At 40.7% G+C, this 103,387-nt stretch overlaps 2 protein-coding genes and 1 long non-coding RNA gene across 9 annotated transcripts; 2 read left to right on the forward strand and 1 right to left on the reverse strand.

The window, feature by feature from the left end:
* Positions 1-882: 882 nt before the first annotated feature.
* Positions 883-11,675, forward strand: tmem79a (transmembrane protein 79a). The gene is made up of 5 exons (XM_085396453.1): positions 883-1,178; positions 3,913-4,689; positions 5,577-5,771; positions 5,871-6,093; positions 10,471-11,675. Exons 2-5 carry the CDS (start codon positions 4,005-4,007, stop codon positions 10,661-10,663), a joined length of 1,296 nt encoding a protein of 431 aa, XP_085252579.1. The 5' UTR covers positions 883-1,178; positions 3,913-4,004; the 3' UTR covers positions 10,664-11,675.
* Positions 11,676-14,621: 2,946 nt separating this feature from the next.
* Positions 14,622-50,425, reverse strand: LOC146643687 (myocyte-specific enhancer factor 2D homolog). Of its 5 annotated transcripts, XM_085395239.1 has the most exons (13): positions 50,231-50,425; positions 42,335-42,685; positions 35,821-36,024; positions 35,047-35,184; positions 29,600-29,816; positions 28,614-28,670; positions 27,882-28,063; positions 26,472-26,501; positions 23,163-23,283; positions 22,834-23,008; positions 20,271-20,339; positions 18,812-18,862; positions 14,622-18,299 (listed from the first exon to the last, which is right to left on the reverse strand). In XM_085395239.1, exons 2-13 carry the CDS (start codon positions 42,386-42,388, stop codon positions 17,822-17,824), a joined length of 1,776 nt encoding a protein of 591 aa, XP_085251365.1. In that variant the 5' UTR covers positions 42,389-42,685; positions 50,231-50,425; the 3' UTR covers positions 14,622-17,821. The 5 variants fall into 5 exon arrangements, with proteins under 5 accessions (XP_085251365.1, XP_085251361.1, XP_085251362.1 ...); XM_085395235.1 differs by lacking the exon at positions 18,812-18,862; XM_085395236.1 differs by lacking the exons at positions 18,812-18,862; positions 26,472-26,501.
* A 19,056-nt stretch (positions 50,426-69,481) lies between these two features.
* On the forward strand, positions 69,482-81,879 carry LOC146643688 (uncharacterized). 3 transcript variants are annotated; one of them, XR_014909334.1, is made up of 3 exons: positions 69,482-71,724; positions 74,154-74,413; positions 79,979-81,879. It is a non-coding gene; the product is annotated as an uncharacterized LOC146643688 (long non-coding RNA). The 3 variants fall into 3 exon arrangements; XR_014909335.1 differs by having other exon boundaries at positions 69,482-69,798; positions 71,233-74,413; XR_014909336.1 differs by having other exon boundaries at positions 69,482-69,798; positions 71,670-74,413.
* Positions 81,880-103,387: the final 21,508 nt, after the last annotated feature.

Genomic DNA, 103,387 nt, shown 5'->3' on the forward strand with positions numbered 1-103,387 from the left:
AGGAGAGCTAGTGAATAAGGAAGTGCAGCGGATTACTATGGAGAAGGAGAGGGCAGCTATGAAGAGGAAGGAGAGTGGAACAGCGCTCGGTTGAGATGACATACCTGTAGAGATGTCTAGGAGAGAGGGCAGTGGAATTTTTAACTAGTCTGTTTAATAGTCTTGGAGAGTGAGAGGATGCATGAAAACCCATGCCATGAAGAGATGAGAAAGAGTTAAGAAAAGTGGTGATGATCAATGAGGAGCACTATGACTTAATGCTGAGAAAGAGCGTTGAGTGTGTTGGTATTTGAGGACTGTGGAGAAAGCTTATATTAGGATGCCAAGACAGGAACTGTGGTACTGCATGAGGAAGGTGGGAGAGGTGGAGGTATGAAGTTAGTAGAAGCAAGATAGAATATGTGTGTGTGCATGAAAAAGCGACAGATGGAAAGCTGAAGCTGCGAGGAGCAGAAGTAGTGAAGGTGGATCAGTTTAAATATCTGGGTTTAATGCAATGCAATGGACAGCTTGCAAGAGAGGTGAAGGGCCGAGTGCTAGGGTGGAGTGCGTGGAGACGAGTGTCAGTGGTGATTTGTGACAGAAGAATAGTTACAACAATGAAGGTGAAAGTTTCTAGGATGGTAGCGAGACCTGCTATGATGTATGGCACGGAGAGGCCTGGCCTTCTGTTTCTGTACAGGCCACGCCTCTGTATTCAGGTGAATAAATTAGCCTGTGAAGGGAAATGCGTTTGTTATGAAAAAGGAAATTTTTTGTTGTAAATTTGAGGCTGTAAACATGCTTTTTATGCTGTAAAATTGGGCATGTTAACATTTAGAGATCGAACTATTCTGAAGACAGCTCCTCAAGTGTTCACTAGAGGAACTGCAGCTTTTCAGCTCTGGAATAAAGGTTGATTAGCTGAACACGTGACTTTTTAGTAGAGACCGTAAAGATTAATAATAAAGATAAATACTCTAACTTTGATCAGAACCCCGATACAATAACGCTTTGAGAGAGGGCGGGGATGTTGACGTTTCTCGGGCGGAGTGATACTTCTGCACTGTTTAAACAGTGGAATAGCACCTGGCCTCACCTGTCTGGAACTTTGTTTCCGCTTGCGGGAAACGGCAAAACTGGCGACTTTTAAACGAAGTTACGGATTGTCTCAGTGATGTGACCGGATTTAAAAACAGGTAAATCAACCGTTAACTTTTTTAAAAGATATATTTTAAAACCCGGTGCGGCGAAGAATCAACGGGCTGAGTCGTACTAAATATAGAGTTGCTAAACAAGTTCTGGCTGAAGCTACTTTTTCTTTCACGGGCTTCTAAAGTTACTCTACAGTGCATTTAAAGGCCCAGAAACGTCTCTGTGACACCTTAAGCCTTCACAGCAAACTCTAGACAATAAACTTGATCAACAGTGACCTGTTTTTTTTTTTTTTTGTTGTTGTTTTTTTAAGTGAAATACCGATAATGTGGACCGGTCGTCCAGAAGCAGAAGTATTTCCTGAGAAATCGCAGCGGCTGCCTCACATATTTTAATGCGTGTACAGCTTTGAGCACTCCTATCTCATTTTCTTAAATGTTTAAGAAAACAAAACATTTGATAACACATTAGATCTTTTTTTCTAACGACTTTGCACGATATTTTCAATCCTGAACAGCTCAAATCAGATTAATGGACGATGCAGCTGATTCTTGGTTGAGGCCTCAAAGTGGTGAAATGCCATCAGAACTGCTTTAGTTCTCAATGTCATAGATTCAAAGAGGTGCTGGAAACGTTCTTCAGAGATGTTGCTTCATGTTGATATGATTGCATCACACAGTTGCTGCAGATTTGTGAGCTGCGCATCCATTATGGGTCTGCTGTTCCACCACATGTCAGAGGTGCTCTGTTAGGTTGAGATCTAGTAACTGTCAGTGCAGTGAATTCATTATCATGTTCAAGAAACCAGTTTGAGATGATTTCAGCTTTGTGACGTGGCACGTTATCCTACTAGAACCAACTATCAGCAGATGGGTACATTGGTCTCAAAGAGAGATGGTTAGCAACAGTACTCAGGTTGGTACTAAGGGGTCCAAAATATACCACAAGAATGTCCCCTAAATTGTTACATCACAAGCAGCCTGAAATGCTGATACAAGGCAGGATGGAGCCATGCTTTCACATTTCTGCCAAATTCTGATCGTACAATCAGAATGTTGCAGTAGAAATTGAGACTCAAAATAAAATGTTATTTGTATAGGACATTTTCAGAAGAATCTCAAGCAACAATAAAATGAATCAAATACAAGTTTAAAAAGAAGCATTTTTAGCTGCTTGTTAAAAGGGATCAAATCCATTGATCAGAGGCTCAGAAGGATGTAATTGCAGATCTGGGGGCCACTGTTAAAAAAGCTCTCAGCCTTGTGTGATGCGGGCCCTGATCACTTGACCTCCAGGACCTTGCTGGGAATGCAAGGATGTAAAAGTTCACTGATGTAACCTGAAGTTTGTCTGTGCAGAGCTCTAAAAGTCAAAGCCAGATCCTTAAAGTAGACTCTAAAGATAATGGGGAGTCAAGGCGATTGAATTAACAATGTTGTGAAGTGGGAGCACTCAGGAGATTTAGAAGATAACCTATAGAAGTTTCAAGGAAGCTTTCTTAAGACAAGTGAACAATGAATTGCAGTAATCCAAATGTGATGAAATAAAGGTGTGAATAACGATTTTCCCTTCAGAGTGTGACCCAATGAAACTGAACTTGGTAATATTTCTCAAGTAGAATCCAAGAGTGAACCAGAGATTTAACGTAAGCATTCAAAGTAAAGGCCGAGTCAGAAGTTACACCTGAGAGAAGATTTAGCTAACGTGGCAGAGGATCAAAAATGTCCATAACCTTAGACACAAATCTTTTCAAAGCACAAAAAAAGGCTTCTGTTTTTGCTTCATTAAGTAGAAGAAAATTGCCAAACATCAAACTTTTAATATTTTCTAAATCCAAGAGTAACTATACAACTTAGAAAAATCTTGGGGCTTAAAGGAGGCATACAAATGAACGTCATCTGCATAGAATGATCCAAAAAAGTACTTAATAGTGCTCAAACTGTGCTGAAGAGGGACGGAAACAGCCTTCTGGTACACCGTAGGCAGGAGAATAGGACCTAGACTTGGAAGAAGTCATGGGAAAGGACCATTCAGGCAGAAGTGATCAGAGTCATTTCAAACCAGGCCACGATACGCCCACCCAGTATCTCAGTTAATTGAGCAAAAAGTGATCGTCAACATTTCTGAAGGTAGACATCAGCAGAACAGATCAATCTCCTGCATGATTGATCCGGGGCTGGGTGGCGGGGGCAGCACCTCCCTCTACCCTGCCACCTCCTGCTTGTCCTTGGGAACACCAAGACATTCCCAGCAGTGGAACCTGGTGTGGCCTTCTGCTGCTGTAGCCAATCTGCTTCAAGTGTTGTGCTGTGTATTCAAAGATCCTCTTCTGCATGTCTTGGTTGTAACAAGTGGTTGTTTGAGTTACTGTTACCTTCCTATCAGCTCAAAGCAGTGCGGTAGTTGCTGGTGAAGTTGCTGCCATGTGATTAGCTGATTAAATATTTGCATTAAAGATAAATTCAACAAGCGTACCTAACAAAGTGGCCTTTGAGTGTACATCGTGATCTCCTAATAATTTTCCCGTTCACCCTCTGGATTAGTCGTTTATTGCATTTGCGACTCAGACACGTAGTGATTCATGTATTAATCCTGTCACATAAATCAGAGCTGCAGTAACATGTTGTATGCACAGTGCTGGTATGTGTGACGACAGAGTGAGCCATATCTGGTAACACGCCCATGATAAACGGTGAACTTTGATGTTTTTATGAAGCTCAAGTTGAAGCAGGCTGCTGCTTCAAGCATCGTTATAATGTTTTGTTCCCTCTCTCACAGAGAAATGCGAACAAAGAGGACTTTTAGGAGCTGGTAACAACAGATTCTCAGCAGTGCAGCTGGTATTGACTGGAAGTAAAGAAACACCAAGAATGGCTGACCTAATCAACAACACAAGTGAGGAGCTGGCATTTTCACCTGCTGCTTCAACTGCAGAGCCACAAACGCCAGTAAGTAAAAAGCCACAAGAACACAACGGCTTGGAGGACAAAAGAAAGCTTACAGATGATGAGGAGGAGGAGGAAGAAGAAGAAGATGATGATGCGACCAGCTCTGCTTTTCTGGAGCCAAGCACTTTACCGTGGTCGGCAGGCAGAAACAGCAGAGCCCTTACAGAGCAGGATGAGGGAATCTCGTCAGAAAAAGGAGGATCAGAGCTTGACGAGAGGGACACGGGAATCAGCAGAGGGAGCCAGGACCTGTCAGAGGAGCAGAGCCAGGAAGAGAGCGATGTGAAGAGCAAGACCAAATGGAGGGAGAGCATGCCCGAGGGGGAGAGGTGGAGGGACGATGAGATTAAGGTGAAGCAGGGTGATAAAGAGGACGGCTCCCTCGCAGATGATGAGGATGAGGAAGAGGAAGACGAAGGGGGATTAACATGGGTCTCGGAAAAATCATCTCCAGGTTTCACGCCACAAGTCACGATTTTGAATCACTCCACGAAAGAGGTTCCCGAGGTGAGCAGGCCACTCGGAGAGAAGGAGGTGGAGCCGGAGATAGAGCACGACTCCGTTGTAGAGTTTTACCCGGAGTGGACAACCAATGACGACAAGTACTGTGAGTATCCCGACCAACCCAGACTCTGCTACACCCAGCCCACTTTTTTTATTAGCATTAATAAGGACCTACTCCTTGCACCGCTGAAATCTTAGTGCTTAGTGCTCTTATTCTGAAAAGTTGTTTCATTTTTGTTTTCAAAGTATTTAAAACTCCATCACAGTCATGAGGTGAGCAGGCAAAGTTGGCACACAGGCACATATCATTGATATCAGGTATTACGATGTCATCGCATTCCTTAACAACCTACTAACTGGCTGAAACAGCCTATTTGTGGCTTTTACGCACCTAGCACACCTTACAAAAAGAACAGTATTTTAATTTCACACCAATAAAATCTTGAATTGTGCTATATAGTACTCTTTTTAGTACTCTTGGATCTGTCTTTATATGGTTACCTGAGACTCGAGGCTCTACTTGATAGCACAGAAGCTCCACCTTCATGAGGGGCTGCCAATCAGAAGAGGAGCTTGTTTCACACAGTGGGTGAACTGAGGAGCTGCATCAAGACTAAGTATGAGAGAAATCAGGAAGTGTGACTCATGCAAAGTTACTCTATTAAAGTCAAAGAATAAAAATATGGAGTAGTAATTGAGGATAATAGGTCCGCTTTAATTTGATGATCTAATCACATGTTGGTTCTGTTCCAAGTAGGTTAGCGTGTTTTCTGGAGCGCATTTTCCCCCAGTGAGAAAGTCATTGGTGACCCGGCCTAGATCTCCCTTTTTTTTTTTGGTGCTTAACTGGAATTAATGACACGTAATTATGTCTTTAGGTGAATCATGCTGTGGCTTCAGGATATGTTGTGTCATCTTTTTTGGCACAGTCTCCTTCCTGCAGAGTTACTTTGGCTAATCATAAACCGTAACTGTGTTCTTCCTCCTCAGACCTGTGTGAGCATATCTGCAAGGAGAAACTGAGGGTGGTTTTGGCGATGGTAGCTGCAGCAATACTTTTCCCTTTCCTGGTGTGGGGTGGTTACGCCCTAATACCTTTTGATTCGCCAAAGCTTGAAAGCGCCCCCCTCAGGGTGGTGTACACACTGCGCTGCGCCTTTTTTGCCAGCGTGCCCATCCTGCTCGGTGAGACTTTAGTGTTTTCCTGTGTTTAAAATTGTAATGCACCAAAGCAAATCTGTCATGCAAATAAGAAAATAAGGTGACTATGATCTTTCTCTGCAGGCGTGGTGGTGCAGGGCCTCGCCCGGCTGCGTTACAGCGCGGTCAAGCCCCTCGTTCAGAGTAACCTGTTGAACATACAAGTGGCCGTGCACTGGCACTACGTCAATGAATCGCTCGGCCTCTTCCTCTTCTACTTCCTGCAGCTTGCTGTCATGGCAACCTACATCAGCCAGGACCTCATCAAACTGGTGCCGCTGCTTACCATCGTATTTGTTTTTGGCAGGTACGTGTTTGTGTGCGTGTTGTCAGCAACTGGTAGTTCAGTGATGAAAATATTATTAGTTTATACCTACTGAATGACACTCTCATAAGACTCATCTCTCATAAGACTTTTCAGACTATCTAAACATGGAGCACAGCAATGATTAAGTAAAGGAGGGTTCTGTGTCAAGCCTGCATTGGTGCTCTCTGGGTACTCAAGCGCCAGAGATATTAATTTTGTGTTAAAGTGTGATTGTGATGCTGGCCAGCGGTGTGAATGTGAGAGTTTTTACTTGCATCTGTCTAGGATGTACCCTGCTTCTTGCTCACTGTCAGCTGGTATAGGGTCATCTTCCCTTAGCCCGAATTAGATAAATGGTAAAGAAAATGCTGATATAGATGGAATTTTATGGATGGAATGATTTTCCAACTTCCTAACAGACCGTGCAAAAGCTCAAAGAATCCCAAACAAATACAGAGGGAGATGTTTTAAGAGCTTGAAAAGATTAGACTTTCCAAAGAAAATGTCATGTATTTCTGTTTCTGGTCTATACTTGCATCGCTGTACCAGTGCTGCTGCAGAGGTACAGTGGAGATAAATTATACGTTTGTGGTGATGTCACTGTTTGCGTGCAACATGGTCACTCTTGTGTGACCTCATCAGAAGCTCGAATGTCCTCAGCAACACTAATATCAGGAGGGACTAGGACCTCTGGTATAATAAGCTGACATGGTGTCACACCTCTTCTCTGCTTCTATAGCAAGGAGGCTGTCTGGTGAAAGGCTCACTCATGGTACTCAGAGAACCGGGGTTATATACATAACCTTAAAGTTCTGGTCTTTTACATGTGTTGATGGGCAGGTTTTGTCTGAGTCACAAAAGTAAATTAAGGAAATTGTTGCAAGTTTTGCATGTCCTCAGTACCAGTATAGGTGGTCACATCATTGTGCTTGACAAAACCAGTGTGTCGATCATAATAGGCTTGTATGATTGGAGTTTAACCATGCATTGCATTAACTTTTGATAATTTGTGCCAAGTAAGGGAATCATCAGCAGTTTTTGAAGGATTGTTTAAAAAAAAAAAAAAAAAACTCAACTAAAAGTTTGTCCAGATGTCCGCACGTCATAATGACCAAACCTATTACAGTTCATGCTAAGGGGGAGGGTTGATGACAACACTGTTGCAGTTACTTTACTAAAATCCAGGAGCTGTTGTACGTCAGTACGATTTATCCCCCATTAGCTATGATTGTCCCTATACAATGATCTGAATCCATGAAAGTTTTGTCTGTGATAAAGTTTTAAACCTGTTCGACTGTCACAGTCGTCTCTGTGAAACCTGGGAAAGGTGCTGAGCAGACAAAAGTCCAACTAAAGCTGCAAAGTCGGCGTGCTCAGACTCCGTCATTACTACGACTTCACTAGACTGACTAGGTCAAATTTCTGTGAGACAGAAAGTGCGGCTGTAGTGAGTGTTTTTTAAAAAGCTTTTAATGTGATTACTCCTCTGATCTTTAGGTCTACAACAGTGAACTCTAATCCCTTTAAAATGCTGCTTGATGCTTTAATTGGTTTTTATTTGGTTGCACATTAGCTCCACAAGTATGAGGTAAAGACTGTGAAACATTACTTTCAAATTGTACTGTGCAAGAACAGATAATCATCTTCACTTGTAAAAAAACAAACTGTTTTTGTGCCCCAGTTAAATGAATAAATGAGGAGAAGCTGAAGAACAAAGTTTCTTTTCAAACTTTAAAGAATCATCAGACCAAAAAGCCTTTTTAACAGCCTTTTAAATAAAGTTTCACTCTTTGTTCAGTCAGTGGCTGAACAAACAAACATGACCCCTCGATCAGTTTTACTAAATTGAATACAGTGAAACTATTTGCATGCTCGAGCACGATTAAAACAAGATATATTATCTAAACCACAGAGAGGGTGAATAACTTGTTATATAACCTGTTACTTCCTGCTGTTTCTCTGTTGGACTCGTCATGCCTCTAACTGCTTTCCTGCCTTTCATCATCTGGTTCAACTGGGGATTTGCCCTAAACCTGTCTGATCACCCGTACTGCTGCAGTTACTTTATCCACAGTTTAAAGCTTGCATTCAAAAGAAAAACATCTGCAGTGGGGACATCACAGTGCCGCCTGCTTACAAAAAACAGTGAGCCAGTCGTATCGATCCCTGGTTCAAAGAGTGTGCTGTGGGACTCTGAAAACTAGTGATAAGTCAAGGGTAGCTCATGGTTTATTTCTCAAAAATTGCAGTCTGAAATTGCACTCAAAGATTATTTTTTTTTAGTTTTTTTTACCTTTGTGCACGTCATTATATTTTGGGTAATCTGCATAAACCAGGGGTGGGCAACTCCTGGCCTCAAGGACCGGTGACCTGTAGGTTTTAGATGTGTCCTTGAGCCAACACAGTTCCAACTGTGATTTAAATGGCTAAATTACTTCCTCAACATGTCTTGAAGTTCTCCAGAGGCCTGGTAATGAACTTATCATTCGATTCAGTTGTATTGACCCAGGGTGATAACTAAAACCTGTATGACCACCGGCCCTTGAGGCCTGGAGTTCCCCACCCCTGGTATAACCAATTAGGAGCAACATACAGTGGCTTGCAAAAGTATTCGGCTCCCTTGAACTTTTCCACATTTTCTCACATTACAGCAACAAACATGAATCAATTTTATTTGAATTCCACTTTAAAGACCGATACAAAGTGGTGTACATGTAAGAAGTGGAACGAAAATCACACATGATTCCAAACATCTTTTACAAATAACTGAAAAGTGGCGAGTGCGTAATTATTCAGCTCCCTGAGTCAATACTTTGTAGAACCACCTTTTGCTGCAATTACAGCTGCCAGTCTTTTAGGGTCTGTCTCTACCAGCTCTGCACATCTAGAGACTGAAATCCTTGCCCATTCTTCTTTGCAAAACAGCTCCAGCTCAGTCAGATTAGATGGACAGCGTTTGTGAACAGCAGTTTTCAGATCTTGCCACAGATTCTTGGTTGGATTTAGATCTGGACTTTGACTGGGCCATTCTAACACATGGATATGTTTTGTGTTAAACCATTCCATTGTTGCCCTGGCTTTATGTTTAGGGTCGTTGTCCTGCTGGAAGGTGAACCTCCGCCCCAGTCTCAAGTCTTTTGCAGACTCCAAGAGGTTTTCTTCCAGGATTGCCCTGTATTTGGCTCCATCCATCTTCCCATCAACTCTGACCAGCTTCACTGTCCCTGCTGAAGAGAAGCACCCCCAGAGCATGATGCTGCCACCACCATATTTGACAGTGGGGATGGTGTGTTCAGAGTGATGTGCAGTGATAGTTTTCCGCCACACGTAGGGTTTTGCATTTTGGCCTAAAAGTTCCATTTTGGTCTCATCTGACCAGAGCACCTTCTTCCACATGTTTGCTGTGTCCCCCACATGGCTTGTGGCAAACTGCAAACGGGACTTCTTATGGTTTTCTTTTAACAATGGCTTTCTTCTTGCCACTCTTCCATAAAGGCCAACTTTGTGCAATGCACAACTAATAGTTGTCCTATGGACAGATTCCCCCACCTGAGCTGTAGATCTCTGCAGCTCGTCCAGAGTCACCATGGGCCTCTTGGCTACATTTCTGATCAGTGCTCTCCTTGTTCGGCCTGTGAGTTTAGGTGGACGGCCTTGTCTTGGTAAGTTATACTTTTGCAAGCCACTGCATTTGGCATCAGAAGCTCTCTGGTTCCCATTTGTAGCCAATGTTCTGTTAACCTGTTACATCTGAGCATTCATAAATGGACGGTGTGGAATAGATTTTAGCATTTTATAAACCAGATTTAATAGGTAACAGCTGATTTAGACTTCTGCAGCGAGTCTTCGTTGAGCTGATGATGTCACCTACACACGTGGACAAGCTTCGAGGCTACGTTCTGCTTTTCATAAGCAGTCTGCTGCCAGCCGATTTTAAAAACTGCTGTAATAATGAATACATTTAATTTCCAACTCGGGCTGAGAGCTCTGAGACGATAATTAATTCTTCCTATACCACAGCACTTTGAGCTACATACTGAAAAATAAGGCCTCAAATCTCCAGTACTCCATCACATTGTGCCCTGAAAAAGATCTGACAGTCTCGAAAACACGATGACAGAAAATTAGGACACTTTAAAAAAAAAAAAAAAAAAGAAGCCTCTATTGGGCCATTAGTGCAGCTTTGAGTCATCAAGCACTCGATACAAAAACAGATGAAAAGGATAAAGGAGCTGCGCTGTCTAATGTTCCTGCTGAAAGGAGAGAGTGGGTGTGTGGGCTGATGCGGGCAGTGATCAGATCTTCTCTCAGTATTGTGTCCAGCTGCTGGTGACTGTGCTTCAAACAGAAATGAGTCTCATCCCCCTCTCGTTGCAGGCTGATCTACTGGCTCTGCCTCTCCCTGGGCAGCAGCGCCAGAGGCTTCGGCTTCGGCTTCTCCTTCTTCCCCATACTAGTCATGCTGGGCACCAACCTCTACTTCGTGTGCTCGTCGATGGGACAAGACGGCGTCTTTGACGTGGCGCTGCCCACCTCTGCTCCTCCACCCAGGCAGCGCTGGTGGGGTTAAAAGGGCGTGGAGCAGAAAGAGACAATGAAACCTGTAATATAATACTTGGAGTATAACGATACAGTTTTTGCTCACAGACAGCTCGTTCTGTCCTGGTGGGTCCAAGTTTTAATAAAGAAGTCATCTGCTGATGAATTAAATATGCTTTATGATCATTGATCAGCAGTGTTGTGTAAAAATATATATATTTTTGTATAATTTAGCCCTGATGCAGTTCATCATACGGGGCTGTTAATCAGTGACTTCATGAAAAGCTAAAGGATCACGACTTAGTGCGAAATGTTTCCTCGGACCTTTTTCTGTTTACAAAGAATTCAAACGTACGAGCTCGTTATGTTGTGGGTGAAGAAAGTGACTTTAAAAACCGGAGCGTCAAAATCAGAAACATTTAATCAACCGTCCAATCATAAAACATATGACTCTGTACAGTTGTCTTTTTTTTCTTGTTTTTAAACTTCGCTTTGAGCAGACTGACGTAGACGATCCGGTTTATATAGATTTAACATTTTGGACGCCCTCATGAGACGATCCGTTCTTAGTGAGCTACAACTCTGTGGTCTCATGTTTTGTGCTGATGTAGTACTTTTTTGTATGTTTGTATATCTACTTGTTATTTTTTCACTTTAGGTCATATTTAGTGATTTAAACTTTAAAATACACAAACTAAAACAAAATATCTGAACTCTCGACATAAGAGAATTAAAAGATTTTCAAATCATTGTCTTTCACTTGTTTATTTTCACACTGCTGCTGCCAGCTGTGTGGCTTCTTAAACTTAATATTTATAACTGTGCCTGTTAAATGCACCTTTGTTGTTTTGATCAAAGGCTTTTCTTTGTTGATAGCAGCACAAAGTGAAATGCTATTTTTGGATTGTCCTTTTTTTTTTTTTTTTTTTTTTTTGTGTCCAAAGGATGTTTTGTGTTTACCCCCCCTCCTGCTGTGAGTGGTAAATATGTAAAGAAAATGTCAATATTTGGGCCCCTGAATGAGTTCAATAAATCTTCATTATGAAACATGATAACAGTGCAGCTGATGATTCAGATTAAAATGCCTCATTTCATCAATTCTCTCCGGGAAAGGGTGAGTCAATGTTCTGAGTTTTGGCAACATCAGAATGTAAAGCTGAAAAATGCCCCCAGTCCTGAAAAGCAGACTGCAGAGCCACGATCGCGGTGACCCGACGAAGCTCGAGGAGCGCCGTGAGTAACGCCGTGAGTAACGCCGTATCAAAACCAGCAAACGGCGGACGTGAATGAACTCTGAGTCAGTGCCACAGGGTTGAAGTCCATTACTGCGTCTGCTATCAGAGGGATCGTGAACCCTCCACTTGCCCATCCAATATCAATCATTAACATTATCAGTGTAACGATGTGTTCAAATCAATAGATTCAGTCCTTGTCTAACAGAGTCCCTCAAACATCCCAGAACTGTGGTGCCAACACAAAGCTGCTTTACATCTGTGTAACTTTATTTAAGCAGTCATTTATTGATTCATTTTCGAGCTAAAATTTGTGAGTTGCAATAAAATTGCACAATGTACTTTTCCTTAATCACAATACAAGGCTTGTCAGCATTGAAGGGTGGACATGAGCTGCTTGAATGTTCTCCCACACACACACACACACACCTTTGCCTCTTTAGACATGTGTCTTGGTTGGTATGTTTGCTTTAGTTTCCCCAGCCTTTGTCATGTCATGCGTGTGCGTGTACACACCCATTATTCCATATCAAACTTTTCTATGTTGGGCTTGTTGTGATCTGTCCAGGAATCCCAGTAAACTCACAATCCGATCGGGAACTACCCTTGAAGGGAGTTTAGAGCCACCTTCATTTGCCGACTTGTTTTCTCTCTCTGCATTTTATTTATTTTCTTTTGTAAATTATTAGAACCGACAAATGTTACTAAGGCTGTAGTCTGGTCAGGCGGTTACTTTGAGGCTTGATCCAGCAGCAACAGCCTGCAGTGAAAAACATGTTTGTTTGTTTGTTTGTTCGCAGGTGTGGCTACGTTTTGTTTAAACTGATGACCAAGAAGTCGAGTGTAAATTATAGTCTGGATCTAAAGTCCTGCAACAGTAATTCAATTTTTATCTAATGCCACACTTGTTTGCATTAAAAACAGCTTTTATTTCTCTGCTTTTACCAGTTTCCCCCCTGTGAAACATCAATGCAAACCCTTTAAATCACAATGAGTGAAGTCCATATACAATAACAGCGCCTTAAAAGATAATATTGGCTTTTTAGAAAAACTACAATTATTCATTCTTAAATCTCAGATGTTGTTGATGCACAGCTGCTGCTCACCTCCTCAGAGGTTGTGAGAGATGAGCTAAATTTGGCCGTCTGGTTATTGTCGAATGTGCGAATCGAACCTCCGTCTCACGTGTTTGTAACTGTGACAATAAGCAGAGGATGAAGAGGTGAAGGAAAAAAGGAAAGAGAGACACGTGAATGCACTAATGGACTGAATTCAAAAAGATTTCTGGGTATTTCGCACCTCTTGCTGTGCCGCCACATGTTCCGGATGAGTCATTATAAAAGCACTTTTGCCCCCACCTCGACGCAGGAACAACAAAAAAAATGAATCACAGATCCAAATTCATTTCACTCAGTTTGTCTATTTAATATATAAAATACGGTAAAACATACGCAAAAAGGATAAGGTTTCAAGGGACTTGGATACTTTGGTACAACAAACACTTTTTTGTAAAAGCGGTATAGAATTTCAATAACATATCAGTGCATACTTTGTATATGAAAATATACACAAACTGTATATCATTCTCAAAAAAAACAACAAAAAAAGAAATATTTTCTTTACAACAAAACCCAAAGCAGACCAGCTCAACACAATATATTAGCTATAAATTTCATCTTTAGTATTTCATATGCTACATTATTCTGAGTTGTTTTAAAACTCATCTCTGATGCATGTCCTTATCATTACTGTACGTAACATATGTCATTGTTACCTGTATCCCATGCATTTACATGTTTCAAATTTCAGGATTTTACTAATTTCAGTTGTTTCCCGTTTTTATAAATATATTCTGTATCTTAATTAAAACTGCAGCATTTAACTGGTATTTCCTTCATTGCATTTGCTAATACCACAATAACTGATCGTGCAATTGTCAGCAAAGTTGCCTCAAAAAAGGAAACCAGTACTATATGTTTATGATACGGAAGAGAAAAATAAGAAAGAGGAAATTAAAAACAGTTGGCTATCCTACACAAAAAATAGCAATAAAATAAAAGCTCCATAATAATATCATTATAATAATAATAATAATAATAGACAATGGAACTGTCACCAGCACAAATTAATCCAAAAATAGTGAGATTCTAAAAAACATTGTACACAACAAGTAACAGGGGTGCAGGTGTTCATTTCTCATATAGATTGTCTTGTGACTACACTGCTAGATTGGACAGAGAACCTTTTTTTTTCCTTTTGTACATGAACAAAGCCAATCGGTGTGGTGTCACATTTCAGTCAAACATCAGCGCCCACAGAAACGAAGAGATGCCACTGAAGGTGAGTTTTTCTAAAAGTGGAAATGAGCGGGTGGTACGAGAGGAGATCGTTAGCTCTGTCTGCAGGAAGGCGGACACGCATCCCGAGTGTTCAAAAGGAATAGTTTGACATCTTGAAATTTCTTGATGGGATGTAGGCCGGAGAAGAGGCTCGATGCGACGGTCCAGCGGTCACACTCTGCCTGCCAGCACCTCTAAAGCTCACTCTGTCATTTTAACTTAAAAAAAAAAAAGTGCTGCATTAATTTTGAGATCTTGCATCTCAACTCTGAGATGTGCCGCGGCTTGTAGTTGTGTAATGTAAATGCCTGAGCTCGATACTTTTATAGTATTGTGAAAATGGATGCAGACGACGCATAACTGAGCTCGAGCTGACTTTATGGTCGTTAACACCAAGACATGTCAGGTGGAGACATCCAAATTTATTTATGTACATTTTATACAAGCGGGGGATAAAAACAACAAATTTAATTGAATTGATTTTAAGTGTAAAAATTATCCAAATGGTGACACAGGCCTGCAAACGGTTCAAGATTCTCACTTGGATTTACTGCACTTTAGGCCGATGCTTAAATAATACACGTAAAATGCTTTGATTGGTGACATATCTAATTTGCACACAGGTCCTCAAACAATCGAATCTAGACTCATATTGTGTATAAGGAGAAAAATGGGCACCCTTTTTTAATCCTGTAAGACCCAACCCATCAAAAAACAGCCAGAAAATTCTGATTTTTTTCAAACTGAGATGTTCATTAACCCTTAAAGCAAAATCAACAAAAAATGTTTTTGCTATATCATGTTGTGTATGATATATTTTGATTATATACTTGCTATATATTTCTTTGTATCGCGTTTGATACACTGGGTGTTTTTGGCAATTTTTTGTTAACAACAATGTCAATTTTAGACCAAAAAAAAAAAGAGTTTTATCCATAAGTTTTTAAAATTATGGCAAGTATTGATCATGTTAATGAGATAGAGGTCTCAGAAACTCCTGTATTAAGGGCATTATAAGGTTAAGAGACACTAAAGATTACTGACAGCTTTCATGCTTGCATCACTTCCCGACTCTGACAAACTCTGGAGGGAATCACACATTATTCACTTTCTTTAGTGATTTTTGGGAAATTTGTATTTTAACGTTTGAATCTGAAGCTGTAAATAATGTAAATAATTCGCTTTCATAAATGCAGCATTAGAGGTAAGCATCAGGCGTGTTGGCTGGTGTTTTGTGTACATACTGACCACATAAGTAAAAGCACAGATCTCCTCGTTCTCACTCACTGTATAAGTATTCCTTTAAAAAAAACTTCTCCAATAAGCGCTCTTTGAAAGTGTTGGCTGTTAAATTGCTAACCGTGGCTGACTGAGAGGGGAAAGCAGCGCTAACCTGAAATCAGTGGAGTGAAAAACTACCCTCCACACATACTAGGAAAGATGATGATGATGATGACGATGAAATACCTCAGCAACGCCACCGCTAGATGCGTCAGTCTTTTGGAGAAAATCCCACGCGGCCCCAATGTCTTTTTCCGACTCGCAGCATGAACCCAGAGTCGGCGTCAAACGCTGCTCACCTACACTGACGGAAAGGTGTAGGATTGTTTAAATAACAGCCGGTCTGCACTTTGAGCATCGTCTCCAGGGGGAAAAAAAAGGTAAAGTAATCGAGAGCAATAAACAGCCTGGGTTCACACACCAATACACACACTTGAAATGGTTCAACGAAAAACAGATTTGTTCAAGAAAAGCTACACTTAAACGTCAAACTTGGTTTTCCCGATGGGAAAAAAAAGAAATTGTCAGCTTACCGTGACGTGGAAAAGATTTTACACGAGTCCGTCAAAGTGTATTTTACCTCTCTATGCTAGAAGTGAATGGCAGTGTCCTGATAATAAGTTTATGTCACGGTGTAGGATTCTTTCTTTGATCGTGGGTTCTTTTCTTCAAAAGAAAGAAAGAAGAAGAACTGTGGCAAGCGAATATGATGACACCACAACCAAGCAGGCCTCTGTGAGTGAGAGACGGAAAGTGCACACACCATCGACACTAGAATAAAATAGGTTTAGTTGAAACACGTCCGATCCGCCGGCACCACCCAGCGCGGCGTAACCCCTGCACCTGTATCTCAAAACATATCAAATGCACACTCATATATGCAAACAGATCCACTGAGAATCAACACATTGCTTGTTTTTAGGGATACCTAGCAAAGTCTATGCAAATATATTCATATGTACATACACGTCGTTGAAGCCGAAAAGCTACTTTTACTTTGTCGCCAACTGAAGCGGTAGAAATATAGAAAAATGTCTTTTTCCTTTCACTTTTTCGAAACACGGCAAAGAGCTAAGGAGAGCTATAGAGAGCTAAAGAGGACATCAAAGCTTTTTTTGTATAAGGAGTGATTTTTATACAAAGTCGGAATTCCTACTTCTGGACGACTAACAGAGTTTTAAAATACCAACAGATAGAGAACACTTGGACTTAGAGAACCAAATACTTCCCTACTCCAAAAAATCAAATCAAATAAAAAAAAAAAAAGAGCCAACAGAGGCTCAAAAAACTCTTACTATTGAATTTCACTTGGATGGCATCTACTCCTGCTAATAAGCTGAGTAACCGGCTGGATTTCCATCCGAGTTCCAGAGGAGATGAGGTGAGAGGACGGGAGGAGCACCCCAGTCTGTGAACAAAGTGACCGCCAATACAATTCAATGTTTCACGACAGTGCGAGCGATAGCATGTCCCTATAGAGAACAGGGGCATTTGGCATTTTGTTTGTTTCTCTTCTTTTATTTAAATCTCAAAGAGAAGTTGATATTGGCACTCTGGCGAGGTGCTCGACTCACACAGCTGCAGAGTGCCACCTGAGGGGCTCGGGGCCTGCCTGGTTGCATGAGGTCGTGGCAGCAGAGGCAAAAAAAAATAAAAATAAATAAAAAATCCTTTGACACAGAAATATTGTTACCTAGAAAGACCTTTGCTTGAGTCTGTTTTGGTCAGTGCCAAAAATTGCTCAGTCTTTGTCCAGATAAAGTTATTTCCTTTAGTGCAGTTTGGAAGTGCCTTACAGGAGAATCGACAGCACGCAGCCTAAATAAACGCTGGATTCTGGAGAGCAGGAAGTGGCGAGTCGTGCGGCATTAGTCCCGTAATGTCGACAGGCCACGAGTCACATTGTATTAAAATGAAAGGAGGTCGATGTAAATACATGGAGGCGATACGGAAACCGTGTGAAAGAGAAATGTTTGTTTCGTGGTTTCACTTTAAACAACGTATTTCTACCAAAGAAGAAAAAGAAAAATATCAATATGTGGGAGTCCATTCAAGCAAGAAGGCTTTAAAAATCTACTGTCCCTCCATCCGAGGGGCTAAAATATCCAGCTGAGCTCGGAGCCGTCCATCAGGATTTTTATGCTTGTTTTTAATGGGGTTTTTGGCAAAGCCTCTGAAGTCTGAGTGACGCAGCTGAGTAATATAACTGTGTGTGATGATAGTGTCACATGACAGTGGGGTCGGGGCAGTGGTGGTGGGACTAAGAATGAGTGTGGGTGCGTGTTGTGGGAGTCACCAAAACTTCACTGTGGGTGCAGAGAGAAGGTGTTGGTGCCTTTATGTGACCCAGGCATCCAATCTCATGCGCTTGATGTTTCCTCCCTCCTGGTCTTGTTCGTTCGACGCCCTGAGGAGCTCGGCCGACGGGCTGAACTCGGGCGGCACGGACCGGCTGGTGGGACCTGCCGAGCTGCCACCTCCACCTCCGGTCCCACCGCCTCCTCCTCCCGCACCTGCAGTGCCACCTCCGGCTGCTCCAGCGTCGTCGCGGTCGCTGCCTTCGAAGGAGCTGGCGTTGCTGCTTACGCTGTCTGCGGGCGAGCGGCCGGTCGGGGGCTCCAGGCATAGCAGGGAGCCGGGGTATTGAGGCGGAGCAGTCAGGATGGTACCTCCCGAGGTCGAGGATGGCGTGGTAGACGGAGGAGGGCAAGGGGTGCTGCGATCCCGGCCGGGCGAGATGGGCTCCGATTTGATGCTCACGCCGGAGCTTGTGTTGACGGTCAGCATGGCGCCTTGAGGGATGTTGGTCACCGGCCTGAGAATGGGGTCACAGAGGCAGAGGAAGAAAAATGGAAGGAAGACAAAGGGCAGAACAAAGAGGAAAAGCAAGAGACAATTTACAAATAATTAGCCACTTGACAAAAGGGAATATGGAAAAATTGGAAGACCACTCATGTGAAGACATAACCCACATTACGAAGCACAGCACCAACAGGGAAAAGCAACACTCCATTATTCCATAAAAACAATCAAATCTGAGCCTTTTAAAAGCAGGAGTTAAGATCCCAACTGCTCCCAAAAGATCAACAGAACAGCCGAAGAAGCGTGAAATGATTCGAGTGACAGGGTGGTTTGCAATGAGTCAGCTGTGACGGTGTAGAAACTCCAGAATGAGAAAACACAAAGTAATCTCGGGTTAGAGAACATGGCGGAAGCCGGAACTAAGTCTCTTTTCCTGTTTGACTGCAGACGGCACCAGACATGCTAAGAGAGCGAGGCAGCCAAAAGCGCACAGACACACAGGAAAAAGGAAGTGTGATACAGTACCGGCCCAACCACTCATCTCTACCCAAGAGCAGGTTGGACGGAGAGCCAACACTGTGGGAAGAAAACAAAATGTTGGAGCCCAAACCAAAGGGAACAGGTGGACGAGAAGGCATGTGTGGAGAGAGGTGTGAAACATTATTGCGGGCAACGTTTTCTTTTCAACAACAGCAATAATGTTCATAATGTTTTGGAAGCAAGAGCACAACAAAACCCATAAGAAAATCTTGTTTTCTGATCTACAAATACACAATACACAACGTGTGGAGCGTTTATGCAGGAATTCACGTGTTAATCGGAAAACCTGAGTGTGGACGGTGGCCCTAAAGAAGTAACAGAGTACAAGATCGAATGCAAAAACATGGACAAAGTTCTTTTCTTCAAAGCTTGAGAGTGGCGAACATGATGGCATGTAAATCACATGGTACAAATTATTACTTTTAATGTTTGTGCCTTTTGTCCAATTGCTGGTTCAGTTTTTGCAGCTTTTTGTTTGATCCTTAAGGGCCACCGTATCCATGTATGTTTAAATTTTAAAAAAAAGATATATAAATGATCAATTTAAGTAAATATCTATTGGCCTAATTTGGAAATACACTGTGAAAACAATTAGGTAAAATACCTATGTCACCCCTCATTTCTTTATATTTTGCTTCCAAGTAGAAAGACATTAATGTATTTTGATCTTGAACAGTAGTTTTCCAGGATTTCTGAAGTTCCTTCCAAGTGTTTCTTTGGAAATTGGTTGTTTTTTCACTCATTACCGGTCCAATCCTTGTACCTGAGCATTTTTTGTTTTGTTTTGTTTGTTAAACCACTTAACACTGACCTGTGAATCATTCAAGCATAAGAAAGCCCCTAAATGTTTTCTATGCATAACAGACAACTAAGCAAAGAACCAATTAGAAGTGTATTTTTTAGAGACGTCGTTACCAGCTGCCTGTCACAAAAACAGAGTTTGTTCCGATTTCTTAAGTGAAACACAGAGGATGCTCTGTCATGGTTTGGGCCTTCTTTGATGTTGAGGATCATGTCAAAATTGATGATGAACACACAAAACATGCAGTTTTTTGCCTTATGTACTCTTTTCCCATTCGGGTGTCAATAAACTGCTGCATGTATTTCCAAATTTCCTAGAAAACATAAAGAAATGAGGAGTAGCTTCAAGGCCTTTATTATAGACGGAGCAATCCTTTCTTTTACAGTCTAAATATTCTTGAAAGCTCTTATTGAAGAGTTCTTCCTGCTCTGTCTTCCCAAAATTAATAATAAGCTCAAAAAGTTTATTTTTAAGGCCGGTTGTTAGTAAAAAGAATAAAAGAAACGTTGTCTACGGCAGCACGCACTGAGTGTTGTTTGTGTTTTAGACAGAATCCCATTCAAGTGCAAAGTGGACTACAGCCCCCCCTACAGACAAGGTCATGACATTTCACACACGCACACACTATTAGTGGCTTTTCACCTCAGATTGGCAGCCAGACTGGACACCTGGCTAGACAGCTCGCTGCTCTGTTTGTCCACGCCCCACATGCTGTGGACGAGAGGAGAGAACACACTTCAAGGCTCTGGTGTTCACGCTACCAAACCCCAACCCAGCTCACACAGCTCTTCAGTCACACCCACACCGCACTGATATAATCCAGTCCACATGCTGCTTATTAAGGGAGCAAAACAGTGAAACCATCTGCTTAACTTGATAACAGTTTCTCTAAATCACTGCATTTCCTCCATATTGAAAATAGCATCATACTGTGCATGCAAGTCCCGAATTACATCGAAATTACATTTAATTATTCCCCCTACGTTCCTACGCAGAAGATCTAACATCTTCACATGAGGCAAAGTCTGACTGAATGTTTTCATGAAGGACGAGCCAAAGTTGTGCTGACAAACAAATGCGGGCAGGTTTGTTTCCTAAAATGAGGAACCATTCACATCAGGACCGAGGAACTGTGGCGATTCTTTAAAACAGTTTCTCACTTCCTATAAATTTTCAGGTTGACTGACAAAATAGTTTACCAAGGATCGAAATCCTTTTTGTGTTTCCCTCCTGAGCTGAGGGAAACCAAAGCTGAATTAAACCTATAGAGACAGAGTGCATTTAGGTCCTACCATCACACAGCTAACCTGTGAATTTGTATTTAGTGAAGGTGCCTCCACCAAGAAGAGTTCAGTGACCCAGACTAAGACTGTAAAAACCGCATAACATCAACAGTCAACCTTCATTTAGCCTACGTATGTGACATCAGAGTGACGTGTAGTTATATTTTTTAGGGAAGCTACTACGGAGGGTATCAGAAAGGTTTGGAGTTACAATGTTGCCACAGCTCAGATTTAACGCAGCTCTAACCCACTGTCAGTACACAGACACCACTTTGTCGCTGATTGGTTAAATATCTAAACATCACTTTGTCATCGCTATGATTTTTAAATGAAGCTAAAGGATTGTGTCAGTTTGTAAACTGTGGGTAACTCAGAAGGCTGTAACGTTATGTCTGCAATGAAATGCCTACACACACTCGACAGTTTTAGCATCTTTATAAGGTGAATATAGCCTCGCTATGAATCCTGGATTTAATCCATTTGGGTAGAACAAGTCTGATGAATGTAGACTCTACGAGGTTAATGCTGAACTGGGATGAAGACAAATGGCTGTTGGCTCTGATAACAGCTGGATGATAGATCATACAAACAACTTTCTGCTGCCAAACTTCAAATAGATTTCATTTTTAACCTTTTTTTTTTCTGTTCCAAGTTTGGTGCAAATCATCTGACGTTGTGTCATTTTGCTTCTGAGGCAATTAAGTTTTACTTCGATTTAATTTTTAATTTTAATTTTAATTCGATTTAAGTTTGTTTGGTGCTGTCTGGTTGATAAGAATGTGAGTAGATAAACGCTGTGGCAGCAGGGTCATCCTAAGTTTGTCCCACGCTATCTTTGCTTACAAAACTGTTGAACTTTTACCCCTGTACAACGCACAATCACAGTTTTGTAGCCACGATTGAGGATATTATCCTGATTCTTTCACACTGATCAGCTTTCATCTTGGACAGCATAAAATGTCACAGAAGTTTGCTAACAATAACTCGCCACAGCTAACTAGACAATAGCCTAAAAGATTCCTTTGACATAATGAAATTCTATATTTTTGGCCTTTATAACGATATTTTGCAGAATGAAAGGTTGCACTCTGTCTCTGTAGGAAATAAAACACACAATCCCATTTATAATTATTTACGTAAGACATTGTACTACATTTCACTGTGCACACAGTCTAAAGATGCAGTGACCTGTATTCTTCTTCCAATATAAGGAGTTTGTGTAGCTCTCAGTGTAGCTGGAAGCAGCTTCATCATATTTGTTTTTGATGCTGTGATATTTTTTCTTTATTTGTGTCTCAGCATGGCTCAGGGAAAGTTGTACGCAACAGGGGCAAACAAAGAGACTTATTCAGTGGTCTACAGCCAATAACAGCCAATGACAGGAGCATGACTTCCAGTAAAAGATTCACTTTAACAGGAAAAGTAGTGCCTTTTCAGCCAAGCGAGCCACCTGATGTTTACTAGTCAGTTGAGCGTACATAAACACGCTGCCTAACAAGGTTATTCAGGGGAGCTTTAGTTGACTGAGAACCGTGTGGGTGATAAAGGGTTTCGATAATAATAATTATCTGATAGTTGTGTCATTTTGTTTCCACTGTGAGGCAATAAAACCACTTCTTCATTCCACGTAATGTTTGTTTTTTTTAATCAACCCAGAAAAAGCCGAACAGTGTTCAGACTGATGTTATGAGAAGGCTGAGATGGTGAGATGCTGGTGAGAGACCAGATCGCTAAAAAAAAGGATGTGGATTGCTTGCATATAAAGGTCATGGTATGGATATCATGCAAGCTAAATGGGAGAGTCTGTAGATTCAGTACATCAGCATTAAAAGGGTTAGAGAGGCATTACAGGAACGTCTCAGCTGCCACCGTCTCTGGACCTGAGTGCAGGTTCAACTGCTGAAGATGAAGAGCAGACTTACACCAAGTTGCTGAGTGATGCTAAGTTAAGCTGCTGCTGTGTTTGCTGTTGCTGCTGCTGCTGACTTGGCTGGGAAACCGTCTGCTGCTGCCACGTGGACACGCCGGTGGGCAGCAAGCCTCCTGGTGACGCCAGAGCGTGTAGAGCAGTGATGTCCGCGCTGGTCAGCTGGTACTCTGAGAGGGGGCAAAGGTCACAGCAGGAATTCAAAATAGATTTCTTCTTTAAGCTATCAGGGTGAATAATTACATAAACTTGTTATTTAATTATTAAACTCTGTTTCATCTAAAAAGGATATTGCTGCTGCCAAAGCTCTCGTGTTGAGTTCACCTGTGTTGTACGCTGTAGGCATGGCGGAGAAGGGCAGCCCCTGTGCCAGGAGGCTCGGTGTGGCTACAGAGACCACTGGCGTGGTGAGAGTTTGAGCTCCAGCTGCCAGTCGCTGGGCGTTCTGCCAAAGAGGACCACAGCATGTTAGTGAGAGCAGGACAGAAAGGATCAAAACTTCCACATGTGACCCAAAGGAGTCAAGACTTATTTTTTGTTTAATGTACACTCTGACATGCTGGGAATGACGATGTGCACATGGCTGGATTCATAATGGCGTTCCACATGGAGTAAATCTCAGAGTTAAGTGTGGATTTACTGTCGGGACGTTCTTGATGACATGCATCAAAAACACTTTCATTGTTCTCGGTGATTTATAGAATTACATTAAAGGCACATTGTTCAACCCTCAGTTGCCACATTTTATTCAAATTAAGCTTCCACGAATATTAATGATAATTACCAAAATGTAAATCAGATCAATTAACTAGATAAAAGATTATGTGAAAGTAAAACCTCCCAAGCAGATCGACTCTGACGAGACACAGACTCTGTAGAAATTCAATATTTTATCAATGCATTTTTAAAAAAAACATCAACAGATTTAAAATATTTTAGCAAAATTTGGATCCATCTCGTCTCATTTTTTTTCTTTACTGTTCTATTTGGTGCTCTTTGTTTTTATGTAAAAACCTACACAAATATGTTCAATAAAAATTATACAATCACTGTTTAAGTTTAATATGGCTTATCTGGATATAAACATCCACAGTGATGTGAAAAAGTTTGAATAGGAGTCAATACAGCTCTGTGATAAAATAAGTACACCCCATGGTTCAGTCGCTTCTAGCAGGAATAGCTTGAACTAATAGTTTTCTGTATGACTTTATCAGTCTCTCAAATCATCGTGGAGGAATTTTGGCCCACTCTCCATTACAAGACTGCTTCAGTTCACTGAAGTTTGCAGGCATCCAGAATATTTTGGTATACAGAGGATTTCACTGGGCTCAATGACTGCAAGGTGCCCAGGTCCTGTGGCTGCATAAAGAGCCCAAATCCTCACCCCTCCACCGCCGTGCTTGACAGCTGGTATGGGGTGTTTGTGCTGATATTCTGTTTTGCAGTCTTGCAGTTTGTTCAGATGCAGCTTTGCAAACCTAAGCTGTGCTGCCACGTTCTTCCTGGAGAGAAGAAGATGTCTTATGTTAACCCTCCCAAACAAGCCATGCTCATTCTGTCTTTTTCTTATTCTAATGTCATGAACTTTAACATGTAACATGCTAACTAAGGAAGCATTGAGGGTGTACTTAGTTTTTCACATGGCAGAAACTCCTCCCAGTCTGTATCATCTGCACGTATTTGCCATATTTTCTTGATAAATCAAGATTTTTTTTGATTTAAAAAGGTCAAAAGCGATAAAAGTACATCACAGGGTTTTGCAGCCAAAATGGCTCTTTGATTTCTTCATTCAGTTTACCATCGTATTCATACATACAGTTGCTCACTGTGTTTTTGGCCTTTCGATTTAAAAAAAATGGCATAAACATTTAATAGGAAATAAAATCTCCCATTTCAATTTTAATATCATCTACTGTGCATATAGTGTGTTTTAATTTTAAATGGTAAATTTCAGAATAAACTCTCCAGTCTCACTATAATAAACTACAAACGGGTGACGTTATCTGCAGCTATCGTGAAGCTGATCCTGTTTGCCTCAATGCAGAGCTCATCTCATGATTCTCCAGTGGATGTCAGTAAAGGTTTGCAGTGCGCTGCGAGAGTGGTAAAGCATCCTGTTTATGTTTCTATCACTCAGTTTTATAGGAGCCACGGAGATGACTGTTTGCACATCCAGTCACCCATTTACATGACAAGATATTCAGTGTTTCTCCAACACAGGTGCCACAGTCACACTGCTAAATCTGTGGAACTGCTGCCCTTAGGTTTTATTATTATGTACACTCGCTGAAACACACAAATCTGTGAAGAAACACAACCCTCCAGAGTCAGGTTGAGCTGAATTATATCACAGATAAAAGCAGATGGAGGTTTTTAACAGAAGGAAATAATAAAAGGTTTGCGAATAAAAGGCCAAAGACGCAGTAATTCAGGTCTGGAATTACTCTTCTCGATGCTGAGGCTCATCATCCGGAGAGGAAACATTCGGACAGAGTTATGACTGCAACGCTGAATTTACACAGAGAGAGAGAAGAGACAGACCGGAGAGAGGAGCCGGATTCAATTATCTGCCTTTGTGAAGAAGTGAGGAGGAGCGGCGAGGTGAGAGCGATGAAAATTAATCACTCTTCTCTGGAAAATGAGAATCTTGCCTGTCAACTTTGGGAGGAATTGTGAAAGAGGGGGAACGGCAGCAGCCACCACCACCATCAGCAGCAACCATCATCTCTCTCTGTGTAAACTCAGCTTAAATCAAAGGCAGATTTTTTAGAATAACAAGAAAATTCAATGTTTTCTTCCCCCCAGTATTATTAAAAGTGGGATAAGTATTTTTTCTGTCTCACAAATATTCAATGAAAGTAAAATGTTGCTATAACATTTTTTTTTGTCTCAAATAATAATCCTGCCCATGAATAGTCAGAAAACAGTGGAATAATAGCTTGTTTTCAACAAATCTCAACACAAAATTGTCCCATTTAAAAAGCCGAAGCCATCGCCTCACAAAAACATAGCTAATTAGCTTTATTTCATCTTAATCATTAATTAATTTGTTATAGTAACACCATAAATACAGAGGTGCACAATCCTAAAATGTTTAAATCCTAGTGTTTCAGAGCTAAATATGCATACGTGACAGAGGAAATGCCTTTAATGTAATGCCAGTTAGTTCTTAAACATCTGTACTTCACACAGTTTTTGGAGGATGGTGGAATGAGTCGGTGTGAGTGTCAGTGAGCAGGGAGCATGCTCCGTGGTGCCTCGAGAAGACATCCATGCTTTTAAAGTGGCATCGTATGATGAAGTAAATGGACCTGCATGGTTCAAAAACTTACAGGAGCACATTACAGTATGACACTTCTGCTGAAACAAAACTGATTCATGTGAAGGTCTGAATCACTTGAGTATTTCTAGATCACTGACAGGTTTATGAGCCCACGACTAAAGAAATGCTGGAACAACACATCCATGAGCCCTGAACCACATGCAGTCAGGTGGGAACCACAAACTGAAAGACTATCCCAAGAAATGTGAGTGGAGCAAGACCAGAACAATGTGAAACTCCTATAAGAGAACTGCATCCATGCTATTAATGTGCCATCGACTCATGCGAGTGACTGACGTGGGGGAAATCACCTCGTTTACCAATTCCAGCTCATCCTCTGTCTGCAAAAGGTGGTAACAGAGAGGGTTACAACTCTGGGGTAATTAAAAAAGATATATGGAACAACAATGAAACTACTTACTGTAGTCTGGCAGCTACTTCACTGGTGGCTTGCTTAACAATGACATACTTGCAGTCTGATTATGAAATGTGCGGCGGTGCCATCACTCTGCCTGCCTACAGTCATTAGAAATGTAATGACTGGTCTCACTAATCTGGAGCTTTCGTTCACACAATCGCCCTCAGCCGTTACAGTGTCAACATATTTATCACTTTGTACCGAGCTAAGAGAAAACAGGAAAAGCTGCAGGAAATGTGAAGTAGTACAGCAGCAAAAAATCTTTAATACTGCTGGGTAGCAGAGGCTGCTTTCTGCTCTTAAAACACCAGCAGTTCGTGCATGTTTATCTTGTAGCTGTGTAGGTTTTCAGTCATCCAGGGCAGGGTAGTCTTAAAGCTTGAAAATAAGGCAATTGTACTGTAGATGTTGTACCTCTCATCCAAGAGGCTTCTTCAGTTCAGTTCAACACTTTGGACGGAGAACCTATCGGTCTCATGGTGGATTCACCTGAAATCTCTGGTGGTAATGACCCATGCCTTTTTTCATACCCTGGGTCATGTGGTGACGCTCATGATCAATAGTGGGTCAATGACCACCTGAGGGACAAGCACGCAAGGGTTTAAAATGTCTGAGACTCTCCACTTTTTTGGTTTTAGATCTGAAGAAAGTGAAATGTTTTTAAAAACTTATAGAAGTACAGTCCCCTTATTTTTAAGTTCTTAAGACCACGTTTATGTTACTCAAGGACAGCTAATAAATGGACCTCGCTGTTGAAATGAACTTTAAGTCCTCGATGAAACCAAGACTGTTTTTTGTTAGCACAGACACTGCTGAACATGCCTCCAAGAAACGTGGGTGCACGCTTGGTTCAGGAAAAGAGAGGAGAGAAATCTCATCGGTGTGTCGGTGGGAGTAGGCTGATTCAACACGACTTTACTCACTTTCCTAGACTAAATAATGAGAAGAGTTGAGCACAAAAACTCTTCCCCCAGGTCTTTACTAAAGCACAAAACTGATGGCAAGCATTCCTCTATAACAGACTGTTTATCTTCTGTGTAATTCTTGAATTTCATTCAACACATCAATATGAATTCCCAGAGTTTTGTATGGTTTTCCATCTCACTCACAAAACTTTCCTGAGATAAGAAATGAAAATAATCCTCCCGTGGTCCTGAAATAATCCTTCAGATTCATCGTTTGTCTTTGCTTCAACATCGCGGGTAACTTTAGTGAAGGCAGGAGGTGTTATGCTGCTCGTTAAAGGATCGAAGCGTTAAAGAAACCGACCCAGACAACACAAGTTCGGCTTAGTTAAGCTCACCATCTGCATGAGGCTCTTTCCGCCCTGTGAGGTGATGACTCGGAGGTCTGGCTTGCGGCTGTTGACCATCTGGGGGCTCGGAGGTGGGGGTGGAGACTTGGCCGGAACTAGTTTCCCCAGACTGTTGCCGTTGGAAACAGTGAGGAGGCCTGGGGAGGCCCTGGCACTGGTGTATCCATTAGCTGCGGGGAGACGGAGGTGTGAATGGACAGAAATCAATAGGAAAATCAAACAGGTGAAAGCAGACGGCGGGGTACAGACGGTGTGCCCCCTCAACGATGGCTTACATAATCCTCCCAAAGGTTTCTTTGTTAAACAGTTTTTCAAAGACGTGCAAACAGAACCAAGGAGTAAAAGCCCTCTAATGTTACAGATTATTGGATATGTTGAGGCAAATGTGCTCTAGTACTAATAAATAAAAGATTGGACATTTTTAATCTAGAAATCCAATATAAAGTAAGTAAATGAAAACGTTTTCCTGGTGCAGGCTTGAAATAAAGAACTAAGGCATGTGCCAGGCTGACTGCATTCCCCGCAGGAAGTGCTGGGAATCCCATGCATTTCTGTTGTTACTGGTGGCTTCCCCTGATCCCTGTGAGATACAATCACAGACGGTGCAGAGGAGGAGAGCAGGAACGAATACTCCCAATACAGACCGGATAACAGAAGGACAATCTGTGGTGAAAAACAACAAATAAGTGGAAGATAGCGCTCAGATATTTTAATACTCACGGACTGGACTTGGACATCCTCCATTTGAATTATTCAGGTCGCCTCCAAGAAGAGCGCCTATTGATAAAAGCTTAAATTAATAGAAATGTTGGGACTTAAGAACAAGAACATCACTTTAAGGTTCGGCAGTGGAAGAAAAGGTAATACATGGAGTTCTCAGTGATTTCTAATGCAACAAAAGCCTCAAAATATGAGAGAACTGCCTTTTGTTCTCACATAACATTTTACCACAGTGGACATTTTAATCTTTTGTACTTTGAAAAAGACCCCAGCTCATGCATACACTGTATACTATATGCACTCTATTTGTTTCTTTGTTTTATCTTAAATATTGACTTATACACAGTTGTTCATTCCCTCCTCAGGTTTCAGCTCCAGCCAGTGCTGCACATGCATTATGTCACCATGCATTTCATTACACAAACTGTATGAGTATATCCAAAAAAAGGACTTTAAATTGAGTATAATCTAAATAAATATTAACTCCAGGTCTCCCCTGCATGCATCAACTAATCAACTAAAATTTTATATAAACGTGAAAAAAAAAAAGTGTAAGTGAAGTGTAGCGAATGTCACACAGAGCAAATTAGTCCAGAGGAGAGCGGCATGCATTTCTCCCCGAGGAATGAAGCAGCTTATTATGCATAATGATATGGAGCTGCATGCTTCCAGTGTCTGCTATAGTCTCTGATTACCTGACAGTGTCGCCTTGCTTGATTTTGTAATTATCTCTGCTATTAACTAATAAAGGCCAACGTTTACTTGTGTTTACAAAGAATTCAAAATGAATCCTATGGGGGTACAAACATGGATAATTTTTTGTCATCTTTCTTTTTTTAAACAACTTCTTTTGTTTTAGATCAAACACACTGAAAAAACATGAGCAACTTAAAAAAGTCATGTTCGTGTAAAAGTAGAAAAATCCCTGCGCTGAAGACTGTTTACTGTCTTTTGCTGGTCTACAGGCCATTCCTCATCTCGCTCACCTGCACTGGCTGGTCGCTGTGGCAACCCAGGAGACACCGTATTTCTCTGAAGAGCCGGTTGCTGTGGCGACAGGAGGTGGGTATCCGTGAGCGATGATGATGTTACATAGGAGGTAGTTACCAGTGCGCTGCCAGGGTTGCTGAACTGCAGTGTGCTTTGATTGGACGCCTGGACGGTGACCGGCATGGAGAACGTCTGAGGCGGAGCTGTTGACTGCTGCGAAATTAAGAAAACGTCACTTTTAGTCCCACTGCGCGACATTACCGCACTACTTCGGTAACAATCAGAACATTACCTAGATTTAGCCTCACGCTACTTTTTTGGAATTAAAAAAAATGTGGTAAAACTGGCAGGTTGTGTACTTTACAGCTTCAACTAACAAACTACACGATCGTTTACAAATATAAAAGCATGTAATGGAAAAAACTGTCTCCAGAGTTTTAGTCATCTCATTTGTAAAAGATCAAATCTAATTTCAAAGAAAAATTAGGCACTGTAATACCTATTTTTTATTATAATACGGTAAAATTAAGACGTATTGTCATGCTCCAAATAGGTGCACATAATATATGAATATGGGTCTACAGGCATTTCCTTATTTCACCATTGTGGAAGAAGCACGACTGAAAACCGTTGCCGTATGACATATTGTGAAGTGGAGAAGTTTTAATATTGAAGGACCCACACTGGCTTGTGTGGGTCCTTCAATGTTATAAAATATTATTTTAAGTTATTGTTTAAGTTATTATTGTAAGTTAAAAAGTAAAGAAAAACAAGTCAAAATATAATTATTAAAGAGTAAAAAAAATGCAAATATAAACCTGTCATTGCTCTCTGTTTGATGAACATCAGAATAACAACCTTTATTTCTTTCACTTTCACAAAAAAGTAGCATTAGAAAATTATAAATAGATAAAATGACATTAAAACCACGATATAAAAGCCAATATACAAGTGTGGGCTTTTAAAAGTTTTTTTCAACGAGCTCAACAACTTTTATGCTCGTTTTGAGCGAGGGAACCCCACAACCACAACCAAAGCAGACATGACGCCAGACCACCAACCTATGACTCTGTCCCCCACCGATGTAGGAGCGGTGTTGAGCAGGATCAATGTCCACAAGGCTGCAGGCCCTGATGGCATCCCCGGGCGTGTTCTCAGAGCGTGTTCTGGGGAGCTTGCAGGAGTGCTCACAGACATATTCAATCTGTCCTTGGCCCACGCTGTGGTACCGGCCTGCTTCAAATCCACCTCCATCGTCCCGATACCCAAAAACTCCAACCCATCTTGCCTCAATGATTACCGCCCAGTAGCACTCACCCCCATCATCACTAAGTGCTTAGAGCAGCTGGTCCTAGCACACTTCAAATCCTGTCTCCCCCCCACCCTGGACCCCCACCAATTCGCATACCGCCGGAACAGGAGCACAGAGGATGCAGTCTCCATCGCAATGCACTCTGTCCTCTCACACCTGGACAACAACAACACCTACGCCAGAATGCTGTTTATAGACTTCAGTTCAGCATTCAATACAATCCACCCCTCACAACTCATCAGGAAACTGACAGACCTGGGCATCAGTTCCCTCATCTGCAAATGGTTACTGGACTTCCTGACCAACCGCCCCCAACATGTCCGGCTGGATAACCGCTGCTCATCTACCATCACAATGAACACCGGTGTACCACAAGGCTGTGTGATGAGCCCTTTCCTCTACTCCCTCTTCACCCACGACTGCAGACCTGCTGATGGTTCCAACACCATCATTAAGTTTGCAGATGACACCACGGTGATTGGCCTCATCAGTGACAACGATGAGGCCGCCTACAGGGAGGAGGTGGATCGTCTGGCTGAGTGGTGCGACAGAAACAACCTGCTGCTTAACACCGAGAAGACCAAGGAGCTCATCGTGGACTACAGGAGGAATGCTGACCCACATCCACCCATCCACATTAAGGGGACGGCGGCTGTGGAGCGTGTGAGCAGCTTCAAGTTCCTGGGAGTCCACATCTCCGAGGATCTCACCTGGACGACCAACTGCTCCAAGCTGGTCAAGAAGGCTCACCAGCGCCTCTTCTTCTTGAGGACTCTGAGGAAGAACCACCTGTCCTCAGACATCCTGGTGAACTTCTATCGCTGCACCATCGAGAGCATCCTGACCAACTGTATAACAGTCTGGTACGGGAACTGCTCTGCCTCGGACCGGAAGGCGTTGCAGAGGGTCGTGAAAACTGCCCAGCGCATCGCCGGAGCACCACTTCCTGCCATAAAAGACATCTACAGGAAGCGGTGTCTGAAAAGGGCTGGGAAAATCATCAAAGACCCCAGTCACCCATCACATGGACTCTTCACCCTCCTGCACTCTGGGAGGCGCCACAGGAGCCTCCGGACTAAGACCACCAGGTACCGGAACAGCTTCTTCCCTACAGCTGTCAGACTCCTGAACTCTGCCTCCTGACATCTGACCCACGTTAAACTCATGGACTGAACATACACACACCCACAATGGACAACTGTACCCTCAAACACACAATAATAACATGGACTGAACCACCACTCACAACCACTAGCACTTTATATAGCCTCTGTAGAAACTATCTACACCCTCACTTATCTTAACTGCACTACTGTATAGCTCTGTGTAAATAATCATTCTGTACATTCGATAATTTTTAATCCTACAACTGTTTACAACTTGCATAGTTCCCATTTCTGTATAGCTGTATATCCCAGATTCTGTAAAGTTATTTATTTCATATTCTGTATAGTTTTTCATATTTATATCCTGTTCATATCCTGTACATAGCTTGTACTCACTACAGCCTGTACATACTTATAGTTATAGAATATTCACAACATACTTCATACCGTGTACATTATAACATACCATAATAGACCCATTTCTGTAATATACTCACATATCTATATTATTGCTAATATATATTGTAATATATCTATATCACTAAAGCACTTCTGGATGGATGCAAACTGCATTTCGTTGCCTTGTACCTGTGCATGTGCAATGACAATAAAGTTGAATTCTATTCTATTCTATTCTAAAACGAGGAACTGATCGTGCTGAGCTAACTTTAAGAGGAAGTTTGTTGGGCTAAAACTGAATGCAGTCCCCCTTTCTATTAACAGTAATCAGTAAAATCTTAATTTGAATTTTGCACTGAATGGGAGGCCAAAGAAATTTTGTGAGGACTGGAGTCATGCATTTGCAGCGCAAAGTGTTTGTGAGTAGTCTTGTACCAAGTGTAGATGCAAAAGTGCTGCATCATTTAAGAATATATACAATGACTTGCAATAATCTAATCAGCAGAAAATCAGAGAGTGGATAAGGTGTTCAGCTGTATTATTCAGAAGTCCTGATCTGACCTTTGTAATATACTAACCCATATAAAGACTGGGCTGAGAGATTTGAAATAACAGTTGAAACTGAGAAGCTTGAAAAAAAAAAAAAATGAGTAGTTTGCTTTGGGTCAGTTATTAGTTGTCCAAAACGGGGAATGACACTATTAGTAAGATGTTCAGTACCAATAACAGTTTGGTTTTAAAAAATTAGAAGTCATCCAGTCCTTAATGGCACCAAGGCAGGAATGCAGGCAAGCTACATGTTTGTGTTTTTCTACTAAATAAGACAAGTGAATGTCAATAATCAGCATTACAGAGGTAAGACAGACACAAACTAAAGAAAATAGGTCCAAGGATTGAGCCCTGTGGGACCCAATATGGCATGAGGGTGCAGTAAACAAGGTAAAACTGTCCACAGTGACTCTAGCTGTACCAAATGTAAAATACAAACTGTAATGTTGCCTGAATCTGTGCTCATTAAAATGTCCTTAAAAACTTTACGTAAAGTGGTTTCTGTACTTTTTTTCTAAGACCAGACTGAAATTATTGCCTTTTATTACCCCTAAGAGCTGCCTACTAACCACTTTTTCAAGAATTTTTGAAAGCAGAGGTCATTTGGAAATAGGAAGGTATTTATGCAGTTATGGTGGGTATTAATCAGTTTTCTTTAACTCTTTACCCCTTGAAAGCTGACTAGGAGTAACCTTTGAAGCTCTTTTCTGAACTGAGTGGTTTCATATCTGAGGGCTTCTTATAGAACGAAATGACTGTGTTTGCATCAGACGTTATAGTGAGAGTGAGCTCTGCCTATACAGCTACCACTGGAAACTATTCTAATGTCATCAAACCACATGTTCATTGATAAATACTGAGCTGTCAAACACATTATTACGGGTACAGGGGAGCTCATCAAATGTCATCTTTATGGGGAGAAAGCGTTAACGATCCATGAGGCTATAACATCAAAACCCTGCCTGAACAGCTTATGAAGCAACATGTGAACTTCCACCTTACACGGTGTTGTATTTATGTCTGACACAAATTTGTTCAAATCCAGTAGAGTAATGGGGGTAAATGCAGTAAGGTGAATGGTGGGTGCCAAGGTAGAGAAAGAAAGGAACAAGTGGCACCCAGTGAAGCCTTAAAGTTTATTTTAAGAACTCTCACAAAGTTTACTACTGATGGTAATAAACAGACGTCTCAGTTTATAGATAGCAGTGTTATGCCACTCTCTCAGTTTTTAGCAGACTACTCAGTGAACACCATCAACTCCCTCATATGAAGCTGGTGGACCTGAAAATATGCAATGACACAAGGTTCCTGAATGATTTACAGTTATTACTGCAACTTTTCATTACCTGTTTTGCTTCCACTGATGCATCTGTGGTCAATTAAAAATCATACAACAATAGCAGCCATGTTGATGCAAGTAATCTTTTGTCATTTAAATAAAAGACATGAAGTGCTATCTGCTTTCTTTTGTCTTCAAAATGCCCTTTGTGTGCAAATTTCCTGGCGTGCAGCTGATACAGTGTACAAATGTTATGATCTTAACTCCGATCTATTGACTATAAATGAACATGGTATTATTGTAAAAAGCACAATTATTTAATTGGAGTCTTTAAGCACAAAATATAGGTGAGTATCATCAGCATACAACAGAAAAATACAGAGAACTGAAGGCATGCATGGCCAGAAAAACCAAAAAGCAATGGTTTTACAGATGTGTTGAGTTTTAGTCCTCGCTTGTGAATAATATGAAGGCAGTAAATGAGTTAGACTAACTCATTTACTGCCTTCAAAACAATGACCAAAAAAAAAAACCAACCCCCAAACAAAAGCTCTTAATAATACCACCATCTCTAACACGAATCAAGCAATCTGCATTTTTTTTATAAAGGTCACAGTAAAGTGTAACACAACTCGTTAGAGGAACTTCCTACCAGTAGCAGTTTCCTGTCAGTACTTAAGACAAAGCAGAACAACAACAACAGACAAGTGTTTGACCAATAAGCAGAACAAAGTGCAATATAAAAAAAATGCTGCATGAATTAAGAGAAGACTTAAGTGTGAAGTTTACAAAACTTACTCCGTAGCGTTTGAAGAGAACATCCAGGTCCTCTGTGGTTTTCCGGTATTTGTCATCATTAAGGGGACTTTGGTCGATCGAGTCTTCGCCGTCTGGCTCTGGGCTGTCACAGCCGTTGAAGCCTTTCTTTCTCAAAGTCTGTAAATGTAAAAACTGGGCTTTAGAAGTGAGAAGACATGATACTGCAATCATAGTATGAATCATGAGTTTATCATTTAAAGTGTTTCAGAAAATGTAGGTGGAAGAGAATCAGCTGCCACTGAAAATTATTTGATCACGGTTGTGAAGTCAGAAACACAATTCCCATTAATTATAACTACTTTCTCTATAACACCCCTGAATGAAGGCAGTGACGTGAGACAATGACACTGAGGTGCGCCGGTTACATTGCCTCTGATCACACAAAGATAACACTTCAAATTCTTTCTTCAGAGACTGCATTAAAACAACAGTCACAAAGCCTTTTTCAAGAAGCCCAAGCTTTTAATCTTGTTGGTTTTGTCACATCAAAAACACAAAAGCAAACAGCAAATAAATCAAAATCTGGTGAAATGATGACAATACAGCTAAAAGACCAAAAAAAACCAAATCACTTGTGCAGCATATGGCTACATATTTAACAGATTAAATGGGATATTGCCAGCATTATACAGCTCTTTATGTTTTAAGAGTTGGTGCAACAGTTCAGCCCTGACAGTTTCCATATTATTTAAAATCTAATCAAGGCCTTAGCTTACTCACTTCTGCACAAATGGTGAGGATGCATCGACTAACCTCAATGATATCGGCATTGGTCCGGCTCTCATGCGGCTCATTGTACTCTGTGTATTTGAGCAGGACCTTGTCCATGTCAGTACTGGCATACTGGAACAGCTTGTTCGCATGGTTGAAGATGATCAGGGCAATCTCGCAGTCACACAATACACTCAGCTCGTAGGCTTTCTTCATCAAACCAAACTTTCGCTTTGTGAATGTCACCTGAAAGAAAACAGAAGAAAGGATTTGTAAAAACAGCAGAGGGCAGGGTAAAAAAATCCCAGCGGTTTCTCAGGGTTAAAGCACTATTAACGCTGTAACTCCTATAAAAGACCTTTACACAGGTCTTCTGTGCACCACACGCAAACAGGTCTAGGCCTGCAAAATAAAATGAAATCTTTACAAAGACAAAGTAAGTCTATGACTATTTCAACTGCCTTTAACACAAACACATATTTCACACAGCAGATAGACACATTAGGTAAAAGCACACACAAATAACAGTGTACAAGTGACAACAATAGCAATAACATCATAAATAAAGAGGCATCAATGAAGCATAGTGAGTCAGTTTTCAGCATCGATACTGAAGCATCCTTGTTTTTGTGGCCCTTTATCATCACAATAAATAGCCTTCAGACACTCTGGTTGCTAACAATAAACAGTCAATCATTTTTCCCTGATATGTGTGTGTGTGTGTGTGTGTGTGTGTGTGTGTGTGTGTGTGTGTGTGTGTGTGTGTGTGTGTGTGTGTATATATATATATATATATATATATATATATATATATATATTACGTGAAGTACCCTCAGAAGGTCTGCTAGATGATGTTAATGCAGCACTACGGGTAATACCTACAACCACGATTACCGACACTAACAAGCTGATCTACAATACGGCAGCAGTGATCAGTGAGATGCTTGGCTACAAGTTGAACAGCCACAAGGGGCAGTACCCTCCATGGAGAAGGAGGCTAGAGGGCAAGATCAAAGTAGCACGGAGAGAGGTTAGCCAACTAACGGAGTTGCAGAAAGGTGCGACGAATAAGGTGCCTAAGAAATACAGCAAGCTGTCCATACCTGAGGCCTTGGAAACTGCCAAGCAAAGACTCACAGCCTTGGCCAGCCGCTTGAGGAGGTACACCAGAGAGATAGAAGGCAGGAGAATAAACCAGCTGTTCTCCACAGAACCAGCAAAGGTGTACTCTCAGTGGCAAGGGAACAATAAGAGAACAGCACCACCAAGGCTGGAGACGGAGCAATACTGGAAGAGCATATGGGAGAAGGATGCAACCCATAACGGCAATGCTCAGTGGCTAGAGGATCTGAGGGCAGACCACAGCGACCTCCCTGAACAGGGTCCAGTAACCATCACAGTGGCAGATATCCAAGAAAGGGTCTCCAGTATGAAGAGTTGGACAGCACCAGGGCCCGACATGGTTCACACCTACTGGCTGAAGAAGCTAACTGCACTCCACGAGCGTCTGGCAGCACAAATGAACCAGCTGCTAGTTAACGAGAGACACCCGGAATGGCTAACTGAAGGCCGGACGGTCCTGATCCCCAAGGACCCCAAGAAGGGACCGGTCCCCTCCAACTACCGACCAATAACCTGCCTCAGTACTACATGGAAGCTCCTGTCAGGCATCATATCGGCTAAGATGAACAGGCACATGGGTCAATACATGAGCGGGACACAGAAAGGAATTGGCAAGAATACCAGAGGCGCAAAACACCAGCTACTGGTAGACAGAACAATCAGCCGAGACTGCAAGACCAGACTGACCAACCTGTGCACTGCCTGGATTGATTACAAGAAGGCCTATGACTCAATGCCCCACAGCTGGATACTGGAATGCCTAGAATTGTACAAGATCAATGGGACCCTAAGAGCCTTCATCAGGAACTCAATGGGGATGTGGCGTACAACACTAGAGGCCAACTCCAAGCCCATAGCACAAGTCACCATCAAGTGCGGGATCTACCAAGGAGATGCTCTGTCCCCACTGCTGTTCTGCATAGGCCTGAACCCCCTCAGTGAGATCATTAACAAGACTGGCTACGGATACCGACTACGGAACGGAGCAGTTGTCAGCCACCTCCTGTACATGGATGACATCAAGCTGTATGCCAAGAGTGAACGAGACATCGATTCACTGATCCACACTACCAGGCTATACAGCAATGACATTGGAATGTCGTTCGGACTGGAGAAGTGTAGTCGGATGGTAACAAAGAGAGGGAAGGTAGTCAGAACTGAGGGGATTGAACTACCAGAAGGCAACATTGCAGACATAGAGGACAGTTACAAGTACTTGGGGATCCCGCAGGCGAATGGGAACCATGAAGAGGCCGCTAGAAAAGCTGCAACCACCAAGTACCTGCAGAGGGTCAGGCAAGTCCTGAGGAGTCAGCTGAATGGTAAGAACAAGATCCGGGCCATCAACACGTACGCCCTGCCCGTGATCAGGTACCCTGCTGGGGTAATAGGCTGGCCAAAGGAGGAGATAGAAGCCACTGACATAAAGACAAGAAAGCTCCTTACCATGCATGGAGGGTTTCACCCCAAGTCCAGCACCCTGAGGCTGTACGCTAAGCGGAAGGAAGGGGGCCGGGGACTGGTGAGTGTCAGCACCACAGTCCAGGATGAGACAACGAACATCCAAGAATACATTGGGAAGATGGCCCCAACTGACCGAGTGCTCAGTGAATACCTCAGGCAGCAGAAACCCAAGAAAGAGGAGGGAGACGAGGAACCATCATGGAAGGACAGAGCCCTGCACGGTATGTACCACCGGCAGATAGAGGAGGTGGCTGATATCCAGAAATCCTACCAGTGGCTGGACAAAGCTGGACTGAAAGACAGCACAGAGGCACTAATCATGGCAGCACAAGAACAAGCTCTGAGCACAAGATCCATAGAGGCTGGGGTCTATCACACCAGGCAAGACCCCAGGTGCAGGCTGTGTAAAGATGCCCCAGAGACAATCCAGCACATAACAGCAGGGTGCAAGATGCTAACAGGCAAGGCATACATGGAACGCCATAACCAAGTGGCCGGCATAGTGTACAGGAACATCTGTGCCGAGTATAACCTGGAAGTCCCGAGGTCAAAATGGGAGATGCCCCCAAGGGTGGTGGAGAATGACCGAGCTAAGATCCTGTGGGACTTCCAGATACAGACGGACAAAATGGTGGTGGCTAACCAACCGGACATAGTGGTGGTAGACAAACAGAAGAAGACGGCCGTAGTGATCGATGTAGCGGTTCCGAATGACAGCAATATCAGGAAGAAGGAACACGAGAAGCTGGAGAAATACCAAGGGCTCAGAGAAGAGCTCGAGAGGATGTGGAGGGTGAAGGTAACGGTGGTCCCCGTGGTAATCGGAGCACTAGGTGCGGTGACTCCCAAGATAGGCGAGTGGCTCCAGCAGATCCCGGGAACAACATCGGAGATCTCTGTCCAGAAGAGCGCAGTCCTGGGAACAGCTAAGATACTGCGCAGGACCCTCAAGCTCCCAGGCCTCTGGTAGAGGACCCGAGCTTGAAGGATAAACCGCCCGCAGGGGCGTGCTGGGTGTTTTTTTATGTTTACAAACAGTTTTGATATTTGTTGATATTTTTAGCCTAACATTTATTCACTGCTTCTGCTATAATTAGATGTGGTCTAAGTTGAACTAGAGATGCACACTTTGGCATAAATACTGCAGGTCATAAACTTTTTCCTATATTGTGTTATTTTTTTATTTGTTTCCCAACTGACTGTGAATCAGTCGGTCAGTGTTGAGATGCATAGATTGTGCAACTGAATGCTCAGTCATTTCTGTGCTTCATGGTGACCTGTTTTATATTTAATATCTGTATTTAGAAAGGTCACTAATTCAACTCCAGCACGAGACAAAAAAAAAAAAAAAATCCCCTTTTGCATCAGGAAGGGCATCTGGATCAAACTCTGCTAAAAAAGAGATGTGAAGAGATGTGGTGTTTAAATGTGACAAGGGAGCAGGTGAAAGTAGCTTTACCTAACCCGGAGGTAACCTACAGAGCTGAAGTTAAGTACTAATAACTACAGTTCCTCTAGTGGCCCCTTTAGAAAGGCTCCAAAAGCAGGACAATCCCTACAGACGCCTGTTTTAAAACTGTAAAGCTTGTATGTAATTTTTTACATTATATTAACAGATTTTCTTTCTTTTTGGACCCCCCCTCCCATCCTTTTAGATTTTGTTATGACCTAAAGTTAAAGGCGTGGCCATTTTGCCTGACAGGTTTGCCGACGCAGGCAACAGTAGCCGGCAGCTGCAACACCAACAGACAGCAGGAAGTGACAAGCAAGGGGTGGATCAGACTGACATTCTGGATAACTCCGATATTAACCAGAATTAACAAAAACAGCTCTGTTCTTTTTAACATGACCTGAAAACAGCGTCTTAGGCCATAAAGTCATCTCAGAGCAACGGGAAACTAAACCTATTTTCCCATCTTTTTCCAACCAGGAGTCACCCCCCCTGCTGGCCGCTAAAAAGAATCCAGGTTTAAGGCACTTGGGTTTTGCCTTCACATTTCAGATCAGTCCATCGTTTTTACACTCTATGGCTAGCCCTGGCCTTGGCCAATTCCAGCCTCTGAAATTGGCCTCTCCATTGTCACACATTATCTGAAAAGGTTTCAGGGTCTGTTATGTCCACAAAGTCTGGGCTGGAGGGCATGAGAACGTCAAACATTTTTGTAGATTAAAGAGAGAAGAAATTAAAAGTACAGAATTCAAATTACAGCTACCGTCCAACCTGGCAGAAACGATCTTCTGAAAAGACAAATCAATGCAGCGATTTTTAAATTTGGTCTTCGAGCAAAATGTCTTGGAGGCATCAGTTGTGGAAAAAATGAGCTTGAAGATTGCCAAAGGAAAAAAAAAAAAGCACGTGGAGGCCTGAGAGCATGAGGCAAAATATTCTGTGGTGTGATGAAAACAAAACTGAAGTTTTCAGTTGTCATACAAAGCATTCTGTTTGGCAGGAATCACCTCATCACTCATCCAGCACCATCATTACTGTGGAGTGGCAGCCTCATGCAGTGAGAAGAGAAAGGAAGCAAATGGAGCTGAAAAGGCAGATTTTGGGGTACAGCCTGATTTAGTACTTGAGACCTTTCATTGCAGGACTTGAATGTGGACGCCAAACAACATCACAAAGCTGTGTGGGGCCAGCCCAAAATCATGACCTTACTGCCATTTGAAATCTGTGACATCTAGACAGCTATGTTGACCCTGTAAAACTGTCCCAGTGCCTACTAGCAGTAAACAGCTCTAATCATGTTATAATATGCAAGTTTTTGGTTTCTTTTTGTTTCGCATGCTGAACCTTTCTATGACCACACAACGTTCACCACTTTTGGCAATAAAACATGGAGTTTTTTTGTTTAAGATCAGATCAGTCCTCACAAAGTACTGTCCGGAGAACACCATTTTTGGATTAAACAGCTCACAGAATAAAACACTATTATAAAACAGTATTGTATAATACCTAAAACAGATGGATTTCTAAATAAAGCCTCACTGGGCTCTCGTCTTTTGAGTCAACCATTAAAATTAATATTGGCTGTATTTTAGAACACTTCACAAGTGATTTTTCAAAGGAAACAAAAATGGGATGACCCGGTGCGTTTGCTTTACCTATAATAAAAAAAATGTAGTAATCTGCAACCATGTGCACTCTTTACTTGTAAGTGAGCTTATCACTGGTTACACTATGTTTTATTAACTCATTGATTAAACTAGGTTTGGTTTTTTTTATCTGAACTTTTAAGCAAATTTGGCTGAGATGTCACTTTATGATTACAAGAAAAACTGCCTCAGCTGATGAAAGTCACGTCATGTGATCAAAAGCTCCAGAACAGCTTTTGAAGAGACTTTTAATAAACAAATTTTTCAGAAATTGCTCATTTTTTCCCTTCCTCTTTTCATACAGATCTCCCTTTTTACATGTTTTACATATCATCATACTAACCAAAGCAGGGACAGGCAACAAGCGCCAAATGTCACTGATAAAGTGCACTGAAGCGTACGAAGCAAACACGATGTGTTGCTGAGAAAAAACAAAGGACGCAAGTAAGAAAAGCAGTCACAATTAGAACCATGAGAACTAAGAAAATTGCACATAACTCCTGACCACACGGGTGATTAAAGCTCTTAATTAACTGGCTGACAGCTCTGCTCCATTTATATGGAAAAAAGTGTCCTCCTTCTTAGTGGATTTAGCAGAAAAGTAAGCTTTTAATATGACATTTGAATTTGTAGATCAGGCGCAAATCTCAGCACATGCAGAGTCAGAGCCAAAAGTAACAAAAACGAGAACCTTATTTTGAAATAACGCCTTAACTCTGGAGGTTAATGCTCAAGCTGGAGCTGTGTGCTTTAAAAATCGGATATGTATCACAGTGTTACATACAGACAAATGCACCGAGGTTCAATCTGCAGTCTCTTCAATGACTCATTTCAGCAGATTAAACGAGCAACCAAATAAATAATTAAGCCTCACCTGCTTGTTCCTTTCATCGGTGATCCTTTGGATCTGAATCTTTTTCCTACCCATGATGCTTTGTTGTGATGAAGACAAATGTTGCAGTCAGTCAAGTGCAGAAGTGCCTCTCGGAAGGTGAGAGAGGAAGTGCAGCCACAAAACACTGAGATGCGGTCATGCACTCGAGGACACGCACAGACACATTTCTCTGTCCAGTGTGGCGAGGCAACGTGGTCGACTCCTTCAACGAGCGGGTGCTGCGGAGAGGCTTGAGGTTGAGATGGTTCTCAGTTCGTCATTTGTTCAACGGGGACTAAAGTGACAAACTTCCCCCCCAGCTGCTGTGGTGAGGATGACGACACTCCTCTCCTGTGAAAAGTAAAGAGACAAAGACGTTACTGGAAGGTTCTTTATGTATGACACAAACAGAGGAAAGGAAAACAATGGATATCTAATGGTGGGAATCATGCAATCAGAAATCAGTAAGTTATCATTCACTTGTGTGAAAAAAATAATGACTAACCCCACTTGTTCAACTGTAATTAACCTGAAAACAACTGAGGAAACAATGCTGTCTGATTATGAGGCCAGGGGGCACCAAGCGACACACGACACCACCGCGATGGGTTAAATTCATCGGCTGCCATTGTCTCAATCTCTTCAGGCAAAGCATTAAAAATATGAAAAGGCGTTCAAGCTCAGAAAATGTTCCCAGAGATTGAATTTGATGATGAGATTTGGATTTTTTGTCATCCTTAGTGTTAAGTAACAGCTAACAGATCAGGTCTAAGATAGGCCGGATGTTTTGTGTTTTGTTTACACTCACTTCAGCAGGTCAAAATGAGAAAGGGATTTATTTTAGTCATTGCAATCAAAATTTGTGAATATAAGCAAGCACTAAAGCAAAACATATGTCCATCCCCCAGTTCCAAAGCAGAAAGAGCTCATTTGTAAATCATTTAAACTTCATATTTAATCAATGACATATTAAACGTGTTAGTACTATCTTAAAGGTTACAAATTTCACGCTGTTATGTTGAAGGCAAAATTGTGCTACATATAGGCTTTGCTCTATTTTTGGTTCTTTATAATTCAACTAATGTTTTCTATGGTCTGAATTAACGCGAGCCAGTTTGGCAATCACATTATTTTGCTAATATAGGCAAGGTCCTCCCTGAAAAATGATGCTCTCTGCAGCAGTTCAAGTGTTCAAGTTACCCATGCAATATGCACTAAAACCTCCAGCCACAATGGATGCCGGCTTTTGAGCTGTGCGCTGATCAATAATAAGCTGGATGGTCCTTCTTCCCTTGGACCTGGAGGCAGAGCTCACGATTTCCCCCCAAAAATAAATAAATAAAATTTTGACTGATTAGACCAAATCACAGATTTTCTACTTCCAAAGAGTTAACCCAAGTCACACAGCCTATAGACTGATTAGTGACCCCTTGGTGACCTCTAGTTATTAGGGCCAAAAAATGATTATTCCTCAACCAGTTAGAGAGTGTTGCTGGCAGCCTCATTGTGAAATTGGTTGCAAAGAGGTATATAGTGTTGCACCAAAAACTTCCTTTTGGTTGCTTTGGTCAATAGCACGTTGCCATGGTCACCCTTAGTTTGCAAACTTGTCCAAAAACATTTGTTAACTACTCACGGAGCGGTAGTGAAACTTGAAAAACAGCAGCGCAAGCCCAAAATGATAAGCATTAGCCTTCAAAATAAAAGCTGACGAGTAAGCATTTCCCACGCAAACTACAGGTGATCAAAGCATTTGCAAGGAGGTTTTTGGTGCAGCACTGTATACCTCTTTGCAACCAATTCAACATTATGACTACCAGCAGCCTGCAAATGGCTTTTAATTTCCACTGAAACCACTGAAAGCCCCAAAATCCATGAAGTTATTACTGTTACATTTATCAAAAGGTCACCCGTAGTGACTCGTGGTTTATAAGTGCATAACAAAACAGAACACTAAGGAACCTGTGGTTAATATTTTAAAATCTATTAAACTGTGGTTAATAGAATAAATTCATTCATTCTTAAAACAAATTTAATGCAGTCCTCCAAAGGACTAAAAACGTAAACGTGACATCAGTCAAGATAATTGTCAGTATGATTTTCTCCAGGATTCAGCCCTTCAGGGTTACTCAGTGACACCATGGAAATAATCAAAGTAATTTTAGTTTGAAGAGCAGGCCTTTGGGCTTATTATCGGCTAATGAAGACATTTACTGGATGGTTTACAAGCCTCTGAAAACTTTATTTTAGTTTTTCTTTCACACACACGTTTAAAAACACATTTTTGGCAGAAATCCTTAACAACTCCACTGTAGCTCTAATCTGCTACTTGGGAAAAACATAGATTTGAGAATGAAGTGACTTGGCACTTTGTGATTGTACCTGGGACACCCGGGGTAATGAGCTTTGTTAAAGGGTCGATCTTATAACAGCTGCAGTACTTACAAATATTTAACTGCTTATGTATTTACAAATACATAAGCAGTTGGCCACTTTTACTTTGCATGATAATGAGTTAAAAGTCATTAAGAGTCACATACTGCACAGGTGCACTTATCCTATCTGCAGCGAGAGCTTTTAATTAATCTATATTACATTCGGGATGCACAATTAATCATTCATTAATCACAGTTTTAGCAAGAACATTTCATTAAACTCAGTCAGGTGCAATGCTGATGCTTTGCATTTATGGGAGCTGCCTGGTGTGGTACATTAAATCAAGCGCTACCCTGAGCTGAAAGGAAAATTTGTTTTGTCTATTAATTAGTGGAAGGACAGAAAATCCTGGTATTTCAGAAAGTGCTGCTTTTCTTTGTGATCTTACTGACAACAACAGACAGTCAATGGACCGAGTTCCAGCAATCTCTGTTATTTTAAAATCTATGTTTTTATGTAATAAAAAATATGTTAAACAGATTTCATCACACCTGTGAAATGGACCCCGAAACTAACCTGTTCTAATCTCCTTACTGGCCTGAAAATTCACAGCAAAACTACTTTTCTTTCCTCAACCAATTTTATCTTCAGCTCACATTTTACTAAACACATTACCTAAACCCCATTCTCTTTCCTACATGTGGGCTCGGCTCTGTGGCAATTGTGTTAAGTTTTCCCTCCAGTCTTGACCCTCCGCATCCGAGCTTTCCTGTGGGACTGTTGTTAGGCCAGACGGAAAAAATGAAAACGCCACTGGAGTGCACATGGGGCTTCCCAAAAAAAATAACCCACATTTTAACAAATGTCCAGACTGAGAATTAACTGGTGAAAACTCAAACCAGAGCTGCACCTATGAATTCATACAAGACGTCCTGATCGTGTAAATAATTAAACTGGTCTTTTTTTTACTTTGTTCGGTCAACTTTGAATTTCTTCTACCGCCACCTGAACCCACAGCAGCTGCTATCATTTCTTTTCCTCAATTTATCCATTATGACTTTTCTGCTCGCCAGCCAACCAATTTTCTCTGGAGATGAAAATAATAATCTCACTGAGCGGGTCAGGTGTGGCCATACAGTGTATTTTCACTATCACTTACATTCATTTAGTCACAGCGGGCTGTGACGTGCCCCCGTACCCGTGTCAGCTCGCATAAAAACGATTCCAATCACTTTTAAATTCTGGCTTATACGGAAGTGTAAGTGTTTTTTTGTTACTCGATATAATGCAGATTCCTCATAGATAAAGATATCAGAAACAGCATCCTTGGTTTTAACACACTCTCAGCTACAAAATTTTAGATGTTTGACTTTTGTGCTTTGTTTTCACTTGATGATCATCTTGTTTGCGCTCGCTTTTTACTTTTGCTTTCACTCACTGGTTAGGTTTAGACAGCAAAAACTATGTTGTCCGGTTGTGTTACAGATTGTGGTCTGAGTTAAAATACAACCCCCTTCACAACACTAGCATTACCAACTGAATAATGATGGTTTGTTTAAGTGTATCGCTCAATAGATTCTATGGTTCGTTATGCACCAATACTAAAAAAGACCCGTAGTGACAAAAAAAAAGTAATTATTTGATGCAATGGAAATGATAACAGCAACTTACAGCAATATATGGAAAATCCACATATAAAAACAGGAAATTAACACTTCTATAACAATCAAACCAATGTGACACATCAGCCTCCAATGTGACATCTTCATATCATCATGCTTTGCGTGACCATCTGAGCTTTTAAAGTCTTTTACAGCAACACCAAAAATCTGCAGCTTTGTGAAGCTGGGAAAACACAGAGTAATTACCAATCAATTAATGGGCTGATTGATTAAGCTGCTAATGAGCTAAATCTTTCCAAGTACCTTATGTGTATAAACAGCAGTAGTGGCTGCCATATCGACACACAGGTTCATCTTATTAGCTGTGAATCCGTTCATGAGTGTACCTACTAGTCTTTAATAGCGTCAGCATCATCATCGTTGTCAAGTCATAAAAAGTGCTCAAAATGTCATGTTTTTGCACGAGTCCTCTGCTCACAAAGCCTGCAGTAATAATAATATTACTATTACTGCTAATATTGGTGTCCTTTATTAAACAACCTTTTATGAAGGACCTTTTTAAATACAGGCTAACAACTAATCCAATAACCCTCGAGCCCAAAAAGCTACTTGACACATACAGATGCATGAGCATTAGGTGCTTTGAGTTGTGCTTAGACCGAGCTTTCCGTATATTAAATCTATATCCACAGCAGTGTTAATGGATCACTCAGCAGCTCTAACAATTACCACAACACGACATGTAGAAATATCCCACAGCTAGAGGGGAAAATGATTTTAAAAAATGCTCTTCCCTACTGACTCTGCTAACTTTGGCACTGTCAGGCTACAATATTATCTTTGATTAGTCGTGAATTGACCATAACGGGGCGACGCTGCAAGGCTTCTGTCTAGCCTTCCTCTCCCCGACTGCCCTCTGCATGGCTGCCCCCTCATTATTGTAATTGACACGTTCATCCCTCCTCTTCCCCCTTAAGGCGCGATGGCTCAATTAGGAGGTGGCCGGAGGACTGATTGGACACTGAGATAACGAGATCACCGCTGGGCTAAAACTGAGCCCTGCAGCCAGTCGAACCAATCTCGCTCAGACGCAGGAAGCCAATCAGCCAGAAAAGGCGCAAGTCGATCTAAAAGACACTATTTAAAAAGTCTGTGACAGTGGCAAATGAATGACTTTCAGCTGGACCAGGTGTGCCTCATCATCGTAGGAGGAAAGGCATTTGATCACTCTGGTTAGGAAAAAGAAAAAGAGCCACACATATGTTATTCGAATCATGCAAGTGATGCTTATGCAACCCTTGAATAGTCTCCTAATGAAGGGTGGCGCAATCAAGCTCAGGGTAGGCATCTGCCTGTTTTGGAGTAGTGTAATTAGTGACAGTGACCTTTAGCGGATTACGCACTGCCCAATGAAATGTGCCAAACCCCTGAGATAAATGGTCGGAGCCTCAAACGTGACTAGCAATGGGGTTTGCCCGGCTCCCAGACAAGGATTCAGTACTTGATGGCCTTAATGGCTCAATCTCCCACAGCCAAAAGGTGGATAGAATTGATTTACACTCACAGTTTGTGACTTTGCATCCACCTGACAACATAAGGCAAGAACACATTGATTATTAAGGTGCTGCATAGAAAATCTCAGGCAATGGAGAAAAATCTCTTTGTAATTTCTAAAGTAGCATCTTTAGGTTTCATATAGGACCAAGAAAAAAAGCACCATTTAGGGAGCTGAATTCAGGGAGTGTTTCGCATATCTGTCTCCATTTTTTCGTAACTCAACTCCTCAATTAACCACCTAATTGCTTTAGGGCTCCAAGCTTTCCAATTTAAATAAAGCTGTTTTTTTTAACGAGATTTAACTAGACACTGTCATTTTAAAAGCGAAAAAATATTACTAAGGACTCGCATATGTTGCCAGTTTAAACCCTTGTGCATTAGGACAGTGTTACACTGTGTCTTCCTATTAAATGAACTTTACCAAACAAGTCAATGTCTGACCTTCCAAAACCTTCCAACTAATATTACTGTTTAAGAGCAAAAAGCATTAGACATGTAAGTAATAAAGTCGTAAGAAGATATAAAGAAATGTCATTACTCTAGCAAATTATGCTTCTAAAGCAAAAACATCCAAATTTCTTAGACCTGCCTCAAGCCTTAATAAATTCAATGTGATGAGGTGTTATTTGAGTGGAAAATTATTGCAATTTTAATGAGCTTTCAGTTCAAGGCACACTAAACACAAAGGGAAACAAATTAAAACTATCCTTACATGGATGGACTATTTCAGCCAGGTCAGAAGGACAAAACTTGCATGCAATCACTGTGTATTATTATTAAAACTGGAAAATTCCTAGATTTGGATGGATATTGCCTAATTTTATGTGCCACCATTGCCTGTTTGTTTGGTCACATCTTTACCACATCTAGGAGACAAAAGCTTACATTCTGACAGCCCAAAGGGTGCTCATAACCTAAGAGCACGATGCTATCTTAATGATTTGTTGTTGTGAAGAAACTATTTCATTCCGTTCAACTTGGCAACCATTACCAGCTTTGTCAGCTTAAATCCTAACCCCGAGGTGGCAACACGCTTCTATATCAATGTTGTTTTCCTCATTTTAATCAGATATTTCACTTGAAGATAGCAAAGTTTTTGGCCTGCCAGCATGTTGATCCTGCTGCCAGGCCAGCAGAGGACCAGGACTGGGAAGCATTTGCAATCCAAATAATAAGGTGACATTTTGAAACATTTAAACATGAGGATTTTGTGCTCAATCCACAGCATACAGTACACATCACGATAAACGAGAAATTATGTGTAAAATCTGTGCTGATGGTCAGTGGGGCTGCACTACCGAGGGATGTTGATATGAATCCATCTGCAGGGACGCCTCACAGCGGTGGATCACCCTGTCAAAGTGGCCTACTTATAGCCCAGCAGCACTGGCATCTACCATAGGAGGGCACAGAAAAATCATGGCTGCACGGGCCAGCCTCTCTGCTAAACCACATCAGAGCCCCAATTTCACTGGAATTACGTTTAAGTATTAATAAACAACGCAACAAAAAAGACCACACAAATATGGACATTGTAGTGTGACCACTGATTGTTAGCGCTTTTAAATATTATGTGCATTGTTCTGCACACACGTAAACCAGTGCAGGAAAGTGAAATATATTTTCCCTCGGGCTCCTGTGAAGAGCTAAAAAATAATTTAAAAAATAATAATAAAAAAATGCAGCAGCAGGGTGAACAGCTTTGAACAATAGCTCTCCTTTATGTGCACTTGGACTGTTTTCTCCTTAATGGCGTTAAACTAATAACCGTGTGAGATCTGGTATGTGAAGACCACATTAGGTTAAAGTGGATTTTTTTCCCCCTTTTTTGTTAACAAAGTGGGTGCAGGAGTCCAAACTGTCTAACCATGATGACAGATGGGAGTCTGGATACTGAGGAGGCCCACTGACGGCAGACAGGTACCCTACAGGATCTAATCTGACATGTTGGAGGCAAAACCTAGTGTCAGATCCTCGGTTCGTGCTTTTTAAAAGCCTAACGCAGCCGTTTAGGACACCATAACTACCGGAGCCAACATGGAAAGCAAAGGACGAGCTAACGTTGCTCTACACAGGCCATTTCACAATTTTCTAGTTACGAGTCCGACCGACAGCCATTACCTTCCTCACTCTCTCCATATAACTCGGCAGGGCGAGCTGGAGTACGCACTACTTTTAATCATATCACGGATATTTCATGTTCACGTGAAGACTGGGTATCTGTGTGATATAACACAGTAGTCTCGCTTATTACTTTTTTGTATTTAAATAATAAAGCAAGCAGGTCTGCACCCGTGTGAAGGAAAAAAGACGCAGGAAGGAAATGTATCACTCCACTTACCCTGAAATATTGCTGATAAACACCGAAAATAGGCCTGCCACTACCGGCTCCAGAGGTGACCCGTGTTAATTAAGAAACATTAATTATGAGCGCTGAAGCGAAGTCTCTATTTACATGAATCCGCGGCATTTTATTCCCTTTAATGTTGATGTAACTATACTATCCACCCAGGCGACACAGCGTACCCAGTGTACGATCGACGTCATTGACATTAGCACGTGATCGACGTGACGCTCGTCCAATTGGGAGCTGACGTGCAAACTTCTCGTCCAATCGCAGACGAGTGGGTCGGTCTGCGGGAGAGGACATGACGGAGGTGACGGCCATGTTCTGCAATAGTGTTGGTATCCCTCCGCCTCAGTATTTACCTTTTGCATGATTTTGCATGTGGGGAAAATGTCACTGTAGCCCCACTGTGCCCTGCCTGCTTTCCATAAGAGAGCCCGCTAGCCCATTTGTTTTTCACGTCTGCAATCAACACAGCCCTGTTAGCGGCGAATAACCGCCTGCTGCGGCATGTGAAGGCTGTCAAAGTGGGAAATGTTGAATGTTGTGAGGCAATTACCGCTTAAATTGTTTTCACCTCAAGTGCTTCTTTTCTAACGGTATACCAGACGCTATGATATCAGACTGGTGAAATGTCCACGTATTGTTTAAGAGTAAATAAAGGGACACGTGGTGAAATCGGTGAGATATATGTGACAAAAGTGATTTGATTTGATTTGATATATACATATATAAAACAGACCACTTCATAAGGTACACCTGTTCAACTGATTCTTAACACAGATATCTAATTGGGCAGTTACGTGGCAGCAAATGAGTGCATTTAAACATGTACACATGGTCAAGATGACCTGGTGAAGCTGAAATTGAATCACAATGGTGAAGAAATGTGATTTAAGTGACTTTTTTCAATGTGGGGTGGCTGTTGGTGCTAGATGGGCTGTTCTGATTATTTCAAAAGCTGATGAAATGCTGGAATACTACATCCTGATTTTACAGAGAATGATCAGAAAACATAAAACAGGCTACAATCTGCGCTGCAATTCACAGTTAGACAATTTTCTGTTGCAACATTCAGACAGTAGGTTCAGAATTTGCTATGAAAGTATGAAATCATTCTACCTGTTCAGGCAGCTGATTATCACATTAAGCATCATTTATACACCACAGCGTGAGTAATGTGGCTGACTGTCAGTCCATTGCCACAATGTACCCATCTTCTGATAGCTGCTTCTAGTAAGATAACACACTATGTCACAAAACTCAGGTCATCTCAAAGTGGCGTCTTGAACATGAAAATGAGTTCACAGTACTCAAATGGTCTCCACAGTCATAATATGCTGCTGGGATGTGGTGGAACGGGAGATGCACATCATGGATATGCAGCCAACAAATCTGCAGCAGCTGTGTGAGGCTATCACATCATTGTGGACCAGAATCTCTGAGGAGTGTTTCCAGCACCTTGTTGAATCCATGTGTGCCTAATAAAGTGTCCAGTGAGTGTATAGACTACATATTATAGCCCAGCACACATGCACTAGTGCATATATTTATAATGTGTAAGAAGTGTACACATAATAAATTATCCATTGGAAAGAAAAGGACTTCTGTGTGCAGAGTAATTTCTGGTGTACAGTATTACAGGGCAAAGCTGACACGTTAGCGGGCCGAGGGGCCTCATCACCTTTGAGTACCTATGTCAGTCCCCCAGCCAATCTCCACACTTCTTCACAACATAAGCATGGCATTGAATGTTTTCATACTGAGTTCTAACAAAAGACAGTATAAGATGTGGACATAGCCACTGTGATTCACCTGTTGGTTTGTGAAGTCCAGTTATTAAGCCTCCACAGTGGATCTGAAAAGTCATTGGCTAATGACTTGTGATTGACAAGGCATTAGCCAGTGGGCATATCCTGGATAATCCCCTATAATTTACAAAATGGACTTCATGTTTTATTCAAAATGATTCAAAACTGACTGCGTTCTGTGTTACTGAGAGCACAGAGGAAGGGAACTAAGAGGACCTCTGCATAAGTATTTTTGCAACCGCAAGTGTCGCCCCCTGGGAGCAACTTAAAAGAATGCAGGTCTAAGGCACTTCAGCATTGGTTTTATTTTCAGAGCCAGGAGTCATACATCTTTTATACTGTCACAGGGCCCCTCAATAATACTCAGCGCTCTTGCTATTTCAGTTCTTTAGAGATGCATATTTCTGAATTAAATGTCAGTTAATCAAATTACCACAAAGTCATTGCTAAGCAATGCAAGCCTCCTGGGCTCCCTGCGCAGCAGCTGTCCACTTTCCATTTAAAGCCCTGAATACTTATTAGAGCATTCTTTGCACTGCAAAGGACTCTCGCATTCCCTGCACAGATACTATATGGTCTACAGACCTTTGAATGTATACACGTTGCTTGAATTTTGCTTATATTTTTTTTAATTTTAGTTGTTTTACTGTGGCACCTTCAAAGAGAAAGCCTCTGTTACACATGGGGTTTGAATCATAATGACTAAGCACTTTGTTACATAAAAGTAAAAATCCTCTGTGCTGACTTTGACAGGTGTAAAACAGCTTACTACCATGCCCAGCTTCATTTAAATGAGTTCTGCAGGCAGCAAGCAACAGCAGCTTGTTAGCTTGCTGGCAGCCGTATCCATCCTGTTCTTGTCAATGAAAAATCCTGACAGGCTCTTTAAGTAAGTCTTTCAGAACAGATAAGGAGAAACCTACTATTCTTGACATGTTACTGCTGTTGAGCCTTTTAAAAGAGGACTACATTTGAAAATATATAACAGAAGTGCCGCTGCATTATAACTTTACACAAGCACTGGTGTCTGGTTGGATGATGATGAAGCTGTCTTGGTCTCTACCTTTGCTCTCAAGGAAGAACTGAAAACACGAAAGCTAGCGCTGTAAGAGAATCTGTAACGTTTTTACTGGCGGAGCGATTCAGAGGTGACATAAACAGCACATAAACATCGAACAGAGGTAGGAGGAGGTCAGCAGAAGCTCATTTGCAAATTTTCACCCTGGGGCCTACAAATGTGTTAACCCAGTCATGGCAGTTGGCAAATATATATGCTGCCAGTGGCAAACCAGTGGGTGAGGTTCATCCTGTAAGTCAGATCACATTGATGTGCATGCGGATCTCTAGAGAGTAAAAAAAATCTGCATTTCTACTAATGTGCTGCCCACATCTTTCTTCTTCTTCTTCTTTCCTCTGCCTTTCTAGGCAAACTCATGTCCTAGTTTAAGAACATATGCTGTATCAGACACAGTGCTGAGGCACTACAGGGAATAGAGGATGACAGAGATAAAACAACTGACACCTTGGAAATATGCCTCATAAACGACATTTTGGATTAGAAACACAGTATCAAAGGCTGAGATAAATTGTTCAACTCAAAGCCATAAACTTCAAACAAGCATCACGCTCAGATCTAACAAGAACCAGTACAGACCTGACCATCACTATGGACAAGGAGAAAAGCAGAAGAGCTGTGCCGCAGGAGGATGAGAGAGCCCAAGTCGAATGGAGAAAAGACAGCATGTTAATGGACTTAAATCCACCAAGAAAAGCAGAAAGGGGGTTGCAGGAATCCTGTGATGACCTGCAGCTTTTGAGGAGCACATAGAAGCTACCTGGATAATGCAGAAGCTCAAGGTCTGCAGCATAACAGTGTCCAGAGACAAATGTAAGAAATGAAATGCAGTGCAGAGGGCAGAGAGATCTGGCTGCATGAGAAGGAAAGATTCAGAAGTAGAAAGGCTTTGGACTCCAAAAGAAGTTAAAAAAAACAAAACATGTAGGCATCCGTTAAATATCCGATAGTAGCTAAGGAAAGCTTAGATTAACTGTTTGAACTTTTTGTTACAGTGGCTGCACATTCACTGGTAGAGCAGGTTAATTGTTTGGATGCTTGTTTGATCCTCCAGCTTCTGCTCTGCAAGTGTCCTTGAGCCTAAATCGAATGTGTGGTTATAAATCCATGAGTTTTCAGCAAATATTTGAGCGTGCGCACAGTGCAGTACACGCTGTAAACAAGCCATAGTGTTCACATGTGCAACCTGAGCAAAGGCCACCATAACAAGGCAGCCTATTGTTTGACAAGCGCGTCTCCATATATATAATCTGAGTTTACCGGAGGGGGTCATCTTATCCCATCAGCATGCCTGGAAATGTGCTTTACTTTCACCGCGGTAATGACAAAAACAAGCCAAAGTGCTCTCCATGCAGGTCTGCCCCACTCCGCCGCCCACACGCACACATACACACACCTCTCTCCCTCCCACACACACTCCACTCTGCCATCATGTTACTCTTTCATGATTTCATTTCAGCATGGAGGCTATTCACAAGGGTATTCTCTAGTACTCGCTATAATTTAGATTGAATTGCTGTGATGAGAAATAGGTGCAATTCTTGGTTCTGTTGCATAGAAATATGAGGTGCCTGTTTTTATGGAAAACAAGACCAATGTAAATATCAACACGCAACCACACCAAGGTTGTTATAGGTGACAAAACTTAACCTAGGGGTGAAAACATTTTAGTCACCTGACACAAAAAAAGATGTCGTTTTAAAAATAGTGTTGTGAAATAAAATAAAATAAAACCACGGTGTAGGTGTCTTTAGATTTATTTTCCATCAGTTTGATCAATTTTGTCAGTACAAAGAAAAATAAAGATTAAAGTCTTGAGCCACCTTTTATTCCTTTATATTTTCCTAGGAAAATGGAAAATGTGCAAACATACATGGACATACTGAATGTACTGCTGTGAATAAGTATTTGCTTTCCTGATTTCTTAGTGTTTCGCATCATTGTCAGACTTAAATGTTTTACATCACCAAACAATTTTCAATATTAGATCAAGATAACACGAGTAAATACAAAATGCAGTTTTTAAATGATTATTTCATTTATCAAGGAGAAAAAATATCCAAGCCTACCTGGCCCTGTTTGAAAAAGTAGCTGGTCCCCTTGTTAAATTATGAATTAAATGTGACTAACCACATTTTTGGAAAGCAAGGCTCAATTTCTTAGCCACACCCAGAGATTACTGCCAGACCTACTGAATCAATAAGACTCTAAAATAGAACCGGTCTGACAATTGAGGAAAGATCTCAGAAAGAAACACATCATACCATGATCTTAAGAAACAGCTGAGAAACAAAATCATTGACATCTATCAGCCTGGAAAGGGTCACATTTCTAAGGCTTTGGGACTCCAGTGAACCACAGTGAGAGCCATTATCCACAAATGGAGAAAACTTGGAACAACCCACACAGGAGTGGCCAGCTTACCAAATTAGTCCAAGAGCACCAAGAAGAAAAAAAGAAAACCACTGCTGACCAAAAAGATCCCTAAGACTTTGGTGAAAATATTCTTTGGACTTATGAGACAAAAGTTTAACTTTTTGCAAGGTTTGACTCCCCTTACACCTGGCATGACGCTAACGCTAAGAGTGAAACATGGTGGTGGTAGTGTGACGGTCTTGGGCTGCTTTGCTGCTTCAGGACCTGGATGACTTGCTGTAATTGCTGGAACTGTGAATTCTGCTCTCTACCAGGAAAATCTGAAGGAGATAGTGCAGCCATCAGTTCATGCCTTAAAGATCAAGCTCACTTTGGTTTTCCAGCAGGACAATGATCTAAACACACAAGCAAGTCCACCTGTGAATGGCTCAAAAAAAGAAAAACAAAGGTTTTGGAGTTGCCTAGTCAAAGTCTGGACTTAAATCTGATTGAGAGGCTTTGGCATGACCTTAAACATGATCTTCATGCTTGAAAACTCTCCAATGTGGCTGAATTAAAACAGGAAGAGTGGGCCAAAATTCCTCCACAGAGATGTGAAAGACTCATTGTCAGTCATTACAAACACTTGATTGCAGTTTTTTTTGCCAAGGGTGGCACAGCCAGTCATTAGGTTTCAGGGGCAATTACTTTTGACACAGGCTTCGATAGGTTTTTTTCCCTTAATAAATAAAATCATCATTTAAAAACTAAATTTTCTTTTTACTTGGGTTATTTTTATCAACTATTAAAAATTGTTTGGTGGTGTGAAACATTTAAGTGCCACAAATATGCAAAAAAGCTAAGAAATCAGGAACCAGGCAATTACTTTTTAACTGTACTTAAGGTATCTGCTGTGATTAGTATTGAGCTAAATCAGCTAGGATTGAAGTTAAACATTACTATCACACGTCGACATGTGAAAAATGATCATGCCTACTTATTAAAACAGTAAGATTTTTTATTTTATTTCATCATTACATAAATATATTGTTAATAAACATCTGGTACGAGCCCCACTGCTACTCCATGATATTCATTTCCCCTTCAGGATGAACCGAAATAACTTCAGCAATCCTTTCATTTCCCCTAAGTACCACTATCTTGTTAAATATACTCACCTGACAATTTAATAGGCACACCTTAAACTGCGTTGGAGCCCCTTTTGCCTTCAGAACTGTCTGAATTCTTCATAATAAAGATTCAACCAGGTGCTGGAAACATTCCTCTGAGATTTGGGTCAATATTGAAGTGTCAGCATCACACAGTTGTTTCACATTTGTTGACCGCACATCCATAATGTGAATCTCTCCACCACATCTCAATAGTGCTCTATTGGATTGGATCTGATGACTATGGAAGCCATTTGAGTACAGTGAACTCATTGTTATGTACAAGAACCTAGTTTGAGATTTTGTGACATGGCGCGTTATCCTGCTGGAAGCAGCCATCAGAAGATGGGAGCACTGTGGTTATAAAGGACAATATAAAGGGACATGTTTGAGTTTGAGCGTCAACAGATCATCTTCATCAAACACAAACATCACTAAATTCATTATACTGCTGCCATGTGGCTGATTAGACATTTGCATTAATAACGCAGTTAGTCAGGTGTTTCGAACAAAGAGGCAGGTAAGTGCATATTTTAATTTAATAGTTTGAAAAACAGTAAAAAGTAATTTACTCAAGATGTCAGGAGACAAAAGTATTAAGACAAAATCCTGAAAACCAGTTTTACTGGAAAATGGTCTCAGACATTTCAGATTTTCTTTTTCTGCCTGCATGCTCTTTCTCCTCACGGTGGACTGTTCCCTGCTCTGAGTAATGAGGCCCAAACAAATGACACCATTAGGTAACTCTGAACATAATATGCTCCTCCAGCCTGCCCTCACTATATTACTGCAGGGAGTTTGTGTTTTTCATAAATGTATTTTCGCTGATAAATGCACCCATAAATGTGCCACTCTACAAAAAGAAAAATCTCATAGCTCAGAAGTGATTTCACAAGATAAAAACCACAGCATTAGGACTCAGCTGTCAACAAATAAACAAAAACAAATGAACATAAACCAACATAAAGCAAAAGCATCTGACAGGACAGCCAGAATAAATCTTCATTATCTTTTAATAATTCATAACTTTTATACCTTGATTATTTCACATGCTTTTAGAAGGCCAAAAACATTATGTTTGCACTAAAATGTTAGAATGACAGTCTGTATGTACAATACAGTGCTCTGCTGTATGCATTTTTTTTACTATTAATCTTTTCTCCAAAAGAAGACCTGAGACTTTAGTTTTCGGCTGCAGTGTTCCAGATATTCCTTTTAAGCCATCATAGATAAACTGGTTAAAAAAATCTGATTTATAAAAAAGAGAGTGAAGGAAGTGCTGCATGACTCCAGTGGCTCTTCAGAGGATCAGACAGGAGCATAGCGAATGAAATCCAGGAAAACCTGCTATTATAAGTGATGTAACCACAGAAAAGTAGTGAGCTCCTCTGACATCTGGTAGAATATTTACATTTACTCTTTGATCAGATTGGTGGAAAAAAAAACAAACCCAGACCAACATATATGTCTTGATCAGAGTCTTGATGATAACAAATTGTCTTAGCAATCTTCTATGGTTATACTTACAACATAATATCTTAATGCAAAGGTCACAGTTAAGGGTGACCACCACAACCATCAGATGGGTCAAGTCATTTTTGACAGATAGACCACAGTGTGTTAAGTGTTGCAGTATTATTTACTTTTACTGCTAACACTTGGGCAGTGTTACATCTCGTGTTTTATGTAGTCTATATACTAATGAATGTATAGCGCTGTGCAAAGGTTTTGAGCCATCCCTCATTTGTTTTATTAAATGGGAAATAGGTGCAAACATACATGGAACTAAAGTATATAAGGCAAAAAAACTGAGTTAATAGTTTAAAATCCAGTATTTGGTGTGACCATCTTTCTTCTTCAGCACAGTCTGAACTCTGTTAGGCAAGCTTTCTTGTAATTTATCTGTTTTCAGGAATCGTTCTCCAGGCTCCTTGAAGGACATTCGCAGCTCTTCCTTGGATGTTGGCTTTAAAAATTACAAGAAAGTCTGGCTCCTTGGAAGCAAAATGTAAGGAAATAGAGGGTTGCTCAAGATTTTTGCACAGTACTGTTTCACTGTCTGTAGTTAATAAGAACAAACTAAATAAAATTGTAAATATGGGCAGTAAGATTGCAGGTCACCAGCAAAACAGTATGACACAACTTTGTGAGTCCTGCTGGGGAAATGGACGACAAATCCTAAGTGATGCAACACATCCTCTTTGTAGTGAATACATGCTACCATCAGGATGGAGGTAGAAGATGCCAGCTTTGCAAGCTTCTTCTACAGATTTGTTATACTTTGAAGCATAACTCTGTAATAAAAAAATCCAAGCAATTATAACACGTGTTGCTTGTATGAAATTGTGTTTCAAGCTTTGATTTTCTTTTCTCATTTTTGCTCATTTTCATAGTGGCTGCATTTGTCTGACAGCTGGCACAAGGCACAAAAATACTGCTACACACAAATTTCCCAAGTTTTCAGAAAAATGTAAAAATAGTCTATGTTGAAACCCAAAATTTTAAAAATCTTCATTTGGTGTTTTTATGATGGTGTTGCTGAGGACTGGTGTTTATAACACTCTAAGAGCTTTCAGATGGGTTGACATCTTGTAACACAGGGCATTGCGAGGGCACTGGATTTGCATCATTTTCATACTCGTTGAACCACTCAGTGACACCTCGAGCTATGCAGGTTGGATCACTGTCACCCTGATGGAGAAAACTCCCGTTAGTAAAGACACTTTTCATCACAGGATCAAAAGTGATCACTCATAACAACTTTGCAGTCATTTGCAGTGACCCTCCCGAGTGAGGGGGCAAGTGAACCTAAACTATGTCGGCATAACACGGCACCAGGGAGAGCCAAACAGTGACTCAAATAGTGAATAACAAACAAAGCCAAGAAAAAGGGAAAAAAACAGCTGAGGGCCTCCATCCTTAGATGACAGGAAAAATCTCACAAAGATGGAGAAAACTAAGAGTGTAGGAGAAGTGCCTGCCTTCTTTTCTAGCCTCCTCTCTGTATATTTGACTAAAACACATGCAGCAGTCTCCTGAGAGCAAGAGATGTTGTCTATACTGTCAGCCTGTTTATTTTCTCTGTTTACGTGTGTAGTGGACTAGAAATGTGGAGGATTTTTATTTTTCTTATGTAAACTGAAGGTCTAAAGATAGAAGTTCTATAGACTGTAAAGACTGTGGCCTATATAAATAAACCGATCTTAGTGCATGCATTGTGGTAATGTGCTGTAACAAAGATTGTAGAGCAGCATGAGCAGCCCAAACTAGGAATCCCAACAGGAAGCCTGTTGACTGATAAGGAGCATTAGTATCCAGATTAGCCTCTGTGATAACCAGCTTTTATCTCCCCAAAGTGAATAAGAAGTACACTTAAGGAAGATACTGTGTTTATGAGTGTCTACATTACAAATTCGATAAAGTGTTCAACAGCTCAGGAGCCCCTAAAGCCCCCAGACCATCATTTACTCACTTCCTCCAACAGAAAATCACATCAGTGAATTATTAATCCATAGCAGCAGGTCATAGACCTACGTGCTGTGACCCTGATCTTAAAGAAGTAATTGAATTCAGTTCTTTTTGTTTGTCTGGTAACAATCAGCTCAAGGTAATGCTTGTTATTCACAGCAGTAAGTCTGAACATTCTTCTTTATTTGCTTTTTGCTATTTTCTGGCATGTAGACTGTTGCAGTGGTGATGCTCAGCATTGAACAGCTTCAAACAACAAGTTTAATGCATGTACAGGTGACCCCTGACTGCGCTAAAGGTTTGGTTTTTTCTACTCTTGTACCTGTCAGATGTATGGGACTTCCCTATATGCTCGTATTAAGCACACAGCTGTAGCTGTGAGCATAGAAGCTTCTCCACATGCTGTTTGTGAGAGACAGGCAATCAGAGGAAAGTTAGCTGAAAGGGGAAGGAGCTAATACTTTCAAACAGTGAAATAAATAACCGAAGAGGTGCACTGAGGCCCGGTATAGGAAAAACAAGTATTATTTTGGACTGTGAATCATACAAAGCCACCCAGGACCAGTTCAAAAAATAAAACCATGGCGCTTCAAATGTGTGTAGTAAGTTCTATTTTGAGCCCAAGTTAGTTTCTGCTCATTTTAGTGTTGTGGATCACCTGTCAGAGTACAAAAGTACTGGATTTGCTGTCACAGAAAACTATGGACAGCAGTAAAAAGCACACTGAAAAGAAAATGACTTAAACAATAAATGTGAGCCTGCAACAGTCTATGTGCTAGCGTGATATGTGGCTGCAACAACAAAAGTTTGCCTAGGAGCCCCCCAGGTGGTTAATCCAGGCATATGAGTGTATGACAGAAGTACAAGGTGTGTTAGCATTAAAAACTGCAGTGCTTCAGATGTTGAGGGAATTGAAGATTGCTTTAAACAGTTAGTTTCAGACAGTTTTTTCTTTTAAAAAATCTACTAAATCTACTCTTGGCTCTATGTGATGTCAGTGAGAGTGAATATCCCCACTATGGCCAGTAGGGATATAAACATGCTATATAGATAAAATTGTATTGTATTGTATTTCAGACACACAGCTTTGTTGTGAGCGCAGAAGCTCCTCCCACATGCTGCTCAAACCTCCTATTTGTGAGGGGCAGCCAATCAGAAGAAGTTAAAGTTTGCTTGTTTCAAACAGAGGATAAAGCTATAAGCAGTACCAAGACCCACAACAAGATGTATTAGATGATTTTGGACTGTGAATCATGAAAAAAGACAATAGTAAAGTCCAAGAACAGAAATATGAAGATGGAAATGAGCTTAATATTGTGATTGGGATAATAATGAAGGGAGTAATAAGATATAAATAGGCAATATTTACAGTACAATACTGTATACTCACTAAATTAATGACATTTCATTCTGTGAAAATGTGTGCTTTGTTTTACACTCAAATCTTCTGATTGTGTTTTCGAACGTCACAACAAACATACCACATGATGTTCTGCTAACGAGAGCGGTGGAGACGTTTTAGACGGCGGCTGTGAATTTGATTATAATCTGCAGGAAGCATTCTGCTCCTGAGGTCACAGACACCCTCTCATTAATGCCGTCACATAGTTCGAAAATGAAGACAGGCTGCTTTTGTTTGTTCTCAGCAATCACAAAAGACATATAAATCTGCAGTGATGATGCGGGATGGGGGGGCTACAAAAAGAGCTGAGGTACTGATGTCCTGTAGCTACTGTTACAACATCTGGAAGAAAAGCTGACTTCCAAATTCCTCCAGCTTTGCTTAAAAAATCTCAACAGCTATCAAAAAACAGGGTTTTTTCTTCTTCCATGTTATTGATGGTGAAAAGGGGCTGTTTCAAAGCCTCCTCTGGACTTCCCTTACTGCTTCCATAAGAATTAAGAGGGTTCGTAGCAGGCAGGTGATTATAATCAAATGCCCTCAATTAACTGATCATTTGCAAGCAACAGCACCTCTATAAAACAGAGGTTTTGGCAGTTTGCTGGTCTGAAGCATGCAGGTGTGTGGTAACACACTATGGATCTCCCAACATCAGAGTTCAACCGAGACCGTGCAACCCCAAGTGCTACATCTTAAGACTCCACAGGCCTCAGTTATAGGGTGACCAACCATCCTCTTTTTTTTCCTTTTTTTTTTTAACTTGTTGACTTGTAAAAGCCTATATGACATTTTTTATTTCACCATTCATTAACCGCACAGATAAGGTATCGTTTAAATATGTTAGTTCTCTTTAAACAAACAGTATTATTAAAGTTCTTCATGACTGGGTCAAGTGTCCTCTTTTTTGGAAATCAAAATATGGTCACCCAACTTAGTTACCATGTTAAATGCTCAAGTTCATGACAGCACGATTAAAACGAGACTGAGCAAATATAGCTTCGTTTGGAAGGGTTGCAGTAAAAAGCCTCTTTTCTCTGAAAGAACTTGGAAGCACAGATTAAGTTTGAACAAACCACAAGACTGTAACAATCTGCTATGGAAGCCTGAGACCAAAGTGCAGATGTTAGCCGTAATGCCTAGGATATCACCTCATACCAGCTGTGCAAACGATTTCATAACATCATAACAAATGCAGTGGAAATAAAATGAAAGAAATACGTATTCGTGTAGTTATTACTCATCCAGTGAAAAGCCCCGTATGTACATTCTTTATCCTGTTGGGGCAGCAGAGGATCAGAAGTCAAATATTCAGACGGCATTTAGCTGTAATACACAAAACGTCCGCATGATGGCAGAAGCGGAAAAGAAAACAAAACCACCTGGTTTCAAGACAAGAACGCAGGTAAATTAACACTTCAGTTTTTAAGTGCTCATAGTTTGTTTCTTAGTGTTCACTCAGCAGGAAAATGCATTTATATTAAATGTGTTTACAGCCTTGTAGAACCAGAGATTGTGGCCTCACAGACTGTGACCACATGTTCATGTGACCAGCAGCGCTTTTTAAAAAGACATAATAATAATAATAATAATAATAATAATAATAATAATAATAATAATAATAATAATAATAATAATAATAATAATAATAATATAATAATAATAATAATAATAATAATAATAATGAGGTGAGGAAGTTTCTATCAACGTTTAAATATGTACTGAGGCTAAATAAGAGAGGGCAGAAGGCTGTCTGTACGTTTTCTGAGCATTTTCCAAAGATGAATGTGATCAATAAGTGATTAAATATGACTGGAGAGTAAAGGAAACAATGGAAAGATTAAAAAAGTCAGACGTGAGCTGTAAACCACAGTTTCGGTGAGACAACAGGACAGGTAAGTGACCGCTTTGGAGGTGCAGTTCACCTGATTTGTGGCTTGTTTTCTGTGGCGAGCTCGTGAAGATTTAAAGATCAGAGATCAGTTAGAGCGATTCAAAATCAAATTAAAAAATAATATCCAGGCAATCTGTCCCAAACTAGAAGCTGTTTTAAACACTTCAGAAATAAAGATAAAAGATCAAAAGCAGGTTTGAAAATTGTTTTAAGAGCGAGCTTCTTTTTTATTTTTTCTTCAAAAATCTTCAGAGGAGGAATTAAAATGTTGTTTCTAACTCTGGAATAAAATTGATTTGATTTGTTTATACGTGCATTACTTCGCAAGGTATCACTAAACTGAAGAGCATCCACATTAAGCGTGACAGGCGTGGTTCTGCTACACAGTCTGAATGCGGAGTGGACACAGGAATAATCTGCTGGATCACCTTTAAGCATGACTTTCACTGGGTACAGCACGGAATCCAGGCAACTTCGATTATTATATTTCTCCAAGTTTTCCACTTAATACGTGTAAAAATAAATGTTTAAAAAAAGAAACGTTTATTTATCAAACACAGACAAGTGCTCACAAAGAGCTGCACACAAAACAGATTAAAATAAATACGAAAAAATGCTACAAAAACAAGACAAACCCGAGTTAAGATGGAGGCTGTATGAATTGATCTCATGTTCTACATTATTTTCTCACGACTCGTGTACTCTATATTTCCTTTGAGGTAAAAAGCCTGTTGAATTCCTGCGAAGCTGAAAGTCTGAAATATTTCAGTGCTTGTTCGCTTTTTTTCGTTCTTCTTTTGGTTTTACAAAGACGTGATCTTTTTGGCTCTGTATCTACATTATAATGAGTCCAATCCAATCCTGGTGCCACTTACACTATCTTTAGAAGACTGTGAATTTTTTTTATTTATTGCAATTCCCTTTTTCAGCAGGTCACTCTTAAAAAACATTTTAATGTCAATGATACTTTTTAGCTGGACAAATAAAAGATATATAAAAGTCACTTTTCCATAAAATCTGATTGCAGCTTCTACTTTGTGACAGAAACGTCGCTTGTGGCTCACAGTGACTCGATATCATTCATGAAAAACATGTTTGACATATTATAGGCCAACAAGTCATTTACAGGAGTTTAAATACGGGCAATCTTTTTTTTGTTTTTTGCACAAATACTGAAAATCACTTTTGGCACAACACCGGTGATGAGTTATATCAGCGCTGATAATAAATATTAAATAGTTATTGTAGTTTTAACAAACGATAGAATTATAATATTAGTAGTATCGTGATCGATTTATTATTTGATTTGAGTATTACAAAATTTGATTATAGATTATTATGGATTGTATAGAATTGTGGTCTCATAGTCGATAAGAGGCATCTTGAAGTAAAGGTTTAATTTCTCGTTAGTTTTCATGCACAGGACGTCAAATATGGCTGTTTAGCCAGCAATGAGTTGCTGCAGGCGCGTCAGAGTGACGCACAAGCCTGGCTGCTTTAGTGCAAATCCGTGAGTGAAGCATGTGCGGAGGCAACAGTTAGGCTGGTCTCACTCCAGACCCCAAACCTCGACCTTTGCGTAAACCTAAGCAATTATTTTAGGTTCCTAAACTTCATCAAGCAGCCAGGAAAGGGAACATAGACACAGACAAGTTAATGAATAAATAAATAAATAAATAAATAAATAAATAAATAAATAAATAAATAAATAAATGAGTGAATAAAGCAGGACACAAAGCTCAGACTCTTTAACAATCCTGTTATTTCCACCAACCAACCTGCCTTCTTATAGGTTCATTATGAGAAGAATTACGTCCAGATCAACTTCCAGATCATGTTTATATATAATTTACAAACTGTTATTTACAGTTTATGATGTTAATAACAGTTTGTAAATTAGAGCCATCATTATATTGTTCATTAACACTAAAACCTATCAACATTAGTGTAATTAACTATTTACAGTTCATTCATAATGCCCCCCATGAAATTTAATTGCAATTTTATTTAAAAATGTAGTTTTAAAAAAACCTAAATATAGTTTATCAGTAGAAAAGATCCTGTTATAAAAATACAGATATATCAAAAAACATTTTTATTGAATTTGTTATGGTGTGTAGCCAACTTCAACCTTCATCAACAACTCAAAAATATCCAACTGTCTTTTATTAATCTAATTTTTTTATAACACCAATCCTCAGAATATCTTACATTCAAATATATCTTACATTTTAAATTAAATTCAAATGTTCTGTATTTTTTTCTGGAGCACCCACCTCAATGTTTAAATCAGCTACAGCAATAAATACAAGTGTTGGAGTCAGAGAGAGTTTGCCACCGTCTTTCATTACCACTATTCACGAGCACAGGCCAGCACGGCTTCTCAGGCAACTAAAAGTCCATAGCAAAGTTCATTTCTAACAAATAGGACGGGTCATTCATGCAGGGAGAGCCACATAATGAGGGGATGAAAATCTACTTCCAGACCAGAGAATGTCAGTAAAACCTTATAATTACAGATAATTGATCTGTTAGTTTTTGGTAGAACTTGGATTATTGGCTGATTATTGCCCCATGTGCTCCTGTTGGTTCCAAGAGGATGAAAGGACTCTGTATGGGGTTTGTCTTACACAGTGTAAAACTGGCTTTTGGTTGGCAGCAATAAGCAGAAGCTGAACAGGTTCAGTACTTGAGACACTGATGTCTACAGGAAGAAAAAGATCTAGTTTTACTTTCTCTTAAGGAACTGCAGCAACATGGGAAAATACACTAGAGGCTGCACACAACAGTGAACTGTGACCACCCCTGAGCTACAATTCACGGCTGAGGGAATTCAACAACTGGAAAAAATAAAATGCTTGGGTTATTTGGGTCTGTAAGATGTAACATGGTGCAGAGCTAATTTTCTAGAGATATTATTTTAATTTAGAAAAAACCCCCTCAACAACTGTAGTTTTTCGTTAATTGAAGCATGCAGAGCCAGACTTCTACATCTTTGTATAGTCACAAATTCTGGTTCCAGTGCTCACACCCCAAGAGAAAGTGCAGTCTTTACTCAGTTGTCTGAATTATTGTGCAACACAAAAGAGCCTTCTGTAAAAGTCTCTGCAGTATATGTGACAAGTGCTCTGACCCCAGAAGGTGATGGAGAGCTGGTGCTCCCTCTTCATGCAAGCATCCAAACTGCCTTCCACTGTGAAGAAAGAAAAGTGTCTCCTGTCAGATAATATATTGGATCTTCACAGTGACCTGCAGACACCAGCACAGACATTCACCTACACATCTATGTTCAAATGTAAAACACATTTCTTAAATAACTCCACTAAATCTGCAGCAGGATTTCAGCTTCATGAGGTACCTCACCCCCCTTCATTTAATATACACCACCACATCTCATTAAGCTCCTATTCAAATCGCAGGATCCCAATTTGAATATTGGCGCGACGTGGGGTGAGAGGGTGCCAGCTCCGAGTCAGCGCATACACGGGCACAAATGCACACACTGAATCCTTGTGGTGGCGAAAATGTATTACAGTTCATATTTACATCTTTACCGACAGGTGAAGCGTCCTTTGCGCGCGCTCGACAATGTGCGTAAAAACCGCCTCCTCTCTATTCAGTGAAGCGCTGCTGCGAAACTATCCGGCGTCTGGACTGGCAGCAGTAAAATCAATGGGGTGATGGTGAGGATGGTTTACTGTTGTCGGAAGGTTTGAGACAGATTTTGACCCAGCAGCCAAAAGACTGTCTGCTTCCCACGGCCTGGAGAAAGAAAACTGAAGACGATTATTTTTCACCAGTTTCTAACGAACCAAATAAAGTTTGGGAAGGCAGCCCGCAAAAGCCATATGAACTGGATCCAGAGGCGATAACATGGAAGCAGAGAATAATATTTAATAATAAACCTGTAAACTCTCGACCTCCTTATCACCTGACAGGGAAATGTGCAATCTGCCTCTCAGCTTGGAAGTGCGCCATTATTTGGGCATATGAGGCTTATTGGGGCAACTACACAACGTACTGCAACAAATGAGTAGTGAAATTACCTTCTTCTCAGTCAATCACTGGACTAAAATACTGCACAGCCTACTGCAGCAGGCTCAAATTGAAATTACAATCTAGATGACACTCAGACTTTGTACATTTAGCCTAATTTGTTTTGCATTTTTCCTCGGGAGTGATTAGTAATAAGGTTTTCTTCTGAAAGCGTCTTTTAGCTCTGTAGACTCAAGGGGTAAATAGAGGCTTTAACTTCTACACAGGTCTGTAGCTGTAGGCTAACTACTACATTTTGTTCAGACTACACTGTCCACTCAGATATTTTGCAACTCTTCCAGCTGTGCTATTCAGCGCTATCTTCTAGTTGTCGGATGCGTCGCACTGTGCCGTGTGATGGAAATTACCTCTGTCTGTGGTGCTATGTTCTGCGGCTCATGTCTGGTCTGTAATTCGCAGCTAATTATAACAGGCAACACCTGCGCCACGCAGTGCATGCTGGAGGAGAGATGACTTCCCTCTCCTCCTTATGATTTTTTGTGTCTTTTTTGCAGCTTGTTCCTTCGCCTTCTTTCAATCAGCTGTTGAACAGTAGACACATGTGTCCTCTTTTAATGTTCTCTAAAGAGACTTGAATCTGACTTGACTTGGACTAAGTCACATCCCAGTTGCCAGGGTTCACATTAGTAAGCAACTGGTGAGCTCACTGGTGTTGACTTTCGGGACAGTAAAATATCCGCGTTTCTGCCTTTTCGGGGTTCAGAGCGCGTCGGCGCTTACACTGGTTTCCTGGCAACGCGCGCAGGTGCGGCTGTGAGCGCGCCTCTCCTCGCTGCAGAGAACTTGTTGGTTGCTGGAGGATAAACCTGAATTCTGTTTTATTCTCAGTTTAGTAAACGTGTCTGGATTTGCTCTGGATCCCTCAACTCTTCACCGGGTAACCGGGTAACCTGAAGCCCTTCTGACCCTCCAGTGATGAAACTACAAATCTAACAGTGTGCTCAGAGTATCTGCAGCATGCAAGGAGAGGAGCTTCAAGCGGGCTTCTCATCAAAATGTCCCACAAAGCACAAAAATAAATTTAATTGTATTCTTTAATTAAAACATGAATGGAAGCACTTTGTTGTGTAGAGTAGAGCTAGAATCGTTATCAGCGATTCATTAAGGACTTGGTAGATGGAGTTTACACACTTGGTGTGTTCTAGACAGACCAACATGGCTGGGTTAGCTTCATTTATGCAAATGTCGAGCACGTCTAGGCTGTGCATACAGACATATTGAGATCCTATACAATTACGTTTGAGAGGATTCTCGTCTTTCACGGATTCAAAAGACTTCTGGCGTGATTATCATGGTAATTAGCCAAGCCGAAGCGCCTCTCAAGTCTGTCTACAAGTTTCAGCTGCAGACAGCATCACCTTTGAAACATTTCAACACTAAGCAACAAGGCAGGCTCAAATGATGTCCATATTCAGCCGTGCAGGAGAGTATGTTTTTGCTTCTGCTACAGGCTGCACTATTGAGAAGTAGATACAAGCTCCTGTTTAGGCCCACTGACTCAAATAATATATTAAATATAGTGGAAATATCCTCAGGATGCTGAACATAAAAATACAGGGACACACGGGGACACGGGGACTGCATTCCTTTGACTGTCAGCTGTGGTGCTGCTATAATTTATAGCAGTTATTTATAATGCTATTGCAAAGATACAGAGAGATGCTACAAGAATAAGAATCAACACATATAACACACACACACACACACACACACACACACACACACACACACACACACACACACACACACACACACACACACACACACACTATAGGAATTAGAGGGATGTTTGGTTGATGGATGAGTGATGTGCCACCATGCACTTCTGCATGCGTCTGTTGGGGGGCGTGAGAGTCGCTCCTATAGGTTCGCATGATAATTACATCGTCCGTCTTGCATAATATCAAAAATCTCAGAGGGTGGGAACAGTGTTACCTCACTGATTCACAAGGGGGTGGGCCTTGGACAGCGTATATGATTTTGGACAAATGAGATGTTAAACCACTTGGAGACAACGGTGCTGGAGATGTAGCCATCCTGGCGGACAGCCCCAACTCCCCCGTGTGCCGCGGGGAGGACCGGGGCTGTGGATGTAGAGGGAAGCCGTCTGACGACATGTGAGTGGAGAGAAAAAAATAAAGAGGACCCGTAAAATTTTTAAAAATGGACGGGGCCGGTGGGACGTCACGATGCGTCGTCGCCACAAAGCTCTGTACGCCGCTCATGAACGCGCTCATTTGGCTCCCAGCATGCCGCACGTCCGGAGAGACCAGCGCTTTCCAGGAGCTCAGCTGAACCCAGTGCAGCACACCCTGCTGCACCCGTGTAGGAGAAAGTAAGAACCGTGTTTTGTGTAATAAGTGATTTGTGTGTGTGTGTGTGTGTGACGGCACGACTCGGGGTTAAAAAAAAAACAGAAAGCTGCAGGAGCCGAGCAGCACTGAGGGCTTTAAGGGTACAACATGCTGATGTGTTTGTCCCCATTGTGCATGAAGTGAGGACTCGTAAGGCGCAGCAAAGCTTTGAGATTTTCTTCAAGTGAGGGTTGTTTTTGATAGATAAAAGATAAAAGATGCGCGGACGATGCGCACCATCAGCATCTGAGATAAAGGCTCCAACGATGGTACGATGGCAGCAGCGCAGACGTGTAGTTTCACTTGTGGCTGCAAACACTTTTGTTTGGCACCAGAAAGCACATGTGTGCACAAATCTGACCGCAGGAGTGAGTTTAGCGGGTTTTTCTTGACTTACGGTTGGTCACAGGTGATCTGTTTTCGATAAGTTTTCTCTCTCGTTTGTTGGTATAAAATTTTATGTTGCACGCTCGGGATTAATGGTCACTGAGATCCCCTTTTTCCTCTCCCCTCCCTCTGTTTAGCCCACCTTTGTCTAAAAGGTGACTCTTTGGTAGCAGTGGGTTGGTGTTTACTGACGCAAACGAAGCAACATTGAATTTACTTTTTGGACTATTCCGTTTTTCCGTTGATGCCGACCTTGGATCAACCATATGCTGTGTTGTTATTGTGCATAAGTTCACGTTGCGTCATTTTCAAGAGTTCACAGACTGGAGGAACATAAGTTCTCCTCTAACTGATCTAATATGTAATCATAATGTGGTAGTGAGAGCCTAACACCGGCCTGTGTTGGTGATGGTGTTGGAGTGGCCTCGGGCGCCATAGCCTTTTGCAGCCTTGTGTTGTTTGGCCTGTTTGCTGTCAGCCGATTACGCACTGGAAAGGCTAAGCAGTGAAGCAAGCATGAAAAAAGGCCAAGGTGATTACTGTACGTGAACCCAGCAGCGCTCCTGCAGGGCTTCATGTAGCCCGGGATTATACACCCCGGTGCCAGCATAGCGCTATGCCCGGAGAGCTCTTACATAAGGCCCGCCTAATCTGTGTGAGAGGGAATCAGACTTCATGTGTGTGTTTGGACTTTTTAACATCTGACTGACATTGAAATGTTACGCGCAGCTCCTCCAAAAAGATGCTCCCTCATTTGGAGCTCATTCTAGATCCTCTCTTCAATAAAAACTGTTCTGATTGCAAAAGAAACACGTGCAAAGGATCCATTTGCTGTCTTCTTCATTACTGAACCCCAGAACAGCACAATTTACATGTGCACATGTACAGCAAAGGACCAGGTGGTAGTGATGGTGGTCCTGCAACATAAGAAACAGGAACCGGCATATAGGTGTCAATATGACTCAGCAGTTAAACTGAACAGGTGAATCCAGGTGCACGATCAAGCGTTCACTGACCTCCTCCCACAGGTTACATTCACGCCGTGTCCCGGTGACGGAAGTGCATCACAAGTGAGAAGTCAGCTGATGCACAAGTGGATAAGTTGCTAATTTGAAGTGGGACCGCTGCAACACCTCAGGAGCGTTGCCGGTGCAGAGTCAGTTAAGCTGCAGGTGCGGCTGAATGACTGCGCACCACACACACACACACACACACACACACACACACACACACACACACACACACACACACACACACACACACACACACAGGCCCAGTTTGTAGCTGTCAGGAGCCGAGTAGGCAGATTTCCCACCCAGGGTGCTTTCCAGGGATTTTCCAACGACAGAGTGAGGAGAGGGATCCCATTCACGTGGTGGAATTGAGTTCAAAGTCAGTCCGTTATTATTACATTTGTCGTAGTTTTATTCAAATAACTGATTTTCTTTAACATTTTTTTCTGCAGAAACTCACATTTAAAAACAACAGAAAGGAACTCCAGGCTCTTCTCCAACCTCCAGGTGAATATAAATGATTCCACCATCTTCACATCCCGATGACTCTGCAGGTGATTTAAACTGGATTGCAGTTTAAGAAAAACGTTAAAAAAAAAAAACCCGTCTGTTTATCTTCTTCACCAACACCTAAACGAAAGATCCGCAGCAGCAGCAACGCGGTGACTCTTGGAAATACCCCCCCCCCCCCCCAAAGAAACCAACAAACAACAACAACAACAACAAAAAAACAATCTTTAGGGAAGCACAAATTTTCATCATTTACAGCCTTTTATGGTCCCAGAAATCTGTTAAAGCAGAACATTTTATACAGCATCGCTGCCAAGTTACCTCTAACAGAAACTTCAGTGTAATTTCCCTTCAGGGACAGAAAACCTATTCGAATGAAACTATCTCTTTTTGCCTCTTTAAACGATGCATCAGCCCATGCGCTGCCTACATAAACAGTAAATGAATACATATAGCCGATTAAAATATTTAATTAAAATAATTTTAAAAAAGTTAATTATTGTCCAGCTGTTTAAAATCATAAACCATGTGTGGATATCTTTAATTAACACCTAACATAGAAATCTAAACAATACACTTGAAATGAAAATATTAACATTTTAAAATAGAGTTATTTATCAAAAAAAATAAAAAAAAATTTTTTTCCTCTCTGTCAGGTGACAGGTAAATGATTTTGTCACAGGCGTTACTACAGACAGAAATCCGACATACACACAGTGCAGCTAACAAGGAAGTGGAATATTACGATTATTCAGACACACACACACACACACACACACACACACACACACACACACACACACACACACACACACACACACACACACACACACAGCAGATGGGGGAGAAAATGAATCACAATCACAAAACCACGCTGTTTAGGTGTGAGAACCTCGAAGTGATGTTAACACGTCACGGCCTCCACACTATGATCTCCACCAGTGGATGCCCCTGGAAAAATAAAAAAAATCCCCCCCAAAACCCCCAAACTTCTCTTCATTTACCGGAAATCTCTTGGAGCAGGGGCAAAATAAAACGTAAAGCATGTTTATTTTTATTTTAATAAAAAAACCCGGCAAACAAACACCCTGTTTGCTCTGCTCTTTGTGTGTTTTGCGGACACTGATGTGAGGACGGGAGCTGTGGCCTATTTTCACGATGTTGCATCAAAGAACATCTTCCCCATAATAGCGTGTCTGAGTGTGTACGCGCGCGTGTGTTAATTAGGCATCACACCTCGCTGCTAACGCATTAATTGAAAGCCAGCGATGCCTGTGACGTCATCCTCGCTTTCTCGCTAAAAGCCAATAAAAAAAACCCCCACACACAACAAAGACTTCATGAAAAAATATTGAAAACCTTTTTTTCTTTTTTTAATTTACAGTGTAACGTTAAAAAGAGATGCGATGTTATGCATTTGGATAATTATGTGACTATTCTGTTATTTCACAAAATGATCTAGAAATATAGGAATGAGTAATTATTAAAATGATGACAGCAAAACTCCATAAATAAATAAATCAGTGGAGGATGTCACACACAGGCTGTATCTTCTATTATTTTAAATAATAAAAAAGTGGAGTCTGATGTTAATGGTTCTAAATAATAATTAAATAAAAACCACACATTCAACAGTGCCTTTAGATTTTTTTTTTCCCTTATATTTTTTAAGCCTTTAACCTTCTTGTAAAGCTTTTGTTTGTTTGTTCTATAGCTGGTAGATTGTAGATATTTACATAAAACTGAAGTGATTTTTCACTTCTTTTAAACAAAAGTCACCAGGAAATATTTTAAGGCTGTGGAAGTTTGCATTAGTAATATTTTAGTAATGTTCAGCCACAGTTTTCGATTTTAACACCAGCTTGAAAATGCTTTCTTTCACAATAATGAATACCAATTTAAGGATTACAATAATTCCATGTAAGACTTTACACACCTTTGTGTTTACCTGCTGTAACACAAACAAATATGCTTATTTTTCTCTGGATTTCCCTTTAGGACCCTATGAAAGATATTTGTGTGTATGACTCACCTCAGGGGTATTTTTACATCCTGCTTCCGTCCCCCTCGTAAAGACTTTTACTGTTGTTGTCTTTAGCTCACTGGATGGCCGGCTGTAACGCTTTGTGTTGAATTCCTCAAAGAATACGCTCACATTTCAGTCATATAAAAAACACTTAATAGCTCGGAAAATGTGCTTTCCCAGCAGAATCCCCTGTGAATCTTTAGTCATGCTTTGTTTTTCATATCGTTTTACTGAGGTGTTTTTAACACCATGTGATCAATTAACACTCCAGATATATGACTATTATTATCATTATTTCCACCTCTGGAATGCGTGCGGTGCAGCAGGCGGAGGAAATTAGCTTTGTCTTGCTGAATTAGCTCTTTAATGCATTTTCCCCTGTCGCTGTTTGTCCTCACAGGTGTATCAGAGGTTGTGTGTGTGTGTGTCTGAGCGTTGCTGGAGGAGAGCGGTGTACGCAGGCCTGAGGGGTTGTCTGTTATCTTTGGTTATCTAGCTGTATGAGTGACGTACATTCTTCATAAAGCTAGATAACCGAAAGTAACAAGAATCCCATTACACGCCTGCACAGGAAAAAGGAAACAACAGAAATGAGACATAAAGAAGCAGCACGGGAGGACGGGAGGTGGACAAAAGATCCTGCTAAGCGATGACGTGAAGGTATGATGCTGTGTTACATAAGGGCTAACGAGAAGGGGGGGTGAGGGGGGTGTTGTGTCTCATGGAGGATCTGGAGGCAAAAAAGACAATAAGTGTTTGATTTGCACAAAATGCCTGAGATCTGCTTGTTGTCAATACAAACCATTGCAATAGTACAGTGGTGGGTGTAGCCTGTGCTGCTGCATTTGTTCTCGTGCTGGTTGGTGAGTGAGTGCGTGGATATTCTCGTTCTGTAGCTCCGACTGACATTCAGGAGTGAGTGCAACATTTAGGTTTCTCTTGTCCTTGCCAAATGTGAACTTGAATTCACAGTGAACTGTAAAATGACTCATTAGCCCCAAAATTGGCAAAACGATCTTACAGATTTACATCCATAACGAACTTTTCCTCTAGGAAAGTAAAAGATCTTAATTGGTGTTCCTCAATTTTAGGAAGTCCAAAGCGATTGAGATCAATTTAAATGTATTCAGAGTCTCTGCAAGAAATTGTTTTGCAAACTCTTTCCAAACAGCTGATGCTGACGCTTCAGGACAAGCCACTTTCCAGGGTTAGTTTCACCTTTTCAGATAGCTTCATTATCTCAAATCTTTTTGTGGCCAATCCCAAACTGCTAATTACGGGTCCGCAGTAATATAGCAGCATTTTTGTCTTCTTTTCTCCACTCGATCAGAAGTCAGATCCAGTCGAGTTTCTTGTGAAATCAAGTTTCTTTGCCAGGTGCTTTAAGGGTTTTTGGCTGTGAGAATAAACTCAGCAATTTAGCTCAATAATCTAGTTATTTAAAAAAATAAGCACATTTTAGACCATAAGTCTTTTTAAAAACCCTAAAACAAAAACAATTGTTCAGTTAGGGTAGCTGAGTTTGCTCAGCTGTACCAGATAATCTGCACAAATGTGGTGTTTCTGTCGCAGTGGACATAGTAGAGGTGTTTGATTCACACACCTGCCAGGCTGGGTTAGATCCCTGCAGCACCAGCTGCATGTGACACCCTGGGAGGAGAACATGTTGGTATCTCCCAATCACCCTCCCATAATGGCCTTTTTCATTTATTCAGCGTGTATTTTTTGAACATGAATACAGAAACTAATCTCCAGCCGAGAGATTCAGACTCATCAGTGTTTGGCTTCATTTCTCTTTTTTAATAGTTTGGATGATTCATTTCATAAAGGCTGATAATGTAATTGCAGCCCTTCTGGGGTTTTAGAGAGCTCGTCCTATAGAGGCAGCGGCTGTGGCGAGAGAGGTGAAACAAAACAAAGACCACCTTGAGAGGCAATTAGCGGCACTTTGCCATCATTTGGATCATTTCCACTCCAGTTGATGCCACTCTGCAGCTGATCTTCTGCTAAAGGAAAGAAATGGTCACAAACAAGGCAGCAGTGAGGGGCAGTGAGGAAAGATGATGTGTGTGTATGTGTGCGCATGCCTCATCCCACCTTTGGTGTAACTCTGTCGAAATACTTAATAGAAATCTTTAAAGCCACATGTACAGCATCTCCTCTCAAACCTCTTACGCTCCATCGCGACTTCATTAATGTAACAAAGCACAAAGCATGTTTATCTGGGCCTCGTCAGCAGTCATGAGGCTGCTGGGGAAGATCCTCTTTACTGAGCCGATCCTGAAATGTACGAGTTCGTTGGCATCTGCACACGGAAAACCGACTTTTATCCAGCTTTGGGTATCTGTGGCCTAATGAAGCAGCTTATATTGTCTATTTTTGGTTGACCGCACTGTACTTTCTCCACTTTCACCACCACGCTCCGTCTTACTTTTGTAACCCCCCCACCCAAAAACAGCACCCCTCCACTCCCCCCCCCCCCCCTCATTTAATTTTATTCTTTGTGGTTTTTCCCAGCTTCGATTCTCAGATGGTTGGTTCTGATTTGTATGCATTTGCATAATGAATGTCATTTGCATGCTCAGGGGCAGACCATACCATGAGAACGGCTGTGTTGTTTGTGTGCGTGTGTTCATGCATGGGCACATGTGTGCTGTGTATATTAAGCACATGTAAATGACACGTTTTTTTTCTTTTCTTTAACGAGCAGACCAACACAGGGTGTTGTGTTTGGCGTCCACACTGTACAAACACTTTATTCTTCCTCTGTGATGTGAGTGTGCGTCTTTGTGCGTCCATGTGTGGCAGAATTGCTCCTCTATGTGCGGTGCGTGTAGGGCAGCTATCTGCCGATCATGCCTCTTTCTCCCTCCCTACCTCTCTTGGTAACCGTTCAGCAATGCACCGACTACAAGAGTGAAAATAAGAGACTCCCTCTTCAATCCCATAATCCTCCTCTTCTCCGACCCCTCCCGTGCCAGTTTGTCCTCCTCTTCCACACGGCAAGTCACAGTCCTGCCACCATCTTAGGTGTTAAGACTGGCACAAAATGGCAGCTGAGCGGTGAACAGCCAGCGCTGCACCTTCCCCCCACTTCATGTTGGTCCCGATCGTTTCCGCGCCATTGGTCGCCTCAAGACAGTGTTAATTACTGCCAGTGTGTTAATTGTAGAGATCGCCCCAAGAGACATGCAGGAAGGGATGAGATAGGAGGAAAGCGCGCTGCCCGTGGCTTTTGAGTGTCGACAAGATGGCATTTTTAGGGGCAGCTGCGGTTCCCGCGTCGCTTTTTCGCTGTGCCCGTCGTCACGCTGCAGACCGACCATTTTGCTTAAAACTCTTAGGATTGCTTTGCTTCGGCAACATTAAATTATACCAGCGCCTTTTTTTTTTGTGATTACAAAGAGTTATCATTTGCACCAGTGGTGGTATTTCTGCATGTGGAACATCCACGTGGTTTTTGTGCCGCGTGCACGTGCAGACAGCTTCATTTGATGATGTTAAGAAGAAGAAAAAAAAACAAAAAACACCTACATGCTCCCTCACACCCTCGAGGAGCCATAATTAGCAACACAGCATTCTTCATAAATCTCACACTTAACAGTTTTCACACATGTGCAGCACGTTTCCTATTTGGCTCGCAGACGAAAGCACGCTCCTTGTGGAAATTAAGACCTCAAACCCTTAAACGACACGTCACGTCGCAATTTGTCCGGATTTGATGAAAGGTCATGCTGTCTTTTCTGGCTTCACGAAGATGCATTATGATGCCAACCATTGGGTTTTGACAGGATCTGAGAAATATCTCAACCTTCAGACAAGCAGTTAACCCCTGTGGTGTGAAAGCCTGACAAAGAAATGGTGTTGCTGCACCGATTTTTTGAAGAAACATGCAAATTAACCTAAATAACGGACATAAATAACCCAAAATATCACCTCTGTTTTGTTCATTTGTTGCTCGCAAATGAAGCTCTCAGATTACGTTCATATTAGCTCCTCTGGCTTGTTATTTATTTTTAGCATTACGAGCATACAATCCATGAGCTGGTGTGTAGCCACATGAATTATCTGACAATTTAATTAACTTACACTGATTTCTAAAAAGGAAGGGAGCTCTAGCATTTGAGATTTTATTAAAAAACACACTTAATTACCTCGAATTTGCATCAAAATGTGGTGCTTTTCAGTAAGATTATGCAATGTTAGTCTTATGTTTTACTTTTTTGGGGGGTTTGCAAGTATGCTTTGATCACCAGTATTTGCGTCTAAAGAGGTCACATACTGAAGTGTGAACATGTGAACAATCCCTTAATTTGGAGTCAAGAGGAGTTCACAGGACAGTGTAAATTCATTCAAATTGTTTAACAGGAATTTAAATCATTGCCTCCCATGTGGTTTTTCTACCTGATCACTGAGCCCACAACTCTAAAGCTAAAGCTGGCAGGAAAGAATAAAGCTCCTATATGTTGAAAACTGTAGTGGGTGAGAAAAAAAATCAGAGGAGGGGGGAGTGAAGTCGGATTGGGTGTGGGGGGGCAGACAGACAGGGAGAGGGGAGCCTGCGACAGTGAGATCTCAATAGTGAGAGGCCTTCTTTGTGTTTCTATGTAAGGTTTATTTTGGGGGGCGCAGGGGGCACGAAGAAAGGAGGGGAAGAGAAGAGGGTGGGGATCCTATCCTGGGCTCTCAGACAAGCGACACATTGTCCTCCCCAATGTGTGGCGGCACTTGTGGCGTAACGCCATTATTTAGGCCAGTGGAGGGAACGGGGGTCTGGAGACCAGCTTAACCAAAACGCCAATTAGAGCCGGATCGTCCTGATTAATGGACGAGGGAGATTGGTAAACAATGCCAGCCATTGTTACCGTAACCCCCCTCCTACAAACCCATACCCTTTTGGTTTCTTTCACACAGCAAACCTTCCATCCCCATTGCCTCTGACACACACACACACACACATATATACTGCGCCTGCCATGCCAGCGCTCAAAGGGCCATTAGCATGCTGTTCTTGTTTGTTTGTTTGTTTCAGCCTCAATGTAAAGTTTGGCTTGATCATCACATAATACACAAGTATTAACCTTCCCGTGCATTTGTTTAGATGCCGCTATCCAATAAGATGAAGAAGGGTCACCAAAGTTAACGATTAAATGACTGCAGATGTGATTTTTTTTTAACATAAACTGAAAAAAAATTAAACATACAGATCAAATGTTACTAAAAACATCACCACTGCATCACTAAAAACGCATGTTGGCTATACACTAAGTGCTGGAAACGAGGCTGCTCTCTTCAAAAGCGGCGCTGGGCTCATATGTTAATCACACACAACGCGATGCTCGGCTCTGCATTTCAATACGTCCTACTTTATTGTTTTTTTTTAAGCATATGCACTGAATAATTAGCCACCACATACTCCAATCAGGGGCATGCCAATGTGGAGTTGCCATGACGACCTCATCAGTCCCCCCCCACCCCCCATATACACACACACTCCACCACTACCCCCATCATTCTCCACCTTCTCAAGCCACCACCACTCCTCCTCCTCTCTGGCTACAAACAGGACAGAGAAAAATAAAGCGTGGGAAAAAAAACACTTTGTTGGGTGAAACAAAAATGGTGGGATGATGGAGGAAAGGAAAGGAAAGGAGATGTTGTGTTCATGATTGGAACAGCAGCTTGTGTTTAGCTTGATTGTTTTGCAGTTTGGGTGTTTTGGGGGTTGCAGGGAATTTTTCTTGTCTGTCAGGGGTTGATTGTGTGTGTGTGTGTGTGTGTGTGTGTGTGTTCCTTCTGCTATCATTGTACCATCTATGAGCAGCATGATTGGGAGCTTACAGTATAGCGTAGAAGGCAATACAGTAACGCTGAGCTCTGTGATAATTAATGTCAGGCTTAGCTCAGAGCCCTACAAATGCTCGAGTCTCTGCACATGATCTGATCCTGAAAATCTGCCTTCAGCTCCTCCAGATCAACAACATCTCCAGCATCACAAAATGTGTAGAAAAATGGATATATACCCTTGCAGGAAACCAAACTGTATATGCAGTAAACTAGAACACAGTTAAATCTGAGCAATTGGTGGTAAAAATATTCAGTTTCTCCTGTTATAACAACAGAAACTTATGAACACCTATATATATATATTTTTGTCTTTACGTATACTGATGTGTACATCATTACTGGGCTATTTCTAACGTCCTCTCCATCTCTTCTTTTAAGGCTTCAAATCTGCCTTGCGTTGGGAGACACCGACTAAAAGACTCTGAGTCAGTGATGACGCCCGTTTCACACAGGACTACAACATCATCAACCACCGTTGTTAACCGTTGTTAGAAAGCAAACACAGTAACAACTTCTGTCAGTGGACAACCTGACAGTGGACGGTTAAAACTGCCTGGACTTGTTAAAGGACGCAGAGGTCCCTGTGCGCCCGAGAACGTCGTTATCAGTCTGACGACAGAGAGAAACAAGAAGACAGATGACTCTGAATGAAGTAAACAAACAGACTCTTGAATACTGTGAAGCGGAAACTCAGATTGAAGGATGCTACAGTGGACTGTGTGTGTGTGTGTGTGTGTGTGTGTGTGTGTGTGTGTGTGTGTGTGTGTGTGTGTGTGTGTGTGTGTGTTTAGAGGGGCTCTGCGCATCTGTTCAGGAAACATCTGCGCTAGATTTTAATGTAGGTCACAGCTTAGATTATTCCCTCACACACACACACACACACACAAACACACCAAAATAAATCCATCGCCTCATCACTGAGATTTATGTACATTTCTGGAAATTAGAGAAAAAGGAAAAATACAAACAAAAACCAGTAAATATGAAATAGTATAATTATTAGTAGTAATGCTAGCAATTTATCCCTCTTTAGATGAGGATTTTAATATTTGAATAGAATTGACATTTCTTTCTTCTCATTATTTTCTTATTTTTTTAATCCTTAAAATAAATTTGTCTCATGTAAAACTTTGTTTCAATCAAACTGTCGACAATCAGTTTGGCTGGATTACTTGAAACAAGCTAAATTTGATATTTAAGTGCAATGACAAATGTTTTTAATTTTACCTGCGCTGCAAGCATCAAGTAAGTTCTTTGACATTTATGTCCATCAACATTACGTCTAATAAGTAAGTACGTAATGTTTATTTAAAAAGCGCAGATATGTGGGTACGAAGCGTTGAACACAAATTATAGTAAAATAAACAACAGTCACAACAACAGTGTGCAACGCATTTTTAACAGTATCATTTGGTGAGTGTATGTGAGTGTTTTTTATGCTTCTGTTTATGGCAGGGTTTCTCAAAAATGTTTAAAACACTAAATAATTTGGATTAAAGCTCTGGTTCACTGTACACTTCTTATGTGTTAGCATAAAAAAAGAGGTTTTTTTAAATGTACAAAAAGGTACTGTGGGGTTGGCGCTACCTCAGTAATCTATTATTAATCTTTAAATTGCACTCTGATTGTGATGCACACTTTAAAAATCAAGGTAGTTATTATCACAGCAGGAGGTATTTTGTCCAATCAAAACGACTTAATGTTTACTTTTTATCTATGCAAAAGAAAGCGAGTAGGAGGCGTTAGATTTGCATTATTTGTGGAAGTGTTGTGCACACGAGTACTGATGCTATATTTGCACAATAGCACATAATGTACACGTTTAGTTTGAGTGAGATGAGCGCTATATGAGCACAGGTGCAATGTGTGTTGCCGGATGTTGCTGAAAAGCATTTTTTTGTTCTTTTTGTCAGTCGGGGTAGAAACAATTAGTGGGAGATGTGTGGCGTTCGGTAATTGCACTGTCAGTCTCAAGACACTGAAATCTGCGTTTGTTCCACATTTCATTTGAGTCAAATCAGCTTTTATGACAATCTGATACGACTGCTCGACTGCACTGGATTCTGTTTTGTTTTAATGTGGAGAATTTGAGTGAATTTGTGCAATATGCTGTGTGGATGCAGCAAAAAACTGTATTAGGAGTAATGTGGACAACTGTAACATTATGCACTATAAACTACTGTCTCAGGAGTTTTGGAAGCTTCTTTTGCACTTGATCTACTTTGTACTATGCAACTGTTTCTAAATATAATCAATAAAAGTATTCATGTTTACAGTGAGACAAAAATGTGGACTATATGTGGATTTTCTTTAGCTACGTTGCAATTAATGTGTGCTAGAATGTAGAGATGGACCGATCCGATATTACGTATCGGTCCGATACTGACCTAAATTACTGGATCGGATATCGGAGAGAAATAAAAAATGTAATCCGATCCATTAAATATCAAAAAAGCACCTCACAAAACTTGCGACATGGCACGTCGGAGCAGTATGCATCACGTGATAGAGCGGCTGTGGCGTGCGAGACCTGTCGGTGGTCTGGTTGAGTATTTCATCTCCGAGAAAGTTATCCCAGAGAGAAGTAAAGCAAGTGTGTAAGTTCATCTCTGAATGTTTGTAAAGCATTCCAGCGTTAAGCTTAACAACTGATATATGGAGCGACTGCCTCTTCTCTCTCCCTCCCTCTCCTGCTGCTACTTTAATCGTAAAACTGATCAATGATCAGCTGATCGGCTTTTCTGTCGTCTCTGACCGTCTCTCTTGCTTGTTTTTGACCCACTTCGTGCCAGAAAGAGGAAACCATCGGCTGAACAACAGCAGGACGTTTAAGCTTGATCAGCTGTTGTTAGAATTTATTTAATATTACTTTCTACTCGAGGATCTTTTTCTACGTAGCTGACGGCTGGTAACTGTGCAGGGGCGGATCTAGCAAAGTTTAGCCAGGGGGGCCGATAGGGCATTAACAGGGAAAAGGTGGCACAAAGACATACTTTTCTTTCTTATTCTCATTTAAAATGTCTAGTTTTAAATAATTAATTATCTGAATCTTACACCCAGTTTTAATCTGATGGAAAATGTATAGAAGTCCATTACTGTATATAGTAACTGTTAAGTCTAATATACCCTAGTAAGCTATAGTACTTTTTCCTTTGGGAAGGTACCATCTGTGCAGTCTGCAGTTCTGTTGAAGAAAGATGTTGAATCTATTTAATTATTCTTGAAAAATAATTTATTTCTGTTCATTTTGTTTCACACTGCATCAAATTAAAGTTGATTACGTCGATTAAGCATCACGAGGTGGAGGGTGGTTCCCTATTTTCTTTTTTTTTTGCTGGGAGTTTCAACCCTATTAGTTAGGTTGCTTAATATTTCTGCTAAGTACTCTTTAAAATACCAGAATAGGGAGGATGGAGTAGGTTTAAGTTTATTAGATTGATCAGTATTGCTGAACTATGAAATATTTTGGGTGCAGTGTATTTTTTGCATACAGGTGTAACAGAATAGCTTTAGTGTTTATTTTTTTAACTTGAGTTTGAACTTATACAAAATGCAGCAAGATATTTAAAAAAACAGTTTTATTTATTAAAAAACACAGTATATCGGATTCATATTGGTATCGGCCGATATCCAAATTTATGATATCGGCAGAGGTGGGACCAAGTCATTGTTTTGCAAGTCTCAAGTAAGTCTCAAGTCTTTATCCTCAAGTCTCAAGTCAAGTCTCAAGTAATGTCAGGCAAGTCAGAGTCGAGTCTCAAGTCACTGGTGTAAAAGTCCGAGTCAAGTCACAAGTCTGAAACTTTGAATTTCAAGTCCTTTCGAGTCTTTAAAAAAAACGAAAAAAGCATGTTGCAGTTATATGCTAAATGTAAATATTAGACCATGTAATTTTTAAATCTGTGTTTTTCTCAACACATGACAAAATAGTGAACTTAGAAAATATACACAAATTGTGAAATTGCACCTCTTTAAAATGCAGCTCAATTAAACCTAGCTCCAAGAATAATTTTCACCGACAGTTCTGAGATAAGCTGCATGTTATTCTTGGATGCGGTTGTAGGACCGGCTTTAAAATCGCATGACAAAAATATCATACATAAATAAATGATATTTTTTTAAAAGTTTACCAGTCTCACAAATCGTCGTCATAAATACACATTCGTTAACCGTTTATTAATAGGACCTTTGAGCTCAATGGTAATTAATTAGCAGTGGAAATAATTTCTGGTAGCATCACAGAAATGTAGCAGTGACAATAATATTGTATGCTGTAATCGTACTGGGCAATTAGTGATACAAAAAACCTGTTTTATCCTGTGAATAAAAGTATATGTTTTTGTCAATGTACCATAATAACAGAAGCTAAACGCAATATTGTGTCAGGACAATTCACTATTTATGCACAATAAATAAAGGAGCATAGCGCGACAGTTTCTGTTCAGCGCCAGACTTGCTTGTAACCTATATCACCAATTATGTTAAGAAAAATGACGCATTAACTACAACAGCAGACTGACCTTTGTGGAAATGCTTGGAGCAGACTAACCTGTGAGCTGGAGTGTTCTGGGACGTTATATTTGGTCTTTGGATGGCTGCAATCCAGTCGCCTCTTTGTTACTTCGGAAACATGGCTCGAACAATTTCTCTTCAACGACGTAATCCGATAACAACCGATCTCTTTACCCGTCGGCTTCCCGTGGCTGTCATGCGACCGGCTATTGCAGTTAATAATACAACGGCTTCTTGACATTTTTGTGTTTCTTTTTATCGCTGTGTGACTGATTTTAATTGAAAGCCTGCGTGCGCTAGTACCGCTTGCCACGAGTTCCCAGAATCCTTTGCGGTTCTACCCGTGAATGACGTCACATTTTCAATCTCTATATAATATGCATGTTAAATTTTATATTTGGGGTAAAATATCAAGTCTTTTCAAGTAAACCGGTTCAAGTCCAATTCAAGTCCCAAGTCATTGGTGTAAAAGTCCAAGTCAAGTCACAAGTCTTAGAACATTTTTTCAAGTCAAGTCTAAAGTCATAAAATTAATGACTCGAGTCTGACTCGAGTCCAAGTCATGTGACTCGAGTCCACACCTCTGGATATTGGTATCGGACATAAAAAAAAGTGGTATTGTGCCATCTCTACTAGAATGTGAATGGCAATCATAAAGCAATAATGATCAATATTAACAGTGTCTATAACTTATATAAACTCATGCAAACACTAATCTTTCAATCCCACAACATTTTAAATGGTGTTTTCTGAGATGATTTGATATCAGGGAGGTACCTAATAAGACTCAACAGTATGACTGAGACTGGTCTCAAAAGTGTAAATTAAACGTAAATTTACAGTTTTTATTTATGCATCTTAAAATTTCAAAACTTCTAGATAATGATATAAAAAACCAAAATTATCTATCTTCATTTATTTCTTTATTAATTTTTAATTTGAAGATTCAAAGTGTCTCTGCTTTTTGAATTATTGGGGTTTAGAAATGATGCAACTGAATAAATACTACTATTATTGCTAAACTGTAGCAAGTTTGTGAATGCTTAAACTTACGGTAAAAAAACTACATTTTCAAGAATTTGTCAATTGATCGCAAACATGTTAACACTGTGAACCAAAGATAACAAGCACTGAAAATAATTCACAATCTGAAACTGATTGCATCATTGCTCAGCTGTTTTTGTATAGTTGCCTTACCTTTACATTGTAAGGTAAAGACCCTACAATAACAGAGAGAACCCCATCGATCCAGTGACCCCCATGACCAAGGCCTTGGCAGGAGTGGGAAGGAAAATTCCCGGTTTACAGGAAGAAACCTCCAGTAGAAGAAGGCTCAGGGAGGGGCACCTATCTGTTAGGGTGGAGGGTAGGCAGACAGGAAAAAAGACACACTGCAGAAGAGAAACTAATGATTAAATGCGGAGTGGTGTATAAACACATAGCGAGTGAAAAAGGGGAGTGAAGAAGAAATGTCCAATGCATCGTGTACACTTGAACATTTGGATTGAAGAAGCCTCAAACTGCTAACCTTCTGCTTAGATGACCAGCTTTACCCCCAGTAGTCCTGATAACCCTGATCTGTTTCCTATTTACTTTTTATATGAAACACAGCCAGATGAGCTTGTTTCTACCGCTACCTGTCCTTCAGTTCTGTCCTTCAGCTCCAAAGCTCATGGCTGCCTGCAGTTTTTCCAACGACAGTCAAAAAGACAACCTGTTTTTTCCCTCTATTACCCAGGTGTTCTCAGCAGATCCCCAAGTCAAAGATTAATTAGTCTCTTTGATTATTGTGTGGAAATGAGGAAGCTGCTTTTTTTTTTTAAGCATTCATACATTTAACATTTTGTTTCTTTTGCACAAATTTAATCAGAAAAATGTTACACCAGAAGTTTGATATGTTTTATAATGAGTCCATGCTCTATAGATCTGTTAAACCAACTTTTAGAGGAAATTTTTGTTTTTAAATTGAAGACTTTAAATATTAAAAATCGTGGCTATTAGTAGTTCAGTATATAATAAAATATTGTGTAAAATGTTGGAATTTAAACTGGCTCTAGTGGCACTTACTGGCTAATAATAAAGACAGCATAAATATGACACTGTACAGTATACTCAAAAAATATAAATGCATTGGTAAAACACAAACAGCCCTCTTAAAAATGACTGGAGATTCAGAAATGTCTGGAAAACTCCTGAACACATCCACTGATCAATGTTTACATGCAATGCACAATTGCCGATAATCGGAGTCACATCTGGATGATGTGTTCTGTCTAGGACAGGATGGCACAGCTGCTTTAAAATACATGCAGGCCAGTGGATCCAGCTGCTTCTGTGATGGATGCAACATCTAAAAAAAACATCTGGTTTGACAACCTCCTTACACAAACACTTTAGGGTTAAAGGTCACAATAAGAAAAGAGGTTCCAGAGTGTTGGATTTGGGTGTTAAAAACACGACAAATATAAAAATATCTACAGTATTAAAGTGGCCTTCAGCTCTCATACAGGGCGGCATGAGTGATGGAGATCAGTCATCTGTGTGTTTTTTATAATTGTTTTGCTTGTGGTCTTAATTAGGCATGTAAACTTCTTATCAGTGAAAAAAAAAGACACATTTCTAATTTTAACCCTGTAACACCAAGTGAAATGTATTTGATACACGAGGTTTTTGCCAGTTTTTGAGACAGCTACGTCATTTTATGTTTGTTTTTTTTCCTGAATAACTTACACAAAAATGCCAGGTGTAGCAAAAAAATGGTCAGAAAGTTCAAGAAACACTCCAGTTTTTGGCAATTGTATCATGGTTCAGACTTTACACATTGTTAAAAGATTAATAAAAATGATGATTGTTTCTTTTTTCCTTCTTTTCCTTTTTTTTAAGCTGAGTGTTTGAACTTAAAACAGACAACTATCATCCAGCGAGGGTTTCTTTGTGTCAGCTGGCTGGGATTTCTGCTTCAGGCTAAAAAACAAAGAGGGCGTTTCACAGGCTACCTGACTCTTCTTCCACACAAAATGATCCCTGTGAGCGCGCCACCTACTCTAATCAGAAACAATATCAGATGATGATAAAATGGTGACTAAAAATAAAGATCATAAAAAATATAAGGCAATGCTGTTGTAAATAAGAGATTATTGCTGCAGTTAATATGTTTATTTTAATGCTGAGCGCTCTCTCTGTGCCTCGCTGCACATTAGAGCTCTGAAACATTAATGATGACCAGACTTTAACAAACCATCAGGAAGCATTAAAAACAAAGCTGTATCTAAAACACCTGTTATATTACTTCCGAATTTGAGAAATGACTTTTGGTAACAGATGCTGATGAACTAATGTGTCTACATGGTGCATTTTGACATTTTAGGTTTAATAACAATACGTGTGATTTGTTCTAAATAAAACTAAAAGTCCAAAGTGGTTACTTCATAATGCTATTGATTAAATTTCACATGCAACCCCACATACTGTACGTGTAAGTGAAAATCACAATCAGCAGAAGTACTAGACTGCCTTACAAATGATTCCAGCACATGTGCTTCACTGACTGACCTCTCACCTGCCTTTAGCAAGCTACAATCCAATACCTTAATTAATAGGCTCTAAAAGCTGAGCAGTCATCACGAGAGCCAAATGTCAGCTCAATTATAACTCAAATATACTGGATAACTTGGTCTTAAAGAGACAAAAAAGTCTACCATACATGGAAAAATAACAAATGCAGGGGACATCAGCCACACAGAATAATTTATAATGTCAGAAAGAAATGAAAAGTGTTTTTAAGACCATTTGCATCATTTGTCATTTCTGGAAACGATCTAGTTTCGCTTGTTCTGCAAACACGAAAATTAACATAATTTTGCGTTGTAGGAGATGGATGGTCACCCAACTCAGTGTACCCGCACATTAAATGTGAGCAATGTTGCAGCAAACTACACGGCGAAACCACTGATCGTAAAGCATCAGTCCAGCCTCCTCGTGTGAAAATTACAGTACTTGAATTCAGCTGTAAGCCCAATTACAGAGTGTGCTGTCTTTTACAGGAGCCTAATTACAGAGCGATCAAGATCAAGGCCGTTTCTAGTCTGATGTAGGTCACTTTCAACACGATTAAAATATTATTAACATTTCTCAGTTCGTGCATTTGTCTAAATTCGATGTCTTTTCGGGGAATTTAGCTGCTAAAAGTGCCAACTTAAATGTATTTGAACATGCCACCGCTACTGTAAGCCTAGGCGCCACAATTGCTGTGGTAAACGTGAGAATTAATAGTGCGCACACTCACTTTAAAGAAAAAGATAAATCCTGAATGAATGTGCCATATGACAGGTAGGCCCTCTGCTGCAGTCAGCGCTGCAGCTCGGCCTCCAGACAGCAGGAAAGTTACGGGAACCGTCTGATTACGATGGAATCAATAACAAAACAAAAGACCATGTCTGGGAGGAAAATCGTGGGAAGTGCCGCCGAGGGCCTGATTAGCATTCTGTATTGCGAGTCCCCATAGGCCGTCTCCTAGAGCCCCCAGACCCACAAGTGAAGAATGGCTGCGCGGGAGGGGAGGGGGCGCTGAGAAGAGGCTGCAGAGGGCCAGACGGGGGATGTGGAAAGTCAAGGAAGACAGCTTCACAAAGGAAGGCATGGTGCTGAGGAGGGGGAGACAAGGGGAGGTGTCGGGGGGGCTCGAGGCTGCCACCGTGAAATCAGGCAGCGCGAGGGAACTGGGTTCAAGTTCAACAGCAAATCCCCATCTGCGTGCTGAGGTGATGAAGACGAAGCGTAGAAGAAGACTTTAATGAAGAATCCTGATTGACTCAAACTGTGACTTCATCCCATCTGAGTGCGCCTGGTGTTCAAATGAAACTAAACAGAGAGGAACCTTCTCCTTCACCAGAACTCCATTTACCACTGACGAGTACGTGTCAAAGAAGGACATCACTAGTTGAAGCCAATACCAAAGCAAAGAAGAAAATATAAACATGCGAAGATTAAACACCAAGTGTTTGGTTCACAAGTACATCGAAATACTCTGAATCTCAGCATCAAGCTGGCATCAAATATTTCTATTTGTTTAAATCACTGTGCAGCTGGGAGTAATAACCTTTAAAGAGTGGATTAGATGGCAAGCAGCTGATGACAAAACACTGTAAATTTCCTGCAGATCAGAACTGACAATGCCAAAAACCTTCTCACAGATTTCTAAGATTCCCGATCACTCACTGATCAACGCACAAACCACACAACAGCAACGCACATATCCTACAGATTACTTGTTTTTTTCTTGGATTGTGAAATGAAAATAAAGTTTCTCAGACTAAAATCCTCCAGGATTATATAAAATACAGGCAAAAATACAGGCCAGTTCCACCCCTCGGCCTCCTAGTAGATCCACCTATGGTATCAATTTCAAAATTCCACGTTACCTCATTCTCAGGTTATCACATTTATAAGATTTTCAGAAAACCTGACCTCTGACGTTGGCCTTGAGGTTGAGTTCACTAATATTTGAACTCCGAGATCTTTAATAGATCCACCTATGGTATCAATTTCAAAATGCTACATGCTCTAGTTCTGAAATGATCGCATTTACAAACTTGGATGTCCAAGCTACACACCCGCCCCTCGTGAATATCCCAACAATACCCCTCAGATATAAAAGACTGATGGGGTACAATACACTGTTTGCACTCTTCTGTGCTTATTCTAACTACCAACTGAATCACCAGGTTTAGACAAAGTTCTTCACTTCAGAGAGGCAACATCTTTAACATAATAAATCGAATGATTTGGAAGAACACCATATAAAAGCGTTGTCATGGGATATTAAAAGAAATTGATTTTTTAATATACTGGTTCTACTAGTTACTGGTGGGGGATATACCATTTTTGAGCTGATTTTATGCTAAATGTCAGCCAACAGATCTACCAATGAATGGGACTGACTGTCCTTCCTTTATTTTTTTTCATGTGGAATTTGTAAGTACCTTTAGTTATATTAACATGTTAAATATATGTTAGGTAAAGGTTTAAATCACCATGATGGACAGATTTCTCCACACCACTAGGTATTCACCTGCAGAAATACGCAGATATAAATGGAAGCTGTTTATAAAGATTATGCAAAACAAACTCTGAATATATCAACGTCCTCACCCTGCTTGAGGTCAGAAATTAAGTGTGACATCAAGAGGTCTGACCTCAGGGCACAAGGACAATGGTCACTTCCTCCTTACTTCATCACCTTTCTACACACGTTTAAGTGTTTGCATTCATGCATGTGTGTGCGTGTTTGTGAGTCATGGGAGAGTGTGACGGGAGGAGGCTGCACTGCATGACCCTTGTTGATGGCCTTTTAAATCCACAAGTTGTTTGACCTTTGATCCCTGTGATTGTTGTTCTGCTTCCTTGCAGGTCTTTTGGGATTTCCCATAAAGACACCTGTGAAATCCTGCTGGTTGGTTTTTATGCTGACTCACACGCTTGATTTAGTATTATTAATTCTTGCTGAAATGGACAGTGAGCAGGGGATGAAACAGTCAAGTTAGTGTAGCAGCATTACAAGCAGTGATCCACTCCTATTAACTGCTCAAACATTAAAAATCTACATTTTTATAAAGGCTTAAAGAACCTTTTTTAAATCATTGAGCTGTTAAAGTTAAAAGTTATAGGCGTTTCCTGTGAAACTAATAATGAAAAAGGTTCAAAATAAACAGCAGTTGCCTGTGCTTGGTCAAAAAGTTCAAACTTCTCTTTAAAGACTAACGGGGAAATTATGGTTCAGCCGAGGCAGCACATGAGCGGCCCCTTGGCAGCTTTGAGTGCTCGTGTACCTGCAGAGAGTCAAAAATATGAGGCGAAACCTCTCTGTGGGCCACTCATGCTTGTGCTGCTCTTGGTCCAACCAGCAAAGTTATAACACAAAGAGCTGACGTGAAACCAAGTGTTAAAAATGATGAACAATGTCCACTACAGCCAGTCTGTGCTTTTAATACTGCATTTTTTTCAATCTCTGATCTTTTTTCACATTTTTCCTATTTCCGATGAACTTCACTGTCGATCCCATCCCTATTCTGGCTCATTAGTCAACCAATCAGCATTCTACCAACACGCTGTATCATCTATCTCAAATGGTAGCATGTTTGCAATGGTTGAAAACCCCTCTTCATAGGCTCTCTGTAGAAAAATATCTTGGTAAATGGACGCAACCATGGTACCATATATGGTAATGAAACAAAAATCAAGTAAATTGAAATGTATGACATCTTGATGGGAGTGCGTTTTGATGAAATAATAGACAGATATCAGGTTGACACATCCTGTCCATGGCTGGGGTGGGGGTCAGGGGGGTCAGTGCTGGATAAAGAGGTTGTTGACCTGCTGGTCTCCTGGAGTTTAACCTCTTGCCCCCCTTTGTGATGAAAGCTCAGAGGTTGGGACTCAGTTAGGAGGGGTCAAAGGGGAAGTCTTCCCCGGACGGTGGGCAGGAGGATGAAGCGTGTCGTCGGTCCTCAGCGGACGGTGGCAGTCGACTTAAAACACGTGCGTGCTCAGGCTCACCAGAATCTAACGGTTAATTTCTAAATGTATGCAAATATGTTCAGGCTGGTGCAGAAACAATAAACACACATGTTAAAAAGAATGTCCTGACTTTAGTTTCTGTTGCCACGTTTTGCTAGAGATCATGCATGGGAATGCTCGGCTCAGTCTTTCCCCACAAATGAAAGCTGTCTGAATTTTATTTTCCACCCAGAAGTCCTTCACTTGCTAGTTTTCCATTAAAAAAAACAAACCCATGTCTAGTGAACACTGGTGAACACTTTGTGAATTATCCTTCAGACCATTGACAGGGGGGCGGCGAGCTCGATGGGGAAACAATATCTCATAGATTGCAATGAAAAAACAAAACAAAAACCGATCCATCCAGGCGAAGACACCGGCACAAAACATGGCTAGAAATCAGCCATGAGTATGTCATGGCACGCTGGAGGGTCTGACTACTTAATTAGACATATAAAAAGGCTGGGTCAGACAGAGCAGACAGGGAAAGAAAGGCTGGCGAGATGAGGCCCTTCAAATTGTCTGCGTCACACTGTGGGAGTGTGTGTGTCTGGATGGCGCTGTGAGAAAGTGTGCGCCGTGTCGTTTGCATGTCTGAGTCTCGCCTGTGTGGGTCTGCGTCCGACTGCGTGCAGGAATGTGTCTGTCTGGTGCATCCGTGTGAGTTATTGAATAACATGTTTAAGGCGCGCTGTGGTGGCTTTTTTTGTTTGGTGTAACGGAGTCTGATTGTGTAAATCTGCTTTAAACCAGACGTGTACGGCACACACACACACATAGAAACACATGCAGCAGTTTAAGAGCACACAAAAAGCATCAGAATGGGAATCTTAAAGATAAAAACATTAAACTACTTTTGTGGTATGAAGCAATAACACATGCTAAAAATACGTGCTCATGAATACAGAGCTCGGTTGGTTGAATCGCGCCGTTGTCGGCCAGCAGATTCAACCCTCGCGGGGGTCGAGATTATTAAGATGCATGACTGATTAACAGAGCAGCAAAGAAGGTAAATACTACATCATATTACATTTTTCTGTCAGGCCTCCCCCTGCTCTTTATTTTTTATTCTCAGAGATTAAATTATCATCATCACTGAATCATTTTTCTCTAAAAGTTATTTATATACCACAAGGTCAAACTATGAGAAATCAGCAACAAGGAGTCACCAAGAAGTTTGCACTTCGAGGTCTGTTTGAGGGTGACGAGGAGCCTCACTGCTTACATGAAGTGTTTGTAGCTTCAGGTTGTAGCTTTGTTTAAAACTGAAGTTGGAGTGTATGTTGCAAGGTTGAGCTAAAAACTCTTAACTGGAAAACGTCATGAGGTGAAAGAGAGCCGTGGTGCTCAGATGCAGGACTAACCAGCTGGCGTTGTTAATGTGTTCTGCTGTGGTCAAACTACAATATTATGAAATGTAGTTCATTCATCTAGCCTGATGTAAACATGGCTGAGGTTGAAATTTAACCTCCTGCCACCCTGCACCCTCATAAGGGGACTATTTTTGGCTTTCCTGGACTTTACACTTTATTGTGTTTAATCCTTTCTTAAACAATGGCGACTTTAATGTTTATGCTGTAAAATAAACCCTTTTCCCCCATATGTAGATCATAGCTCATCTGAGATCTTTAGGAGAAACACCTCTACTTCTACATCGCTTTGTTCTCAAGTCTGCCTGTCTGTCAAGCCTGCCCAGCACAATAACGAAAATACTCCATCAATCTTTAATGGCTGAGGGGTAAAAAACCCCAAAAAACCTACTGCTGGCTGCTCCCTGTGGCCACCACAGCAAGTAGCTCTGTTTGATCAGACAGAATTTATGCCGGATACTCTTCCTGACACAAACCCAACAGAAATCAGTGTGTCTGACTCGAATCAACCCAGCAACTTTCACTTGTCAACCAAATGTGTTAATCACTACATCAGCTCTCCAACTCTGTTTATCCATTAAAAATTCCTCAATGTGCTCACAAGTATTATCTTGTGTGCTGACGTAAAACTGTTTGACTGAAAACCTTGACGGAGAAATGAAGCACATGGGAAAGTGGATACTTGAGGCTGGCTCCAACAGCGAGTCAATCTCCAGACTTCACATGGTAAAGAACCCAGTTTGCAGAAGAAATAAATATATTTGCATCCTTAAACATATCATTCATGACAGCTGTATAGGAGTTTGATTAGTTTATTAGAGTACAATAGTCAAATGCTATGCATATTTAACATGGTGAATGTGTTTTTAAGTGTCTCTAAGGCACCCATGTTTTGGTAAACTTAGCTTTTTCTATCTGTTTTGGCCTTTTATCCACACAAACATGAAGCATTTTTAAAAACCAGGGTGCAAATGTGAAGTTGAAAAACTCCTTTGAACAAGATATCTGGAAAGTTTGCCTCACAACATTGAAAGGTGCACGCCTCTATCGCCTGTGTTATTGTTTATGACCTTTAGGAAAGGTAAGGAAAGCAGTTATCGCATTCACAAGATTTTCAGAAAACTTCTGCTGCTGTAGCCCATCTGCTTCCTGGTTTGACATGTTTTGTGTTCAGAGATGCTCTTCTGCATACCTTGGCTGTAACGAGTGGTTATTTTTCTGAGTGATGCATTTCTATCATTTCCAAGCAGTCTGATCATTCTCCTCTGGCCACTGGTATCAACAAGGTATTTTCACCCACAGAATCGGCGCTCACTGGATTTTCTCTCTCTTTATTATTTTTTTATTTTCTGTTGGTGGTGTGGGAAAATGGGAAAATCCAGCACCAACAACCATGTCCAAAATCAGTTAAAATCACCTTTTTTCCTCATTCTGATGCCCAGTTTGGACTTCAGCATGCTGTCTTGATTATATATAAATATGACTAAATGTATTACCCTGCTGCCATGTGATTGGCTGACTGGATAATGGAGTTAACGGGCAGTTGAACGATGTCCCTCATGAAGTGTCTACTGTGTATTTGTCCTCTCATTTCAACACAGCACCCTCTTCAGGACATTAAATACTACATATCTGAGCAGGTTTTGATATTAACCCTAGTTTAACTGTTTGAATTTTAGCCTCCACCATGTCTCTTTAGACTGACCCGGCCTCCAACATGTTTAAACTACATTAAGTGAATCAGGGACTACATAGAATGTGTCCCAAGAAGTCGTTAACGGTCGAAACAACCACTTATAATAATCACTTATTCTTACTCACTCAGTGTTGCTTGGAGCAGACATCTCTAAGTCAGCCCGTGGGTGAGAACCAACTGGGAACCCTCCATCCCAGCTGCAGCTATTTGTTGTCTGTGAAACATAGAGGGGAGGTCAGAGGTCAAATAAGTTCACAGGAACACGATGCTTTCACATGTTAATGTTCCAGCACGGCACAAGAAAAACACAGTGGTGATTATAATGTTTTTAGGACACTGTTTAGTGAAATGTGTCGTAAACTCACGTTTGATGGATGCATCTGCTTAACTGGCGAGTAGAAATGAGACCGGGGTGCTAACTGTTTAAAATCAACACAAGAAAATACAGAGAAACAGGGTAGGGTGGTAGAGACAATTGTGATGATCCAGCTGCATTTAGAGAGTCATAGCCAGTCAGTTATTAGCATGTTATGCACAGTGGTGGAAAGAGGAATATATTAATTATGGTGTAAAACCTTTAACTGAGTGATTCATGTTCAATTCAGTGTTTTCAGATAGGCATTTTGCACTTTAATGCCACGCCATCTGACACTACTTGTTACTTTACAAAATAAAACACTCTAAAATCTTTTCAAACACTGGTATATTTGAATCCACCCAACATTAAGTGAACTAGTTAGGACACATCTCAACCCCCAACAACAAAAACCTTTGTTTAAGTAAGAGGATAAATCCTAAATCTTCTTTTTTTCCTGTGAGTGTGTCCTGGGCTTAGATAGACAGGCTTACAAACATACTGCACCACAGTGGAGGCAGTCTTGTCATACGGGCACGTATGGCTGCCAGTGGAACCGGCTCACTGGTGTTTGTTGGTGATGTGACTGCTGTTAGAAGCAGCAGAATGAACTGTGAAGTGTACAGGGCTATAATCGCTGCTCAGATTCAGCCAAGTGCTGCTTCACAGTGCAAAAGGATAATGACCCAATAGATAATGCAAAATGAGTCTAAGAGGTTCTCAAGGCAAAGAAATTGTGATGTTCTTCGATAGCAAAGCCGGTCAGCTGATCTCAACCTAACAGAGCACCCAGCTTTCCAGTTATTAAATACAAAACTGAAGAAGGAAGGACCCACAAACAAGCAGCCAGGGAAGGTGGGCCAGCTGAGAATTTCAAGGGAGAAAAAATGGTATTTGGTGATGATTATGGGTTCTAGACATCAGGTAGTCACCGACTGTAAATGATTTTCATCCAAGCAATAAAAACAACCCTTAAATCTAAAAGTATAAAATTATGCCTCTGAAAATAGTGGTTTATGTATAGAAACGGTTAAAGCAACATATTTGTAGCCTTCCTTGAATTAAAGCTGAAAGTCTAACCTTTCAACAACATACAGATTTTTTTTTTGTGTTTAATTTAAAATCCTCAGTGACGGTGTGCCTACGGCAGCAAAAACTGCAGCAAAATGTGTCTTGGTCAAGCAAATTAAGGACCTAACTGTACACAACCAGCACTGAGGAGGTCTTAAGACCTCAAAATGCCACTGTTGACCGAAACCCAAGAGTGTCATAAAAAAAAGAAAAAATCAGGGGTGTGTGGGTTGAGTTTTAACCAGCTAATGCATTTAAAGACTCACTTTGGTCATGCAGCAACAACATGAGAGCTGATGGTGTAATCACGGTATCGCTGGCTTGAGACTGCAAGGACCTTTTGTTGCTGTTTCTCTTTCCCCCACCAAGTCTTTACTGTCATCTACATAAAAAAGTAAATAACCCTCCCACCCAACACCCTCAAAATACACTAAATATTACACAAAATAGAACAATGTTACACTATCTCACTAAAAATGGGGTTTGACGCTCACAAAAGTGTTATGAAGGCTATTGTAGAGGAATAGCTGTGAGAACAGACGTGTATGATGCTGATGTGAGCACTGACAATCACCCCCAGGACATTTTCACACAAACAGAGGATGAATATTCAAAAAGAATGACTCTCATGCAGTCATCCAGGAGGTACAACTTCAGCTCCTGGTGCCTCCTGCTGGAGCTCTGCAGCAACTGCAGCTACTGAGCAGCACCGTGAGGTCCGAACACTCAGAAAATAGGACCAAAAAAAAATATGACTTCCAATGTGTCTGAACTTTTCTTCTAATAATTTTCTGATTTTCAACACAGATGGCGATCATGTTGATCTTGAAATTTAAAAATGTGATTTTTTTTCCCTTTCTAAATGACTAAAAACAGCCAATTTGAAGTTTTTTTTAATGATTTTAATTATTTTTACTGCACTAGAAATAATTAGAAATTCTGCTTTATCTTATTTTTTTATTATAGCTTCAGCATTTCAAGATTTCTTCTCATCCTGTAGCCAAGATAAACCTGAGAGGGAGCAGAATTCATTTTAAATGACTGAAGAAATAAAGATCAAAATCATTTTGCTGCTATTGTGGAGATACCTGTTTAAAATCTATGTATTTAAATTTATAAAAGAGCTCTTTGCAGCTCATAAACATGTTCAAACAAAGATGGGGAGTTTGGTTTATGGGGGTTGCAACTCCAAAGAAACGGGGAAGGAGGGTTTCAGATAATAATGAACATCAACATGCAAACAACTCTTCCAACATGGAAGATAAACTGATGAAATAAAGTCGTTTTTCAGGAAGTACCTCACCGGTGCAAATATTTCATTTAACCAAAAAACCCCTGAACGTGGTCAAAGTTTAGACCCCAGTAAATTATACTCCCACGTGAAGTGTTTCCCACGCAGGCTGCCGCCTCCTCCTTGTTGCACCTCCACAGGTTCAAATTATAACCTATTTGTCTCCGTGTTCACACGGCTGCCTGTCAATCAGCTCTCCCACCCCCAGCGCAAATTGGTGCAGTGTGAAAACAGCCACTCCCTGATCCCCGTGGGGTCTAATTGGCTCGGATTTAAGAAGCCATTATATCAGTGGAGCTGATCTGAAAGCTGCAGTCTGCAGGCGGCCCGTACTTTTCATCGTGCTGAGAAACCGATACAGCTGCATCCAGCTGCTGCAGCCTCAGCCTGCACTCGCCTTACACTCCACAGAAGCTAACGACTCCTTCTGATATTTGTCACTGGCTGTTTGCAACGAATGATTAATTTTAAAAAGAATACTAGCTGACATATAATTCTAATCTTTAGTAATCAATACTGGAGGCAGGCCTAATTGTGTGTTTGGCTGTGACAGCGAGAAACAGTAAGGACTGAAAATTTTAAAAAAAGAGAGCGAGAGAGAGAAATGCTTGTGTTAGATATGTATTCATGAAACAGTGTATAGTGTTACAAACAAAAGAAAAAGCAGCACAGATGCTTCCTTATTTTATGTTTTATGAGAAATAACTGAACAAGAGCTTAGCCTTTAATGGCCATCACTGGCAGTCGTATGGTTTGCAGCATTGCACATTTAGAGCATGAAAAGTGCTTAACCAGTGACATTTTAGTCAAGAGCCGTGGTCTCAAACTGCTTTAAGCTCTAGTTTGAAGCAGTAAAACCAATGCATAATAACCTACGTTAAAAACACCCAAATAATTTTACTTTCTAGATTTTTTTGTGATATCATCCATTTACATTACAGACAATGAATGGATTAAGATCTCTTTTTAAAAAAGTGCAATTTACCATCTCAGTTTTCATTACTGGAAATGCTATTATCCTAACGCCATCATAAGGCTTAATGTGGTACATCATGCTGAGAGTAAAGTCTTTGTCAGTAACAGGCTGCAAAACTGGTGAGGATTCAGACCTGTGGATCACGTTAAATTAAATCTCATCCATTCCAATGATTCTGCTGCAAAATACACACGAACGTTCAAAAAAAGGTCATTCCCTCCTTCTCCGCAGTTCTGATCAGCTCACCGATTACTGTAAAATAAGCCTGAAATTCTTCAGTCTGTTTACTGAGGTCTATGTTCATTACTGTCTCTTAAGCACCTTTGAAAATGTAAATATGATTTTCTTTTTTTAAATGCAAAATTAAGAAAATGCAATTTGTAGACACACACACGCAATTACATGTCAGTTACATCCCTGAATATTGTTGTATTAAGTCCAGAAATCAGACACCCAAAACAAACAAATAAACAAACAAACAGAAAGCTTCTGCATTTTTCCAAATTGGAATTCAGAAGCACGAGCAGCAACAAAGGCTGTTTGTATCCCAGCGAGCTGTGATGGTGGGGTGAAGGAAGGGCTGTGGGTACAGCTCAGTGCCGAGGTTCCCAGCCAACTTGGCACGCCTTTTCAACTTCGCCCCCCCCCCCCCACCCCCCTCTTTCTTTCTCTTACTTGTGCAGACGAACGCAATCGTGTTAAGTCTTGAAAGGATTGCCCGATCATTAGCGATATCTTCGGGGGTAAATCATCCTCCGTTTCTCCTGAAACTCTCAGCCGCCATTGCACATCGAATCGTGTAAAATCTGCCACACGTGATGTGGAGAAAGCTTTTCATTGAGAAAATTTGAAGAGCAATAATTCTTTATTTTGATATTTATGGTCTCATTTTTAACGTAAATGTTTTTTTTTATTATTACATTTTATTTGCCTGTGGAAATAGTTTCACTCTGACTAGTAGCTGATTGGCTGATGGAAAGAAACCATTAATTTTGGGGGTTAATTTCAGTACAAACGTTTTCTATTTTTAGCTTTTAAAAATGTGGAGATTTCCCAAATTTCTGAGCTTTATAATGATTTAGGAAACACATATATTTAGTTCATACTGAGTTTTCAAGACTCAACTTACATGTATATATTTTAAAGGTTAAAATATTACCTATAAATGCCAAAAATAACCAATAATTGTAAAAAATAGTAACGGAGCTGAGCAAAACTGCCACAAAAAGTACTCTTCACTCAATTTTTGTCCCTTTGTTTCACTCCTCTCCCTGCACTTCTCTGCAGCAGTCACTTTTGGGCGTCAAGCGCCTCACACTTGAGGTTTGAGGAGGTGGTTCCTCAATTAGCGAGCCACGCGTCCCGTGGAAGAAAGAGGAACTCCATAAGCAGTCCTTAAAGCCTGGCCTCTGTTCACTCTCCCCTCACCCCATGACCTCGGGGGTCACAGGCCACAATGCGCTCCCGTCCGGAACGGTGTTATCGGCTCCACGACAAAGGGGACGGATACCGACCTCCCGCTTTCAGGCCGAGCTGTGTGAGGCTATTCAGGGCCTGAGAACTGTGGTCCTGCTCTGGCAGGGACACCACTCTCATCAGCTCTGCTCTGTGAATTCAGCTTCACCCCTCGATCACTTCAGATAGTACAGACCTGAACTGCACACACATATAGTGCACAGCAGGGAAGCTGCCTGGGGCAACTACAGACCTGTACGTGTGATCAGTGAGCAGCACTAATGAGGAACTGTTTCAAGCAGAAGTAAATCAATGGAAGTACTGGGAAAGAAAAGCAATTCCTGTTTTTCTTCACACAAAACTACTCTTTCAAAGTTACGTCAGTTGTGGCTGAAACCTCTACTTTTATCTTACTTTATTATTATCTAACTTTCTACTTTCTACTTTTAATTATTGTACTTTAACTACAAATCTAAACTCCAAATAAATTATGATTTATTATAAATGGTTACGCTGGGATTTTACTGATTCCTTGAGGGCAAGCTATCCTAGATAGATAGATAGATAGATAGATAGATAGATAGATAGATAGATAGATAGATAGATAGATAGATAGATAGATAGATAGATAGATAGATAGATAGATAGATAGATAGATAGATAGATAGATAGTTTATTGATCCCACAGGGGAAATTATTGCGTTACAGCAGCGGAATAAACATTAAAACTAGTACAGTTTAAAATAAATAAGTGCCACAAGTGCATAGTGAGGGGCTTATAATGTGAGACGTGCAGTTTTTATATATACACAGCAGTGATAAAAAAGACAAAGAAAATAAAAAACAAATATAAAGTTGAAGATGAGGAAAAAGTAAGACTGACAACGTGCAAGAGAGTGGTGCAAATCTAAAAAACACAACTGCAAGAAAGTTAAATACAACATGTGTGTTTCACGTGTTACAGAAAGAAAATTCAACACTTGGAAGAGGTGGAGCAGACATATCCAAGTCTGTGCTTAGACATGTTTGCTTTTAAATAATCCCAAGATGTAACAAATATACTGAAACACACAAAGGTGTTGACATTAATAAAGCAGGTGAGTATCATTGTGTTGAACGGCACACCAAGACAATTCTATACTTTTATACTTTCCTGCTAAACATCCTAAATGAACTGATTAATTTTTATTAGTAAAGGTTTTTAGCATAAATCAGAGTTCAGGCTTACACTGAAGATTAATTGGAAGTTTCAGCTTCCTTCTATCAGTAAATTAAAGGAAATACAAGAATAAGGAGATAAAACAGATTTTTAAACTGAACGCATTATAATCCACAGCAGTCTGAGGTATGACCTCGGTAGGTTGCAGATTAGAAATTCCCAAATGGATTATTCTCTATAGCTGCAAACGATTTTATTCCTTTTATTTCAAGAAACTTACTTGAAAGAAAGTGGTGGAAAATTCAAGGTAGAAGAAGATTTAACAAATACTGAGACTGCAGTGCCTGAGTCTCATAGCAGCTGTGTTTATTTGAGCCTTTCTGGTTATTAGTATGGCAGTCAGCGACACGTTTTTTGTTGTTGTTGTAAGTGCTCAGCTGTGACATTAAACACTCCATCGTCGTCTCCTGACAGTTTGCCATTTAGTCTCTCACGTGCGACAAATCGTGGAACAATGCTGCCACCTGGTGGTAGAAAAAAACTGTAACGTGCAGCATGTGAGCTATGATTGATCGCTTTGAAAAATACCGCTTGGTTAAAATTCTTTATTATTATTAATTACAAATCGAGAAATAGAAACTTGGTGTATCTGCAATAATACTTACGGTAAATAATAATTAATTAATTACAATTATGTCTGTTTGCCCGTTTAAATGGCTCTCTCGACGCTTTTCACCTTTTACTTTGAAACGCTGCACATGCTAGCGTCCGAAAACACTCAGTTTCTCTTTCTCAATTATCACTGCACATTTGATTCACTGACACTTTAATCCGCTATAAAACAAAAAATTAAAAAAATAAATTAAAAATGCATTAAAACTTACTTTCTCGCTGTTATTGTTCCTCAGTTTTCCTTACTTTCCCACCCGAAACTACGACACACATTTTGGTAGCCAATGAGCATTTAGATTGATCACTCGATTACCAATAGGAACGTCTATACAATCACCCCCCTCCCCCCCTGATTTTAGCAGCCACCTACGTTTAAACTAACCGGATTCACCTCATATCAGTTAATGCTGTCAATGTTTTGTGATTATTTTACTCTGCTGCAAGTAAAACTTCACTAAACTGCGTGAAATAAAAATGAGAGTCACACTGATTCTGTTTATGTACACGGCAGTGCTCACACGGCAGAAGAAAGCTGTGTTGAATTAAAATACCACAAAGTAACATTCATGTAGTAAATTTATAGTAGATGACTCCTGGGTGCACTAAATACGCATTAAACCCTGAGGAAATTTCAAAATAAGAGCTCTTCTTTTTCTTGGTTATTTTTTCTTAGACTTTACCTAATTTATCAAGAGTATTAAGAACAGCCTTTCCCTCATTTTTAACTTCACTGATCTGTATTTCTTTGAAATGATCATCTCGTCTAAAGAAAACTCGTCTAGCTTATGAATGAATTTGTGTAGTATCATAAATTAGTGTCACTAATTAAATTTCAGTCTCACCTGTTTAAAACTTGTCTCCAGTTTTTGATTTACTGACTGATATTTTTTCTTTTTCTTTCTCTGGTGATGGTATAGGAGAAACAGGTCACAATTCAGTAAGCTGCAAATATGAAGGTGATTTATTTCTAAAGAATGAGCAGCCATATTATCCTCAGAGTTTCCTTATGTTAACAAAAAAACCTAGTTAAAAACACAGTCTATAGTATATCTTACTAAAGTGGAATCACATAGAAACACAACAGAGTGTCAGCCGCTGCAGAAAACCAATATACAATTTTGAAAAACAAAGTACACCCTCGTTCATTTCAAAGGTTTTACATGTTAGAACATTAATTAGAACATTAATCATCTTCTTCTCAACAGGTCAAAATCGAGGTAATGAGGAAACTAAAAACATGAAATTACTCACCATTACATTATGTATTTAACAAATACTGAGCCAAGATACAGAATCAGCATGTGAAAAATCCCACCCCAAGTTCACCTGTACTGCAAGTACACTCTTACTGGTGTGTAATAACACAAATAATCATATCTTACCTGCAGTGGGTGTCTCAGAAAATTCAACCCAAGGTCAGATAGTGCAAGAAAAGAAAAAAAAAAACCCAAAGGCCTCACTTAACATGTTAAATCAAAGTCCATGACAGACAAATAACTGTGAAGCACGGTGGTGGAGGGCTAATGATTTGGGCTTGTTTGCATTCAGTGAGTCGACCATGAGCTCCTCTGTGTACCACAGTGTTGTAAAGTAAACTGTGAGGCCATCTGTCTGACAAATAAAGCTCAAACTGGGTCATGCAGCAGGACAGTGACCTCGAGCACAGCAACAAATCT

Source organism: Rhamphochromis longiceps, linkage group LG22, assembly GCF_057381845.1.
Source record: "Rhamphochromis longiceps isolate RC_006_pf linkage group LG22, R_longiceps_female_GT1.1, whole genome shotgun sequence".
In the NCBI taxonomy this organism is placed as follows: domain Eukaryota; kingdom Metazoa; phylum Chordata; class Actinopteri; order Cichliformes; family Cichlidae; genus Rhamphochromis; species Rhamphochromis longiceps.

What these genes read in the sequence shown, in the direction of transcription:
- tmem79a (XM_085396453.1), top strand. Translation starts at nt 4,005, where the DNA reads ATGGCTGACCTAATCAACAACACAAGTGAGGAGCTGGCATTTTCACCT. An exon ending in CAGCGTGCCCATCCTGCTCG is followed by an intron (nt 5,772 to 5,870) that starts GTGAGACTTTAG and finishes CTTTCTCTGCAG; the next exon opens with GCGTGGTGGTGCAGGGCCTC. An exon ending in ATCGTATTTGTTTTTGGCAG is followed by an intron (nt 6,094 to 10,470) that starts GTACGTGTTTGT and finishes CTCTCGTTGCAG; the next exon opens with GCTGATCTACTGGCTCTGCC.
- LOC146643687 (XM_085395239.1), bottom strand. Translation starts at nt 42,388, where the DNA reads ATGGGTAGGAAAAAGATTCAGATCCAAAGGATCACCGATGAAAGGAAC. An exon ending in ACAGCGACCAGCCAGTGCAG is followed by an intron (nt 28,671 to 29,599) that starts GTGAGCGAGATG and finishes TTTTATCAATAG; the next exon opens with GCGCTCTTCTTGGAGGCGAC. An exon ending in GCCTACAGCGTACAACACAG is followed by an intron (nt 23,009 to 23,162) that starts GTGAACTCAACA and finishes GCCCCCTCTCAG; the next exon opens with AGTACCAGCTGACCAGCGCG.